Consider the following 144,179-nt stretch of genomic DNA (forward strand, 5'->3'; position numbering starts at 1 on the left):
GGCATTTGAGGAGTGGAGACACTGGTTGGAGGGAGCCAAACATCAAGTTGTGGTCCTCACTGACCACAAAAATTTGATTTACCTAGAGTCGGCTAAACGCTTGAACCCTAGACAGGCTAGGTGGGCCCTGTTTTTTACACGTTTTGATTTTGTGGTCTCTTTCCTTCCTGGAACTAAGAATGTCAAGGCTGACGCCCTCTCTAGGAGTTTCTTTGCTGATTCTCCTGTGGTGACCAAGCCTGCCACCATCTTAGGCGAAGGGGTAGTTCTTTCTGCCATCTCGCCCGATTTGAGACTTGCTCTGCAAGAGTTCCAGGAGGGCAAACCTGAGCGTTGCCCCAATGGAAAGTTGTATGTTCCTGACCAGTGGAAGAAGAGAGTGATGTCTGAAGTTCATTGCTCTGCATTGGCTGGTCATCCAGGTATTTTTGGTACTAGAGATCTGGTGAGTCGCTCTTTTTGGTGGCCCACCTTGTCTCATGATGTCAGGAATTTTGTGCAGTCCTGTGGGACTTGCTCCCAGTCTAAATCTTGTTCTCGCTCTAGTGGGTTGTTGATGCCTTTGCCGGTCCCCAGGAGGCCATGGACCCATATTTCAATGGATTTCATTTCTGATATGCCGGTCTCTCAAAGAATGACTGTTATTTGGGTGATTTGTGATAGGTTCTCTAAGATGGTTCATCTTGTACCACTCCCTAAGTTGCCATCTTCCCCTGAGTTGGTGCCTCTGTTTTTGCAACAGGTGGTTCGCTTGCACGGGATTCCTGAGAACATTGTATCTGACAGAGGAGTTCAATTTGTGTCTAAATTTTGGAGGACGTTCTGTTCCAAGTTGGGAATTCAGTTGTCCTTCTCCTCTGCTTTTCACCCTCAGACCAATGGGCAGACAGAGAGAACAAACCAGACCTTGGAGTCGTATTTGAGATGTTTTATTTCTGCTGATCAGGATGATTGGGTTTCATTTTTGCCCTTGGCCGAATTTGCTTTAAATAATAGAGCTAGTTCTGCCACTTTGATGTCACCTTTTTTTTGTAACTTTGGTTTTCACCCTCGATTTTCTTCAGGGCAGGTGGAGCCTTCTGCCTGCCCAGGTGTTGACACTGTGGTGGAGAGAATGCACCAGATCTGGGACCAAGTGGTGGATAAGTTATCTCTCTCCCAGGAAAAGGCCCAGCAGTTTTCCAATCGACATAGGACCATTGGTCCCCAGTTTAAGATTGGTGATATGGTGTGGTTATCATCAAAAAATATTTCTATGAAGGTGGCTTCTCCTAAGTTTAAGCCTAGATTTATTGGACCTTACAAGATTTTGGAGATTATTAATCCGGTCTCTTTTCGTTTGGCTCTTCCTGTCACATTTAAGATCCATAATGTGTTCCATAAGTCCTTGTTGAAGAGGTTTGTTGAGCCAGTTGTGCCTGAGGTGGCACCTCCGGACCCTGTATTGGTTGAAGGTAACTTGGAATATGAGGTAGAGAAAATTCTGGATTCCCGTCTGGCTAGACGGAGACTCCAGTATTTGGTTAAGTGGAAGGGTTATGGTCAGGAGGATAATTCCTGGGTCTCTGCCTCTGATATTCATGCCAAAAGATTGGTGCGTGCCTTTCATCGGGCTCACCCTGATCGCCCTGGTAGCGTTGTTGAGGGTTCGGTGACCCCTCCTCAAGGGGGGGGTACTGTTGTGAGTTCATTTTCCCCTCCGTCACTGAGGCCTGGTGAACTCCCTATTCTAGTGAAGGAAGGTAGTGAGCCTGATTATCAGGCACCTGGGACTAATGAAGACGATTGGCTGAGTGGAGTCACTGACTGGATTTAAGGCAGCCTACGCCCTTTCTGCCCTGCGGGTGATTTCTCTGTGGACTCTTGGACACCAGTCTGATTCCTGCTCTCCTAAAGCTAAGTTTTCTGTTTTGCCTTTTTGCATCTAAGATTTGTTTTTGTTTTTCTTGCTTTTTGGATTCTGCCTCTCCCTGCTGGAGTGTGCAGTGTTCCTTGAGCTCTGTCTTCTGAAAGTACCTGAGTGCTGATTTAGTTTTTGAAGCTTAGTTGCTTCAGGGCCATTTTTATATCAGCTTGTTGGCTTTTGTCTCTGATAGGGTTTTTGCAGATTGCAGACAGCAGCCTTCCTATCCGTTCCTATCTAGGTAGTTTTTGGGCCCCGTCTATGCTCAGCCTGTCTTTCTGTCTGTGTAAGTGTTTTCACCTTGCTTCACCGTCATTATATGTGGGGGGCTGCCTATTGCTTTGGGGTCTGCTCTGGGGCAGTTAGATTTTCCCTTTCCTTCTTTAGGCCTATGTATCTCTCCAGCTGTGATCGAGGGGTCTAGGTCATCGTAGGAACCCCCCACGGCTACTGCTAGTTGTGTTGATAGGTTCAGGGGTCTGCAATCTGATAGTTGCCAACTTCTCTGGTTTTCAGGACTAGCTAGCATTTCTGTTTTTGCCTCCTACGGTGACTCAATCATAACACCTCCCCCCCGCAGCCACTCACAGCGTCGCTTGCCTGCTCTCTTCTCTGTTCACAGGACCTGTGATGAGGTCACAGAGGGGAGGAGTCAGTGGTCACATGATCAGGAGCCTTTGTCCAGACCCCTGATCATGTGACCCCTGACTCCGTCCCTCCTGTGACCTCATCACAGGTCCTGTGTGCTCAGCCTTGCCTCTTGGTGTCTGCAAGACTGCTGTGCTGTTGTCATAGTGCTGGATGAGGTAAGTATGTGTGGGGTCAGGAGGGGTTTACAGGGTAGATGTAGCAGAGCTGTGTGTGTATGAGGTGTACGGAGCGGAGCCGTGTACGAGGTGTAATGAGCGGAGCCGTGTGTACGAGGTGTACGGAGCGGAGCCGCGTGTGTATGGGGTATATGAATCGGAGCCGTGTGTACGGAGTGGAGCCATATGTGTACAGGATGTACAGAGCGGAACCAAGTGTGTATGAAGCATATAAAGCGGGCTTTTCCCACGGACACATGAGTACACGGCGGAGCCCCGAGGAGCATTTTAAAACACACACGATGTTCCACCTGAAGTGATGTGCTGGAAGCTGACCGGAAATGAGATAATTTCTTGAGGAGATTGTGACGGAACCAGGAATGCTTCAGATCCATCACCGTGTCCTCCTCCGACAGCACAGACAGCAGGATCGCCTTGGAATCGGGGATGCCGGCCATGTGAGCGGATCATGATATGTCCTGCATCGGAAGGCTCAGGTGGGCACTACAATGGGAGCCAGGCTGCTATAGTATCTTTATATAATCTTTCTTTATTTCTCTCTTTTTCTTTCTCTGTTCTTTCTTTCTCATTCTCTGTTCTGTCTTTCCCTCATTTTCTCTCCTTGTTCTTTCTTTCTCTCTCTAATCTTTCTTTTCTCTTTCTCTCTCTGTTCTTTCTTTCCCCTTTCTTTCCTCTTTCTCTCTGTTCTTTCTTTTCTTTACATCTTTCTTTCTCTCTCTCTGTTTTCTCTCTTCCTTAGTGCCAGTGTGCCCATAATGCCAGCCACTGTGCCCTCAGTACCAGTCAGTGTGATCAGCAGTGCTAAATGGGTGCGATTAGGCGTGGACATGGGTGTGACTAGTTGCGAAATGGGTGTGGCCAGGCGTGGCCTAAAATTTGCAGTGGCGCGCTGCGCGCATCGCAGTCTTTGTCCCTCTTTCCCTTCTTCAAAAGTTGGAATGTGTGATAGGGGCAGCTATGATCAGGGGGTCTGGTTGCCCAATGGATAGCAGTTATGCCAGGAATTCTGTCACAGTGCGTACAAAAGGGGACAGAGCTTTGGGAGGAGTACTGTACCTAAAAGCAATAAATAGGACTGAGCTGAAATACTGGGCACAGCCAGTGGTGGATTATAATGAGGTCAATTTGGGCAGTTGCCCCGGGCCCAGTGGGGTTAAGGGGCCCACAGCCCAGGCCAGTAAATTGCCCCATTATAATCCGCCACCGCGCAGGGCCGGATTATAGGCAGGGCAGGCGGGGCTTCAGCCCCGGGGCCCCCACCACAAGAGCTTCTAAGGGGGCCCCCACCACATTCCTGCTGGCTGCTGCAATGGCACTCCATCTTCTCCCCACCTAAAAGTGAGTGACCGTGGGGGCGGCATTATGTGCTCTGCTACCAGCAGCATCTACAAGTAGCGTGAACGCTGATGCTGCTGGTAGCGTGCAAAGGCTTGTGATGAGATCACAGGAGGTAAGGTGTCAGGGCCTGCGATCATGTGACCCCTGTCTCCTCCCCTCCTGTGACCTCATCACAGGTCCTGTGCGCACAGCACAGAGCACTGAGAGCAGCCATGTATGTGGAGTGCGGCTCTGCGGGTGGAGGTCGGTGCTGGAGGCTCCATTATTCTCTATGTGGAGTGCGGCTCTGCGGGTGGAGGTCGGTGCTGGAGGCTCCATTATTCTCTGTGGAGTGCGGCTCTGCGGGTGGAGGTCGGTGCTGGAGGCCCCATTATTCTCTATGCGGAGTGCGGCTCTGCGGGTGGAGGTCGGTGCCGGAGGCTCCATTATTCTCTATGTGGAGTGTGGCTCTGCGGGTGGAGGTCGGTGCTGGAGGCTCCATTATTCTCTATGTGGAGTGCGGCTCTGCGGGTGGAGGTCGGTGCCGGAGGCTCCATTATTCTCTATGTGGAGTGCGGCTCTGCGGGTGGAGGTCGGTGCCGGAGGCTCCATTATTCTCTATGTGGAGTGCGGCTCTGCGGGTGGAGGTCGGTGCCGGAGGCTCCATTATTCTCTATGTGGAGTGCGGCTCTGCGGGTGGAGGTAGGTGCTGGAGGCTCCATTATTCTCTATGTGGAGTGCGGCTCTGCGGGTGGAGGTCGGTGCTGGAGGCTCCATTATTCTCTATGTGGAGTGCGGCTCTGCGGGTGGAGGTCGGTGCTGGAGGCTCCATTATTCTCTGTGGAGTGCGGCTCTGCGGGTGGAGGTCGGTGCTGGAGGCCCCATTATTCTCTATGTGGAGTGCGGCTCTGTGGGTGGAGGTCGGTGCCGGAGGCTCCATTATTCTCTATGTGGAGTGTGGCTCTGCGGGTGGAGGTAGGTGCCGGAGGCCCCATTATTCTCTATGTGGAGTACAGCTCTGCGGGTGGAGGTCGGTGCCGGAGGCTCCATTATTCTCTATGTGGAGTACGGCTCTGCGGGTGGAGATCGGTGCTGGAGGCCCCATTATTCTCTATGTGGAGTGCGGCTCTGCGGGTGGAGGTCGGTGCTGGAGGCTCCATTATTCTCTATGTGGAGTGCGGCTCTGCGGGTGGAGGTCGGTGCTGGAGGCCCCATTATTCTCTATGTGGAGTGCGGCTCTGCGGGTGGAGGTCGGTGCTGGAGGCCCCATTATTCTCTATGTGGAGTGCGGCTCTGTGGGTGGAGGTCGGTGCTGGAGGCCCCATTATTCTCTATGTGGAGTGCGGCTCTGCGGGTGGAGGTCGGTGCTGGAGGCCCCATTCTCTGTGTGGAGTGCGGCTCTGCGGGTGGAGGTCGGTGCTGGAGGCCCCATTATTCTCTCTGTGGGTGGAGGTCGGTGCTGGAGGCTCCATTATTCTCTATGTGGAGTGCGGCTCTGCGGGTGGAGGTCGGTGCTGGAGGCCCCATTATTCTCTATGTGGAGTGCGGCTCTGTGGGTGGAGGTCGGTGCTGGAGGCTCCATTATTCTCTATGTGGAGTGCGGCTCTGCGGGTGGAGGTCGGTGCTGGAGGCACCATTATTCTCTATGTGGAGTGCGGCTCTGTGGGTGGAGGTCGGTGCTGGAGGCTCCATTATTCTCTATGTGGAGTGCGGCTCTGCGGGTGGAGGTAGGTGCTGGAGGCCCTATTATTCTCTGTGTGGAGTGCGGCTCTGCGGGTGGAGGTCGGTGCTGGAGGCCCCATTATTCTCTATGTGGAGTGCGGCTCTGTGGGTGGAGGTCGGTGCTGGAGGCTCCATTATTCTCTATGTGGAGTGCGGCTCTGCGGGTGGAGGTCGGTGCTGGAGGCCCCATTATTCTCTATGTGGAGTGCGGCTCTGTGGGTGGAGGTCGGTGCTGGAGGCTCCATTATTCTCTATGTGGAGTGCGGCTCTGCGGGTGGAGGTCGGTGCTGGAGGCACCATTATTCTCTATGTGGAGTGCGGCTCTGCGGGTGGAGGTCGGTGCTGGAGGCCCCATTATTCTCTATGTGGAGTGCGGCTCTGTGGGTGGAGGTCGGTGCTGGAGGCTCCATTATTCTCTATGTGGAGTGCGGCTCTGCGGGTGGAGGTCGGTGCTGGAGGCACCATTATTCTCTATGTGGAGTGCGGCTCTGCGGGTGGAGGTCGGTGATGGAGGCTCCATTATTCTCTATGTGGAGTGTGGCTCTGCGGGTGGAGGTCGGTGCTGGAGGCCCCATTATCCTCTATGTTGAGTGTGGCTCTGCGGGTGGAGGTCGGTGCCGGAGGCTCCATTATTCTCTATGTGGAGTGCGGCTCTGTGGGTGGAGGTCGGTGCCGGAGGCTCCATTATTCTCTATGTGGAGTGCGGCTCTGCGGGTGGAGGTCAGTGCTGGAGGCTCCATTATTCTCTATGTGGAGTGCGGGTGGAGGTCGGTGCCGGAGGCTCCATTATTCTCTATGTGGAGTGCGGCTCTGCGGGTGGAGGTCGGTGCTGGAGGCTCCATTATTCTCTATGTAGAGTGTGGCTCTGCGGGTGGAGGTCGGTGCTGGAGGCCCCATTATTCTCTATGTAGAGTGTGGCTCTACGATTCGTGACCCCCGTCACGTGACGAGGGGGGCCCACAGAGTCTGAACTGCCCCGGGCCCTGGCTACCCTTAATCCACCCCTGGGCACAGCTCTGACTACATGTTATATAGTCGTGTTAATCTCCTCTCACTTCTTGTGATCTACAACTGTACAAAAATATTATATAGTCACCATGTGACTAGTGGCCATGTGTAACTTCAAATGCCAGGGCTGAATTTTAGTTCCAGTCCGGCCCTGGCCGGCAGTGTGTATTGTCGCTCATGTACCCGATGGGTCTGTGCGATCCAATACACTTCAGCAGGATGTGCGTCCGAGGATGCACATCCAGCTGAAGTTTCTGCTGTCATAGACGGGCCCCTGAACCGCTGGACCCTGCTGCAGAAGCAACCTCTGTGGCTGCAGTCGTTATGCACCTGAATGCTACTCTTCAAGCAGTGGATATGGGATCCTTATTCTGACCGTGAATCATAAGGATTAGCTAAGATTGTGAGCCCTACTAAGGCCAGGGACCATAGAATATGTTGGTACAATATAAACAACAGAAATAAACCAGAATATCTGCTAGTGAGTGGTACAATTACTTGCAGATATATCTCTGATAAGATATATTATAAATTTCCTTATTTTCGTGTGTACTAATGATTTATGAAATACAAATTAAACCAGTTACTGTTTAATTATGTGATAATGGTAATGGGGCAGTAAGGCGGCTGAGTGGTTACCACTATTGTCTTGAAGCATTGGGCTACTTGGTTTCAATCATGAAGGCAACTTATAGTATGACATTGCATATTTCCCCTATGTTTTGGGGGGTTTCTTTCTAAATTCCACAGCTCTAATAATAAGTTACTGTAACTGATTTTATGAAGATGGCCCTTATGTTTATATACAGTATGTGGGATGTAGAGAAAATAGAAAGGGGTTAAGTACCAGTGTGTATGGTGTCAATCTTTGCAGATCACGGTTGATTGTATGGATAAATGCTGCCTTATGGTACAATAGAAGATGACTCCCAGCGATTGTCACTCACAGGAAGACCAACAACAGTGCATCAGTCGACATCTCACAGTGATTTTGTTCTCATTAACATTTAATCTGGAAATTTGGCAGTTCCCCAGAAATCTGACCTCTTTCTACTTTTGTGTCTCAGTTCTTATGTGTAGATCAAAGTACATATTAGAGAGGACTTGTGTGGTCCCAATGTTTGACTAATGTATTCCCCATTGCTTCCCATACTGTTATGATCATTTAGTAGAGACGGACATAATATCACTAATCTATACTGAGGTACAATCTCTAGAGGGAATCGTCCAGGGATAGACTGAGGACATCAGAAGTCTCAAAATCTGCAGTAGGCAAAGACAGACAGGTGGACCTGTCAACTCATGGTAGAGATTTATAGGAAATGGTCCAAGACACATCACATTCAGTGGCTTACAAAAATTATTTACCCCCTTGTCTTTTTATCTATTTTGTTATATTACAATTAGGGATGGGCGAACCCGAACAGTAAAGTTTGGGGTCCGTACCTAGTGTCCCTGCATGGACCTCAAAAACTAACTTCCCTCAGAAGTCTGCGTTACTGTTCGAGTTCCACAGCGCAGCCAATCAGCAAGCTTTGCCGGTGTGGGCACTTGCGGCTCAATCACAGCCATGCAGACTGGACCAAGTCACAGCCTTGCAGACCTGTTCTGCCGTCGCCTGGTGTTGAATGGCCCAAGAGGCGCCCACTGATCGGGTAGAGTGCGCCTTAATCCCTGCTGGGACAGGTGTGTCCCTGACACGGTAGGATTCCTGAATAGCTAAGCGAATCCACCTGGCTAGCGTGGCTTTTGAAGAGGCTAGACCCTTCCTATGTCCCTCTGGAAGTACGAACAGGGCATCTGACTTGCGGAAGGGAGCCGTCTGTGAGATGTACCGTCTGAGAGCCCTAACCACATCCAGGGTGTGGAGGGCCTTCTCAATACGATGGACTGGTGCCGGACAGAAGGAAGGCAAAACAATTTCCTCATTGAGATGAAAGGAAGACGCGACTTTGGGCAGGAAAGACGGAGACGTCCTGGGAACTGCCTTGTCCTGATGAAAATTCAGGAAGGGAGGACGGCAGGACAGGGTCGCCAATTCCGAGACTCGTCTGATTGACGTAATTGCCACTCACTAGAAAGACCACCATCCAAGAGAGAACAGTTAGTGGTACGTCCTGCAGTGGTTTGAAAGGAGACTCCTGTAAGGCTCTGAGAACCAAGTTAAGGTCCCATGATCCCAATGGCCTTTTATAGGGAGACATCACATGGGAGACTCCCTGAATGACCATCTTCACCTGAAGTTTGGTGGCAATTTTTCGTTGGAATGGAACTGACAAGGCTGAAATTTGGCCCTTGAGCGAGCTAAGCGCGAGGCATGACTTTAATCCGGATTGTAGGAATTCCAATATGGAAGAAATGGAAAACACCAGAGGGGATCGACCATGGTCCTTGCACCACGAGGCTTTCCAGGTGCGGTGATAAATGCACATGGACACAGGCTTCCTAGCACTAATCATGGTGGACAATACGTCGTGAGAAAAACCAGCCTGTGCTAAAATCCAGGATTCAACGGCCACGCCGTCAAATACAGGGCCTCGGAGTTCTGGTGGTAAATCGGGCCCTGTGAGAGTAGATCCATGCGATCTGGAAGTCGCCAGGGAACGTCGGCGACCAGTTGATGGTACGGGAGACGGAACTGGTGCCACGGCAGAATAGGGCGTCCGCTCTGATGGCGCATGGATCGTGCCATCGGGCAGCAATGAATTGAGGAACCTTGTTGTTTAGTCTTGAGGCCATGAGAACCACATCCAGAGTCCCCCAACGATGGCAAATCTGCTGAAAGACATCCGGTTGAAGAGTTCACTCTTCTGAGGCAAGGCCCTGGCGACTGAGAAAATCTGCCACCCAATTCTCTATGCCCAGGTAAGTGGATCGCTGAGATGGGTGAATGGTTGATCTTGGCCCAATGGAGGATGTCACTCACTTCGTGCATGACCATCCTGCGCCGAGTACCCCCCTGACTGTTGATATACGCCACAGCCGTGGCATTGTCGGATTGGATCCTGATGGGTTGACCTGCGAGGAGATGGGGGAAACTCACTAGGGCTAATCTGATCGCTCGTATCTCCAAGATGTTGATGGGGAGACATGACTCTCGAATTGACCAACGACTCTGTGCTGTGTGGTGACGAAAAACCGCACCCCAACACAGAAGACTTGCGTCAGTGGTCACCACCGACCATCGTACTGGGAGAAAAGACTTCCCTTGACTCAGGGAGGATTTCAGTGTCCACCACTTGAAGGCATGTCTGACCCGCAGGGGAGAACGGGTTCTTGTCCCAAGTCAACAGCAACGCATGTTGTAAAGGGCGGAGATGGAACTGTGCGAAGGGGACCGCTTCCATCGCTGCCACCTTCTTTCCGAGAACTCTCATGCTGAAACGTATTGAGTGAGAAAACGGTCGGGAAAGAGTCCGCGCTCCCTGTTGTAAAGCTCGGGCCTTTTCTGGAGGGAGAATGACCAACCCGCAGGAAGTGTTCAAGATCATTCCCAAAAAGGGAATCTGCTGGGCTGGTGTTGGGGAAGACATTTTTCAAAGTTTATCTTCCAACCCAGGCGAGAAAGTGTATTTACTGATATCCACGGATTGTTCGCAGGCTGGAAGGGACAGACCCTTGATAAGCAGGTTGTCCAGATACGGCAGTACCACCACTCCCAGAGAGTGAAGAATGGCCATGACAGCCGTCATGACCTTGGTAAAGACCCTGGGGGCGGTGGCGAGTTCGAAGGGCAAGGCAACGAACTGGAAGTGTTCCTCTCGAATTGCAAAACGAAGGAACTGCTGGTGGGATGAGCAAATCGGGATGTGAAGGTAAGCATCTTTGATATCAATGGATGCTAGGAACTCTCCTTTTTCCATGGAGGTGACAACTGATTGGAGAGATTCCATTCGGAATTGCCATACCTTGACAAACGGATTTAACAGCTTGAGGTCCAGTATGTGCTGCATCGTTCTGCCCTTCTTTGGAACCACAAAAAGGTTTGAATAAAAACCCCTGAACCTTTCGTCTTGAGGGACCGGAATGATGACTCCGTCCCTTTGCAGGGCATGAACGGCCAGAAGGAAGGCTGTTGTCTTTGTGTTGAGAGGTGAGGACCGGAAAAAAACGTGTCGGAGGGAGGGGAGAAAATTATATTTTGTATCCGGAGGATACCAGTTCAGTGACCCACTCGTCGTGGACGACCACGAGCCAGGTGTGGCTGAATGAAAGTAGACGACCGCCTACTTTGTCGGTGTCCGCCGGATACCAAAAGTCATTGTGTAGAGGATCTATGGGATCTGGCTCCCCTAGATCCTGGGCTTCCAAGAACGGTTTGGGCTGTATGAGACCAGGGAACCTCTGTCTCCATGCAGGGATCGACCTGATCCGGAAGAGAAGGTTGTGGAGGACCAACTGGAATTGTTGCGAAAAAAGTCGAAAGCGAGTCGGCTGTTGATTCCGAAACAGCCGGTCAGCCCTTTGTTGGGGAAGGAATTTACTATTCCCCCCGGTAGAGTCAGAAAATAGCTGGTCCAGATTCTCTCCAAATAGGCGACCAGCTTGATAAGGAAGAGAAGTCAATGATCTTTTGGAGGTGGAATCCGCCCGCCAGTCGCGGAGCCATAGGGCTCTTCTAATGGAGACTGCATTAGCGGCAGCCTGAGCAGCGCAATTGGCGGCATCTAAAGAAGCGTCCACAACAAAGTCCCCTACGTGAATTATTTGCCTGGCAACACAGGTTGCCTCCAGAGGAAGATTGCTACCTTGGGAGGCAGTAATTAAGACTTCTGCCCAAGCGGCCATTGCCTTAGCCACCCAAGTCGCCGCGAAAGATGGAAAAAGTGCCGCTCCTGAAGCTCAAAGACTGAGCGAGCGAGGTAGTCAATTTGACGATCGGAGGGGTTTCTGACTGAAGAGCCCTCAGAAACGGATAGAAGCGTCTTAAAAGCAAGGCGCGGTACAGGAGGGTCCACCGAAGGGGACTGTAACCAATCTTCCATTAGATCTGGAGCAAAGGGGTATTTAGGCTCGATAGGCTTTTGTCCTGTGAACCATTTATGTGGCCAGTCCCTATGTTTCTGGACAATGTCCTTAAACTCCGGATGGCTGGCAAATACCCTGCGTACACGCTTAGTCTTCTTAAAGGAGATCACATGTTCCGGAGAGGGAATATTTTCCTCGTCCAACGTCAGAATCTTGTTGACTGATTCTATAAGAGAATCAAGCAACTCGTGGTCATTTGGGTGAGTCTGAGGGACTGACGTGTCATACTCGAATTCAGAGTCATGTTCGCTGCGAACCTTAAAAGAGAGCGAGAGACAGAACTCGCCGATGCTGAAGCGCGAGCGTGACTAGGAGAGGCGTCATGGGTCCGCTTTCTAGAGACCTGACCATCCCTTGAACGAGTACGGCCCCTGCTGGTGGACGGTTCCCGGCCATCGTCAGAGCCCTGTTCAGGCGGTAAAGATGCGCTCTGACTTAAAGAGGATTCCCGGAGGGAGTCTATAGCCTTGGTCAGTGATTCCACAGACCGTGACAGAGACGCAGCCCACTCAGGGAGACTAAACTCAGGGAGCACCGTAGCAGCGGCGGTGGATGGCGTCTGAGCACAAGCCGGGTCAAAATCCGTGCATAATGGATTAGTTTGGGCACTGGGCAAGGCAATTTTGCAAGAGGTACAAGTGGTAAAGAACGCAGTGTGCTTCTTAGTAGCCCCTTCTGGCTTCCTTAGATTGAGACATAGTGCCCCTGAAAGGGTTACCGCAAAGCCTAAGCTGCATCTCAGGGAATGTGCAGAGAAGGGGTTAAGCTTTGCTCTGAGGGCAGATGCAGCTTACCCACGGTCCTGATGCTGTGTTCCCGGGAGGAATAGCGGTGGCCCTGTAGCATCACCAGGTGCTGTCTTTCAATGCACGCACGCCCGCAGCCGTCACAGAGCCTGAGGTGAAAAGGACATGGTCCCCGAGACTAGCAGGTCGCTTCTCGTACAGAGCGAGAAGCGCCAAAGACGTGGGCGGCGGCGCTAATGGTGGGCGGCGCTATGTAAATTGCGGCGTAGTAGGCCGAAAAGCCGGGGACTAAATTTCTGGGCCTACCCGAGGTGAGCGCCGGGTGAAGGGGGGCCGCGATGGGGTGCTGGTGTACCGCCGCTGACACTAAGTCAGCGCTTCTCCCACAGACCAGGACCTGACTCCATACCTCCAATCCGGTGATCATGCAGGCCGCGCTGTCCAGGAGCCTGCAGATCTCATCCTCCCGAGCGATGTAGCAGAGCCGGAGGAGTTCTTAAAGGGGGGTATACCTCAATCGATCCTCCCTATGGGCAGGGGGATGGAGAGGCCATGGGGCTGATTCGGGGCATCCGAAGCGCTCCTCAAGTCTTCTCCATGCACTCCGTGCCCTTGCCCTCGTATCCGTGTGGGGAGACCGGGATCGTAAAGGAACCATCGCCCAGAAGAATCAGGTATGCCCCAGTCGTCGCAGGAGAGGGTACGGGGAGGTATACTCCATGTTCTTGCCTGTTGTTGGTTTGGGGGGGAGCAGGCCGTTAAAAGGAACCGTCGCCCCCTTCACTCCCTTAATTAAAAAATAAAAATTTACAGAAAATCTCAAAAATAAAATAAAAATGGTGGGGTCTGAAACCAGACCCAAGTGCCTCCTACAGACACTAAGCAAGAACTGGGAAATTCCCAGCCAGCGAGAGGGTGTATACTGCAGGGGAGGAGATAACTTTTTTCTGTTCACTTAGTGTCCTCCTAGTGGCAAGCAGCATAACACGCACTGTCTGTGTCCCCCAATGAGGTGTAGGAGAAAACACCATATCCACAGTGAAACATGGTGGTGGAGGCATCATGCTGTGGGTATATATTTGGCAGCAGGGACAGGGAAAATTATCTTAAGTCGAGGGGAGATGGAAGGTGTGAAATACGGGTATATTCTTAAGAAAAACCTGTTTCAGTCTGTCAGTGATTTGAGACTGGGATGGATGTTCACCTTCCAACAAAATAATGACATAAGCATACTGCTGAAGCAATACTAGAGTTTAACCCCTTCACGACATATGATTACGTCATATGTTGTTTCTTTCTCTTTAATGCGGGCTCTGGCGTTGAGCCCACATTTGTTCTGGCACATGACAGCTGATTTAATCAGCTAACATGTGCCCCTAACAGCAGAGGGTGAAATCGCAATCTTTGACAGCGGCATTTAACATAATCACATCACTAGCACCGCCCATTGGCACCTTTGTCTCTGCAGGAGACCCCCGTGGATGTAATTTCTGATCTGCTGCTCATAGCAGATGATCAATTCTGCTACACACAGCAGGGTGAATTCCTGCGATGTGTACTACAAGCGATCAGATGATCGAAGCTTCAAGTCTCCTAAGGAGACTATTGAAGCAAGTATAAAGTAGAAAAAACATGTTTTTACAAATATTTAAAATTTTTTAAAAAAAAATAATTCAAATCACCCCTCTTTTTGTCCCATTCAAAATAAAACAAAAAAAATAATAAAATACACAAATTTGTATCACCGCGTTCAGAAATGCGCAATCAAAATAATTAATCCAATTGATAAACGGCGTAACGAGAAAAAATTAAAAATGCCAGAATTACTGTTTTTGGTCACCGCAACATTGCAATAGAATGCAAACATTGTATTTACCTCAAAATGGTATTGATAAAAATGTCAGCTCAGCGCACAAAAAATAAGCCCTAATCCAGCCCCAGATCATGAAAAATGGAGATGCTATGGGTATCGGAAAATGGAGCCATTGTTTTTGTTTTTAACAAACTTTGGATTTTTTTTCACCACTTAAATAACAAAGAACCTATACATGTTTGGTATCTACGAACTCATAATGACACAGAGAACAATAAAGGTAAGTCAGTTTTAGCATTTAGTGAACATGGAAAAAAGTTTTTTTTAAAAAAACAATTGTGCAATTGCACTTTTTTGGCGATTTCATCGCACTTGGAATTTTTTTCCGGTTTTCCAGTACATTATATGGTAAAAATCAATGGTGTTGTTCAAAACTCCTTCTGCAAAATAAAAAAAGCCCCCAGATAACACTGTGAGCAACACCCCACGTAGAGTCCAAAGCTCCTATTGAATTAAAGGGAACCCATCACCAGAAAAAATGTTATTACCCTGCAGATTACTACCCTGCAGTATTGTAACTATCGTGCGCCACTGGCAAAAATGTTACCCCAGTCAAAGACTGGAGTAGCATTTCTGTGGTAAGGTATGCCAGAACTTTTCAAGATTTTACCAGGCGGGCTTTGCCACACCCGATCCTGCCCCAGCTTTGGTTCTGCATTGCAGCTGGCTGTCAGTTAGGGCCGGGAGAGCTGTTACAGCAGGAGCTCTGCATACTCAGAGAAGAGACTGAACCCACGTCAGTGCCGTATCCAAAACAAAACACTGCAGGGGGGTATAAAGTTAATTTTCTCCCTGCATCGTTCGGCTAAGTGCGAGTGCCAGGCAGGTTAATAACACCATTAACCTGCAGATTAACCCAACATCTGCAGGTTAATAGCGTTTTTCTGGTGACCGTTCCCTTTAACATCATGAGCTTCATGGCATGAGTTTCCATGGTGGAACAGTTGCATGCAAGCCTTATATCACCAAGCACAATGCTGAGTGTCTAATAAAGTGGAAAAGTGCTCTTTGGAGTGATGAAACACACATCTCTATCTGGCAGTCTGATGGATAAGTCTGAGTATTGCATTGTCAGAAGAAAGTTACCCTGATGATTGCATTGTGCCAAATATAAAGTTTGGTGGAGAAGGGATGATGATATTGGGTTGTTTTTTATGGGTTGACTTTATTTATAAAATTTACTCACTTATAACACTAATTCCACAGCATTTTACAGACATCATCATCAGTGTCTCCATTGCGGCAATAAAAATTCCCTAGTAGTATATCTTTGGAGTGTGGGAGGAAAAAAAAGAGGAGAGAATTTTTTTCCTTTTCTTAGCAGTTCGGGTTCTGGTGGAAGTTCGGGACAGGTACCAGATCCCAAACTTCTATCGGTCCACCCATTCCTACCCAGGACCCCAGCACAGCAAAGCACCAGTGCTAATCCCTAAGTCACGATGCTGTCCCTTTGACTTCTTAGTTCCAGTGAATACATTTTGGACAATTGTAGCTTCCAACTTTGTAGAATGCATTTTCCTGTTCCTCATGACTGTACCCAAGTGCACAAAGCAAAGTCCATGAAGCCATGGTAAGGTTAGTTTATTATGGAAGAACCTGACTGGCTGGTCAGAGCTCGGACCTCAACCCCATTCAGCCTCTTCAGGATAAACCAGAAGACAGAGTAAGAGTCAGGCCTGTCATGATCCAGCGGGATCTGACAGTTTAAATGGACAAAGGTGAACTTTTTTCCTTTGGCTGTGTGCCAAAGAGTGATTGCCCCCGGTGGCCATTAGAATTATTACACATGGTGTCGTTCATTCTAAGTTGCCCCGGTGGTGGTGAGTGGTATCGCACCTTAGTTTTAGGGTTAATGTGCACGCAATTACAAATCAGGTGTTAGGCTCTATAAAAGGGAGCCAGGTGGGTTCAATGACTGTTGGTGATATTGATTGTGTGTTCATTTGGCAAGTAAGCCTGGGGGGAGGAAGGCGCTGAACATGAGTCCTGCGCAGCCCAGCCAGAGGGGACGAGTGGCAGCTAGGTGGTCTGCAAGAAGGGCTGGTGGAGTCACAGTTTATGGTGTTGGCAGGAAGTGCTTGCATGACTTGGTGGAGTGACGACTATGGAGAGAGTTGCACTCAGCATGTGGGACTTGGTTGCTGAGAGCTGGACTCAAGCATGCTGGATGTTTTGGCAGAAGCTGAACTCATCTTTGGGACTCTGTTACTGGACAGCTGCAATAGGTGGTGGACTCTGCTCCAAGGCTGCACTATGGTGAAGGATCCAGTTATGGTGATGGATCCGGGTGGAGGAGAAGATGCACACAGGTGGTGGGCTCTGTTGCTAGGAGCGTACGCAACAGAGCAAAGCTAAGTGGTCTTTCCCTTGTATTGTCAATTTTCCCTCATGTGTTTAGTGCAGTGGTGGGATGTTTCCGCACCGACCAATTCCCTAGTGAGGGTTTAGGTCAGGGCAAGCTAGGGTTTTTAGGTTCCTGTTGCGCGCCCGGTGCGGAACCGGCATAGGGAACGTTAGGAGTGCAGGGACACTGGCTCAGGAGGTCTCCATTTCCCTATTCGCTATCGCAGGGCCCACCATTGTTAATGTTTCCCAGGATTCCCTTATTGTTTAAATTCGCCTTACTGGAGGCGGGGTTTCCAGACTTGTATATACGTGTAATGTCTAAATTCGCCAGATGGAGGCGGTGTATCCAGCTGCACGTGTTTATTATTTAAATTCGCCCCACTGCAGGCGGTGTATCCAGGGTCACGTGCGTCACATGGGTTCACCTTGCGGTAGTCGCTGCATCCAGACACGCGTGACCGTGACAAGGCCCTATCCTCCAATATCAGTGTCTAACTTCACAAAAGCTCTTTTGGTTGAATTTGAATAAATTACTACATACACATATAGTTTTGTCCAGATAATGTAAAAGGATGAGGGCAATATGTCAACTGAAGCAGCTGGAATACAATGACAGAAAAGGTTCTAGACAAAGGAAATGTGGTCAAGGGACCACCATGCCTTTGTAGGGCTCACATTGAAATGACAAGATGCAGAGTATCGATAAAAGTCCCAGGGCCCAATTTTTTAAGTTGTGTTCACCGTTTTTTTTGTGTGTATAAAATACCTTCAAGTGTTGCAAAAGGTTTGTGATTTTTTTTTTTTTTTTGCATTTTCATGCCAGTTTTGGCCAACTCTGCCAAAATGAACAAAGCTGGGGCAGGATTGGACGTGGCAAAACCCGCCTGAAAAATGCTTGAAAAGATGTGGTATACCTTACCAAAGAAATGTTACTCCAGTCTTTGACTGGGGTAACATTTTGGGCAGTGGCAAATATATAATGAATTAGGCGCATCCAACTCTAGCAGCCCATCATTAAGACTGGCATGCAGGTTGTGAACCCAAATAGTCTACTATAGGTGAAACATGACACAACCATCATTTTATTGACTTTTTTGCCAATATGCACACAGAAGAGCAGTGTGGACAGGGTGTGTATGAGGCACACAGAGACATTACAGCTACATAGTACAGCATTGAATTAATTTCCTTCCCTAGATAATACCTCCTTAATATAGTATCTGATGGATGCCGCAATGAAATTGGAGGTAGCTATATATAAGGTTACAGAGCTAAATATACAATAAAATTGTGACTTTCCAGGAGCTATACATAGGTTGTGTGAATATAGGCCCATGCGTCACACATGCCACCATTCTGTTTCATCTCACTATTACTTAAGCACGTGACACTCTTTGCATGATGCCACAATGTACATAAGATGATCCTCGGCATCAGCAGAATTTAGTGCAACGAAATTAAGCACTGATTAATATAGTATGTATATGTAGTGTATATGATTCATATCATGTCTCCGGGCCTCTTATAACACACAAGTGGAGAATAACTATTTTAGCAGCTAGATGTAAGGACAGTATGCTCGGAGTTTTTGCTGTTTGGTCTGTGTCATGACAACTCTAATAAGAAGTAATTGTCACCTCCATTTCTTTCTACACATAGCTCACTGGCATCTTTTGGCTACAAGCCTAAGCGGCTGTTCTGGTGATTATAAAGATTATAACCTATGCCTACTAGAAATAACGATTATATTGGTATAGGATTTCATCTAAGATGATGATCCAGAGACCTGGAGATTCTAAAGTCATAGATGGTCAAATAACCGCACAAATTCTGTACATCTCTGCCAACCACTGCTGCCAAGTTAGTTTCTGAAAAATTTTGTGAAACAGAAATGCCATGTAACATAGTGTAAAGAAAACACACAAAGGAAAAGTGGGAAGGTTATTTTGAGTGAGCAGTGTGAGGGATCAGTATATAGAGGTGGGGCTGAAACATGCCGTCTGGAAAAGGCAACCTTCAAACACGAGACTACTGGAGCAGTTTGCTCTTGAGTAGTGGGCCAAAATACCTGTCGAAAGGTGCAGAAGTCTCACTGAGTTACAGGAATCGTTTGATTGCTGTGATTGCCTCAAAAGGTTCTGCAATATTAAGTTAAGGGTACCATCATTTCTGTTCAGGCCTATTTCATGAGTTTTAACTTTTTTTAAATTCTGTGGAATCATGGTTGAAAAGCAATGTCTGACTTTCATTTGTTCATTTTCATAGATTTTTTATTTATGATTACTTTTGTCAGATTCAAGTTATTTCTGTGACCATTGTGGGTTTTTCTGTCATTAAACGAGGGATACCGACAAATTTGACCACGTGTGTGTGTAATGTAGTTAAAAATCAGAGTACTTCCTGGTGGGGAGGTTCAGGGTTTAGAGAACTAGATCAAAGCTGGTATAGTTCCACGTCATCTTAGAATCTCATTGACACCATGATTAAGATATAAAAACCCCAACTTCCCGACGAAACTGGAGAGGCTACAAATAGTTCCTTGAAATTATTGCAACTACTCTCTCTAATCTCAAAGATACAAAGATACCTTAAAACAGGGATCCCCAACCTGTAGCTTGGTAGCCACATGTGGCTCACGATCTCATGAACTGTGGCTCGCGGCTGTCTTCTAGCTTGGTGCATTAGCTCCAGGTCTAGCAAAGAGCTATGAAGAACGCATCTCAAAATGGTGAATTTTGTGAGTGGTCCGGCACAGAAGAGCAGATCTGAATGCCCATTTACTGGTCTTAGGGGTTTAGAGATAATTTAAGGAAGGTGTGCTGTAGACAGATTGATACTACCGGTTAGAGGAGGTGCTTGAAGCTGGATACAACAGTGTGGTGGGAGCGCTTGATGGGAGAATACTGAAGGGGGGGATTGTAGGAACCCTTGGATCTTAGTATACGGCTTCTGAGGAAAAGCTTTGGCTGTCATTATACCCATAATAGGGGCTTTGGTTGCCACTAAAGTGAGTGAGTGTGGGAGTCGGATGTGGCTCAGGACCATCTCTCAAAGCTGAACATGGCTCACGACCCTGTCTCAGAGCTGGATGTGGCTCTCAAAGTTAGAAAGGTTGGGGACCACTGCCTTAAAAGAACAAATTAGTATAACAAAGAAATTCTCCATGGAGCTGGATTTTGCTTCAAAAGAATTAAATCTGTAAAATACTCTGAATAGATTTCAATTCCTTCTCAAGGATGAAAAGCATAAACAATGTATTCGAGATCTGCAAGATTTCAAAGAAAACTAAGCCAATCTTTAACCTAACAGGAACTCTAAACATCTAGAGACTGATTCTTCATTAAAGGATACGGAGACATCCGATATTGACAGCCATAAAAAAAAAACCTCAAAGAGGCAGACAGAGGGGATGGGGTAGTGGTTGTCAGAGAGCTACCAATTGACGCCCTAATACCTCAGGACATTTTTTTTTAGACCAGTGTTATCCATTGAGGAACAGACTGAATCTAACAAGGTGTGTACCATCAATCAGAACCTCACAGTTCATAAATCTATCTTCTAGACAGTTAACACACATATTTGTGGTGTTAAGTAAAGGATTGCTGTTTGTCACCATGACAGACTTTGATATATTTGAAAGTATGAAAGATCTTCAATTGTTTGCCCATAAAATAAAATGGCATAAGTTTCACATCCAATAGGACAAAAAGACTAGTGAGGAATTAGGGGTCCCAGACTAATTTCTTTGGTAATATTAGAACACTCTATGATCGGTCAGAAAATTATCCCAATTTGGAGGGTGAGGCACTATTCACTGATTTAAAAGAAAAAGTAAAAAGATGCCTAACAAATCTATGACCAATCGATACATTCGTACATCTGGTAACTAATGAGTTAGAAAAATTCACACAAACCAACATTAAGACAAAACACAATCTGTCTTGATATGAGATGTCCTGCCTTTGCAATCTAGAAAATTTCCACCACATTATGATTAAACCATCTGAGAAAGGCGGGAACGTGGTGGTCATAGACACTATGGACTATCATCAGATGTATATGAAGATCCTGGGAGATGGCAGTTGCCATCGTGTTCTTACGTCAAATCCTAGGGATGTTTTTCTAAATGAGCTGGGAATTTTTCTGAAGAAGATACTCATGTCTGCACTTATTGACAAAATGGAGTTTGATTTTATTGTGCCAATGTATCCTGTGATGGACCCTTTTATTTTCTGCCCAAAATCCACAAGGGTCTCACTTCACTAAAGGGAAGACTGATTGTCTCGGGGTTAAATGGTCTCACTAAAAATCTGGGAATTTACCTTGACAGGATACTTAAACCTTTTATTCTAGCACTCAACTCGTATACAGGTGCTTCCCACAAAATTAGAATATCATCAAAAAGTTAATTTCAGTTCTTCAATACAAAAAGCGAAATTCAAATATTATATAAAGTCATTACAAACAGAGTGATCTATTTCAAGTGTTTATTTATGTTAATGTTGATGATTATGGCTTAAGCCCCCGTTACACACTGCGCTATCGCTAGCAATATCGCTGTAAAGTCACCGATTTTGTGACGTTGCAGTGATATTGCTAGCGATATCGCTGCATGTGATACTTACCTCCGACCCGCTCACCCGCTGGTTATCACTGATCGCGCGAGAAGCTGCTGGACCATTCCTCGTCGCCCACTTCCTGCGGCGCTTCCTGTGGCGCCGACGAGCGACGCGTGGAGCCGGGCGGGAGGACGCAGGATCGCCGCGTCTGACAGTTAAGTAGCGATCCCCGTCCACAGCGATGTCGCTGGTGAGATCTGCCTGTGTGGCAGCTCACTAGCGACCACCTAGCGATGCACCAGCGATCCTGACCGTGTCATATCGCTGGTCGGGATCGCTGGTGCATCGCTAGGTGTAACGGTACCCTTACAGCCAATGGAAATCCAAAAGTCATTATCTCAGTAAACTAGTGGCAACTTCACACTAGACCTGAAGCAGCTTGGATTGTCTGTCTCTCGACTCTTCCTCCAGACTTTGGGACCTTGATCAGTGGAATGGGGAGTAATGTCATCTGCTGGTGTAGGTCCACTGTGTTTTATCAAGACCAAAGTCGGCGCAGCCATCTACCAGGAAATTTTAGAGCACTTCATGCTTCCCTCTGCAGACAAGCTTTTTGGAGATGGAAATTTAATTCTCCAGCAGGACTTGGCACCTGTTCACCCTGCCAAAAGTTAAAAAAAACTGTACCACTGTTCTTGATTGGCCAGCAAACTCGCCTGACCTTAACCCCATATAGAATCTATGGGGTATTGTCGAGACACAATACCCCACAATGCAGACGAGCTGAAGGCTGCTATCAAAGCAACCTGGGCTTCCATAACACCTCAGCAGTGCCACAGGCTGATCGCCTCCATGCCACGCCGCATTGATGCAGTAATTGATGCAAAAGGAACCCCAACTAAGTATTGAGTGCATTTACTGAACATACATTTCAGTAGGTCAACATTTCGGATTTTAAAATCATTTTTTCAAGCTGGTGTTATAAAGTATTCTAATTTACTGAGCTAATGATTTTTGGGTTTTCATTGGCTGCAAGCCATAATCATCAACATTAACAGAAATAAACACTTGAAGTAGATCACTCTGTGTGTAATGACTCATATATAATATGAGTTTCACTTTTTGTACTGAAGAACGGAAATGAATTAGCATTTTGATGAAATTCTAATTTTGTGAGATTCACCTGTATTTCACCTTTTAGCAATTTCTTCTCTCGGTTTTGCTATATGGCTTTGTTAAAACTCAAAACTCCAGAGTTTTGAGGAGGATTTGGACAGTTTCTATTGCAAATACTCAGGCTAACTCAGCAACTTTCCAAATCCTCCTCAAAATCACAAAATTTCTTATCCATAGAATTTTAGTCTCCTGTTCATATGACAATCCAGATGAACTTGTGCCCACCTAAAAACAAAACAACGGCCACACAGAGCACAAAGTGACTCCATTTGCCCCATTATAGTGAAGGACTCCATCGAATCCTGATTTTAGGCCTTCAGATGGAAGCCCTGAAGGAGACATAAACGTGCTAAAGATGGCTACCATTAATTCCCCTAAAATAAAGTTTATTGACTAATAGTTAAAATACCTGACCGTGATATGCACAGAGCTTCAGTGGTAGACTATAGTATTCACACAACCTTGCTTCAGGAAATCAATATGTGTGCGAGAGACAAAGCGGCACAAATCTTTAGTTTGCAGGATCAAGTATAGAACTCAATTACAACATACACGTTGAGGTGCCTTATTGCGCTGCCATCTAGTCAGTAAAGCAGCTTTATTACCAGCCGGCTAAAGATAATACCATGCTAAAGTGTGAGGCACTTAGTTGTCAGGGAGACTACAGTGGTCAAGTAACCTTAAGCAGGATCCATTACCATTTTATGATGGCAAAACAACAAATGCAGATTTACTTGTTTCTTAACCATTTCCTGGACACACATCGCCTTTCTGCATAAGTGATCAGGATCAAATCAAGCAAACGACTACATCCCTGAAAAAAGAAATGCAGATATGGAGTAATTCCCGCTTCTGATTCAGAATCATAGATATGAATATAAACTGCTAACCAAATTTATGCAAAATGGACCTGAAGAATGTGACGATAAAATGCCAACAGGAGGTTGTCATATTCACACGGACAGACCAAAAAAGTGAAATAACATGAATGAAATTCAATAGAGATGTCTGACTTTTAATGTGACTCTTCAGATTTTGTATTAGTTCTATGCCTGATGAAGAGACCTGAGTAGTCTCAAAAGCTTGCAATGTGTTACCATCTTTTCAGTTAGCCATTAAAAGGTATCAACCACTGAGGACTCTTAATTCTGAATATTTTTCTATCAACTGGCTAACACGGTACAAAGATATATGACTTTTAATAGTTTGTCCAAATCGCATAGGATCTGAACTGCAGTACCCAGAAACGAGCACTACACAGTACATATAGCTGTGCTGTTCAGCCCCACTTACTGATTACATCCAGGTGCACGCTGATCGGCGGGGGATGTCCGAGGGGCCGACGCCCATCTATGTGGTTTTGAGGTCAAGCCAAAATTAATAATGACCAATAATAATTTCAAAAATGTGTTTTTCAGGCATCCTGTGTGATGCGACCAGCAGGCCGTTAACTAAAACAACAAGACACGGGGGAAGGGGAAACAGTTACAACGGTGGGCCCTGCGATAGGGAACGGGGACTTGGAGACCTCCTGCACTCCCCTCAGTCAGTGTCCCTCACACTCCTAACGTTCCCTAGGCCAGTTCCGCACCGGGTGCCGATCAGGATACCTGTCACCCTAGCACACCCTACACCTATCCCTTGCTAGGGAGCTGGGTGATGCAGGCACTGGCCCCACCGCTGTGCTAATACACACCAGGGAAAAATACAAACAGGGAAACACCACTTAGCTTTGCTCTTGCTCCCAGCAACAGAGTCCACCACCAGAATGCAGCTTTCCTCCTGAATGCTGCCACCAAGCTCTGTCAGAGCTGCAAGGAAATCCCCTCTGACTCCTTCCACACAAGGGCTCTGACTGAGCTGCCAGGACCTCTCTCTAGATCCTTCCTCCACCGAGGATGGTTGAAATGAACACTATCACCAACAGTGATTGCAACACCTGACACTTTTATAGCAGAGCCAGAGCAATCACCTGCACTAAAGAAACCAGAGTGCAATGACCCTAACGGCCACCGGGGGCAAAACTAGAACTGAAAAAGAACCCACTGTGTAATCATCCTAATGGCCACCGGGGGCAAAACCAAACTCAAGCACACAGCTTAAGGAAAAAAAAAAAGGTTACATGTGCTTTTATCTGTCATGATCCAGCATGGATCATGACACAATCAAGCCAGGATAACAGCTTTTATGAATACCAGTTTGTTCTGAGAAATATGATTAACATATCATCTAATAACATGTAACAGCATTTCACATTCCTAAAACTTGACTTTAATTTCATCCGTTTTGCGCATTCATTTCTTCACAGCAGGCAAACAATAAAAAAGGAAGATATCTGAAACATTCTGCATACATGACAGTCCACAAAAATTTCAAGGACTTTTAAGCCAGTCATTTTGCAATGATTTTTCCCCGCTCTTACAGAATTCCAGAGGGAAAATCATGATACGCATAAATCATTTACTATTCATGTTAGGCCCCATAATACATGGTTTGCAATTTTTGGCTACTATGTGTATAGTAAGAGTGCAGCAAATGTTCAATGTGCTAGCAGTGCCCTCGCAGCAGAAATGAATCAATGATACAGTGCCTACTATGCATGGACAACGGGGACACTTCTACATATGGTTAATTTACATCGGTCCTTACTGGAGAATTTCCTAAAAGAGTTTCTAAAAATGAGTAAACTATCTAACCTCCAGAAAAGGAACAGAGAGAAATAAAACTGTTCAACATTTTTTGGACCCAGCCCCTTCTGTATCACACACCTGCAAGTACAGACAACATTGCAACATTGTACAGACCGGCTGCGGCTCTCCAGACCGATGTCAGTAGCCTGATCGGCATTGTAGGCTATACCAAGACTTTAAAACACGGATGTGTGAAACTGGCCTGAAGCGTAGAAAATGGGGGGGCAAAAGCTTACATTTTAAAGGGAGATTCCAGCTGATCATTAGGAAACTAGCTATTCGCTAGAATAAAGGATGCTAATAGCCTTGCACAGGTCTAGCTATAATTACTTGTCCAGCCTTTATCATTTTTATCGCAGCAATCTGAAGAAAATAAACTGACTGATACAACCACCATACAGAGGTGATTGATAAGATCTCCCAGTCCTCTCCACAGTACAGTTTACTTCCTACATATATAAGATTCTAATGTTACACCATTAGGTAGCCATTACACTACATTGGAAAGTCTCTCCTCTATTCTTAGTTTGGTCCTGTGCACACACATTGCTTCCTATGTTACACAGTGATGTTGGTCAGTTTTTCAACTCCTCCTTTTTAGGGTCTTCATTTTCCAGTTTTTGTGCCGCTTGTTCAAGATCCTTAACGATCAAATCCACATCTTCTTTTGTAGTTTGTGTGCCCACGCTCAAGCGAATGGCGCCACGTGCTGCATCAGGGGACACACCGCTACTCAGCAGCACATGGGACGGGCTGTTGGAGAAACACTGGATTTTAGGCAGTATGCTTAAGTTGAAAGAAGGTAGAAAAAATAAAGCAACATTGCAAAACTGTGCCATTAAAAACCTATTTTGTGTATATGTAGAACTGTGTCTCCATTGTAACAGACTACAAACAAACCCTCTTCAGTCTGATGAACTCATCATCCTCTTTTCCATCTGTACCATACATCTTGCTCACTTGTCAAGTAAAAACTCAGGGTTTTTCTTTTTTTTTTTTGTAGTTTGCCGACTGGTATAAGATCCAACAACTCTTACATTCTGGTGTACACCACAACTCAGACACATCAGTTGCTTGCTACCCTCCCCTATTGAAGATGCATGGGTCAGGATCAGATATCCCTTTTCTTTGCCAATTTATTAGATAACCCCCTGGAAAGAGATTTTGTCTGTCAGGGTAAAATTTGTGCCCTTGCATGCAAAACGTTTTTTTTTTTTTAAAAATCGATCTAAGTGGTAGAGTTTTCGTGCGGGTCCTCCTATTTTCTGCTAGTAATCTGTAGTGAGCTGTATATCACGTACCTGTCACCTCTGTCTGAGTGACATGCTGCTCCAACACTCGCCAAAAGATAATCACAGCGCGAAAGCCACTCACGGCCTGAAAACAAGAACAAGGATTACAATAAAATAACAGCTACCACTGCATATTTATGTAACATTACATGTAAATGACAACTGGACTAATGCGTCATTGCAAAGCTTGACCAACGGGCACAAGGACTTGTGATGGATGGCGATACAGAGCTTGTGCGGTCACTCATACATACCCAGAATTTGTGCAAAGCCTGTACAGCTCGAAGTGCCCCTTTGTATGTATTTTGGGATTGCCCCTTTGCACAGCACCATTCTGTACTTTACGGATTCGTCTCTGGGGTGCACACCATCAGGGCCATTCAGACCTGGTGCTTTATGAACTGTTTTAAGGCCTCTGTTTGGGTCACCGAGCACCGGTTCCTGTTAGGGAGTGAGACCATGTCCATTTGGGTCTGCTGCAGACTGATCCACAGCTTGCTCATAGACTATTTCATCTTGGACTGTCCAGATCTTCTTCCTCCCTCTCCCCTCAATGCGTGTTGCCCTTGGGCCTGCGATTTCCTCTCCATCCCATTAGCTGGACTTTACTTTCCTTCTTTTTTGTAGCATAGGAATACAACGTATGGTGTTGGTTTATGTGTACAGTATGCTATCTTCTTATGCTATGTACGACCAACGTAGAATAATTTATGCATTAGGTAGCTACATAGTACATTGTTTCTCATTTTTTTAAGCATTATTGCAATAAATTAAATGCCAATGACAGTCTGACTGTCCAACCTCGTTAATTGTACTATTTATTTTCTACTACTAGATGCATTTATGCCGCTATATTGTGCCTGTGCACACTCACCTGTTAAGCCATACCACTGGTATGTCCAGTGATTTACAGCAGAAGACCCTGGAGACCTTTTATACTGGCTTTCGTAATAAATCAAGTCTCGACAATCACTGATACCAGGAGAAGGTCCACTATTGAGACGGTGATCATCTTCAATCACAGCCATTGTGGTGGGTGTCTGTCTGGCTGTTAGGCCATGTTCCTGCCAGTTTATGTATGGGCATAGCGTAACTCTCCATGCACAATAACACATCAAGGCGCCATTACTACTTTAGAACCGTTAAGGTATGGTAAGGAAGTAAAAAAATCAAAACATAGGTAGGAAATGACTGACATACATAAAATGCTCACCAAGAACAGCAGGTCTAAGCAATGACACATTGCAGGTGTTAGGAAGACGCTCAGTGCCAGAGAAGTGAGAGTTAAACCGGATCTTATTGCCAAATACGATCTACAATATGAAAATATCTCAAAAGTCATAATCTGGGCTTGTATCACTGACAGATGCAGCAGAGTTAAGACCAGCTGCAAAGCTTTCGGTTAATATTATTAAAGCACCATTCCTGCGTTTTTTTTTGTTTTTTTTTAATTGCAGGGCTGGAGTGGTGCTTCTAATCTAAAGTCACTGACTCCAGTCTTATACTTACCAGGAGCTGTCTTCACCTTCTTTTGATGACGCTCCAGTCAATGTCCAGCAGTTTGTGACCTGACAGACCGCTCCAGTGTTTGCTGGGCAAGGGAGGTCACTTTTCAATGCAAATCTATAAAACCCTCAGTCTGGCTCTCAGACTTGCATTCCGAGCTTCTGACATAACTTATGACTTCTGGCCAGTCAGAAGTTGTGGTCACAAGACAGCGCTGTGGGACTGGCGCAGCGATGAAAAAAAGTTGAAGACAGTGGCAGATAAGAATATTACAACCAGGGATATTAGATTAGAAGCACCACTCCACTGCTGGGAAAAAAATGCTGGAGTGGCGCTTTAAAATGACACAAGGTAGACACATAGAAACTAGAATCTGCTCTCTACAGAAAAGCAACCTTTATAGGCTGATCCTGATGCAAATTTCCAGTCTGATCTCTGTTTTGGGCTTTTAGGTAGTTGGAAGCAGATTCTAAAAACGCAGGCAACATGTTATATCATAATTAGGGTTGATTGAATAGCTTTGGATAAGAGCTTATCCGAATAGCTATAGCGCTTACCAAATAGCTGCATCGGTAACCTGCATACCTGGATCGCTCCCGATAATCAGCTGTTCGGCGCCACAGCTGCATGTGTACCGGCTGTGTGACAGTCACAACCCATGCATGGAGAGCCCAACAAACAGGCACAGTCACAGTTCTTCTGTTAGACAGGTATTCCCTAGGTGTGGAGACTTGATTTAACTAATAGCTTTTGGGAGAGGATTGGCTTATTTGCATTTTTTTCCAAAGGGGCACTTTAAAAGAGACTCCATATACAGCAAGAATTCATAAGGATAGCCAGATCACGCCAGAGGGGGCCACCAAAGAAAATGTGGGTTATTGAAGGAGATTTTTTGTCTGTAGCCTGCCAATCCCTTTAAATACAATAATATTTAGGGAACGTAAAGTTTTTTGTAGATATTAATTGCGAAGTGTAAAAGGAATCACATACATGTGTAAATCTACTGTGAACCATACAATCATTAATAAAAATAAATCACATTTAATAATGGCTTTGTTCTGGGAATTGGAAACCAGCTCACCTGTAATCTCTGCTCCATATAGTCCCGAACACTTCTCATGTGATTCTCGTAAGCCGCACAATGTAAGCTCACCAACTCAGCAGCCTGCAAAGAAGGCAAGTCACAGAAAACTAACAAGTCAGGCTAAGTGCACAGGGGGTAGATTAGCTTAGGCCTGTTTCACACTTCCGTTTGTCAGTATCCGTCAAAATCCGCCGTTTTGCAAAAAAAAAACGGATCCGCCATTTTGCTTGGCGGATCTGTTTTTTCCCCATTGAGTTGCATTACCGGCGGATCCTGACGGATGGCCATCCGTTGGATCCGTTTTTTAGCGGATCCGCCAAATTTTTGGCATCCGCCGACATGCCCGCACGGAGCATGCAACATTTTTTGTGCTTCAGGATCCGCATTTTATAGTGCGCATGCCCGGGGGAAAGAAGTCAGCCGGAAATTTAACCCTGAATTAATTTCTGGCGGCCGCAAAAAAGAAAAATCTCTCTCTCTCTCAAAAAAGAAAAATCTCTCTCTCTCTCCTTTCCCCGGCTATGGTTCCTTTAAAATTCTTCCAACATCGGATCCGTTAAAAAAAACGGTCCGGTAGCATCCGTTGTCATCAGTACAGCAACGGATCCGCTTTCCGCCATTTTGGCAGTTTTAAACTGATGCTAAAAACTGAAGTGTGAAACAGGACTTACCGTTACTGGTCTGCCAGAAATGTCATTATTTGCATTGCAAAATGAAAAATCTTCATAGAACTTCTGCAGAAAATGAACTGAGATTTTAAAAAAATTTTGTATGTACTTTCTGCAAGCACATCTGTGTGGAAAAACTATACTAATTAAAGGGGTAATCCAGGACTATATACCTTTTCTACTGCAGACCTAAGAACTAACAGGCAGGTTGTTGATAACTACTTGCCTGTTCTGCCTAGCGCAGAATACAACGGTGATTCTGTGTCTTCCACTGACGTCAAGTCGACAGATCAATGACTTCTCTTCCGCTCTGTTGACAGGACACGACAGCTGATATCCTGATGATTGACCGCCGGTTCCCCGCTGCGTAACTGCGGGAAGCCAGCTGTCAATCAGCATGACATCGGCAGCCACACTCTGTCGACAGAGCGGCCCGGAAGAGGAAGATCTGCTCTGTTGACATGAAACAGCTGAATTGCTGACAGGAACAGTCAGTGACCGCTCTGAGCTGGAGAGTAAAGACAGGTAGTTGCTTACCAGTTAGCAACTATCTGTTAGTTTTTTTTTTTTAGCTCAAAGTAAAAAAAAGAAAATCTGTCCTGAATAACCCCTTTAAGCATTGTGTGAACTTACTCTATGAGAGGATAGACGAAAGACCCTCATTCTCTTTAGACTAACGTCGGCTGAACTCACCGACATTGACAGGTTCAGCCAACAGTCTTATGTGTATATAGGGCCCCCGACAGACGAAGTTGGGAAAGATATGTTGTATCATATAAAATGGTCTTTAAAAGGTTATTTTCAAGTTATCTCTTGAGCAGCTCAGAGCTTTCCAGTCTCTCACTTCCCAGATTTTTGCCAGGGTCGGCTCTCCTCCTCAAGTGACAGTTCTGGTGAGTAGCAGAGCTATAGTATTAGTAGAACTAGAAAGATCAGTAATTGTTCTACTGTAACACATTTAGTGGTTTGTTCGGGAGTGTATAGTGTTCTCACTGTATTTATACAGAGATAAAAGGACATTTGAACAAACAGCTCCAGCCACAGCCATTATTATCAGCACTGCTTTGGTAAAAGCCAATGCTGCAGGCTGGTGATTTTGCAAGATTTATTACATTCAGGTACTGAGAGATAGGTGGTGAGAGGTGAACAGCTAACTGTTGTATAGAAATTAATGAGCTGGAGAGAGGTGGCTGATATGTTAGGAGTTAACTCCTCTCCTGGAATGTAGCTAGTGCGTACACTCGGCCACAGTTTGTACAGGCTATAGTGGCCGAGCTCCACGGAAACTAGCTGAACAGTATGGAAGGAAAAAGCTGTTCCAGCATGAGAATGACAGCAAATAGAAAAAGCAGGTGAACTGCAAACTTGCATATTTTCATGATGCCTAACTAAAGCAATTTAATAACTTGAGAAACCCCTTCTAGACTGAGCAGAATTTTTAGATTTTTGTGGTCTGCTATCTCCCAGCAGATCCTATTTGGTCTACATCACATTTTGGGCCACTAGGCAGGCATACTGCCTGCGCCCACAAGTCTGATAAGCAACGGACATACTATATTTGAAGGGGCTGCATAGTACCATTGTGGAGGTCGCAGGGGTTGTACCTCATACTACATCAATGCTTTAATTACAGGAAAAATTTTTGATCATCAGCTAAATTTACAGTGAGATTTTAGAGAACAGAGAATATTAACCTCACCTTTCCAAGTCCTGCAATCATAGGTGTATTCTCAGTCCTAGGGAAGTGACAAAATCTTTATAAATCAGTAATAGTCCACCGAGTATTATCCAGCACTACAATGATCTCTAACCACATCTAGGTTACAATGTTAACCTCTTCACGCCGCAGCCCTTTTCATTTTTGCATTTCTGTTTTTTGCTCCCCTTCTTCCCAGAACCATAACTTTTTTTTATTTTTCATAGAATCATAGAATCGTAGAGTTGGAAGGGACCTCCTGGGCCATCTGGTCCAACCCCCTGCTCAAAGCAGGATTCGCTAAATCATCCCAGTCAGATGTCTGTCCAGCCTCTGTTTGAAGACTTCCATTGAAGGAGAACTCACCACTTCTCGTGGCAGCTTGTTCCACTCATTGATCACTCTAACTGTCAAAAAGTTTTTTCTAATATCTAATCTGTGTATCCTCCCCTTCATCTAATATCTAATCTGTGTATCCTCCCCTTCAGTTTCATCCCATTGCTTCTAGTCTTTCCTTGTGCAAATGAGAATAAAGTTGATCCTTCTACAATGTGACAGCCCTTTAGATATTTGTAGACAGCTATTAAGTCTCCTCTCAGTCTTCTCTTTTGCAAACTAAACATTCCCAAATCCTGCAACCTTTCCTCATAAGACAGGGTTTGCAGACCGGTCACCATTCTGGTCGCTCTTTTCTGAACTTGCTCCAGTTTGTTGATGTCTTTTTTAAAATGTGGTGCCCAAAACTGGACACAATATTCCAGATGAGGTCTCACCAAAGGGGAGTAGAGGGAAATAATGACTTCACGTGATCTAGACTGTATGCTTCTTTTAATACATCCTAGAATTGCATTTGCCTTTTTTGCTGCTGCATCACACTGTTGACTCATATTCAGTCTGTGATCTATTAGTATACCCAAGTCTTTTTCATATGTGCTGTCACTTAGCCCTATTCCTCCCATTCTGCATATGCTTTTTTCATTTTTATTACCCAGATGTAGTACTTTGCATTTCTCCCTGTTAAAAACCATTCTGTTAGTTGCTGCCCACTTCTCCAGTTTATTTAAATCTTTTTGAATCCTCTCTCTCTCTCCTCTAGTATTAGCTATCCCTCCTAGCTTTGTGTCATCAGCAAATTTAATCAGTTTACCCTCAATTCCTTCATCTAAATCGTTGATAAAGATGTTGAACAATACAGGGCCCAGGACAGAGCCCTGTGGTACCCCACTTGAGACATTCTTCCAACTGGATGTGCAATATGGCCATGTGAGGACTTGTTTTTTGCGAGCCGAATTGTACTTTTGAATTACACCATTGTTTTACCAGATCGTGTACTCGAAAACGTGAAGTGAAAAAAATTCCAGGGGATTCCGCACACATAGGAATGCATTGAGCTGCTTAATTTCTGTAAGTGGCTATGCCCTCCATGAGCAAAGTAAGCTGATCATTTGCAGATGGTACCCAGGGTCTGGAGGAGAGGAGACTGTCCTTCAGGCCCTGGGTACCATATCCCTGTTAAAAAAAAAAAAAAATTAAAATTGGCGACCCCCGCAGCGTTCTCAGGTCTCAGTGATGCTCCCGGCAAGTCCCGTTCCCAGTAATGCCTTGCGACAATGACCTGTGATGACGTAGCGGTCTCACGTGATGCTACGTCATCTGGGGTCACTGTCGCAAGGCATCGCTGGGAACGGAACTTGCCAGGAGCATCGCAAGGATCAGAAACGCTGCGGGGGACGCCGGAAGGTGTGAATATCACGAATTTTTTTAAAATTATTTTTAATATTATATCTTTTACTACTGATACTGCATAGGCAGCCTCAATAGTAAAAGTTGCTCACACTTGTCAAACACTTTGCTTGACAAGCGTGACCAACCTGTCAATCAGTTTTCCAAGCGATGCTACAGCTAATTACGCTTGCAAAACACTAGTTTTTCACGGGAATTGCTGCGGAAATTTCCGCAACAATTCCGCACGTGTGCACAAAGCCTCAAACTGACCTGCCATTATGATTCTCCAGGACATTACAAGTTCGTAGATACCAAACATGTCTAGGTTGTTTTTTATTTAAATGGTGAAAAAAAAATCCAAAGTTTGTTTAAAAAGAAAAAAACATTGCACCATTTTCTGAGACCTGTAGAATCTCCATTTTTCGATATTTGGGGCTGGGTGAAGACTTATTTTTTGTGTGCCAAGCTGACATTTTTAATGATCCAATTTTGGTGTGGATACCCCATATGTGGGGAAAAGCCACTGTTTGGGTGCATAGTAGGGTTCAGAAGGGAGGGAGCACCGTTTGACTTTTGACATGTCGCTTTTGGAGACCCCCTGATGTACCTAAACAGTGGAAACTACCCAATTCTAACTCCAATCATAACCCCAACACACCACTAACCCTAATCCCAACCCTCACCATAACCCTAATCCCAACCCTAACCATAACCCTAACCACACCCCTAAAACCCCACCCACTTTAATCCAACTCTAACCCTAATGGAAATAAATACTTTTTTTATTTTATTATTTTTAGCTAAGGAAGTGACAAAGAAGAGTTTGATTTACTATTTTTTTATTTTGATTACTGTGATAGACCTTATTCACAGTGATCAAAATGAACCAATAGGAAAAATTTCCTACTGTTGCCGGGTGGTGGCCGGCAGATCTCAGCAGGCGCACTGCGCATGTGCCCGCCATTTTTCCCCGGAAGATGCCGGCGGCCCGGGGGGACTTCACGGGGGGGTTGCAGGGACAGTGGAGGCACCGTGGGGGGAGGGGGGGAATAGGGGACCCCATTTCTCTCTCTTCCAATATGATCGCACATCAGAGGAGAAAGAAATTAAATGGAAAATCAGACTTTTTTTGTGGTCGCCGTTATACCGTTAATAACGGCAATCGCAACACCGGGGTCAGTAAAAAACGATCTGAATCATGTTCTCGAGTGTAGCCGAGATGCAAGAGAAATTCTGACTCTGGGGGGTGCTATACCCTTATTCCTCAGCGCCGTTAAAAAGCGGCGCTGTGGCATAAGTACCCTTAACTGCTGCCATTAAAAGGCGCATCAGCGGTCCTTAAGGGGTTAAGCGCTATTTTCTAACAAAAAGATTGCCAGGTCATTCCTCTCACTGAATAATATCCAACATGTTCATTGGCGATGAAAAGTTTTGAGGCGATTGTTACGTGGAATAATTGACTTAACAGCTGTTAGAAAGTGTCTAAGGATATCTTTCTTTACCTTTTGAGATTGAATCGAGGGTGTGACTCTGCTACCAGTGAAGCTTTTGTACAGTAAAATATTGAATTCTATAACCCACAAACCATTGGGCATTCAAACATTATACAACAGAGCCGGTTGCACAGAAGGCCACAATTTTAATATTTGCATCAAGGCTCCTATTTTTTTAATGCTCTGGGGTCAATGTACTGTATTTTTCGGACTATAAGACACACTTTTTTCCTCCCAAAATGTGGAGGAAAATGAGGGGTGCGTCTTATAGTCCAGATGTACCAGCTCTAGCTGTTGTGGACAAGTGGGAGAGCAGCGGGTCACAGAGGCAGGAGCCGGCGGGTGCAGCTAACTCCTGTGCCCACTGCTAAAAAGAAATGAATATTCACTGCATTCCATGCCCATGGGTGCGTAGGGCAATGAATATTAATTTCTTTTTGGCAGCACCCTGGTATGATTGGTACCATCCTGTTCCTGATATGATTGCTCCCATCCCAGTCCTGGTATGCATGGCCCCATCAGAAAATATTAAAAAAAAAATCATTACACTTACCTTCCTCCGCGCCTTCGCAGTGTCCTGCTCCGGTGCCAGCAGCTGCTTAATACTTGTAAACAGTGCATGGCAGGCTGTGCTCTGCTTGTGAGTAGCGCATGACGTCCCTGCCATGTGCTGCTTACAAGCCATAAAGCAGCTGTTGGCACCAGAGCCAGACGCTGCGAGGGAGAGGAGGAAGGCAAGTGTATTGGTTTGTTTTTTTTAATCTTTTCTGATGGGACCATGCATACCAGGACTGGGATGGGGCCAATCATACCAGGATAAGATGGGGCCATGCATACCAGGACTGGGACGGGGCCAATCATACCAGGATAAGGATGGAGCCATGCATACCTGGACTGGGATGGGGGCCAATCATACCTGGACAGGGATGGGGGCCAATCATACCAGGATAAGGATGGGGCCATGCATACCAGGACTGGGATGGGACCAATCATACCAGGACTGGGATGGGGCCAATCATACCAGGATAAGGATGAGGCCATGCATACGAGGACTGGGATGGGGCCAATCATACCAGGATGAGGATGGGGCCATTCATACCAGGACTGGGATGCTGCCAAGCATACCAGGACTGGGATGGGGCCATGCATACCAGGACTGGGATGGGGCCATGCATACCAGGACTGGGATGATGGCCAATCATACCAGGTTAAAGGGAATCTGTCTCCCCTTTTTTTGAATATGAGCTGCCGTCACAGCCATCAGGGGCTTATATACAGCATTCTGTAATGCTGTAGATAAGCCCCCAATGTAATCTGAAAGAGAAGGGAAAAAAAAAAAAAAAAAAAAAAAAGATTACTCACCCCGGCGTCCGTTCCGGTCCGATGGGTGTCGCAGTCCGGCTCCTCCCATCTACTAACAGTGACGTCCTCTTCTTTGCTTCCTGTCGTGGCTCCTGCGCAGGCGTACTGCTCTGCCCTGTTGAGGGCAGAGCAGAGTCCTGCAGTGCGCAGTATTCTGCTGTGCCCTCAACAGGGCAGAGCAGTGCGCCTGCACAGGAGCCACGACAAGAAGGAAAGAAGAGGACGGCGTCGTATGAAGACGGGAGGAGCCGGACCGGACTGTGACACCCATCGGACCGGAACGGATGCTGAGGGGAGTATACTCTAACTTTTTTTCTTCTCTTTCAGGTTACATCAGGGGGGCTTATCTACAGCATTACAGAATGCTGTAGATAAGTCCCTGATGGCTGTGACGGCAGCTCATATTTGAAAAAAGGGGTGACAGATTCCCTTTAAGGATGGAGCCATGCATACCAGGCTAGGGATGAGGAGGCATGCATACCAGGATGGGGATGAGGGCCATGCATATCAGGATAGGGATAAGGGGACCATGCATACCAGGATGGGGATGAGAGGACCATATTTACCAGGATAGGGAAGATTAATTAATAATAATAATCTTTATTTTTATATAGCGCTAACATAATCCGCAGCGCTTTACAGTTTGCACACATTATTAAGTACAGAATTGACCACATTTTTTGCTTGTGTTTTTTTCTCTTAATTTTCTCCTCTAAAACCTAGGTGTGTCTTATGGTCCGGGGCGTCTTAGTCCGAAAAATACGGTATTTAAAATGGAAGTCAGGATGTTGATTTTTTTTTTTTTTTTTTAGTAGAACAGTAAAGTAAATCATATTTTTCCATCATTAAAAACAATCTATTTCTGCATTGGGCTGACCCAACACATCCATTTTCCAGTTTACGGTGTATTTTTTTGCCTACCCTGGCCGATAATTCCGCTCCTGTCCTCCTCCACGTAACATCGGTATTAGTGGAGATTTGTTTCCTATTCCTTGCACATACAGAGCTCCAATACGAGGCCCATAAAACTGCAAAGAAATAAAAAAATAAAAATAGGCAGCATATAATGTGAGCCAATAAAAAACGCATAAGAGAAACAGCAAGCGTTCGTTCATAGAATGTAGGTGACTATAAGGCCATGATCTGATATACAGTATTTGGTCAGTATTTTAACCCAGTATGTGTAAGCCAAAAGCTGGAGTGGAACAATCAGAAGAAAAGTATACTAGAAACATGTCACCACTTCTGTATTTATCACCCACTCCTGGTTTTGGCTTATAAATACTGAGGCAAAAAATGTCCAAATAATGAATGTGTCCTACTGGACAAATTATTACTATTGGGAAGTAAGTCACAGAAAAAGCGCTAGTGGCATTAAAGGGGTTTTCTATTTTCGGCTAACCCGTTTCCTGGCTGCAGTTTATTTTATTTTGTTTAAACTGTATTTTACTCACCCTCCCCACGACCAGTGCTGTCACTACTCCCTAGTGTCGGTAATTACCTGTAGCGCTGCAAATCAGTATCCTCAGCGACTCCTAGTAGCTTATGCCATCAACTAAGGCAGAGGTTCTGAGCTCATCTATAGGCTGCAGCGCTGGCTACGTGACACTGGAATCAGCGGCGGAGCATGGACCCATGGAAGATGAGCACAGCAGCTTGATTTATTAAAATAAGCTGCAGTTGATTGACCGGGATTTTCCGTAACTGGAAAACCCCGTTAAAATGTTTAGCTGTCATTTTAGAAAACTTCTGTAACAGACATTTTGATCAAAGGGGTCCAGGTGCTGAGGACAAGGACATTCTTAATACCATTTAGAAAAAAAGATTTACAGCTTTGTTGTTCAGTGGTGAAAACATCCAGCAAATGAATAATAATGTTAGTATAGTGTTCTACACAGGGAGCCAAACCTGAAAGAAACATGTTACATGTTATGCACGGCTAAATATAAGGTTGTCAAATCCCTGCATGTGTTGCGGCTGTCGAACAGCCATGAGACACGAAGCAGCGGCAACTCGATCATAGTATTAGAGCACGCTGAAGATATTCTATTAGCACTCAAGCATGCTCAGATAACACCTTATCCAAGTACACTAGCTTCATCACTACTGATGACTACCTATCTTTGGGATAGGTCATCAATGTCTGATTGGATGAGGTCTGACACTCAGCACCCCCACCAATCTGCTGTTATCAATGATAGTGTCGCCAAACGGAAATAGTGACTTGTGGAGCTGGCTGTCTTCTAATAGTGGCCGCCGCAGAGTACTACACATTTAACTCCTATTGATTTGAATAGCAGGTGGGTGTGCAGTACCAAGCCGCGGCCATTACCAGAAGACGGAGCAGCTGTGCAAGTTAGTACTTCCGGCCAGAGGCACTCGCCATCGACATCAAGAACAGCTGATCAGTCGGGGTGCCGTGACGGATCGCGACCGATGAGACACTGATGACCTATCCTAAGGATAGGTCATCAATAAAAACATAGTGGACAACCTCTTTAATACCACAGTACTCGGTTTATCAGCCAGAGGAGCAGAGGTCTGAGAATTATTATACGATATGACAAGTTCTCATTACCTTGTGTCCTACAATGGTCAAATAATGGACTCCCAACTCTTGAACATCAACACTGATCTTGCCCAGAGCTTGTGCAGCATCTGTGTGTAAGAGGATGGGAGGAAGACCCTGGGCCTGTCGCTCTTTAGAAATCGGCACCAAGCGTTGGGATAATTCACCGATGGGCTGCAAGGAGGAGTCAGAGTTACCCAAAATATATACCGCACACATGAATGAAAATGAGCAAAATTACAGTATACGGACTTTGAATTAAAACAGAAAACATTCAATCATATATGCTTCAGACAAAAACCTAACTGTTTAACCCTTTTCTGCTGCAGACTTTTTTTTTTTCACTTTTACTTTTTCATCTGTGCCTTTCAAAATCCATAACTTTTCAAATCTTCCAGAAAAGTAGTCATGTTTTTTTTTTTAGAGCGACGAGTTGTAGTTTTTAATGGCAGTATTTTACTTACTACATAATATATGGGAAAACATAAAAAAATTAGTAGTGTGCGAAAAAAGCCCCCAACAATTATGCAATTGCCTTTTAGGTTTTGATTTTTTGAGCGTTCACCGTGTTGTAAAAATGATATTTGATCTTTAGTCTATGGGTCTGTACAATTCGAGCAACACTACATTTAGGCTATGTGCGCATGTATGCAGAAAATTTCTGCATGAAAACTGGACTCCTTCCCAGAAAACGTGCGTTTTTTATGCGGTTTTTCCACGCGTCCCCAGACACAGAAAATAGCTAAAAATGCGGACTTTTCCGCAAAATTAATGAGCATGCTGCGTTTTTTAACGCAAAGTGTTTTTTCGTGGAAAAAATGCATCAATGTGCACAAAAAGTACAAAATGCATTAAAATTAATGGGAAGCTTCTTTTGAACGATTTTTAAGTGTTTTTGCCGGTAAAAACGCTTAAAAAACACGAAAAAAAACCGCTTACGTGGGCACACAGCCTCAGATTGGGTTTTTACTAATTTGAAAAGTAATTGTGAAAAATAATAGCAGAACAGCACATGATCTCCGATTTGGGACCTTTCTACTTTCAAATTCGGACAATAGGTGTAATTTGTTTAATATTTTCTTTAACAAAATAGTACAGAATTTCCTTGCACTTTTGGCTCATGACTGTAGTCTTTCAATAACTCACTCACCATGATGACCCCAGTCTCATTATTTGCCAGCATTACTGAAACAAGACAAGTGTTTGGCCGAATGGCCGAAACAACATCATCAACCTCCACACGTCCCGACGTGGTAGAGACAGGCACAAAGGTTACCTCTAGATTAAACGGAAAAATAAATGGTAAAATACCGCACAATATTAAGAGTTACATTCTACTAATGCCTCATTATCAGAAGTAATTAATGCTCGTTCATACAAAAATGCTGGCATTTACATACAAACCATTGAAAAGGTAACATACATAGTTATTAAGGTTGAAGGAAGACTTTAAGTCCATCTAGTTCAACCCATATCCTGTCCTAACTTGCCCTAACATGTTGATCCAGAGGAAGGCAAAAAAAAAACCCATGTGTCAAATAGTAAGCTTCACATTGGGGAAAAAAATTCCTTCCCGACTCCACATACGGCAATCAGACTAGCTCCCTGGATCAACGCAATATTACGGTAACTAGTGTATATACCCTGTAATATTATAGTTTTCAAGAAAGGCATCCCGTCCCTTCTTAAATTTTAGTAGGGAATCACTCATTGCAACATCATATGGCAGAGAGTTCCATAGTCTCACTGCTCTTACAGTAAAGAATCCGCGTCTGATTATGCTTAAACCTTCTTTCCTCCAGACGTGGAGGATGCCCCCTTGTCCCCGTCACAGGTCTAAGGCCTCATACTCACTGGCGATTAAAAAAACGGTCCGATTTCTAGACTGGAAAAAAGGGTTGAGTGTTATGCCAGTGTCATGCGATTTCTATGCGATTTTTTATTTTTCCATCTGTTTTTTTTTCCCAGCCACTCTTTTTCTACAGTCATTTACAGGACCATTTACAGTGTTCTATACCACAGAATAATGATGCATCCGTTAAAAACGGATTGAAAACGGATGGTCCATTTTTTTAATCGCACCCATTGACTTCTATTGGTGAAAATCGCTGCAAATCGCATGCTGCGATTTTATTCTCAGACCGATTTTGGCTGAGAAAAAAATTGCAAGTGAGATGTCACCCATTCACTAACATGGGCCAGAGTGCAATCCGATTAAAAATCGGATTGCAATCGTCCGATTTTATCGCCAGTGAGTATGAGGCCTAAGAGTAAAAAGATCATTAGAAAAGTCTTTGTACTGTCCCCGCATATATTTATACATTGTAATAAGATCACCCCTAAGCTTTCATTTTCCAAACTAAATAACCCCAAGTGTAATAACCTGTCTTGGTATTGCAGACCCCCCAGTTCCCTAATAACCTTGGTCACTCTTCTCCGCACCTGCTCCAGTTCAGCTATGTCTTTCTTATACACCGGAGATCAGAACTGTACGCAGTGTTCTATGTGTGGTCGCACTAGTGACTTATATAGAGGTATAATTATGTTCTCCTCATGAGCATCTATGCCTCTTTTAATGCATCCCATTATTTTATTTGCCTTTGCAGCAGCTGCCTGACACTGGCCACTAAATGTGAGTTTGTCTTCCACCCATACACCCAGGTCTTTTTCAGTGACAGTTTTGCCCAGTGTTTTACCCAAGTGCATGACCTTACATTTATCCCCATTAAAGCTCATTTGCCATTTATCAGCCAAAGCTTCTAGTTTACATAAATCCTCCTGTAATATAAAATTGTCCTCCTCTGTATTGATTACCCTGCAGAGTTTAGTGTCATCTGCAAATATTAAAATTCTACTCTCTATGCCCCCTACAAGGTGATTAATAAATATGTTAAAAAGCCGGCCCAAAACTGACCCCTGTGGTACCCCACTGCTAACCGTGACCCAGTCCGAGTGTGCTCTATTAATAACCACCCTTTGTTTCCTATCCCTGAGCCAGCTCTTAGGGTCTGTGCACACGGTGCAGTTTCTACTGCGGATCCGCAGCGGATTTGTAGAATGTGCACATGCTGCGGATTTTTCCGCGCGGTTTTTGTGCGGAAAAAAAAAGCAGCATGTCACTTGTTTTGTGCGGTTTTGCTGCAGTTTTCCACCTGCTCCATTCAACAAATCCGCAGGTGGAAAACCGCAGTAGAAAACCGCACAAAAACGGCAGTAAAACCGCAAAAAAAAGAAGAAATCCGCAGGAAAAATGCAGGTCATTTGACCTGCGGATTTAGTAAAATCCGCGCGGAAAAATCCACGGGAGGTTCCGCACCGTGTGCACATAGCCTTAAAGGGAATCTGTCACCCTTTTTTGACATATCATATAATGATATCATTCAATTGTGTGTCACATAAGGATTCTCTTAGTACTTTTTCTTCCCCCTGACCCCGCACCTTTCATGCATAAATACCTTTTTTATATCGGTTCAGATGTATGTAAACTGCCGTGGTCCGGTCCAATGGGCGGGGCTTATTCACCTGCTCCCCCCTCCCTGTCTTGCTCTACACAAGAAGAAATGCGTAGAACAAGACAGGGAGGGGGGGAGCATGTGAATAAGCCCCGTCCATCGGACCAGACCGCGGCAGTTTACATACATCTGAACCGATATAAAAAAGGTATTTATGCATGAAAGGTGCGGGGGTCGGGGGAAGAAAAAGTACTAAGAGAATCCTTATGTGACAAACAATTGAATGATATCATTTTATGATATCTCAAAAAAGGGTGACAGATTCCCTTTAACCCACTTACACATATTTACCCCATCCCCATTGTTCTCATTTTATGTATCAACCTTTTGTGTGGCACCGTATCAAAAGCTTTTGAAAAGTCCATGTACACCACGTCCACTGCATTCCCTTGGTCCAGTCCAGAACTTACCTCTTCATAAAAGCTTATCAGATTAGTCTGACAGGAACGGTCCTTTGTAAACCCATGTTGATGTTGGGTCATGAGGTTATTCTTCTTCAGATACTCCAGTATAGTATCTCTTAGAAAACCCTCCAGGATTTTACCCACAGTTGAGGTTAAACTAACTGGCCTATAATTTCCAAGTTCAGTTTTTGTCCCCTTTTTGAATATTGGCACCACATTTGCGATACGCCAGTCCTGTGGTACAGACCCTGATATTATGGAATCTTTAAAGATTAAAAATAATGGTCTATCTATGACTATACTTAATTCCTGCAGTACTCGGGGGTGTATCCCATCCGGGCCAGGGGATTTGTCAATTTTAGTGATTTTTAGACGCCGCTGTACTTCCTGCTGGTTAAGCAGGTAACATTTAATGGAGAATTTTTACCCCTGATCATGTTATCCGTCATGGGATTTTCGTAAATACTGTTGAAAAAAGTCATTTAGCATATTGGCTTTTTCCTCATCCACCATTTCACCCAGACTATTTTTAAGGGGGCCAACGCTATCATTTTTTAGCTTCTTACTATTTATGTAGTTAAACAATATTTTGGGATTATTTTTACTTTCTCTGGCAATGAGTCTCTCTGTCTCAATCTTTGCTATTTTGATTTGCTTTTTACAGACTTTATTTAATTTTCTGTATTTATTTAATGCCTCACTACTACCTACTTGCTTTAATTCTCTAAATGCTTTATTTTTTTCACTTATTGTGCCCCTTACAGCTCTATTTATCCATAGTGGTCTCCTCCTATTTCAGGCATGTTTATTCCCATACTGTATATATTGTGCACAGGTCCTACTCAGGATGCTAGTAAACGTCTCCCATTTTCTTTGTGTATTTTTATATCTCAGGATATCGTCCCAGTTAACTGCACCAAGATCATCTCTCATCCATTGGAAATTTGCCTTCCTGAAGTTTAGTATCCTTGTAACCCCTCTACTACACATTGTATTAAAGGATACATGAAAACTTATTATCTTGTGATCACTATTACCCAAGTGACCCCCAACCCTTACATTTGATATGCGGTCTGGCCTGTTGGTTAATATTAGGTCTAGCAGTGCCCCCCTCTTGTTGGGTCCTGAACCAGTTGTGAAAGATAATTGTCTCTCATAGTTGTCAAAAACCTATTACCTTTGCTGGAACTGCAGGTTTCGGTTCCCCAATGTATTTCAGGGTAGTTGAAGTCCCCCATAATAATGACTTCTCCTTGAGTCGCTGCTTCATCTATTTGCTTTATGAGGATATTCTCCGTTGCTTCCATTATTTTTGGAGACTTATAACAAACCCCTATCAGTAATTTATTATTTTTCCCCTCCCCCTTATCTCTACCCACAGGGACTCTACATTTTCATTAGATTCATATATATCATCACGCAGGATGGGTTTTAAGGATGATTTTACATATAGACACACGCCTCCCCCTCGCTTGTTTGTACGGTCATTTCTGAACAGACTATAGCCCTGTAAATGAACCGCCCAGTCATGGCTCTCGCCCAGCCATGTCTCAGATATTCCCCACCAAGTCATAATTATGTTCCAACAACATTAACTCCAATTCCTCCATTTTGTTGGCGAGGCTTCTGGCTTTAATATACATGCACTTTATGTATCTCTCTGTACCTATATTTTTTCTTAAATTATTAACTGTTCTAACCCCACCCCCCATGCCACCCCCACCCCCAATTTCATTATTTGTGCCCAGGTCTCTATCTGCACTGTCTTCCCCTCCTATAAAAGGAATACCCTCTCCCCGGCCCTAGTTTAAACACTCCTTCAACCTTCTAGCCATTTTCTCCCCCAGCACAGCTGCACCCTCCCCATTGAGGTGCAGCCCATCCCTAGCGTAGAACCTGTAGCCAACTGAGAAGTCGGCCCAGTTCTCCAGGAACCCAAACCCCTCCTTCCTACACCAATTCCTGAGCCACTTATTAACCTCCCTAATCTCCCGTTGCCTCTCTGGCGTGGCACGTGGTGCAGGAAGTATTTCCGAAAACACCACCTTGAAGGCCCTTGGTTTAAGCTTGCAGCCTAATTCCCTGAAATCATCTTTAAGGACGTTCCACCTGTCAGGAACACCGCACTACACTCGCTCACTGAGCCAGTGCGCATGTCCTGAGTACAAAAACCGTGCTCAAAGATACCTATGGAGCAGGGCAGCAGCGGTGACAATGCGTGCTTCAAACTATCAGGACCTGAAGAATGTGACTGCTGGGGGCGTGGCCTAAGCTCCACAGAGCTAGGAGCTGCAGGGAAACTCCTAGAAAGGTAATTACGGGACAAGTTACCAAGGGGCATAGACAGGGGCAGAAACCAGATCAAGCCGGGGTCAATGCACGAGATAGCAGGACAGTACCAAAGGGTTAGACAGAGTGGAAAGTCAGGATGTAGCAATAGATCAGAAAACCAGAACGGCAATAGACGGTACAATAGGGGCAAACGGTAGCGGAGTAACAATAGCCAAGCCAGGAGGTCAGAACCAGAGAAGACAATAGTACCTAAAACGTGAGACGGAGTTCAGAGTGAGGGGACAGGCAGGGTCATACACGGGAATCAAACAAGCAATGCAGTACACACACACCAGGGGGGTCGGTCAGACACACAGCCAGAATAACAGTATAGCTGACAGAGAATGCTAGTCTGGAGTGATTATAAAAGAGAGGCCGGCAAAAGTTAACCCTGTGAGAACAGGACATTAACCATGTCCTAACCATGACAGTACCCCCCTCTTAATGGGGGGGCCACTGGACCCCCAGGTTTCTCAGGGTATCTGGCATGAAAAGCCCGCACCAGTCGATCAGCGTGCATCGAACTGGCCGGAACCCACGACCGATCCTCAACGGAATATTCCTTCCAATGGATAAAGTACTGAAGTCTCCGGCGCACCCACCGCGAATCAACGATGCGCCCTACCTCGTACTCCAGTTGACCCTCTACCAACACTAGTGGAGCCACAGATGAGGGATCTTCTCTAACTGTCCCCACAGGTTTTAATAGGGACCTGTGTAAGACGTTAGAGATTTTGAAGGAGGTGGGCAACTGTAATCTGTATGCCACCGGGTTGATCACCTCAACAATCTTGTATGGGCTAATAAATTTGGGGCCCAACTTCATAGAGGGTATTTTAAGTTTGATGTTACGGGTGGACAACCAGACTTTTTCCCCCACTGTCAATGCAGGAACCACCCCCCTCCTCCTGTCTGCAAATGTTTGAACTTCTTCTGGGCTTTCCACTGCACCTCCTTCCAGACAGTTTTTAATTGTTGTACCATCCCCTCGGCACCAGGGCAATCCGAATCCATACGGGAAAATTCCCCAAACTGCAGAACAAACCCATAATTGACCTGAAAGGGAGACTTTCCGGTAGACTGATTAATCCGACAGTTGAATGCAAATTCTGCCTTGGGTAATACCTCACACAAGTTTTCCTGTCTGGAGGAGGCCAGGCATCTCAGATTCTGCTCCAATGACTGGTTGGTGCGTTCAGTTTGCCTGTTGGATTCCGGGTGATAGGCAGAGGAGAATGACAACGTGACCCCCAACTTCATACAAAACGCTCTCCAAAACCTGGCCACAAATTGCACACCCCTGTCCGACATCACGTTCACAGGCACTCCAAGCAGTCGAACAATGTGCTGTATAAACAAGCGGGCCCAAGGTTTCAGCAGATGGTAATGCAGGTAATGGCACAAAGTGGGCTTGCTTATAAAATCTATGAACCACTACCCATACCACTGAGTTGCCCTTGGAAGGTGGAAGATTAGTGATAAAGTCCATGGACAGGTGTGTCCATAGTTTATCCAGAATTGGCAAAGGCACCAATTCCCCACAAGTATTCACAAACCTTTTTATATCAGTACCCATAGAGGGCCACCAAAAACCCCTAGCTACTGCTCCCCGGGTAGCTGCAATACCAGGGTGTGCACTTAACACAGAATCATGAAATTCTTGAAGGAATGTGGGACGGAATTGTTCGGGTATAAACAATTTACTTGGGGGTTTATTCCTGGGAGCTTGTGCTTCCAGAATCTCTCTCTGTAACTCAGAGGTGATTTCGGCTACAACCACTCCCGGTTGAAGAATGGAGGAAGGAGGTTTTGGAGGGGACACAGAATCAAAACTTCGGGATAAGGCATCTGCCTTTACATTTTTAGACCCTGGTCGGAATGTGATGGTAAAATGAAATCGAGACAAAAAAAGTGCCCACTGAGCCTATCTGGGGGTCAATCTCTTAGCAGACTCGATATAGGCCAGGTTTTTATGATCAGTGATGACCATAATGGGATGAGCAGCCCCCTCCAAAAAATGCCTCCATTCTTTGAAGGCCAACAACTGCTAACAATTCCCTGTTACCGACATCATAGTTTCTCTTGGCAGAAGAGGACTTCTTAGAGAAAAAGGCACAGGGTTTGAGGTTAGTCAGGGTAGAGGGGGCCCTTTGACAATACTGCCCCCACCCCCACCTCCGAAACGTCGACCTTGACGATAAAAGGTCTTGAAGAATCGGGTTGTACCAACACAGGGGCTGTAGTAAAACACTTCTTTAATGTCAGGAAGGAATTTTTTGCGGCCACGGACCAATTTTTTTACATCTGCCCCTTTAAGAGTGAGGTCCATCAAGGGTTTCACCACCTGCGAGAACCCTTTAATGAACTTCCTATAATAATTAGTGAAGCCCAGAAATCGCTGCAACCCCTTCAGGTCATGTGGCTGCACCCAATCTGTAATGGCTTGAACCTTCCCTGGATCCATGCGGAATCCCTCCCCGGACACAATTACACCAAGAAAAGATAGTTCTTGCATAAAAAATGAGCACTTTTCCAGCTTAGCATACAAATGGTTTTCCCGGAGTCTCATAAGAACCGTACGCAGATGGTGCAAGTGTGACTGTCTGTCCTCAGAGTAAATCAAGATGTCATCCAGGTAAATGACTACGTAACATCCAATCAAGACAGAAAAAACAACATTAATAAAGTTCTGAAAAACCGCAGGAGCGTTAATGAGGCTGAAGGGCATAACCAGGTTTTCAAACAGCCCCTCAGTTGTCAGGAACGCTGTTTTCCATTCGTCCCCCTCCCGAATCCTTATAAGGTTATAAGCCCAGGGCCGCACCTATCATATGCCAAGTTGAGCTATTTGCCTCAGGCGGCAGTGCTTCCTGAAGACAGGGGGCGGCAGAGCGGCTCCCCTGTCAGATAACGTGGTGCCGACTTTCCCTGTAACCCCTGCTGTGTCACATGTCTGACTCCAGCAAGGAAGTTTTTCTGTGGGCGGAGTTTGTGCTCTGTCCCGTTGTCTCTATGGAGTCTGCTCTGTGACTGTATGGTCTATGGAATCTGCTCTGCGTTCCCGCCTTTCATCTTCCCCTCATCAGCATCTGAGTGAGTCCAGACATGGAGCATCTGTTACTGTATGCACAGTTCCGGCCCCAGTGAAGTGTATATACCCCAGTGTCTGCCCCAGTGATGTGTATATACCCCAGTGTCTGCCCCAGTGATGTGTATATACCCCAGTGTCTGCCCCAGTGATGTGTATATACCCCAGTGTCTGCCCCAGTGATGTGTATATACCCCAGTGTCTGCCCCAGTGATGTGTATATACCCCAGTGTCTGCCCCAGTGATGTGTATATACCCCAGTGTCTGCCCCAGTGATGTGTATAAACCCCAGTGTCTGTATATACCCCAGTGTCTGCCCCAGTGATGTGTATATACCTCAGTGTCTGCCCCAGTGATGAATATACCTCAGTGTCTGCCACAGTGATATATGTGTATACCCCAGTGTCTGCCCCAGTGATCTGTATATACCCCAGTGTCTGCCCCAGTGATGAATATACCTCAGTGTCTGCCCCAGTGATCTGTATATACCCCAGTGTCTGCCCCAGTGATCTGTATATAGCCCAGTGTCTGCCCCAGTGATCTGTATATAGCCCAGTGTCTGCCCCAGTGATCTGTATATACCCCAGTGTCTGCCCCAGTGATCTGTATATACCCCAGTGTCTGCCCCAGTGATCTGTATATACCCCAGTGTCTGCCCCAGTGATCTGTATATACCCCAGTGTCTGCCCCAGTGATCTGTATATACCCCAGTGTCTGCCCCAGTGATGGGTATATACCCCAGTGTCTGCCCCAGTGATCTGTATATACCCCAGTGTCTGCCCCAGTGATCTGTATAAACCCCAGTGTCTGCCCCAGTGATGTGTATATACCCTACTGTCTGCCCCAGTGATGTGTATATACCCTAGTGTCTGCCCCAGTGATGTGTATATACCCTAGTGTCTGCCCCAGTGATGTGTATATACCCTAGTGTCTGCCCCAGTGATGTGTATAAACCCCAGTGTCTGCCCCAGTGATGTGTATAAACCCCAGTGTCTGCCCCAGTGATGTGTATAAACCCCAGTGTCTGCCCCAGTGATGTGTATAAACCCCAGTGTCTGCCCCAGTGATCTGTATATACCCCAGTGTCTGCCCCAGTGATCTGTATATACCCCAGTGTCTGCCCCAGTGATGTGTATATACCCAAGTGTCTGCCCCAGTGATCTGTATAAACCCCAGTGTCTGCCCCAGTGATCTGTATAAACCCCAGTGTCTGCCCCAGTGATCTGTATATACCCCAGTGTCTGCCCCAGTGATCTGTATATACCCCAGTGATCTGTATATACCCCAGTGTCTGCCCCAGTGATCTGTATATACCCCAGTGTCTGCCCCAGTGATCTGTATATACCCCAGTGTCTGCCCCAGTGATGTGTATAAACCCGTGTCTGCCCCAGTGATGTGTATAAACCCCAGTGTCTGCCCCAGTGATCTGTATATACCCCAGTGTCTGCCCCAGTGATCTGTATATACCCCAGTGTCTGCCCCAGTGATCTGTATATACCCCAGTGATCTGTATATACCCCAGTGTCTGCCCCAGTGATCTGTATATACCCAAGTGTCTGCCCCAGGGATCTGTATATACCCCAGTGTCTGCCCCAGTGATATGTGTGTATACCCTAGTGTCTGCCCCAGTGATGTGTATATACCACAGTGTCTGCCCCAGTGATCTGTATATACCCCAGTGTCTGCCCCAATGATGTGTATATACCCCAGTGTCTGCCCCAATGATGTGTATATACCCCAGTGTCTGCCCCAATGATGTGTATATACCCCAGTGTCTGCCCCAGGGATCTGTATATACCCCAGTATCTGCCCCAGTGATGTGTATATACCACAGTGTCTGCCCCAGGGATCTGTATATACCCCAGTGTCTGCCCCAGGGATCTGTATATACCCCAGTGTCTGCCCCAGTGATGTGTATATACCCCAGTGTCTGCCCCAGTGATGTGTATATACCCCAGTGTCTGCCCCAGTGATGAATATACCTCAGTGTCTGCCACAGTGATATATGTGTATACCCCAGTGTCTGCCCCAGTGATCTGTATATACCCCAGTGTCTGCCCCAGTGATGAATATACCTCAGTGTCTGCCCCAGTGATCTGTATATACCCCAGTGTCTGCCCCAGTGATCTGTATATACCCCAGTGATCTGTATATACCCCAGTGTCTGCCCCAGTGATCTGTATATACCCCAGTGTCTGCCCCAATGATGTGTATATACCCCAGTGTCTGCCCCAATGATGTGTATATACCCCAGTGTCTGCCCCAGGGATCTGTATATACCCCAGTATCTGCCCCAGTGATGTGTGTATACCCTAGTGTCTGCCCCAGTGATGTGTATATACCACAGTGTCTGCCCCAGGGATCTGTATATACCCCAGTGTCTGCCCCAGGGATCTGTATATACCCCAGTGTCTGCCCCAGTGATGTGTATATACCCCAGTGTCTGCCCCAGTGATGTGTATATACCCCAGTGTCTGCCCCAGTGATGAATATACCTCAGTGTCTGCCACAGTGATATATGTGTATACCCCAGTGTCTGCCCCAGTGATCTGTATATACCCCAGTGTCTGCCCCAGTGATGAATATACCTCAGTGTCTGCCCCAGTGATCTGTATATACCCCAGTGTCTGCCCCAGTGATCTGTATATACCCCAGTGATCTGTATATACCCCAGTGTCTGCCCCAGTGATCTGTATATACCCCAGTGTCTGCCCCAGTGATCTGTATATACCCCAGTGTCTGCCCCAGTGATGTGTATATACCCCAGTGTCTGCCCCAGTGATGTGTATATACCCCAGTGTCTGCCCCAGTGATGTGTATATACCCCAGTGTCTGCCCCAGTGATGTGTATATACCCCAGTGTCTGCCCCAGTGATCTGTATATACCCCAGTGTCTGCCCCAGTGATCTGTATATACCCCAGTGTCTGCCCCAGTGATCTGTATATACCCCAGTGTCTGCCCCAGTGATCTGTATATACCCCAGTGTCTGCCCCAGTGATCTGTATATACCCCAGTGTCTGCCCCAGTGATCTGTATATACCCCAGTGATCTGTATATACCCCAGTGTCTGCCCCAGTGATCTGTATATACCCCAGTGTCTGCCCCAGTGATCTGTATATACCCCAGTGTCTGCCCCAGTGATGTGTATAAACCCGTGTCTGCCCCAGTGACGTGTATAAACCCCAGTGTCTGCCCCAGTGATCTGTATATACCCCAGTGTCTGCCCCAGTGATCTGTATATACCCCAGTGTCTGCCCCAGTGATCTGTATATACCCCAGTGATCTGTATATACCCCAGTGTCTGCCCCAGTGATCTGTATATACCCCAGTGTCTGCCCCAGTGATGTGTATATACCCAAGTGTCTGCCCCAGGGATCTGTATATACCCCAGTATCTGCCCCAGTGATATGTGTGTATACCCTAGTGTCTGCCCCAGTGATGTGTATATACCACAGTGTCTGCCCCAGTGATCTGTATATACCCCAGTGATCTGTATATACCCCAGTGTCTGCCCCATTGATGTGTATATACCTCAGTGTCTGCCCCAGTGATGAATATACCTCAGTGTCTGCCACAGTGATATATGTGTATACCCCAGTGTCTGCCCCAGTGATCTGTATATACCCCAGTGTCTGCCCCAGTGATGAATATACCTCAGTGTCTGCCCCAGTGATCTGTATATACCCCAGTGTCTGCCCCAGTGATCTGTATATACCCCAGTGATCTGTATATACCCCAGTGATCTGCCCCAGTGATCTGTATATACCCCAGTGTCTGCCCCAGTGATCTGTATATACCCCAGTGTCTGCCCCAGTGATCTGTATATACCCCAGTGTCTGCCCCAGTGAACTGTATATACCCCAGTGTCTGCCCCAGTGATCTGTATATACCCCAGTGTCTGCCCCAGTGATGTGTATATACCCCAGTGTCTGCCCCAGGGATCTGTATATACCCCAGTATCTGCCCCAGTGATATGTGTGTATACCCTAGTGTCTGCCCCAGTGATGTGTATATACCACAGTGTCTGCCCCAGTGATCTGTATATACCCCAGTGATCTGTATATACCCCAGTGTCTGCCCCATTGATGTGTATATACCTCAGTGTCTGCCCCAGTGATGAATATACCTCAGTGTCTGCCACAGTGATATATGTGTATACCCCAGTGTCTGCCCCAGTGATCTGTATATACCCCAGTGTCTGCCCCAGTGATGAATATACCTCAGTGTCTGCCCCAGTGATCTGTATATACCCCAGTGTCTGCCCCAGTGATCTGTATATACCCCAGTGATCTGTATATACCCCAGTGATCTGCCCCAGTGATCTGTATATACCCCAGTGTCTGCCCCAGTGATCTGTATATACCCCAGTGTCTGCCCCAGTGATCTGTATATACCCCAGTGTCTGCCCCAGTGATCTGTATATACCCCAGTGTCTGCCCCAGTGATCTGTATATACCCCAGTGTCTGCCCCAGTGATGTGTATATACCCCAGTGTCTGCCCCAGTGATGTGTATATACCCCAGTGTCTGCCCCAGTGATGTGTATATACCCCAGTGTCTGCCCCAGTGATGTGTATAAACCCCAGTGTCTGCCCCAGTGATGTGTATAAACCCCAGTGTCTGCCCCAGTGATGTGTATAAACCCCAGTGTCTGCCCCAGTGATGTGTATAAACCCCAGTGTCTGCCCCAGTGATCTGTATATACCCCAGTGTCTGCCCCAGTGATCTGTATATACCCCAGTGTCTGCCCCAGTGATCTGTATATACCCCAGTGTCTGCCCCAGTGATGTGTATATACCCAAGTGTCTGCCCCAGTGATCTGTATAAACCCCAGTGTCTGCCCCAGTGATGTGTATAAACCCCAGTGTCTGCCCCAGTGATCTGTATATACCCCAGTGTCTGCCCCAGTGATCTGTATATACCCCAGTGATCTGTATACACCCCAGTGTCTGCCCCAGTGATGTGTATATACCCAAGTGTCTGCCCCAGGGATCTGTATATACCCCAGTATCTGCCCCAGTGATATGTGTGTATACCCTAGTGTCTGCCCCAGTGATGTGTATATACCACAGTGTCTGCCCCAGTGATCTGTATATACCCCAGTGTCTGCCCCAGTGATCTGTATATACCCCAGTGTCTGCCCCAATGATGTGTATATACCCCAGTGTCTGCCCCAGGGATCTGTATATACCCCAGTATCTGCCCCAGTGATATATGTGTATACCCTAGTGTCTGCCCCAGTGATGTGTATATACCACAGTGTCTGCCCCAGGGATCTGTATATACCCCAGTGTCTGCCCCAATGATGTGTATATACCCCAGTGTCTGCCCCAGTGATGTGTATATACCCAAGTGTCTGCCCCATTGATGTGTATATACCCAAGTGTCTGCCCCAGTGATGTGTATATACCCAAGTGTCTGCCCCATTAATGTGTATATACCCCAGTGTCTGCCCCATTAATGTGTATATACCCCAGTGTCTGCCCCAGTGATGTGTATATACCCAAGTGTCTGCCCCAGTGATGTGTATATACCCAAGTGTCTGCCCCATTAATGTGTATATACCCCAGTGTCTGCCCCAGTGATGTGTATATACCCCAGTGTCTGCCCCAGTGATGTGTATATACCCCAGTGTCTGCCCCAGTGATGTGTATATACCCAAGTGTCTGCCCCATTGATGTGTATATACCCAAGTGTCTGCCCCAGTGATGTGTATATACCCAAGTGTCTGCCCCATTGATGTGTATATACCCGTGTCTGCCCCAGTGATGTGTATATACCCAAGTGTCTGCCCCATTAATGTGTATATACCCCAGTGTCTGCCCCATTAATGTGTATATACCCCAGTGTCTGCCCCAGTGATGTGTATATACCCAAGTGTCTGCCCCATTGATGTGTATATACCCCAGTGTCTGCCCCAGTGATGTGTATATACCCAAGTGTCTGCCCCAGTGATGTGTATATACCCAAGTGTCTGCCCCATTAATGTGTATATACCCCAGTGTCTGCCCCAGTGATGTGTATATACCCCACTGTCTGCCCCAGTGATGTGTATATACCCTAGTGTCTGCCCCAGTGATCTGTATATACCCCAGTGTCTGCCCCAGTGATCTGTATATACCCCAGTGTCTGCCCCAGTGATCTGTATATACCCCAGTGTCTGCCCCAGGGATCTGTATATACCCCAGTGTCTGCCCCAGTGATATGTGTGTATACCCTAGTGTCTGCCCCAGTGATGTGTATATACCCTAGTGTCTGCCCCAGTGATCTGTATATACCCCAGTGTCTGCCCCAGTGATCTGTATATACCCCAGTGTCTGCCCCAATGATGTGTATATACCCCAGTGTCTGCCCCAGGGATCTGTATATACCCCAGTATCTGCTCCAGTGATATGTGTGTATACCCTAGTGTCTGCCCCAGTGATGTGTATATACCACAGTGTCTGCCCCAGGGATCTGTATATACCCCAGTGTCTGCCCCAATGATGTGTATATACCCCAGTGTCTGCCCCAGTGATGTGTATATACCCAAGTGTCTGCCCCATTGATGTGTATATACCCCAGTGTCTGCCCCAGTGATGTGTATATACCCAAGTGTCTGCCCCATTGATGTGTATATACCCCAGTGTCTGCCCCAGTGATGTGTATGTACCCAAGTGTCTGCCCCATTAATGTGTATATACCCCAGTGTCTGCCCCAATGATGTGTATATACCCCAGTGTCTGCCCCAGTGATGTGTATATACCCCAGTGTCTGCCCCATTGATGTGTATATACCCCAGTGTCTGCCCCAGTGATGTGTATATACCCAAGTGTCTGCCCCATTGATGTGTATATACCCAAGTGTCTGCCCCATTAATGTGTATATACCCCAGTGTCTGCCCCAGTGATGTGTATATACCCCAGTGTCTGCCCCAGGGATCTGTATATACCCCAGTGTCTTCCCCAGTGATGTGTATATAACCAAGTGTCTGCCCCATTGATGTGTATATACCCCAGTGTCTGCCCCATTGATGTGTATATACCTCAGTGTCTGCCCCAGTGATGTATATACCTCAGTGTCTGCCCCAGTGATGTGTATATACCCAAGTGTCTGCCCCATTGATGTGTATATACCCCAGTGATGTATATACCTCAGTGTCTGCCCCAGTGATGTGTATATACCCCAGTGATCTGTATATACCCCAGTGTCTGCCCCAGTGATGTGTATATACCCCAGTGTCTGCTGTTATGAAAAGGAAAACCGAGGAGGAAAAAAAAGACAACAAGCTAAGTCTCAGAAAACCAGAGATGTTGGTAACTATGCAGATTCCTGATCTTACCTGCACAACTAGCAGCAGTCGTGGAGCGCTCCTACGTTGGTCCTAGACGCCTCGTCACAACTGGAGAACTACATAAGCCTAAAGCAAGAAAAGAGGAAAACTAACTGCCCCAGAGCAGACCCCAAAGGAAAGACAGCCCCCCATATGTATTGACGGTGAAACAAGATGAAAATACAAACAAAGGCAGGAAAATAGGCTGAGCAAACGATGGGGCCCGGCTAACTAAAAAGGACAGAAAAGGAAGACACTGTCTGCAATCTGCCAAAAAAAACCCTACAAAAATATTGTCCAACACTTCTGGTAGCAAAATTAACCCTGAAGTCACTAGACTTCTAAACCTGTATCAGCACTCTGAAATATTCTGAGACAGAGCTAAAAAGAGGCCAATCTAAAAAGGGAAAAAAAGCAGATTGGCAAATACTGATTAATAGGAGTGGAATTTCAGCATAGCCCCAGCAGGGGCAGGCTGATTACACAAAAAACTGAATTGACCAACAAGAGCAAGTGTGAACATTGGCAAAAAAACAAACTTAACTTGAGAAGACTGGAAGAGAGCTGAAGTCCAGGACCTGAGAAGCAGACAATCACCAGCACCCGGATAGGGCGTCGACTGTCTTATATCCAGTCTGATACTCCAGAGATCCAATCGTTATCTTCCTCATCAGGTGGCAGATCCCCTACCACTTAAACCAACTACCTCCTGTCACCACCAAAGGGAGAACAGAAGGGGAACTGTCAACTGGTGGAGCAGAAAATGAGTTAATGGCAGTCTGCCCCAGGGATCTGTATATACCACAGTGTCTGCCCCAGTGATATGCGTGTATACCCCAGTGTCTGCCCCAGTGATATGCGTGTATACCCCAGTGTCTGCCCCAGTGATATGCGTGTATACCCCAGTGTCTGCCCCAGTGATATGCGTGTATACCCCAGAGTCTGCCCCAGTGATATGCGTGTATATCCCAGAGTCTGCCCCAGTGATATGCGTGTATACCCCAGTGTCTGCCCCAGTGATATGCGTGTATACCCCAGTGCCTGCCCCAGTGGTGTGTGTGTATACCCCAGTGTCTGCCTCAGTGGTGTGTGTGTATACCCCAGTGTCTGCCTCAGTGGTGTGTGTGTATACCCCAGTGTCTGCCTCAGTGGTGTGTGTGTATACCCCAGTGTCTGCCTCAGTGGTGTGTGTATACCCCAGTGTCTGCCTCAGTGGTGTGTGTATACCCCAGTATCTGCCTCAGTGGTGTGTGTATACCCCAGTGTCTGCCTCAGTGGTGTGTGTATACCCCAGTGTCTGCCTCAGTGGTGTGTGTATACCCCAGTGTCTGCCTCAGTGGTGTGTGTATACCCCAGTGTCTGCCTCAGTGGTGTGTGTATACCCCAGTGTCTGCCTCAGTGGTGTGTGTATACCCCAGTGTCTGCCTCAGTGGTGTGTGTATACCCCAGTGTCTGCCTCAGTGGTGTGTGTATACCCCAGTGTCTGCCTCAGTGGTGTGTGTATACCCCAGTGTCTGCCTCAGTGGTGTGTGTATACCCCAGTGTCTGCCTCAGTGGTGTGTGTATACCCCAGTGTCTGCCTCAGTGGTGTGTGTATACCCCAGTGTCTGCCTCAGTGGTGTGTGTATACCCCAGTGTCTGCCTCAGTGGTGTGTGTATACCCCAGTGTCTGCCTCAGTGGTGTGTGTATACCCCAGTGTCTGCCTCAGTGGTGTGTGTATACCCCAGTGTCTGCCTCAGTGGTGTGTGTATACCCCAGTGTCTGCCTCAGTGGTGTGTGTATACCCCAGTGTCTGCCTCAGTGGTGTGTGTATACCCCAGTGTCTGCCTCAGTGGTGTGTGTATACCCCAGTGTCTGCCTCAGTGGTGTGTGTATACCCCAGTGTCTGCCTCAGTGGTGTGTGTATACCCCAGTGTCTGCCTCAGTGGTGTGTGTATACCCCAGTGTCTGCCTCAGTGGTGTGTGTATACCCCAGTGTCTGCCTCAGTGGTGTGTGTATACCCCAGTGTCTGCCTCAGTGGTGTGTGTATACCCCAGTGTCTGCCTCAGTGGTGTGTGTATACCCCAGTGTCTGCCTCAGTGGTGTGTGTATACCCCAGTGTCTGCCTCAGTGGTGTGTGTATACCCCAGTGTCTGCCTCAGTGGTGTGTGTATACCCCAGTGTCTGCCTCAGTGGTGTGTGTATACCCCAGTGTCTGCCTCAGTGGTGTGTGTATACCCCAGTGTCTGCCTCAGTGGTGTGTGTATACCCCAGTGTCTGCCTCAGTGGTGTGTGTATACCCCAGTGTCTGCCTCAGTGGTGTGTGTATACCCCAGTGTCTGCCTCAGTGGTGTGTGTATACCCCAGTGTCTGCCTCAGTGGTGTGTGTATACCCCAGTGTCTGCCTCAGTGGTGTGTGTATACCGCAGTGTCTGCCTCAGTGGTGTGTGTATACCGCAGTGTCTGCCTCAGTGGTGTGTGTATACCGCGGTGTCTGCCCCAGTGATGTGTATATACCCCACTGTCTGCCCCAGTGATGTGTATATACCCCACTGTCTGCCCCAGTGATGTGTATATACCCCACTGTCTGCCCCAGTGATGTGTATATACCCCACTGTCTGCCCCAGTGATGTGTATATACCCCACTGTCTGCCCCAGTGATGTGTATATACCCCACTGTCTGCCCCATTAATGTGTATATACCCCAGTGTCTGCCTCAGTGATATGTGTGTATACCGCAGTGTCTGCCCCAGTGATATGTGTGTATACCCCAGTGTTATGATTGAGTCACCGTAGGAGGCAAAAACAGAAATGCTAGCTAAGTCCAGAAAACCAGAGAGGTTGGCAGCAGAGAGGTGTGTGTATACCCAAGTGTCTGCCTCAGTGGTGTGTGTATACCCCAGTGTCTGCCTCAGTGGTGTGTGTATACCCCAGTGTCTGCCTCAGTGGTGTGTGTATACCCCAGTGTCTGCCTCAGTGGTGTGTGTATACCCCAGTGTCTGCCCCATTAATGTGTATATACCCCAGTGTCTGCCTCAGTGATATGTGTGTATACCGCAGTGTCTGCCCCAGTGATGTGTGTATACCCCAGTGTCTGCCTCAGTGATATGTGTGTATACCCCAGTGTCTGCCTCAGTGATGTAAATACCCCAGTGTCTGCCCCAGTGATCTGTATATACCCCAGTGTCTGCCCCATTAATGTGTATATACCCCAGTGTCTGCCCCATTAATGTGTATATACCCCAGTGTCTGCCTCAGTGATATGTGTGTATACCGCAGTGTCTGCCCCAGTGATGTATGTATACCCCAGTGTCTGCCTCAGTGATATGTGTGTATACCCCAGTGTCTGCCTCAGTGATGTAAATACCCCAGTGTCTGCCCCAGTGATCTGTATATACCCCAGTGTCTGCCTCAGTGATATGTGTGTATACCCCAGTGTCTGCCCCAGTGATATGTGTGTATACCCCAGTGTTATGATTGAGTCACCGTAGGAGGCAAAAACAGAAATGCTAGCTAAGTCCAGAAAACCAGAGAGGTTGGCAGCTATCGGATTGCAGACCCCTGAACCTATCAACACAACTAGCAGTAGCCGTGGGGGTGTTCCTACGATGCCCTAGACCCCTCGATCACAGCTGGGGGACTAAATAGCCTAAAGACAGAAAGGGAAATCTAAACTGCCCCAGAGCAGACCCCAAAGCAAAAGGCAGCCCCCCACATATAATGACGGTGAAGCAAGAAGAAAGAACACAGCACAGACAGAAAGACAGACTGAGCAAAGACGGGGCCCAAGCTAACTAGATAGGAAAGGACAGGAAGGCTGCTGTCTGCAATCTGTGAAAAACCCTATGAAAATAAGAGCCAACAGACTGACAGTGAAAAAGGCCCTGAAGACGCTAGGCTTCAAAAAGACTATGTCAGTACTCAGGAATATTCTGAAGACAGAGCAACCGGCAAAAGGAGATTCAGCTCACCCCAGCAGGGAATGGCAGAATCCAGAAAAGCAAGGCAAACAAAAACAAAACACAAATGCTAAAAGGCAAAGCAGAAAACTTAGCTTTAGAGGAGCAGGAATCAGACTGGTCTCCTAGAAGTCCACAGAGAAATCACCCGCAGGGCAGAAGGGCATCGGCAGCCTTATATCCAGTCCGTGACTCCACTCAGCCAGTCATCATCATTAGGCTCAGGTGCCTGATAATCAGGCTCATTACCTTCCTTTACCAGAATAGGGAGTTCACCAGACCTAAGTGACGGAGGGGAAAATGAACTCACAACACCCCAGTGTCTGCCCCAGTGATATGTGTGTATACCCCAGTGATGTGTGTATACCCCAGTGTCTGCCCCAGTGATGTGTATATACCCCAGTGTCTGCCCCAGTGATGTGTATATACCCCAGTGTCTTCCCCAGTGATGTGTATATACCCCAGTGTCTGCCCCAGTGATGTGTATATACCCCAGTGTCTGCCCCAGTGATTTTGGGAGGCTTCGCTGATGTCACTTGTCATGTCCTGGTCGGTGGGGGGGTGAGTGATGTAATGGCACAGGAGAGGGTCGGAGGCTGCACACAGAAGTCTGCGCCGGCTCCTATAGACGGTGATGGACCATTACCGGCTCACAGATGTTCGGTGAGGACGGGAGCCACTCTCGTTATTCTCATACGTTATCATCCCAAATGAAAACCATTGTTTCCTAGAATAGAGATGGATGTCTTACATACATTGTTCACACACTGCAATCTTTGCAATTTGCAGATTGATCGCGCAGGGTCTGTGTGTCACTGTGTGTGAGGCCGGTTTCACACGTCCTGATATTTCTGGTACCGGAAAAAACGGTACCGGAGATATCTGTGACTGAGTGTGTAATACTTGCGGCACACGTGTGGCAACCGTGTGCCGCCCGTGTGCCACATCAGTACAACACAGGAGGCCGCCGGGGAAGAAGCGCTACAGTAAGCACTGTTCCCCGGCAGCGGGTGCTGAAGACGGCTCTCATCATTCTCCCCTGCTCTGCCAGCGATCAGCGCAAGCAGGGGAGAATGATGAGCATTATATTAAGGTGAGAACAATGACAGCAAGTGGAGGCTTTTGGGACTATTACGCCTATCAACCTACACCTGCTGCCGCTAATAACAGTGACATGAGGAGCAGATGATGGGGGTATTCCTCACCCGCCGCCTGTGCTATAATTAAATAAATTAATGAAAAATCCAACGTGAGTTCCCCCTATTTTTGATAACTAGCCAGGCAAAACTCACAGCTGGGGGCTGAAACCCTCAGCTGTCAGCTTCAGCAAGGTTGGTTATCAAGAATAGAGGAGTCCCCACACTGTTATTTTAATTATTTTAATAAATAATAAAAAAAACAGCATGGGGTCCCCCAAATTTTGACAACCAGCCTTGCTAAAGGTCACAGCTGGGGGCTGGCATTCTCAGGCTGGTAAGGGGCCATTGATATAGGCCCCCCAGCTTAAAAATCGCAGCATGCAGCTGCCCAGAAAAGGCACATCTATTAGATGCGCCAATTCTGTCGCTTTGTCCTGCTTTTCCCACTTGCCCTGTAGTGGTGGCAAGTGGAGTGATAGTAGAGGGGGTTGATGTCACCTTTGTATACAATACCAGCCCCCAGCTGTGAGATTTAGCAAGGCTGGTTGTCAAAAATGGGGGTGACCCCATGTCATTTTTTAAAATTATTTATTTAAATAATTAAAAAAATAATTAAAAACAGCCGGTCGCTGGCAGAGCAGGGGAGAATGATGAGAGCTGCATTCAGCACCTGCTGCCGGGGAACAGCGGCGATGCATGTCACACGAAGGACAGCCATGTGTGTTCTCCGTGTGCACGTGTATGGGACATTTTGCAGCCCATGCTGCCAGTAAAAAACATACTTGTCAGCTTGTTTTGCCCACAGACACACAATCTGTAGAAACACACTGACTTGTGCACAGACCCATTTATTTGAATGGGTCTACATGTGTTACCACACGTATCGGAGACACGGAGGTATAAAAGAGGCCTGAAGATAAGAAGAGCGAGCTGTAGTCGGGACTTGGGAGGGAGGAGGCTGCCTGGCTGTACACTTTTTGGCCAGTTTCACATGTCCATTTATTCGGTACCGGAAAAAACGGTACCATATATGTCCATGTCTGTGTGTGTAATACTTGCAGCACATGTGTGGCAACCTTGTGCTGCATCAGTACCACACGGACGGCCACCGGGGAAGAAGTGCTACAGTCAGGCCGGTTTTAGGCAAATTGGGGCCCTAGGCAAAGTTTAAATGGCTCCCAAAATGCTAACATATTGCTCATCACACAGAAGCATTTAGATTGTGTTTACATGCGCCGAGTTCAAGCCCCTAAATGAGTGTGATCGACAATATTGAAGTCGTTCAACACTTTTTTCCCGGCCTCTTTCCACTGTCTCAGAAAGAATAATGGGGACAGAACAATCCTTAATGGATCACTAACATATCACCATACAGTATCATGTTATCAGCAGCACATCTACAGATTACACCCCATAGTCCTCCATATAATATAATGTGCCCCATAGTCCTCTATATAGTATAATATACTCATCAGTCCCCCATATAGTATAATACACTCCACCTCCACTCATTTTATGGACCGGAACAATGGAACAATTTATTAAAATACACTGCTCAGTCCTCCATATAGTATAATACACCACCAGTCATCTACGTAGTACAATTCACTTCCCATAGTATAATGCACCCCATAGTTCTTCATATAGTAAAATGTATTCCCCATAGTCCTCGATACAGTATAATGCAGCCCACGTATAGTATAATGCAGCCACCCCATAGAGCATAATGCAGCCACCCCACAGAGTATATTGCAGCCACCCCAGAGTATAATGCAGCCATGCCTTACAATATAATGTAACCAATATAATGCAGCCCCCCTCTTATAGTATAATGCAGCCACCCCATAGACTATAATGTAACCCCCAATAGAATATAATGCACCCCCCTCATATAGTATAATGCAGCCCCTCCATAGAATATATGGCAGCCCCTTCATAGAGTATAATGCAGCCCCCCATAGAATATAATGCAGCCCCTCATATAGTATAATGTAGCCCCTCCATAGAATACAATGTAGCCCTCCTCATATAGTATAATACCGCCCCAATAGAATATAATGTAGCCCCCTCATAAAGTATAATGAAGTCCCCATACAATATAATCTAGCCCCCATAGAATACAATGTAGCCCCCTCAGAGTATAATGCAATCACCCCCCATAGAATATAATAAATATAATATAGCCCCCCATAGAATATAATGTAGCCCCAAATAGAATATAATACAGCCCACCTCCCCATAGAATACACTGTAGCCCCCCATATTATATAACACAGCCTCCCCCATAAAATATAATGTATAATGTACCCCCACGGTATATAAAACATCCACATAGTATATAGCACATTCGCATGGTATATAGCACAGCCCCACATGGTATATAGCACAGCCACTCATGGTATATAGCACAGCCACTCATGGTATATAGCACAGCCCCACATGGTATATAGCACAGCCCCACATGGTATACAGCACAGCACCACATAGCATATAACCCCTCCAGAGAATGGCCCCATAGTCCAGTACTTACTGTTAAAGTAAAAAAAAACACAATCCTCACGTCTCCTCGTGCCCACACTGCTCCCAGATCCTGTCTCAGCGGCTGCTCTGCCTGGCACACAGTGAGTGCGCAATGACGTCATCACGCACCCGCAGTGTCAGAGGCAGAGCGGGGAATGATGGGAGAGGGAGCATCAGCTGACACTCTCTCCATCATTGCTTTTCATATAGTTCAATGCGGTGGCGGGGGGAGTCGGCGCTGGGGGCAGGCAGGCCCCCCTTCCTCACGGGCCCCATAGCGGCTGTGTGATGTGCCGCTAGCTGGGGGCCCCTGGGGGAGCGGGGGGCCCTAGGTAGTTGCCTGGTCTGCCTGCCCCTAACGCCGGCCCTGGCTACAGGAAGGGCTGTTCACCGGCGGTAGGTGCTGAACGTGGCTCTCATCATTCTCCCCTGCTCTGCCGGCAATCAGCGCGGGCAGAAGGGAATGACGATAGTGTTATATTAAAGTCAGAACAATGACAGCATTTTCTACTGTTTATACAGAACTTTAACAAATGTAAAGATCGACGTTTCAAATATTTTCCTATTTAAAAGTGTATGTATTTTATATTTGCGTCAGGTTAGGCTAGTAAAGTGTAAACCAGATTTATTTGTACTGATTTTACTACGGGGGGGGCGCCATTTTGAAGTTCGCCTCAGGCAGCAGAGAGGCTAGGTTCACCCCTGCATAAGCCCCTCGTAGATCAAGCTTAGAAAACCATTTGGCCCCCGTGAGTTGATTGCATAGATCAGGAATCAACGGGAGAGGGTACGTGTTCTTAGCAGTAATTTTGTTCAGGTCTCGAAAGTCGAGGCAAGGTCGCAACCCACCATCTTTTTTCTTTACAAAGAAAAACCCCGCTGCCACGGGTGAGACCGAGGGCCGAATATGCCCCTTGCGAAGGCTTTCTTTAATGTACTCCTTCATAGCTTGGCGCTCAGGCCCGGACAACTTAAACAAACGAGCCTTGGGTAATTTGGCTCCAGGTACTAAATCGATAGCACAATCATATGGTCTATGTGGTGGGAGCGCCTCGGCCTCGCTTTCGGAAAACACATCTTTAAAGTCTCTCAGGTACTCCGGAATACCCTCCAGACCTACAGATGACACAGATACAGATTTTATCGGATTGACAAAAGGAACCGGGTTACAACACAGACCAATATCATTACATCCCCATCGGGTGATCTCCCCCTTCACCCAATCAATAAGAGGATTGTGGCGTTGCAACCAGGGCATTCCCAATACCAGTCCTGCAGGCAGATTATTCATAATGAAACAACTTAAATTTTCCACATGAACGGAACCCACTTTCATAGAAAAAACTTCAGACATAAAACAATTCCATCCCGGGTAAGAGGGGATGAATCCACAGCCACAATTTTAACAGGGTCTTTTAACATGACTGTCCCTATCTTATTAAGAGTCACAACTTGGGCATCAATCAGATTAATGGAGGAACCACAGTCGACAAAGGCGGTGGTCATAACAGAACTGGCAGCAAGTTCCAATTCAACCTGGAGCACCATTTTTATACGTGAGAAAAAATGTACCTGGGAGCCTGGACAACCTCCTCGATTGTTGCCCAGACTCAGTCGTTTCTCTGATGGTTTCTCTGAAGAAGGGCAGGAGGGGCAATTCCTTTTCCAATGTTCAGAGGCTCCACAGTAAAAGCATCGTAGGTTGTCTCTACGGTGCCTTCTCTCTTTCTCCTTAACCGAGACTGACCCAACCTCCATGGGCTTAGATACAGGTGCAGTGTCACACAATTTGGGGTACAAGGGAGACTCTTGTTGCATCATTCCTCTAGCACGGAGTCTCCGGTCCATACGGACCGCCTGCATCATGGCGTCCTCCAGGGTATCAGGAGGCGGATGTAATGCCAGAGCGTCCTGCAGACGGTCGGACAGGCCCCTACGAAACAACCCTCTCAGGGCGGCGTCATTCCAGAATACTTCGGACGTCCAACGACTAGACTCTGAGCAGAACCATTCAGCAGAGTGCCTCCCCTGTGTCACACTCATCACCATATCCTCTGCCAGACACACTAGCAGGCTCATCATAAATGTGCCCCAGAGACTCAAAGAACAAATTCACAGACATACGTTCAGGAGCAGAGGAAGAGAGAGAGAGAAAGCCCATGCCTGTGGAGCCCCCCCCTGAAGTAGGGAAATAATGACCCCCACCCTCTGGAACTCTTCCCCGGAGGAGCGGGGCCTTAGAAGAAAAAAAAGCTTGCATTATTCTCTGAAAGATCTGAACTCCATTTTATCCCATGAGAAAGGGTCTGGCAATTTGACCGGAGATTCGGGGGACGCTAATGACACATCTCTAACCCCAGAACTAGAAGCCCCTGCATCGACAGCCCCCTGCACAGTAACCAACTGTTGCTGGGTATGGGCCATCGTGCGCTGTTCCATATTGAGTTTATGGAACATTTGGGTCAGGTGCTTGATCTGATCAGCCAAAGCTTGTATGGGATCCATGAGGATAACACACTTTTTTTTCTCTGAAGGGAAAAAAAAAAAAAAAAAAAAAAAAAGAAAAGAACTGAAACGGTCAGCTATAATGTCAGGAACACCGCACTACACTCGCTCACTGAGCCAGTGCGCATGTCCTGAGTACAAAAACCGTGCTCAAAGATACCTATGGAGCAGGGCAGCAGCGGTGACAATGCATGCTTCAAACTATCAGGACCTGAAGCATGTGACTGCTGGGGGTGTGGCCTAAGCTCCACAGAGCTAGGAGCTGCAGGGAAACTCCTAGAAAGGTAATTACGGGACAAGTTACCAAGGGGCATAGACAGGTGCGGAAACCAGATCAAGCCGGGGTCAATGCACGAGATAGCAGGACAGTACCAAAGGGTTAGACAGGGCGGATAGTCAGGACGTAGCAATAGGTCAGAAAAGCAGAACGGCAATAGACGGTACAATAGGGGCAAACGGTAGCGGAGTAACAATAGCCAAGCCAGGAGGTCAGAACCAGAGAAGACAATAGTACCTAAAACATGAGACGGAGTTCAGAGTGAGGGGACAGGCCGGGTCATACACAGGAATCAAACAAGCAATGCAGTACACGCACACCAGGGGGGTCGGTCAGACACACAGCCAGAATAACAGTATAGCTGACAGAGAATGCTAGTCTGGAGTGAGTATAGATACCCCTCCAAGATCCAGAGAGAGGCCGGCAAAAGTTAACCCTGTGAGAACAGGACATTAACCATGTCCTAACCATGACACCACCTACCTCTAACTTTGTCATTTGTGCCAATGTGCACCATGACCGCTGGATCCTCACCAGCCTCGCAGCAGCTCATTCACCAGTGGTTTTCAGCCTAGACGGTCGCATCTTGGCACCGTCCAGGTTGAAAACTGTTTCTCCCCCATACATGGATTACGGTATGGGACAGAACGATGGACAGGTATGGTATATTGTTGATTTTCTATTTTAGTTTTATTACAGGAGATCGAGGACTTTAGTGGAATTAGGCAAGGTCGTAAGTATGGTTTAATTGAGATTATTAAAGGAATCTGTGCCTTTTGTTTCAATTAAAGGACTTTATTCTGGCTGTGTCTTTATTTACCATATAACTATAGGATTAGTAATGGCTAGGTGTCTTATTGACGCCTCTCCATTACTAAGCCGTGGGCTTGATGTCACCTGAAAATACAAAGGTGACATATACCCCACAAAGTGCCAGAATTGGCACATCTAATAGATGCGCCTTTTCTGAGCAGCTGTGGGCTGCTATTTTTAGGTTGGGGGGGGGCGATATCCATGGCCCCTTACCAGCCTGAGAATACCAGCCCCCAGCTGTGAGCTTTAGCAAGGCTGATTGTCAAAAATGGGGGGATCCCATGCCTTTTTTTTAGATTATTTCAATAATTAAAAATAAGGTTTGGGGACCCCTCTATTCTTGATAACCAGCCTTGCTTGAAGCTGAGGGTTGCAGCCCCCAGCTGAGAGCTTTGCCTGGCTGGTTACAGAAAATACGGGGGGAACCCCTGCCGGGTTTTTCATTCATTTAGTTATATCACAGGCGGCGGGTGAGGAATACCCCCAACATCCGCTCCTCCTGTCACTGTTATTAGCGGCAGCAGGTGTAGGTTGATGGGAGTAATAGTCCAAAAAGCCCCCACCTGCTGTCGTTGTTCTGACTTGAATTTCTCCTATGTTCATGTTGATCGCCAGCAGAGCAGGGGAGAATGAGGAGAGCATCTTCAGCACCCGGCGCTGGGGAACAGCACTTACTGTAGCACTTCTTCCCTGGCGCCGATGCGAGTCACACGAATGACATGCATGTGTGTTCTCCATGTGCACATGTGAGGGACGTTTTGCCGTCCGCGCTGACGGTAAAAAAACGGACATGTCTATGTGTGGGGCAGACGGACACACAGTCCTTGGAAACACACTGACATGTGCACAGACCCATTCATTTGAATAGGTCTACGTGTGTCAGTGTCTCCGGTACGTGTGAAAACTGTCACCACACTTACCAGAGACAAGGATGTGTGAAAGGGGCCTAAAGCTGAGGAGGGAGAGTAGAGCTATTCTCCTCATTCTCTGCAGGGATGGATAGTGATTGGTGGAGGGAACTATTGCTGAGCTGCCTCCAATCACTTATCTGTCCCTGCACACCATTTAATGTTGCGATTACGGTACTCACAAGTTCGAGATCCTTTTAGGAAAGGTAAGAAAACAACCTCCATCATCCTTCAGAATATACTGTATCAATGGGTATATTCTGAAGGGTGATGGGGGTTCTAGCCATATTTAGTGTAAATACACACTAATGTAGTGTCCAAAGTGTTTATTGCAAATGTGACTATCACCTCCCTCATCTTTCAGAATACATCCATGTATACAGTAAGTGGGTGTATTCCTGAAGATGAGGGGGGTGGTAGTCACAATATACGGTATTGCAGGCACTGTACTGTAATTCACAGATCCCCCAAAACAGAGCATCATCCACAGATATTTTTGTATTTTATCTAAGGTTTTTGCACACTATTTGGCTCAAAATATTTTTTTTTATTATTTTCTTCTCTAAAATCTAGGTGCGTCTTATAATCAGGTGTGTCTTATAAAGCGAAAAATTCGGTAATACAACTTTCAAATACAATTTGTTTCTAATTCCCTTTGCTCTTTTGCACAATGGACTGTCATGAACACAACATGCTCCTATGACGTCACATTCCCGGCTTAAGAGGTTGCTTGAAAATTCAGGTGGTTGAGTTCACCGCCACTGTGGATTTCAACACTTCTAAACTATATAGATAGACAAGAGGGAAATGAAGAGGTGGAGTCTCTATGGGTGGAGATACAAGGAGGGAAAAGTAATAAAATCCTCATAGGGGTTTGTTATAAGCCACCAAATATACCAGAAACCACTGAAAATCTATTATTGAAACAAATAGACAAAGCAGCAAATCACAATGAGGTGATTATTATGGGGAACTTCAACTACCCCGACATAGACTGGGAAACTGAAACCTGCGTATCTCAGAAAGGAAGCCAATTTCTGTCAGTGACCAAGGATAATTATCTGTCACAACTTGTGCAGGGCCCAACTAGAGGGACAGCCCTTCTGGACTTAATGTTAAGCAACAGGCCAGATAGAATAACAGAAGTACGAGTCGATGGGCCCCTAGGGAACAGTGACCACAATATAATACAATTCCACTTGTCCTTCAGTAAGGTGCCCTGGAAGGGGGTTACAAAAACGCTGAATTTCAGGAAAGCAAAGTTTAATCAGCTTAGAGAGGACCTTCGCCGAATTGATTGGGACAATGTCCTCAAAAATAGGAGGACAGAAAATAAATGGGAAATATTTAAATCAGTTTTACACACCCACTGCGAGCTAGCCATACCGTACAGAAATAAAAGGGCTAGGAACAGGAGAATACCAATGTGGCTAAATAAGGATGTAAAAAGGGCAATAAATAACAAGAACAAGGCATTTAAGAAGCTAAAACAAGAAGGCAATGAAGAAGCATTAAAAAGTTATAGAGAAAAAAATAAAATGTGTAAAAAAACAAATACATTTAGCAAAAGTGGAAACTAAGCGACTCATTGCTAAGGAAAGTAAAACAAACCCCAAACTATTCTTTAATTATATAAACAGTAAAATGATTAAAATTGATGGTGTCAGCCCTTTAAAGAACAATGAGGGTGAAATCATAGAGAGCGATGTGGGAAAAGCAAAAGTTTAAATACTTTTTTCTCAACAGTGTTCACACAGGAAAAGGATTTGCCAGGGGAAATGCAGAGTGATAATGTAAACTCCCCATTAAGTATTACCTGCCTAACCCAGGAAGAAGTGCAGAACCGCCTTAGTAAGATTAAAATTGACAAATCACCAGGCCCTGATGGCATTCACCCTCGTGTATTAAGGGAGTTAAGTAATGTGATAGACAGGCCTCTATTCCTTATATTTAAAGACTCTATAGCAACAGGGTCTGTTCCTTTTGATTGGCGGCAAGCAAATGTGGTACCAACATTCAAAAAGGGGTGTAAAAGGGAACCTGAAAACTATAGGCCGGTAAGCTTAACATCTGTTGTGGGTAAAATTTTTGAAGGGTTTCTAAGGGATACCGATATGGAATATCTCAATGTTAATAAATGTTTAACTCTATATTAACATGGATTTATGAAGGATCGCTCCTGTCAAACTAACCTGATCAGCTTCTATGAGGATGTAAGCTCTCAAATGGACCAAGGAGAATCATTGGATGTCATTTATCTCGACTTCTCTAAAGCATTTGACACTGTCCCACATAAAAGATTGGTAAGTACAGTATATACTCGAGTATAAGCCGACCCGAGTATAAGCCGACCCCCCCAATTTTGCCACAAAAAAATGGGAAAACTTATTGACTCGTGTATAAGCCGAGGGTGCACAGTGAGTGGCCCCAGTTATGATGCACAGTGAGTGGCCCCAGTTATGATGCACAGTGAGTGGCCCCAGTTATGATGCACAGTGAGTGGCCCCAGTTATGATGCACAGTGAGTGGCCCCAGTTATGATGCACAGTGAGTGGCCCCAGTTATGATGCACAGTGAGTGGCCCCAGCTATGATGCACAGTGAGTGGCCCCAGCTTTGCTGCACAGTGAGCGGCCCCAGCTTTGCTGCACAGTGAGCGGCCCCAGCTTTGCTGCACAGTGAGCGGCCCCAGCTTTTCTGCACAGTGAGCGGCCCCAGCTTTTCTGCACAGTGAGCGGCCCCAGCTTTTCTGCACAGTGAGCGGCCCCAGCTTTTCTGCACAGTGAGCGGCCCCAGCTTTTCTGCACAGTGAGTGGCCCCAGCTTTGCTGCACAGTGAGTAGCCCCAGCTTTGCTGCACAGTGAGTGGCCCCATCATGTTGCTGCTGCTGCCGCTGCCTCCCTTACAAAAAAAAAACAAAAAACCTGTATGCTCACCTCAGTCGCTGCCCCCTGCTCATCAGCGTTGCGCTCTGCAGTGACTGTGCAGGCAGAGAGCGCGATAGCGCCCTCTGACCTGAGTGTCACTGCAGAGGACGCAAGACAGCAGAGCGCAGGGACAGGTGAATATGCCTCCCAACCCCCCCCTTCATACTCACCGGGTCCTGGCGCTTGTCTCTGCAGCTCCCCTGCTTGTTGTTCCATGTTGTCGGCGCTGCTCTCTTCCTGGTTCAGCGGTCACGTGGTACCCGCTCATTAAATAAGCGCATATTTAATGAGCGGGTACCATTTGACAGCTGAAGCAGGAAGAGAGCCGCGCCGACAACATGGAACAAGCAGGGGAGCTGCAGAGAAGGGTGAGTATTAGAGTTGAGCGACTTTTGGTTTTTTAGGGTCGCGTTTCGTTTCGTGAAACCCGACTTTTCCAAAAGTCGGGTCGAGCAAGATCGTCCGATTATAGGGAAAAGTCGGGGTCGTCCCGAAACACGAAACCCAATGTAAGTCAATGGGGAATAAAAGTCGGCAGTGAGAGGAGGACAGGAAACACACCAACAGTGCCCATTTGAATGCCAAAAGCATCAATTCTTCTTACTTAAGCTTGTCAACCTTAATTAACTTCATAATACTAGTTACGCACTGAAAAATGGGTGTTATTTGGCTAAAGTTGTGGGGGGGGGGGGAGGGCTGGCTGCAGGTTTTCATGTGCCCTGGGCGAAAGAGCGCCCCTTTAACACATACCACAACTCATCATGCTCCGATACGGCAGATAAATAGCGGTATAGTACAATGAAAAATACCTCACTTTTTACATCTCATGACGAGGCCCATCTATTTCTCCATACAGAATCATTGGTCCCATATAATGTTTGAAACAGTATATGATGAGCTCCACATAATGCTACAGTATATGTTGGTCCCCATGGATGAAGCTCCACTGTCTTATGGGCCCAAATAATGCTCCAAACATAATGGGCCCCATTTCTAATGCTCTAGTGTATAATGGGCCCTGTAAATGCTGCTCCAGTGTCTGATGTCCACCTTTGGAATGTTCCAGTGTATGGTGGGCCCCATCTATCATTCTCCAGAGTATAGTGCTCCCCAAAAATTGCTGTCCCAACATTGAAAACAATCAAATAAGTCTCCTCGCTAGGGAATCCCTGTACTTGTCTGGACAGGTGCTGTAGCTTGCTTAACAGCTCGCCAGCCGTTCTCACGCCCAGTATGGATTGCACGTGATTGCACAAAGGTTAGAAAGGGTACCGTATCCCTGGATAACATGTATGGATAGCGTACACATTCAAAATATATGTCTATACAGCATGAGGCAGGCTCAGACGGTGTTAGGCCCAGTATGGATTGCACGTGATTGCACAAAGGTTAGAAAGGGTACCGTATCCCTGGATAACATGTATGGATAGCGTACACATTCAAAATATATGTCTATACAGCATGAGGCAGGCTCAGACGGTGTTAGGCCCAGTATGGATTGCACGTCATTGCACAAAGGTTAGAAAGGGTACCGTATCCCTGGATAACATGTATGGATAGCGTACACATTCAAAATATATGTCTATACAGCATGAGGCAGGCTCAGACGGTGTTAGGCCCAGTATGGATTGCACGTCATTGCACAAAGGTTAGAAAGGGTACCGTATCCCCGGATAACATGTATGGATAGCGTACACATTCAAAATATATGTCTATACAGCATGAGGCAGGCTCAGACGGTGTTAGGCCCAGTATGGATTGCACGTGATTGCACAAAGGTTAGAAAGGGTACCGTATCCCTGGATAACATGTATGGATAGTGTACACATTCAAAATATATGTCTATACAGCATGAGGCAGGCTCAGACGGTGTTAGGCCCAGTATGGATTGCACGTCATTGCACAAAGGTTAGAAAGGGTACCGTATCCCTGGATAACATGTATGGATAGCGTACACATTCAAAATATATGTCTATACAGCATGAGGCAGGCTCAGACGGTGTTAGGCCCAGTATGGATTGCACGTGATTGCACAAAGGTTAGAAAGGGTACCGTATCCCTGGATAACATGTATGGATATCGTACACATTCAAAATATATGTCTATACAGCATGAGGCAGGCTCAGACGGTGTTAGGCCCAGTATGGATTGCACGTCATTGCACAAAGGTTAGAAAGGGTACCGTATCCCCGGATAACATGTATGGATAGCGTACACATTCAAAATATATGTCTATACAGCATGAGGCAGGCTCAGACGGTGTTAGGCCCAGTATGGATTGCACAAAGGTTAGAAAGGGTACCGTATCCCTGGATAACATGTATGGATAGCGTACACATTCAAAATATATGTCTATACAGCATGAGGCAGGCTCAGACGTTGTTAGGCCCAGTATGGATTGCACGTCATTGCACAAAGGTTAGAAAGGGTACCGTATCCCTGGATAACATGTATGGATAGCGTACACATTCAAAATATATGTCTCAGGAGGCAGGCTCAGACGGTGTCAGGCACAGTATGGATTTGACGGCCCAGATTACACAGCGGAGGAGCAGGGAGAGGTAAAGATTGCAAATGCTGGGGCCCTGCCCAAGGAAGGGGGGCCCACTCTTGGGCGTCGGTACTGGCACTGGGCCCCTCATAGTACAGCGGTGTGTCTGACGGCGGGTGTGCACCACCACCGTCAGAGACACTTGATTGCACTATGAGGGACCCTGTGCCAGTGCCCGCGCCCAAGAGTCGGCTTACCCACCTGTCCAGGGCAACGGCACTCGCACGGTGTCGTGCGGTAGGTGGTGACCCCGGCCATGGGGGGGGAGGCAGCACAGTTAGGGAGTTTTAGAAAGTGGCATATGTTGATGTTGGACATTCAGCTGATGCAAAAGGCGAAATAGGTGAAGTCCCAGGAAGAGGTGGACCAAAGCAAGCCATTTTTCTGTCACCCTATGTGTCATCAGGGGAAGGTGGGACATAATCCTTGGAAACCCATGCGTGGTTCATTTTAATGAAGGTTAGATCATCCACATTTTGGGTTGACAGACGGGTCCTTTTTTCTGTCAGGATTGATCCAGCTGCACTGAAGACTCTTTCCGATAGCACACTTGCAGCTGGGCAAGCGAGCTCCTGTAAGGCATATTGGGCCAATTTAGGCCAGGTGTCCAGTTTAGCGGCCCAATAGTCAAAGGGGAATGACCTGTGTGGGAGAACATCGATATGGGAGGAAAAGTAGTTTGTAACCATAGTTGACAACTGCTGTCTCCTGTCACTTTCCATCGATGCAGTATTACCAGTTGTGTGAGCGGTATTTGAAAAATCAGTCCACAACATTGTCATGAAACCCCTGTCTCCAACGCCACTTCTGCTGTGTGCACCACGAACACCTCTGCCAAGCTGCCCCCGGCCCGTACGGCTCGTGTGAGAACCATCACCGCTGCTGTGTGCTGGGAATGCCTCAAGCAACCGATTTACCAGAGTTGCTTGTTTATTAGCCAATATTAGGTCAAGGTTCTCCTGTGGCATGATGTTTTGTAATTTGCCTTTATAGCGTGGATCCAGGATGCTGGCCAACCAGTAGTCGTCATCGTTCATCATTTTGGCAATGCGGGGGTCCCTTTTTAGGATCCGCAAGGCATAATCTGACATGTGGGCCAATGTTCCCGGTGTCAATGATGCACTGCGAGTGCTGGGTGGAGGAGCACTTTCTGGCAAATCCACATCCCTCCAGTCACGCACAAACCCTGTACCAGACCTTGCCACGCCAACATTTTCACTTGCCCCACGAGATGCATCCTCCTCCCCTAAGTAATCATCCTCCTCCTCCTCCTCTTCTTCCTCCACCTCGTCCAGGAGAGGTCCCTGAGCAGACAATGGCTGAATGTCATCAAGGATTCCCTCCTCTTCTTCCTCCTCATCAACATTGGCTGCAGACGCCTGCTCCTTAAGGTGCGTCAAAGTTTGCATGAGCAGACGCATAAGTGGGATGCTCATGCTTAGGATGGCGTCGTCTGCGCTTACCAGCCGTGTGCATTCCTCAAAACACTGAAGGACTTTACAAAGGTCTTTCAGCTTCGACCACTGCACGCCTGTCAACTCCATGTCTGCTCTCAAAGTGCCTGGCCGTGTATCCTCCCACAAATGCATTATGGCCTGCCTCTGCTCGCACAGCTGCTCCACCATGTGCAGGGTGGAGTTCCACCTTGTTGCAATGTCGATAATGAGGCGGTGGTTGGGAAGGTGGAGCAATCGCTGCAGCTTCTGCATACGAACGGAGTGTACAGGCGACCGGCGGATGTGCGCGCACAGTCTTCGCACCTTCTGGAGCAGGGCTGTTAACTCCGGATAATTTTTGAGGAAGCACTGCACCACCAGGTTCAAGGTGTGAGCCAAGCAAGGTATGTGGCTGAGTTTTGAAAGGGCTATGGCTGCCACAAAATTACGGCCGTTATCACTAACTACCTTGCCTGCCTCAAGATGTACACTGCCCAGCCATGACTCAGTTTGTTGCTTCAAGTACTCGGCCAGCACCTCGGCGGTGTGTCTGTCGCCCAAACACATCATCTGCAACACAGCCTGCTGACGCTTTCCACTAGCTGCTCGATAGGGGGACACATCGTGTGCAACAGTGGCAGCTGCAGATGGAGTGCTCGTACGACTGCGCTCTGTGGACGAGCTTTCGCTTCTGGAGGAGGAGGAGGAGGAGGGTCGAACGCCTACAGCCAACTGTTTCCTATACCGTGGGCTAGGCAGCACTGTCCCACCACCGCTGTCCCCTGTGGACCCTGCATCCACCACATTAACCCAGTGCGCAGTGATGGACACGTAACGGCCCTGGCCATGCCGACTGGACCATGCATCAGTTGTGAGGTGCACCTTTCCGCTCACTGACTGCTTGAGTGCATGGACAATGCGGTCTTTCACATGATGGTGGAGGGCTGGGATGGCTTTGCGAGAGAAGAAGTGGCGACTGGGTAGGTCATAGCGTGGTACTGCATAGGCCATGAGTTCGCGGAAAGCTGTGCTTTCCACCAACCGAAAGGGCATCATCTCAAATGAGATTAGTTTGGCAATGTGGGCGTTCAAACCCAGTGTACGCGGATGAGAGACTGAGTACTTTCTTGACCTACTCATAGTGTCTGGGAGGGTGAGCTGGACTTGAGAGCTGCATATGGTGGAAGTAGCGGTGGACAGGGCGGACTGAGAGAGGGTTGATGATGGTGATGGAGTTGGTGTTCTTTCTGATGGCCTAGAATCAGTCTTTCGTTGATATAACAGTGGGATTCCCTGACTGCTGTGGTCTTGCAATGACACCTCAACATTTGCTGCTGTGCTAACCGGTGGGTTTACAGTGGGGGAAACAATGTAGCGTTGCTGACTACCTTCGTTGTGATCAGTTGCACATGTGGCACTTGAGGTTTGGTGTTGTGTCCACGCTTGCAAGTGCATGCTGGTTAAATGTCTAAGCATGCAACTGGTATTCAAATTTTTCAGATTTTTCCCTCGGCTAAAGGTCTTTGCGCACTTCTTACAGATAACCTTGGCCTGATAATGAGGATTTTGTTCAAAAAAGTGCCACACTGCACTCTTCCTACTTTGGCAGACATTTTGCGGCCTAGCACGCTGTGATCTTTTGACCCTCTGGACAAGCTGTCCAGCAACTCTTTTGATGTTTGGAACCTGTCTTTGGAGTGCTCCGGGCCTGCCAGATAACAGCTGTTGCGATGTCGATGTCTGCTGTGGATGCTCCTCATCTGAGCTATTGGAAGCAGCACCCTCTTCCCCCAATGGATGCCAATCTGGGTCAACAACTGGGTCATCCATCACCTCCTCTTCTATGTCATGTGCACCTTTCTCTGTGTCACCGTGTATGGTGGTATAGTGTGCGGGAAGGGGCACCTGAGTCTCATCAGGGTCAAAATCTGGCTCTGTACACTGCGAGGACAATGTAGTGCTCTGAGTGAATGTACCAGCAGAATCATCCATCAGCGGCTGTGCATCAGTGCACTCCATGTCAGATTCATCTTGGCCTGCGTCATCCTTCAATCTTGGTTGGGGTGAAGGACACAAGGAAAGGTGTGGTTCATGAACATGAGCCTCCAATGACGACTCAGTGCTTTTACTTTTTACAACTGAAGAAGAGGAGGCGATAGAGCTGGAGGCTGAGTCAGCAATGTAAGACAAAACTTTTTCCTGATGCTCTGCCTTTTCAAAGCGGTTTGCCAACTCCTAGAAAACTAAGCGTTCGAGGCCTTATGTAGCCAGACGATGACGCAGGGTCAGCACCTCCTGCATTCGGTCCTATTTTGCTCTTGCCACTACCATCAGATCCACCACCAACACCATCATTACCAGCTGCCAACCCCCGCCCAATTCCACGGCCTCTTCCACCAGCCTTCCTCATTTTTGGTAGAAATGTAGACAAAGTCCAACAAACTATATAGTAATGTAAAACAAGGTACAAGGTCTCTATAGGACAGGGGAGATTTAGAATTTCTGCACACACTTGTGGACAGTGGACACTTTTGGATTGTGTGAGGCCCACTGATATCTGAGCGCTATATGACACGCTCGATGGCACAGCTGCCTGTGACCAAAGTGACGAGAGGATAATGGAGATTTTGAATCTCTGCGTACACTTTTGGACACTGGACACTTGTGGATTGTGTGAGGCCCACTGATATCTGAGCGCTATGTGACACGCTCGATGGCACAGCTGCCTGTGACCAAAGTGACGAGAGGATAATGGAGATTTTGAATCTCTGCGTACACTTTTGGACACTGGACACTTGTAGATTGTGTGAGGCCCACTGATATCTGAGCGCTATGTGACACGCTCGATGGCACAGCTGCCTGTGACCAAAGTGACGAGAGGATAATGGAGATTTTGAATCTCTGCGTACACTTTTGGACACTTGTGGATTGTGTGAGGCCCACTGATATCTGAGCGCTATGTGACACGCTCGATGGCACAGCTGCCTGTGACCAAAGTGACGAGAGGATAATGGAGATTTTGAATCTCTGCGTACACTTTTGGACACTGGACACTTGTAGATTGTGTGAGGCCCACTGATATCTGAGCGCTATGTGACACGCTCGATGGCACAGCTGCCTGTGACCAAAGTGACGAGAGGATAATGGAGATTTTGAATCTCTGCGTACACTTTTGGACACTGGACACTTGTAGATTGTGTGAGGCCCACTGATATCTGAGCGCTATGTGACATGCTCGATGGCACAGCTGCCTGTGACCAAAGTGACGAGAGGATAATGGAGATTTTGAATCTCTGCATACACTTTTGGACACTGGACACTTGTGGATTGTGTGAGGCCCACTGATATCTGAGCGCTATGTGACACGCTCGATGGCACAGCTGCCTGTGACCAAAGTGACGAGAGGATAATGGAGATTTTGAATCTCTGCGTACACTTTTGGACACTGGACACTTGTGGATTGTGTGAGGCCCACTGATATCTGAGCGCTATGTGACACGCTCGATGGCACAGCTGTGACAAAAGTGACTAGAGGATAAGGGAGATTGGATTGCTTTTAAAAAAGCAGTTTGCGGAGCAGTGGGTAAACAGCAATGCCAGCGTGTCAGGAAGCCTTAAAAGGCAGCCCAACAACCAACACCACTGATACACCACAATATAGCCTCCCCTTGCACTGCACACACAGTGACTTGTGTGTTGTGCAGGCCAAATCGCTAGCAGCAGAAGCAGTTTTTTTGTCTTCTTCCCTGCCTAACGCTCTCCTTACAGAATCAGCAGCAACCTCTCCCTATACTAAGATCGGCAGAAGTAAGATGGCGGTCGGCGTGCACGCCCTTTTATACCCCCTGTGACGCCCACCAAAGCAAGCCAATCACTTGCATGCCCTTCTGAAAGATGGTGGTGACCCGTGCCTAGGTCATCACGTTGCCCACAGTGTCCGTGGATCCTGATTGGCTGAAAAAGAGCGCAAAACAAACTTTTGAAACGCGACTTTGGCGTGTAAGTCGCCGACCTCGTGGCCGACCTCATCCTAGGGTCGGGTTTCGTTTCATGAAACCCGACTTTGCTAAAAGTCGGTGACTTTTGAATTTTTTCGACCCGTTTCGCTCAACTCTAGTGAGTATGATCTGACACCCCCGCTCCCCCTCCCCTGCCGATCCCCCCCCGGTATATGACTCGTGTATAAGCCGAGAGGGGGACTTTCAGCCCAAAAAAATGGGCTGAAAATCTCGGCTTATACACGAGTATATCCTGTTAGATGAGAAAGCTTGGGCTAGGGGAAAATGTGTGTAGATGGGTAGGTAGCTGGCTTAGTGATCGAAAACAAAGAGTGGTTATTAATGGTGCATACTCAGATTGGGCCAGGGTTACTAGTGGGGTACCACAGGGTTTGGTATTGGGCCCCCTACTATTTAATATTTATTAATGATCTAGTGGATGGCTTACACAGTAAAATATCAGTATTTGCAGATGATACAAAACTATGTAAGGTAGTTAACACAAAGGAGGACAGTTTGCAACTACAGACAGATTTGAGTAAATTGGAGAATTGGGCTGAAAAATGGCAAATGAGGTTTAACACAGATAAGTGTAAGGTTATGCACATGGGAAGGAGAAACAGATGCTACAGTTACTTACTAAATGGTAAACTGCTGGGGAAATCTGACATGGAAAAAGACTTAGGCATCTTAGTCAATAAGAAGCTAAATTGGAGTGCCCAGTGTCAGGCAGCTGCCACCAAAGCAAATAGGGTCATGGGATGCATTAGAAGAGGTCTGGGGACACGAGATGAAAACATAATTCTCCCTCTGTACAAATCACTCGTCAGACCACACTTGGAGTATTGTATGCAATTTTGGACGCCGGTGCTCAAGAAAGACATTACTGAACTTGAAAGGGTTCAAAGGCGGGCTACTAAAATGATAAATGGAGTTGGTTCACTACAACACCCAGAAAGGTTATCAAAATTAGGTTTATTTACTCTAGAAAAGAGACTTAGGGGAGACCTAATATATATGTACAAGTATATCAGAGGGCAATACAGAGATCTCTCGAATGAACTGTTTGTACCAAGGACTGTGACAAGAACAAGGGGGTATTCTCTTCGTTTGGAGGAAAGACAATTTCTGCACCAGCATAGAAGAGGGTTCTTCACGGTAAGAGCAGTGAGGCTCTGGAATTCTCTTCTTGAGGAAGTGGTGTTGGCCAACTCACTGAATGAATTTAAGAAAGGAATGGATGCTTTTCTTGTGAGTAACAGTATAGAAGGTTACGAATAACATATTATAGGTAGATGGCTGACCCAGCTTAGGGGAAGGAATTTTTTTCCCTATGGAGAAAATTGGCTTCTACTCTGAGGGTTTTTTGCCTTCCCCAGGATCAACAATGCAGAACAGCTGAACTAAAAATAGGCTGATCTAGATGGACATAAGGTCTTCCTTCAGCCTTCAAAACTATGTATGTTATGTTACTGTGCCTATTGTCCTCTACCCTGTTGCAAACCCAGCCTCGTTATATGTAGCTGGGTCAACTGCGCTAAAACAACTGTGCCATCTCTGCAATTGTGAACTCTGCTGCAAACCCAGCTGTGCAACATCACTAGGTCACCTGTGCTATACCATTGTGCCTGCTTTGAAAGCCTATGTTTACTATATCGAGAAATCCAGGAAACAGGGCACCAGACGGCTTACTTTGGTAACTTTATTGGTACAGAAAAATCACAACAAGCCGCACAGGGATTTTATCAAGCCATAAAAAATAGAGATCTGCATCTTTTTTATGGCTTGATAAAGGCCCTGTGCGGCTGAAACATTGCACGGGACTCATCTATTGCAAGCATAAGGTTGCTATGTCGTTGGCGCAATTCTGCCATATCACCGAATCAGTTTTTCGTTTGAGACCTCCTGTGCAATTCAGCTTAACTAGCCCAGTTCCTCACTGCCAAGTCTTCCCAACTCCTTTGTGGATTACTAGCTGCAAACATTGCTATTGATTTGGCTCAGGTTCATCAGTTCCTGAGGTTCCAGTTCTGCACCTCCAGCTGCCGTCCTGCCACTACAATCCTCCTATTCCAACTGGGTGGCCCTTCTGTATCGATGCCTTCAGCTCATTCAAGCCTAGGGCTTGGAGGATCCACTTCTCCAGGTGAAGTGAAGAACACGTCGTTCATGTAGGGTCCTGAACGCAATAAATGTAGGGGCCAGAAACTATTAAAGCATCAACTGTGCTCTAATAAGGAGAATGCCGGGACATTTAGTAAGTGCAAATTGTTCACAAATGGAACTATTGGTACAGAATTTACACATTTTAAAGGTGCGTTCAAATAAGTCATACATGCAACCGATTTTCCATCAGTTTCTGGATTACAGTATCAACATAGCAGATAAGGTTTTACAAAGTGGAAAAACGATGAAATCTGAAGGAATAGCCACAGACTTTATGCATAAAAATTCAATTTAGTCTTTAATTTTCTGCAGTGGAATTTTGGCAGTGAAAATATCCTAACCCTTTAAAGTTTTAAAATTTGTCATTTTACGAATTTATCTAATTCCCATTAGTAGGTTGAACAAGAAAAGTAAGTACAAAGACTCACCGGCTCTATGTGCTCCTTGTAGGTGTTTAAGTGGCAGTGCAATAGAGTCATGCTCCACATTTGAGGTGATAATGTGTGGTAATGCCTTGTCTAAGGAGTTGTTTAGCTCTTTCTTGGAGGTCATGTTGAAGTATTCCACAGCTGAAAACAATACCATGTTGTTGGCCTGCAAGACGAATGCATCAAATCAACTAAAGCCAAGTTCACATTCTGCAGCATTTAAGTGGTTATTCCCAAGATGGTAAGTTATCCTATATTCATAGAGAATAACTTACAGATAGCTGGGGGTCTGACCCCTGAGACTCCAGTGATCTCAATAAGAGGCTCTTGAACCCAAGAACTGGGCTCTGCACAGCCCCATCTTGAATGAAGCACTCCGCTATTTCCATCAGTCCCATAGACAATGAATAGAGCACAGGTCAAGCATGCGCACTTCCTATCCATTCAAGATGGTGTTTTGCAGAGTCTCGTTTCTGGGTTCTACAGCCTCTTTCTCAGGATCACTGGGGGTTCCTGTGATAAGTAAGTTATCCTGCAACCTATAGATAGGAGGTAACTTACTACCTCGGAAAAACCCTTAACCCCCAGAGGTATTTTTGTTTTTGCGTTTTCATTTTTTGCTCCCCTTCTTCCCAGAGCCATGACTTTTTTATTTTTCCATCAATATGGCCGTGAGAGGGCTTGATTTTTTGCAGGACGTGTTGCACTTTTGAACGATACCATTGGTTTTACCATATCGTGTACTAGAAAAATGGAAAAAAAAATCCAAGTGCGGTGAAATTGCAAAAAAAAAAAAAAAAAGTGCAATCCTACACTTGTTTTTTGTTTGACTTTTTTTTTTACTATGTTCACTAAATGCTAAAACTGACCTGCCATTATGATTCTCCAGGTCATTACGAGTTCACAGACACCAAACATATCTAGGTTCTTTTTTATCTAAGTGGTGAAAAAAATTCCAAACTATGTTAAAAAAAAAAAATTGCACCATATTCCGATACCCATAGTGTCTCCACTTTTTGTGATCTCAGGTTGGGTGAGGGCTTATTTTTTGCGTGCCGAGCTGACGTTTATAATAATACCACTTTGGTGCAGATAAGATCTTTTGATCGCCTGTTATTGCATTTTAACGCAATGTCGCGGTGACCAAAAAAAACGTAATTCTGGCGTTTTGACATTTTTCTCGCTACGCCATTCAGCAATTAGGTTAATTCTTTTTTTTTATTGATAGATCAGGCGATTCTGAACACGGCGATACCAAATATGTGTATGTTTATTTTTTTTGTTTTATTTTGAATGGGGCAAAAGGGGGGTGATTTGAACTTTTAAAAACATTTTTTTTTTCTTTTTACTTTTGGCATGCTTCAATAGTCTTCATGGGATACTAGAAGCTGCCATAATCCGATCGGCTCAGCTACAAAGAGGCGATGATCAGTTTGCCTATGTGTAGCTGAAGTACTCACTGGCTATGAGCGCCGACCACTGGGCAGCGCTCACAGCAAGCCAGCAGTGACAACCATAGAGGTCTCCAGGAGACTTCTGGTTGTCATACCAACCCACCGGTGTCCCGCGATCATGTGTGTGGGGGGGTCACCGATGGATGGATTTCCGGCGCTATTTCCATAAGCGATTCTTAAATGCCGCTGTCAGCATTTGACAGTGGCATTTCATGGGTTAATAGTCACGGGTGGATTGCAATTCCACCTGCAGCTGTTCAAAACAGCTGACATGTCCCGGGAAAGATGTGGGTTCACCGCCGGAGTCCACATCCAAGGGAAGGAGTCCGACACCTGCGTACTATTACGCTCGATGTCGGAAAGGGGTTAAAGTATTAAATCAAAAGTATGTTGGGAAAAAATAGAAAATATCATTTATAGTGAGATGTATGACGGATTGATTTCATGCAAATGAATCTTGGCAAATGAGTAATATTGGGGGTCTGTGAAGTGAAGGTTCCTGTGTTTGATGGCAAGGACATCATCAAAAATACCAAGAAAGGGACCAAATGCAATTAAAAAACGGGGTTGTGGAGTCGGAGTCGATATAAAATGGACCGACCCCGACTAAAATATATAATAAATTGGGTACAGTAGTACAACTGTGCTGTAAATGTTTTCATAAGAATTTGGGAAAGTTATGAAATATCCTATTATTCTGCCTTCAGGCACGCTGACACGATGCGCAATCCAGCATACAGTATAAACCACAGCTCTGTCTTCCAAAATAAGCAGACTGTTCTCTATAGTCTAACTTGCTTATTTGTGAAGAGTATAGAACATGCGCGGTAAAACTACAAGGAATACAAATAACATGCATAAGTATTTTGCAGATGATCACAGCTAACACAATCACAGGAAGTGTACATTGTGATGCAAACATTACATGGGAATACATTAGTTTATGATTACATTTACTGAGAACTGGCAACTAAAGGGTTAATGACATCTCTTGGCTGCTAGACAGTAAATAACACCTCTCTGAATCACTGCATTGCAAGAAAGATTAAGCTTACCAGATATGCTTTAGCCGGGTAGTGACTCAAGTAGAGAAGTTGCAGGAAAAACAAAGGTTACAGAGGAGGACAAAATAACATGTGCATCCTATGAGATCCACAGAAGCAAAATGGCCCTTCTTCATCCCAGAATACATTGCTTCCTTCCCACAAAACACTGCTTCTGTTAAAGTCACAGGCTTTATAATGCTATAAAAGACACTGCTATAAATTCATCCACCACTAGATGGTGTTATAATAAACCAAGCACATAATAAAACATTCTTTGCCCTATTAAGAGGGCAGAACACCTATAAATGTCTGTCTGTATATAAGGATCTCAGCTGTTAGGTGTGATGAATCTGTGCTGTATGTACATGCTCAGTAGTGACCAGTGCTGTGGAGTCGTAGATGAGATGAATCTGTGCTGCACTTTATGTACATGCTCAGTAGTGACCATTGCTGTGGGGTCATGGATGAGATGAATCTGTGCTGCACTTTATGTACATGCTCAGTGGTGACCAGTGCTGTGGAGTCGTAGATTAGATGAATCTGTGCTGCACTTTATGTACATGCTCTTAGGCGTCGGATTCCTGACACTGCACAGCAGGAATCCAGAGCCAGACATCCAGCAGTCTCCCATTCTCCTCCGACCGCTCCAGGTGCTGCTCAGCAATCACAGCGAGGCAGGCGTGCTGCTCAGACTTGCCCTGACAGCCTGGATGTCGCTGCCACCTCTGGTGCAGCAATGGTAGCGCAACCTGCTCTGCAGGGAACCGCTCCAGAGGTTAAGTCCTCATGCCGTGCTACTGGGCATGTCAGCAAGGTGACCTCTCAGTGGAGAGCAGGGGGTCACATGTTCAGGTCCTGTGTCGGATCTGATTGGTCCTTTCCAGGGTACTGGAAGGTCCCAGAGGAAGCGCATGGCGGCTCGGCCATGCGCTAGTGTAGCATATTATGCTGTGTGTGTATGGTGATGGATGCATGGACTGGTGACTGACTTATTAAGAAACCCCTTCCCTCTGATAATACGAATGGTGACAGAGTGTTGGTTAGTCAGCTCCAAATTGTGGCAAGCTACATGCCACTCTGCCTCCTGCACTGCACACTAGCGTCCGACGGTGTCCGGCCTTCCAGCGCCGTCGTCCAGCGGCTTTAGTTATCGCTGCGCTGCGGTAGCAGCGTCCATGGGCGGTTGTGGCTGCAACGCCACCCGCTGGGCTTCCTATGAAGTTAACAGGGCCAGCGTCCTTATATTATATTTGTTACTGCCAAGCGACTCTGTGTATGAACAGAGCCGCTCTTAGCGTTCGGGTGACGTTAACCCGAGCGCAGTACTTCACCTTTTGGTACATCTGCCATTGTCCAGCAGCGGTCGTACCATCTACCGCACGGTGGACCCCGGGCGGCGAACGCACCTCCTATTATTTATATCTGGTGCGTTCCGAAGACCCTAACACATGCTCAGTAGTGACCACTGCTGTGGAGTCGTAGAGATGAATCTGTGCTGCACTTTATGCACATGCTCAGTAGTGACCAGTGCTGTGGGGTCGTAGATGAGATGAATCTGTGCTGTACTTTATGCACATGCTCAGTAGTGACCAGTGCTGTGGGGTCGTAGATGAGATGAATCTGTGCTGTACATTATGCACATGCTCAGTAGTGACCAGTGCTGTGGAGTCATAGATTAGATGAATCTGTGCTGCACTTTTATGTACATGCTCAGTAGTGACCAGTGCTGTGGAGTCGTAGATGAGATGAGTCTGTGCTGCACTTTATGTACATGCTCAGTAGTGACCAGTGCTGTGGAGTTGTAGATGAGATGAATCTGTGTTGCACTTTATGTACATGCTCAGTAGTGACCAGTGCTGTGGAGTCATAGATGAGATGAATCTGTGCTGCACTTTATGTACATGCTCAGTAGTGACCAGTGCTGTGGGGTCATAGCGGAGATCAATCTGTGCTGCACTTTATGTACATGCTCAGTAGTGACCAGTGCTGTGGAGTCAGGGAAATTGAGGAGTTAGAGGTTTGGCTTACTGACTCCACAGCCCTGGTACGAAGAGTGCATACTATTTGCTGCCGATTATACAGTACTGCCATTAAACTCACTTCTGTCCCTCCAGAGGTAAAGATGATATCTTCTGGTTTTCCTCTCACCATCTTGGCTATATGTGCCCGTGCTGTGTCTATTAGTTGCTTGGCCTTGCATCCTGAAAATGGGAATAAAAAAAAGAACACAGCGGGTGAAATAAGTATTAAACATGTCACCAATTTCCTAAGTAAATATATTTCTAGAGGTGCTATTAACATGAAATTCTCACTAGATGTTGGTAACAACCCACCCAATCCACATAGGCAATGAAATACTTATTTCACCTGCTGCACATACACTTAACTTTGTGCAGGGAGTTAAATCTCCGCTTTGCTACATCTTGTGCATAGTTTCCCCTAATCTCATCAGGACACCAACGTGGGACCAGGGTTCGCATAAGAGACATCATTTTCATGGTTATTCCCATCGCCCATCGTCCTTAAGCCTTGCCGCAATACCTGGAGGAGGTGGTCAGCTACCGCTAAGTATTTACAAGGCTGTACATGTGTAACACAACCACGGACAAGCACTAACTACTTTTACAAGATTACTTTTTAAACTTTAAACACTTCCACTTGGTGGACTACACATGTACAAATGTCACTGTAGATGAGAAGCCATGCTAATGTGATAGGCCTAAGACAAGAGGCCTATGGCCTGCATTAACAATGCATTAGCATTACAGAGAAAAGGGATGAGGGCACTAGTCTGACTCAAGTGAAAGGATGTCAGCTTCATTCTATATTAATGGTTTTCAGCTTCATTTTATTATTTTTCCAAGTTAATTCTGCTTTACCTTCTATAACATAATGAAAGGAATAACATAATGATGACCTATGTGTCTGACACCATGCACCCCCACCCCACCGATCAGCTGGAATCTATGTGTTAAAGGGATATTCCCATCTAAAAGATCGTGTCCCCATACGTAGCAGGTATAATAATAATATTAGCAAATACCTCCAATTAGAAAAGTGGTATAGTTCTTGTGATTAGCTATGCCGCTTACACCACGTGCAGGGTATTGCAGTATCTTTACACATTTTTATTGCCTTACTTTGCATCTGTGTTTTGTGTCGAAGTTTCATCGCAGTCTGGTGCACATGTTGCATCCTAAGCAATTCCGCCTTTCCAGCCAAGACAGGTCCCTTACACAAAGTCACAATTTCCAATAGCCGGAGTATAAAACAGTGATTTAAGCGCATATTTGGCACCATATTAGAGATGTGCCTTTAATACAAAATCTGCCTAGTTATTCTCTTTTCTGCATGTCCCTTTGGATGCGTTTGCAAAATAGCAAGATGGACACTACATACAAAAGAGGGTTGATGAATGTACCACTAAGGCCGGTTTCACACTAGCGCATTTTCAGCGCGCGCACGGCCGGGGGTAGCTCCGCCCCCGATCCGGCTCTCTGCCCGGCGTGCCCGCCCCTTCCTTGTAGCGCCGCCTCCTAGCGGACAGCGGTGCCTGCGATCGGCGCACCCTATCTTTAGCATAGGGTGCGCCGATCGTGCGCAGGCCGTGCGCTAGTTGCGCTTTGACCTGCGCTGCGCACTTTTGACGGTGCGCCGTGCGCGCCAAAATCCGAAAAGTTTGATTTTGGCGCGCACGGCGCACCGTCAAAAGTGCGCAGCGCAGGTCAAAGCGCAACTAGCGCACGGCCTGCGCACGATCGGCGCACCCTATGCTAAAGATAGGGTGCGCCGATCGCAGGCGCCGCTGTCCGCTAGGAGGCGGCGCTACAAGGAAGGGGCGGGCACGCCGGGCAGAGAGCCGGATCGGGGGCGGAGCTACCCCCGGCCGTGCGCGCGCTGAAAATGCGCTAGTGTGAAACCGGCCTAAATCAATTATTATGCAGCAAGGTGAGTATTAATAATAAAATGTAAATTTTAATTATACTGATTAAACCTATGTCACCCATACAAAAATTCTAAAAGCAGCAACATTTCTTAGTCACAGTATTTGACTATAATTACACCACAGCGGTGGAGAATGAAGTCAAATAAAAATCTTATTAAACCATTCGGCTTACGTGACAATAGTCACCAAGTCAGAAAGGCAATTTAAATACATCAGTAAGAATCAGTGCCTCCAAGTCACTGTTGGATAGGCAATATAGTATAGAAAAGTTAAAATGGTCTGACCAGATTCTAGTTGGAGACAATGTCCTCAAGCCAGCAAGTGTAGACTGTGAGCCCTCGCGGGCAGGGTCCCCTCTCCTTATATGTACTTGTGTGTCCCTTGTCTTACACATGTTTATTATACTTGTCTATACAGTTGTGGCCAAAAGTAGTGACACCCCTGCAATTCTGTCAGATAATACTCAGTTTCTTCCTGAAAATGATTGCAATCACAAATTCTTTCGTATTATTATCTTCATTTAATTTGTCTTAAATGAAAAAACACAAAAGAGAATGAAGCAAAAAGCAAAACATTAATCATTTCACACAAAACTCCAAAAATGGTCCAGAAAAAAGTATTGGCACCCTCAGCCCAATACTTGGTTGCACAACCTTTAGCCACAATAACTGTTACCAACCGCTTCCGGTAACCATCAATGAGTTTCTTACAATGCTCTGCTGGAATTTTAGACCATTCTTCTTTGGCAAACTGCTCCAGGTCTCAGATATTTGAAGGGTGCCTTCTCCAAACTGCCATTTTTAGATCTCTCCACAGGTGTTCTATGGGATTCAGGTCTGGACTCATTGCTGGCCACCTTAGAAGTCTCCAGTGCTTTCTTTCAAACCATTTTCTAGTGCTTTTTGAAGTGTGTTTTGGGTCATTGTCCTGCTGGAAGACCCATGACCTCTGAGGGAGACCCAGATTTCTCACACTGGGCCCTACATTATGCTGCAAAATTTGTTGGTAGTCTTCAGACTTCATAATGCCATGCACACGGTCAAGCAGTCCAGTGCCAGAGGCAGCAAAGCAACCCCAAAACATCAGGGAACCTCCGCCATGTTTGACTGTAGGGGCCGTGTTCTTTTCTTTGAATGCCTCTTTTTTTCTCCTGTAAACTCTATGTTGATGTCTTTGCCCAAAAAGCTCTACTTTTGTCTCATCTGACCAGAGAACATTCTTCCAAAACGTTTTAGGCTTTTTCGGTACATTTTGGCAAACTCCATCCTGGCTTTTTTATGTCTCGGGGTAAGAAGTGGGGTCTTCCTGGGTCTCCTACCATACAGTCCCTTTTCATTCAGACGCCGACAGATAGTTAGGGTTGACACTGTTGTACCCTCAGACTGCAGGGCAGCTTGAACTTGTTTGGATGTTAGTCGAGGTTCTTTATCCAACATCTGCACAATCTTGCGTTGAAATCTCTTGTCAATTTTTCTTTTCCGTCCACATCTAGGGAGGTTAGCCACAGTGCCATGGGCTTTAAACTTCTTGATGACACTGTGCACGGTAGACACAGGAACATTCAGGTCTTTGGAGATGGACTTGTAGCCTTGAGATTGCTCATGCTTCCTCACAATTTGGTTTCTCAAGTCCTCAGACAGTTCTTTGGTCTTCTTTCTTTTCTCCATGCTCAATGTGGTACACAGAAGGACACAGGACAGAGGTTGAGTCAACTTTAATCCATGTCAACTGGCTGCAAGTGTGATTTAGTTATTGCCAACACCTGTTAGGTGCTACAGGTAAGTTACAGGTGCTGTTAATTACACAAATTAGAGAAGCATCACATGACTTTTCGAACAGTGCCAATACTTTTGTCCACCCTCTTTTTTATGTTTGGTGTGGAATTATATCCAATTTGGCTTTAGGACAATTCTTTTTGTGTTTTTTCATTTAAGACAAATTAAATGAAGATAATAATACCAAAGAATTTGTGTTTGCAATCATTTTCAGGAAGAAACTGAGTATTATCTGACAAAATTGCAGGGGTGTCAATACTTTTGGCCACAACAGTATTTCGCCTTTTCACATGTAAAGCACCATGGAATAAATGGCGCTATATAACTGAATAATAATAATAATAATAATAATAATAATAATAATAATAATAATAATAATAATAAAAGTGGCCTACTGGAACAAGTGGGAAGCGAGGTCAGGACCTGGACTTATTGTTCCGTATTCAGTCCTAGGTCCCCAAAACTACTGCCCTTACAAGGGCAGTCCACAGCTCACCCTAGTGGAAAAAATGAGGAGCCACATAGGGCTTTGTAGGGCAATATGTCCACTAGGGTGAGCTATGGACTGCCAGAGTAAGGGCAAAATCCATCTCTTCTTTCAAATTCCTCCTTAATAAAGGGTCAGGTCCTGACTTCGCTTCCCACCCATTCCAGAAGGCCACCTGCTGGATTAATATTTGGCTTAAGGACATTGTCTCCAACTAGAATCTGCTGAGACTGTTCCAACTTTTCTATACTATATTGCCTATCCAGCAGTGACTTAAGCTGGAGTCACACATAGCGACTTACCAGCGATCCTGACAATGATATCAACGTGTCAGGATCGCTGGTAAGTCGCTATGTGATCACTGGTGAGCTGTTACACAGAGAGATTCACCAGCGATCAGGACGCCGAGGTGAGGAGCGATCCCGGGAGCAGTGGAAAAGTGCCTGCTGTTCCGGTCCTCCACCAGCAGAGGGCGCGCCTGCATCCCCGGCCTCTCCTGGCGGCATCCTGCTGCCTCCTGGTCCCCAGCATGCAGCGGCGGCAGGTACACACTCCGCGGGCTCCTGGTCCCCTGTAACTCGCTGGTCACTAACGTACACATCAGGTATCAAAGGGACGCGCGTCCCTTGGATACCTGATGTGTACGTTAGTTACCAGCTGATCACTGGTCTCACGCCTGTCACACGCAGCGATGCGTGCTGGCCAGCGGGAGATCAGCGACGAAAAAATGTCCAGATGTTTATTGCAGCGATCAGCGATCCCGGCAGGGGGGCTGGTCGCTGATCGCTGTCACACACAGCGATCTCGCTGGTGAGATCGCTATTGTGTGACGGGGCCCTTAGACGCATTGATTCTTACTGATGTATTTAAATTGCCTTTCTGATTTGCTGACTATTGTCACGTAAGCCGACTGGTTTAACAAGATTCTTATTTGACTCCATTCTCCACCGCTGTGGTGTAATTATAGTCAAATACTGCAACTAAGAAATTTCGAGGTTTTTAGAATTTGTGTGTGTGACATATGTTTAATTGGTATAATTAAAAAGTTATATTTTATTACTTGTACTTACCTTGGATGCATGCAAAAAAACACCTCACCTGCGCTGTAACTGCTGCTGGGATTCCCCCAAGCTTCTTGCAGGGCCTGAGTAACAACACCTATTACTTCTGCTGTAGGTGGAGTAGTTGCATTATAGTCTAAGTAGACCTTGCTGTGCAAACGACAGGACAAAAGTCAATAATGATGACAATGAGAAACAGAAAACTAGTTCATAATAATGAAAATTAGATGGGTTAATTAGGTAAAAATGTTTGAGAACTACAATAGGGAACTAATTCACTTCATGACTATACAGAAGAAATTTGAAAGAAGAGATGGATCTTGTGCAGGTACGTTCCCACAGGTACGGTGGCTCAGTGGTTATCACTGCAGCCTTACAGCGCTGGGGTCCTGAGTTCAAATCCCACCAAGGACAACATCTGCAAGGAGTTTGTATGTTCTCCCTGTGTTTGCATGGGTTTCCTCCGGGTTCTCCGGTTTCCTCCCACACTCCAAAGACATACTGATAGGGAAAATAGATTGTGAGCCCCATTGGGGACAGCGATGATAATTGTGCAAACTGTAAAGCGCTGCGGAATATGTTAGTGCTATATAAAAATAAAGAATATTGTTATTGTAGCTTTGCTTTGGACACTTTCTGAAGCAAATCTGAAAATATCTGCTGATTTGCCTGAAAACTAACAGTGTCTTTGGAAATAAAAAAAAAAAAAAGATGATACTTCCCTCTGCAGGTATTTCAGCCCCCTGTGATCGCGTTCCTCATAGAATTCACAAAGGGATGGGAGAAATCACTGGCGGAGGTGACAATATTCTTTGTTTTTAATGTAACCTTATTTTCAGCATCTACATAGCGGATTTCATTGTCTGCTTCAGCAAACGCTACTATATTGCGTACTTATTTCATATGTTAGCCTCCCACTCTTGTATATGAGGAAAATCCACAATAAATCCCCCCTATTCAGGTGAAACTGACATGCTACAGATTCATTTCCTGCCTGAATATAAAAGCCTAGTGAGGATGAGAATCAACAGTTCTCAACCCCGTTGCTAGAACTGTATTCCACGTGGACTTGCAGTCCAAAAAAAAAAAAACGGACGTAAAATCAGCAAAAAATATCATTTCTGAACATACCCGAAACCTTATTTTTCTATAGTTGATTGAGAAAGTAGAAGTATAGAGAAAGTTGTCACGTTACAAAAAACAAAGAAAAAAAATGTCTATATAAAAATAATCCCCTGTACCTGAGGGGCCAGTGGCAGAAGCAACACTAAACAACTGGGAGAAAGGGGAATTGACGGCAAAACAACTGAAAATACAAAAGCGTTGATTCATTTTTATGAGAAATCCATGAAAAGGGTATAATAAAGAGGAATCAAAGCTCAATGCGTAGAATATTACGATGATGTTGGAGATGACGTTTTGTGACCCACCATTTTGCTTGCTTCTCCCCCTTTTCCACCCATTGCTTCTCTTTTGCCGTTCCGCGATTTGCGTTCATGACCAGATGGCTGAAAACAAAACACAAATATTAGTGTTGCAGAAAAAAAGCATGCTATTCTCTATAAGAGGAGCAAAGAGACCCGCGCTAGGTCACACTTTGTCCCTCCACTGGTATGTATCGCCTGGTTATTGAGGCCATGTTTTGGGACATGAACTGGACCTGCAATAAGACAGCCTTTCTGTTATATATGCATAACTTGGACGATTTTCTTTTTCTCAGTTGTCACCCATATGAAGTTTGTTTTTCCACATCAGCGGTTAATAATTTACAAGACTAAACCCAGTTTCCTATGTTAAAGAATTGCAAAGAGAGGTTGTATGGAGGCTCCGTATGGAATCTGATTTTGTTTCTGCGCACAAATAATCTTGAACAGGCAGGAGAAACTAGAGTATACTGTGGTTACTTCTCCAGCAAATTCGGCCCATGAAAAGAAATCTCATTGAATATCTTAGGTCTGAGCACGGTCTGCTAATTTTTTAGTTTCACAAAACTTTACACATCTACAGAGAAGAGATTCCCGAGACATCTTCTACAGACGTTTCTGATGGACAGAAAAAGACTCAGTCTGAACATAACCTTAGAGATGAGGAACGGAGATGGAAGAGATTCTACAGAGGAGACAGAGTCTTAAAGAGCACAGACAACTGACTATAAACGAGGAGGATGAGAGCACATGGAGAGGAGAATCCAAGCTGTGCTGAAAGCGACTGTGGTGTGAGGTATACTCCAGAGAAGACCGCAGCACACAGAGATCACATCCAGCCTATATTACTGGGAAACACACTCCCGCAAGAGAGGAATATGAAAATGGAAAGAACGAAGATTGCAGAATAAGGCCATGTTCACACTTTACATTTGTTGCTGCTTTTTTTAATGCAGATTTTAATCCCTTCATCACTTGGGGATCTTCCATTTTTGAGTTTTTCATTTTTTGCTTCTCTTCTTCCCAGAGCCATAACTTTTTTTTTTATTTTTCCGGCAATATGACCATGTGAGGGCTTGCTTTTCGAGGGATGAGTGGTACTTTTGAACAAAACCATTGGTTTTGCCATACAGTGTCCTGAAAAATGGGGGATAAAAATCAAACTGTGGTGAAATTGCAAAAAAAAGGTGCAATTCCACAATGTTTTTTGTTACCATGTTCACTAAATGCTAAAACTGGCCTGCCATTATGGTTCTCCAGGTCATTACAAGTTCGTAGACACCAAACACATCTAGGGTCTTTTTTATTTAAGTGGTGAAAAAATAATCCAAAGTTTGTGAAAAACGTCGCCATTTTCTGAGACCCGCAGCGTCTCCATTTTTCGTTAGGGCTAGGTGAGGACTTATTTTTTGCGTGTCAAGCTGATGTTTTTATTGATACCATTTTGATGTAGATGCGATCTTTTGATCGTCTGCATTTAACATGTTAACAGCCGCGGGTAGATTGCAATCCCACCCACGGCTGTTAGGGGCTGACATGTGGCGGAAAAGTTGTGGGCTCCTCCCTGGAGCCCACATCAAGCAGAGGGTGGCCACCTTGGACGTACCTATGCATCCAAGGTCATAAAGGGGTTAAGCTGCATTTTACAGTACTAGTAAAAGCTATGAGATTTCAGAAATCTCATACATATACATTGTTCTTTTCCAGACTGATTTAGAAAACTGCTGCATTTTTTTAAACTGCATACTACTGTCATCATTTTCTCCATCCAGAAAGGAATAAGTGCAAAAATGCAGGTACCAGGTTTTGCAAAAAAAAATAAGGATGTTGCATCATCACTTTTAGGGGGGGGGGGGGCACTAAACTTTATCAGCATATATGAGAGACAACAAAAACAAAGTAAAAAAAAAAAAAAAAAAAAAGCAGCAAAGCCTACTTTTTTTTTCAGTTTCTTTACTGCCAAGAGAGCAGGTTTTGATTGCAGCAAAACGCAACGTGTGAACATAGCCTAAGAGTTCAGGTAGACATGTATCTTGCTTGGTCTGATAACGGACTGCAATGCATGGGCTGGCAGAGTGTCTCTTGACTGAAGCCTGACAGCTGCTCAGGTCGGGAGACCCACGACGAGTGCGTACATTGTGGTCTGTAATCGGACCAAGATCTACTGATGTCTGAACAAACCCTTAGGCGATGTTCCCACCATGATCTTTGATGCTGCAGATTTTCGGCACCTTTTGTACACCCATTAAGTAAAAATAGATTACTTGAATTTTTTTGAAAATATGCAGGGTCAAAAACTCACCAAAAGCTCATTGAGGGAACATAACCTTAGGGTATGCGCACAATCCCTCTTTTACACTCAAGTGAACCCAATAAGTTTGTCAATCCATCTATATCAACATACAGGTTATAGAAAGTTGAATAAAATGATACATTGATATCTATGATCCGATGTCTTATTGTAGAGAAATCCACATTTTTCTTAATACGTAAATGAGCTGTAAAGATCTACGGGCCGGACATAGATCTCCCTGAGAATCTGCCTCCAGAGATTATTTCAAATGAAAAAACGTGTTACCAGTGTGAGACATGGAATAACTGACAGTCTGCTCTCCTGATCTACATGTCTCACCTTGGTAACTCCCCCTATCATCTATCTATCTATATATATATATATATATATATATATATATAATATATATATATATATATATATATATATATATATATCTATCTATCTATATATATATATATAATTACCTTAAATTGTCTGTCATCCACTTCCGTCTGGATGTCCCCGAATCCCACAATCCACTGCGCCGACCGGAAATACGCCGACCGCCATATTGAAATACCCTAGTGATGGGTGTTCCAATATGGCGCCCGCTGGTGGTATCAGGACCACCAGCGGGACACCGACGGGACCCCCGCCGCCGATGGACCCAGAACCGGCGCTGCCTGCCCACCCACCTCTGTCACAGCCGCCAGGAAAGAACGCAAGCCGCGGTCTTTCCTGCCGGCTGGCTGCTGCCAGGACCCCCCCACCGTTGGATCTGCCGCCGCTGAACCCCTCCACCGCCGCCTGTACTCACACACACTCACACGTATTCACATACACGTACTCACATACACACGTACTCACATACACGCATTCACATACACACACACACGTATTCACATACACACGTATTCACATATACACACGTACTCACATACACACACGTACTCACACACACATGTACTCATATACACACACACTTCCCTCCCGATGCGATAGCATCGGGCATACTTCTAGTTTACAATAATCTCTGGAGGCAGATCTATGTCCCACTCATAGATCTTAACAGCTCAAATACATATAAGAAAAATTTGGATTTTTCTGGAATAAGACATAGGATCACATATACCAAGGTATCATTGTATTCAGCTTCCTATGACCTACATGCACATATAGATGGCTTAGGAGGGTTCATCCTACTGACAGATTCCATTTAATCACTTCACAGCTTTGGAAGCCGGAAGTGGCTAATCGAGCCTCAGAAGACTGAACATATGCACAGCAAGTTGTTTTTACAGTACATATGTTCATTTTTATTTAGTGCGCACATATCTTGAGGCTACGTTCACACCTTGTGTTTTTGCTGAGCTTTTTTCTGCAGGCAAAACCTGCTTTCTTGGCAGTAAAGCCGCTGCTTACAAAAAGCTTTTCGCTGCGTTTTATTGTCTCTTGTGCATGCTGATAAAGTCGAGTGGCCCAAAAAGAAACGTGATGCAACTTCCTTAGGTATTTACACCAAAAAAGGAGCAAAACCTGATACCTGCGTTTTTTTGCACTTACTCAGCTATCTATGGGTGAAAAAATGCTGAAAGAAGTGACACGCAAAAAACGCAGCAGCTCCCCAAATCAGTCAGGAAAAAGAAACAAGGATTGTGCAGGAGATTTCTGAAATCTCATAGTGTTTGCCGGCACTGTAAAATGAGGCTTAAAATTTGCACAAAATGATTGTGTAAAGCAGGGTTGTGCTAAGATTTGCGACTTTTGTAATTGTCACACCATTTTCGCTCAGTTCCGACAAAGTGGGCAGAGCTAGGACGAGATGGCCAGTCAAATTCATGAAAATGGCAAGCTCCTGATTCATTAGAGGCGTGCACCTCTCTTTCGGTTGTGATACATCTCCAATGTGTGAACATAGCCTTAAGACAGGGAATACAATGTGATTTCCCGCTATTTGCTGAAAAAAACAAAACAATTCACAGCAAACTACTCGGTGCTCGCCCGCCTTGTGTGCAGACACGCACTCTGTAAGAGTACGGCCATATCTGGGGATATTTGACGTGTGGGCTAAACACGTCGTCAGTTTTACAATTTTTGGATGATTTTTATTTTTCATGCAAAAATTTACATGGACTCCAACATTTAAAACCTGAGCGGATGTCTAGCAAAATGGCGAGCAGGTGCTGACAAGTGGTAAGACAGTGAGCACGTGATGACGTGTGGAAAAATAGCGAGCAGGTGCTGTCCTGTGGTTGGATAGTGAGCAGGTGCTGACGTGTGGTAACATAGTGAGCAGGTGCTGACGTGTGGTAAGGTAGCGAGCAGGTGCTGACGAGTGGTAAGGTAGCGAGCAGGTGCTGACGAGTGGTAAGGTAGCGAGCAGGTGCTGACGAGTGGTAAGGTAGCGAGCAGGTGCTGACGAGTGGTAAGGTAGCGAGCAGGTGCTGACGAGTGGTAAGGTAGCGAGCAGGTGCTGACGTGTGGTAAGGTAGCGAGCTGGTGCCGACATTTAGTAAGGTAGCGAGCAGGTGCCGGCGTGTGGTAAGGTAGCGAGCAGGTGCTGACGTGTCGTAAGGTAGCGAGCAGGTGCCGGTGTGTGGTAAGGTAGCGAGCGGGCGCTGACGTGTCGTAAGGTAGCGAGCGGGCGCTGACGTGTCGTAAGGTAGCGAGCAGGTGCTGACGTGTGGTAAGGTAGCGAGCAGGTGCTGACGAGTGGTAAGGTAGCGAGCAGGTGCTGACGAGTGGTAAGGTAGCGAGCAGGTGCTGACGAGTGGTAAGGTAGCGAGCAGGTGCTGACGTATGGTAAGGTAGCGAGCTGGTGCCGACATTTAGTAAGGTAGCGAGCAGGTGCCGGCGTGTGGTAAGGTAGCGAGCAGGTGCCGACGTGTGGTAAGGTAGCGAGCAGGTGCTGACGTTTAGTAAGATAGCGAGCAGGTGCTGACGTGTGGTAAGGTAGCGAGCAGGTGCTGACGTGTGGTAAGGATAGTGAGCAATTTCTGACGTGTGGTAAGGTAGCGAGCAGTTGTTGACATGTTAGGCTATGTGCACACGATGCGGATTTGTTGCAGATGTTTTTGCCCGTGCGGAATTGCACAAAATCCGCAAAGGATTCCTAAAGCAAGGTTAATCAATGAGAATCCAGAGTTGTGCACATCATGTGGAAAATTCTGTCCTGATTCGCAGCGTTTTATTTTCTGCAGCGAGTCAATTCTTTTTCTGGATCTGCAGCGTTTTTCACCCATTGACGGCCACCAAGTCACTCAAATCTGCAGCAAAGACGCAGGCGTTAAAAGGTTTGCGGATTTGGCGCAAAACACGCAGCAGATTTGTAAAAGGATGTCAGAAGGAGGAAGAGTGTGTGGGCAGCGAATCTAGAATAAAGCCCATCTTGGTTGAAGCACATCAACAATGGCGGATGGACTTTAAAATTACAATTTTTATTTTTACACTAAGGCCTCTTTCACACATCAGTTTTTTGCCTTCAGGCGCGATCCGGCTTTTTTTTGTAATGCAATGCCGGATCCGGTTTTTCCCCATTGACTTGCATTAGCGCCGGATCGTGCCGGATGGCATTGCGTTTCATCCGTTTTTTGCCGGATCCGGCAACTTGTCTCATTCCGGCGTCTGGAAAAAACGGCTACTGTAACGTTTTTTGTCTCCGGCGAAAAAGCCAGAAGCGCCGGATCCGGCGCTTCCAGCTTTTTGCTACAATGACAGTCTATGGGCGCCGGAATGCGCCGGATCCAGAAAAAGACGGATCCAGCCACCGGATCCGGTTTTTTTAAGTCTGCGCATGCTCAGATCCAATTGGCCAGCCCCCAGGAACAGAGACGGATCCAGCAAAAAAACGGATCCGTTTCTACAGTTCTCCAAAATTTATGCCGGATCCGTTTTTTCTAAAAAAAGCCGGATCCTGCCTGACGGCAAAAAACTGATGTGTGAAAGTAGCCTAATACATCTTTATTGAGCCAACAAATCCGCAAACACAGCCACATACAAATCCACATGGAAATACACATAAAAAAACGAGCATAATTTACACTGCATTTTCATGAAAGAGATGCAGAATCCGCACACAAATTTCTGCAAGCAAATCCGCAACGAGTGCACATAGCCTTAAGGTAGCGAGCAGGTGCAGTTTCATAAGTAAGGTTGCGAGCAGGTGCTGACGTATGTTAAGGTAGCAAGCAGGTGCAGATTTGTAAGTACGGTCGCGAGCGGGTGCTGACGTGTAGTAAGGTAGCGAGCAGGCGCTGACGTGTGGTAACGTAGCGAGCGGGAGCTGACGCATGTTAAGGTAGCAAGCAGGTGCAGATTTGTAAGTAACGTTGCGGGCAGGTGCTGACGTGTGGTAAGGTAGCGGGCGGGTGCTGACGTGTGGTAAGGTAGCGAGCGGGTTCTAGCGTGTGGTAAGGTAGCGAGCGGGTGCTAGCGTGTGGTAAGGTAGCGAGCGGGTGCTAGCGTGTGGTAAGGTAGCGAGCGAGAGCTGACGCATGTTAAGGTAGCAAGCAGGTGCAGATTTGTAAGGTTGCGGGCAGGTGCTGACGTGTGGTAAGGTAGAGAGCGGGAGCTTACGTGTGGTAAGGTAGCGAGCGGGCCCTGACGTATCGTAAGGTAGCGAGGGGGCGCTGACGAGTCGTAAGGTAGCGAGCGGGCGCTGACGTGTCGTAAGGTAGCGAGCGGGCGCTGACGTGTCGTAAGGTAGCGAGCGGGCGCTGACGTGTCGTAAGGTAGCGAGCGGGCGCTGACGTGTCGTAAGGTAGCGAGCGGGCGCTGACGTGTCGTAAGGTAGCGAGCGGGCGCTGACGTGTCGTAAGGTAGCGAGCGGGCGCTGACGTGTCGTAAGGTAGCGAGCGGACGCTGACGTGTCGTAAGGTAGCGAGCGGGCGCTGACGTGTCGTAAGGTAGCGAGCGGGCGCTGACGTGTCGTAAGGTAGCGAGCGGGCGCTGACGTGTCGTAAGGTAGCGAGCGGGCGCTGACGTGTCGTAAGGTAGCGAGCGGGCGCTGACGTGTCGTAAGGTAGCGAGCAGGTGAAGTGTTCAGTTTCCTCCATGTTTGGTCTAGTGTTCAAAGGAAATGTATTTTTTTTACTCTCGGACACTATAGTGGGCATAGAAATTTGAAAACAATAAAGTGCCCATAGCAGTGGTGCACCACGTACTGTCACCGGCAGGGGGCACTCCCTCTCACACCCTCTATATACACTATGGAGCACGCACGGTCACACAGTCGCTGCCCTGCAGTTGGGAGCTAACACTGACGGCCATGACTGCGGCGCCCTCATACACAAGCACTACTCCGTACTCACATCGGGACTCACGTACAGGAGGACAGAGGCATAGAGCTTGGGGCAGCGCTGCAGAGCGTCTATGTACCATAGAGACGAGGGGATGGAGCGCCTCGTGTGACCGGAAATGTCGCCTCCAAGCAGGGCCTGGGCTGCTGTCCTGATATCTGTGATGCTGATGCTTCACGTGCACATGATCTATTGTCATTGCTTATTTACTGGGTATTGCTTTTTTAATTTGAGGAATAGCAGTGCGCTCAGCATCACAGCGCCCCCTGGTGGTGGGGAGGGGCTACTGCTTCAGAGATGTCACTCAGATGTGGTTGTCATAGTTACCAGCCATAGCTACTGTCATCACGTAATGTAACAGCATGGGAGACCACGAGTTGCTAACAGGGTTAATGCCATGTGCAGCGGATAGGCCGTAATTGTGTGGTGCATGCAGGGCTACAGAAATGGTGACGGTCAATGGGGCCGGGATCCTATACCAATCGGTGAGCTGCATTGATGAGCACCACGTGATTTTATGATAACTTTTATTTTTGGATGACGTTGATTTTGGGGTGTTTTTTGTGGATGAGTGGCGCTTTCTGTAGGTGCCATGTTCTGATACACTTCCTGTAGAGGGTTGTTATACTGCAGTGACGTTCATACTTTTCTTAGGATGCTTTCACATTGTGTTTGGCTCCCGTAGTAGACTGCGTCTGGGTGATCGCCTCCAGTAGGTGTATACACCCAAAAATGATGCATGTCAGAGTGCACGTTCACTCTGCTGACACCATTATGGTCTACAGCCCATCGTCACACATCCGGATCCCATTTTGTGGGGGGTTCGGATATTAGCCCCAATGAGGCCACTGAATGGGTACATGAACACTATGTGAAAGCATCACAAGAGCAGTCGTCAATATCAGATCGTGGGGTCCAACACGTCTCCAGTGATCAGCGGTGTCCAGCACCAATCCAGTGATAAGCAGGGTTCAACACCAATCCAGTGATCAGTGGGGTCCAGCACCTATCCAGTGATCAGCGGGGTCCAACACATCTCCAGTGATCAGCTGGATCCACCACCAATCTAGTGATCAGCGGGGACCCACACGTCTCCAGTGATCAGCGGGGACCCACACGTCTCCAGTGATCAGCGGGGACCCACACGTCTCCAGTGATCAGCGGGGTCCAGCACCTCTCCAGTGATCAGTGGGGTCCAGCACCTCTCCAGTGATCAGCGAGGGTCCAGCACCAATCCGGTGATCAGCAGGGTCCAACACGTCTCCAGTGATCAGCGGGGTCCAACACATCTCCGGTGATCAGCTGGATCCACCACCAATCTAGTGATCAGCGGGGACCCACACGTCTCCAGTGATCAGCGGGGACCCACACGTCTCCAGTGATCAGCGGGGTCCAGCACCTCTCCAGTGATCAGTGGGGTCCAGCACCTCTCCAGTGATCAGCGAGGGTCCAGCACCAATCCGGTGATCAGCAGGGTCCAACACGTCTCCAGTGATCAGCGGGGTCCAACAGGTCTCCAGTGATCAGTGGGGTCCAGCACCTCTCCAGTGATCAGCGAGGGTCCAGCACCAATCCGGTGATCAGCAGGGTCCAACACGTCTCCAGTGATCAGCGGGGTCCAACACATCTCCAGTGATCAGCTGGATCCACCACCAATCTAGTGATCAGCGGGGACCCACACGTCTCCAGTGATCAGCGGGGACCCACACGTCTCCAGTGATCAGCGGGGTCCAGCACCTCTCCAGTGATCAGTGGGGTCCAGCACCTCTCCAGTGATCAGCGAGGGTCCAGCACCAATCCGGTGATCAGCAGGGTCCAACACGTCTCCAGTGATCAGCGGGGTCCAACAGGTCTCCAGTGATCAGAGGAGTCCAGCACCAATCCAGTGATCAGTGAGGTCCAACACGTCTCCAGTGATCAGCGGTGTCCAACACCAATCCAGTGATCAGCAGGGTTCAACACCAATCCGGTGATCAGCAGGGTCCAACACGTCTCCAGTGATCAGCGGGGTCCAACACATCTCCAGTGATCAGCTGGATCCACCACCAATCTAGTGATCAGCGGGGACCCACACGTCTCCAGAGATCAGCGGGGACCCACACGTCTCCAGTGATCAGCGGGGACCCACACGTCTCCAGTGATCAGCGGGGTCCAGCACCTCTCCAGTGATCAGTGGGGTCCAGCACCTCTCCAGTGATCAGCGAGGGTCCAGCACCAATCCGGTGATCAGCAGGGTCCAACACGTCTCCAGTGATCAGCGGGGTCCAACACGTCTCCAGTGATCAGAGGAGTCCAGCACCAATCCAGTGATCAGTGAGGTCCAACACGTCTCCAGTGATCAGTGAGGTCCAACACCAATCCAGTGATCAGCAGGGTTCAACACCAATCCAGTGATCAGCGGGGTCCAACACATCTCCAGTGATCAGCGGGGTCCAGCACCTCTCCAGTGATCAGCGGGGTCCAGCACCTCTCTAGTGATCAGCGGGGTCCAGCACCTCTCCAGTGATCAGCGGGGTCCAGCACCAATCCAGTGATCAGCGGGGTCCAACACGTCTCCAGTGATCAGAGGAGTCCAGCACCAATCCAGTGATCAGCGGGGTCCAACACATCTCCAGTGATCAGCGGGGTCCAGCACCTCTCCAGTGATCAGCGGGGTCCAGCACCTCTCTAGTGATCAGCGGGGTCCAGCACCTCTCCAGTGATCAGCGGGGTCCAGCACCAATCCAGTGATCAACGGGGTCCAACACGTTTCCAGTGATCAGCGGGGTCCAACACGTCTCCAGTGATCAGAGGAGTCCAGCACCAATCCAGTGATCAGCGGGGTCCAACACATCTCCAGTGATCAGCGGGGTCCAGCACCTCTCCAGTGATCAGCGAGGTCCAGCACCTCTCCAGTGATCAGCGGGGTCCAACACGTCTCCAGTGATCAGTGACGTCCAACACATCTCCAGTGATCAGCGGGGTCCAACACCAATCCAGTCATCAGCAGGGTTCAACACCAATCCAGTGATCAGCGGGGTCCAACACGTCTCCAGTGATCAGCGGGTCCAGCACCAATCCAGTGATCAGCTGCTCTCATCGGCAGGAATATGTAGCCAGCGTGGAGCTTCATCAATGGTGTAGCGCTCACTGCAGAGCACATCAGTGGGAGCTGATCTGCAACCTCAGTAGCAGCCCTATACAGTTGAAGACTGTTTACATCTGGCTCTGCTGACATTGGGAACAGCTGTTTGTTGGGGGGTGTCTGACCCCCACTGATCTGGTACTGATGATCTATCCCAGGGAAAGGTGTCATTCTCATTGTTTAGTAAGAATTTTGCTAAACAGACCACTGAAAGACTACATTTTCCCACATGCTTTCATCAGATTTAAAGGTTTTGGCAAATGATAGCTGGACAAAGATTAGTCTTCCATCTTGCTACCCTCCCCCACAGACCAGACATACGAAAAATACAGGAGATTGTTGTCAAAACCAGTATTTGACATAAATTCCTGCAGCTCCTTTAATGTTGTAGGCTTCTTGGCGCTCTCCCAAACCAATTTTCTTCTCTTTTCATCAATTTTTGAGGGACGTCTAGTTCTAGGCATTGTTACTGTTGTGCCATATTGAAGCCACTTCTTGTTAACTGTATTTACAGTGCTCCATGGTATATCTATTCAAATGCATTGAAAACCTTTTTTTTTTCATCCTCCTGACTGATACCTTTCAACAGTGAGATCCCTTTGCTGTATTGTAAGCTGTTTACAGACCTCGGCTTTTGCTGTAAAATGCAACTAAGAAAATATCAGGTAAACCCTACAAGAACAGAAAGGCTACATTTTATATGGGGTTAATCAGAATCCCTGTAAATGATGGCAGCTGTGTACAGACCACTAGGTAACATGTATAAGGCTGTGGTCACACGCTCAGTATTTGGTCAGTATTTTACATCAGTGTAAGCCAAAACCAGGTGAGAAAAAGTGTAATAGAAACCCGTCACCACTTCTGTATTTATCACCCACGCCTGATTCTTTTTCTTACAAATACTGATGTAACGTACTGACCAAGTACTGAGTGTGTGACCGTAGACTCAATGCTAATTCTGAACACGACCACATCGCCAATCATAAGAGGATGTTCACATTTATGCAACCACATTGTTTTGGTTTTGTTACTTTTATTTTCCCGTCAAAATTATTTCAGCTTGTTTCTCAATGGATCCGTACAGATTATAGGATGAAAAAGTTCTGAAATGATTCTTCTTGGCATGAGTTCTTTACAAAACCACAATCTGGCACTATAACTGGGGTGTGTAGACTTTTTATATCCACTGTATACTTATTCATTAATTTTGCGAAACTTTTTTTGGGGGAAAATGAAACAGAAATTGCAATATTATTGTTTCCCTTCTTTTCCATTTTTCCATGATATAAAAATAACAGGTTAAAATTATTCTCTGGGTCAATTCAAATATTGTGGTAACAAATAGATATAGGGTTTTTTCCCCATTTTCTTGTAATTTTGTATAATACAAGCTCTTTTTTCATCATTTTTGTATTGCTGCATTTTAAGAGCTATACAGTTCTAATCTAATGGAGCTTGTAAGTGCTGCCCGGAAGCAGGCTGGTATCGTTGATGCGCACTGTTATCTCCCTTTCCTGGCCAGCTTCATTACCAGTGCTCTTCCAATAATGAAGAGGCAATGGGCCCCATATCACAGCATCGAGAGCGCACCTTCAGTACAGAAGCGCAATAATGCCGCAGGTACAAACTGTCAATGAAGCGGATCCCACGTGTCCCCTAATTAGGATGTCTGCTGTCTGGAAAGCAGTGCACTCCTGGACAGACAACCCTTTAAGGGGTTAACAACTGACAGTCTGACCTGTAATCCAGATATTGATTACGTCCTGCAGCTTTCCTTTATAGGCTGTTGTAGAACTTGTTTTGGTAATAATAGGTAAAGGAAAAAAAATAGCGATGGGTCAACACCAGGAAACAAATATCCAAATTCCTACTGCGTGTAACATCACAGGAATACGGATAGCAGGTGTGGACAGTCATTTCCAATGCGTTTCAGGACAAATGTTTTCTTTCATCAGGGAAAGCAACTGTTCAAACACTTATAGTTTACCCACAACTCTGAAGAAGTAGCAGCTCCTATAAGACTTGTGGTACGCCAAACAATTATTATCATAGGCTCATCTATTTTTGAAGTGGTATTCTGGTGTTTGGACAGGAATCTTGTAAGACTGCAGGGTCATTGCATACCAGTGCAATACAAATATACTACTAGACTGTCCCCCACCATGGATCCTCTGATGGGTATGTAAGGAGATGGCAGGGGACCCTCACTTGCCTCCTCTCCCCTGGGCACTGTTCACATATTACGTGTGGCACCTCATTGTTTACCAATGTTATTACACTTGTGATATACTGTAATGTCAAGTATTGTGCATAGGCTTAGGGATAGAATAGGAGATAGTATAGGACCATAGGGGAATTAGAATAGAGGGGGCATCATAGAGAATAGAGTGTTAGTTAGCATAGGGATTTAGCAGCTGGGAGGAGTTACAGGGCAGGGCAGCGAAGAGTCATAGGGATATAGGAGAGACACTTCCTGTATACGGAGCAGAAGCTCGGGCAGGCTTGCCCAGGGCAAGGTGTGAGGAGTAAAGCAGATGGCCGGCAATAGGGATAAAGCTGCTAAGGCAGTAAAGGGCCCCAGGCAGAGAGTTGTGCAGTCGGGTAACAGCTCAAAAAGGACCAGCCCATGAAGGATCCGGGGTCTACTGTATGACCGGGGCGGGAGTAGCTGAGATGGCGTTCCTGGCACCTTTGCCTAATTGAACCGGACGAGGGGCTCACAGGGAGCTGGTGACGCTGAATGCACGGATGGGACATGGGCTGTCCAGAGATATGGCAGGGATTACTAGGAGAAGGGAGACAGAGCTGGTAGAGAGGATAGAGGCTGGCCGGACGGCAGGGAAAGGTAAGAATATGTCTCTGTTTAACCTGTGCTGCCAGTGTGATGAATGCCCTATTGATTAGTAAAGTTCAACTGTTGGAAAAGAACTGTGACTCTGAGATGTTTTGTGGAACTCAGGAATGTGGAGCCGAAGTGACAGAACTTGAGAAGATCCTGGCAGTGAATGTACAGTTGTGGCCAAAAGTATTGACACCCCTGCAATTCTGTCAGATAATACTCCGTTTCTTCCTGAAAATGATTGTAAACACAAATTCTTTGGTATTATTATCTTCATTTAATTTGTCTGAAATGAAAAAACACAAAAAGAATTGTCCTAAAGCCAAATTGGATATAATTCCACACCAAACATAAAAAAGAGGGTGGACAAAAGTATTGGCACTGTTCGAAAAATCATGTGATGCTTCTCTAATTTGTGTAATTAACAGCACCTGTAACTTACCTGTGGCACCTAACCGGTGTTGGCAATAACTAAATCACACTTGCAACCAGTTGACATGGATTAAAGTTGACTCAACCTGTGTCCTTGTGTGTACCACATTGAGCATGGAGAAAAGAAAGAAGACCAAAGAACTGTCTGAGGACTTGAGAAACCAAATTGTGAGGAAGCATGAGCAATCTCAAGGCTACAAGTCCATCTCCAAAGACCTGAATGTTCCTGTGTCTACCGTGCGCAGTGTCATCAAGAAGTTTAAAGCCCATGGCACTGTGGCTAACCTCCCTAGATGTGGACGGAAAAGAAAAATTGACAAGAGATTTCAGCGCAAGATTGTGCGGATGTTGGATAAAGAACCTTGACTAACATCCAAACAAGTTCAAGCTGCCCTGCAGTCCGAGGGTACAGCAGTGTCGACCCGTACTATCTGTCGGCATCTGAATGAAAAGGGACTGTATGGTAGGAGACCCAGGAAGACCCCAGTTCTTACTCTGAGACATAAAAAAGCCAGGCTGGAGTTTGCCAAAACTTACCTGAAAAAGCCTAAAACGTTTTGGAAGAATGCTCTCTGGTCAGATGAGACAAAAGTAGAGCTTTTTGGGCAAAGGCATCAACATAGAGTTTACAGGAGAAAAAAAGAGGCATTCAAAGAAAAGAACACGGTCCCTACAGTCAAACATGGCGGACGTTCCCTGATGTTTTGGGGTTGCTTTGCTGCCTCTGGCACTGGACTGCTTGACCGTGTGCATGGCATTATGAAGTCTGAAGACTACCAACAAATTTTGCAGCATAATGTAGGGCCCAGTGTGAGAAAGCTGGGTCTCCCTCAGAGGTCATGGGTCTTCCAGCAGGACAATGACCCAAAACACACTTCAAAAAGCACTAGAAAATGGTTTGAGAGAAAGCACTGGAGACTTCTAAGGTGGCCAGCAATGAGTCCAGACCTGAATCCCATAGAACACCTGTGGAGAGATCTAAAAATGGCAGTTTGGAGTAGGCACCCTTCAAATATCAGGGGCCTGGAGCAGTTTGCCAAAGAAGAATGGTCTAAAATTCCAGCAGAGCATTGTAAGAAACTCATTGATGGTTACCGGAAGCGGTTGGTCGCAGTTATTTTGGCTAAAGGTTGTGCAACCAAGTATTAGGCTGAGGGTGCCAATACTTTTGTCTGGCCCATTTTTGGAGTTTTGTGTGAAATGATCAATGTTTTGCATTTTGCTTCATTCTCTTTTGTGTTTTTTCATTTAAGACAAATGAAGATAATAATACCAAAGAATTTGTGTTTGCAATCATTTTCAGGAAGAAACTAAGTATTATCTGACAGAATTGCAGGGGTGTCAATACTTTTGGCCACAACTGTAAGTGTATTGCTATGCACACTGCACATGCAAAAGAAGGTACACTGTATTCTATCTGTGGGGTGCCAGGGTGTGGGAACAGTACACCCAGTTGCCACGAATACCACTCTGGCTGCCTTACAGGCATTTGACTGCTGCAGCTAATTACTGACCACAACAATGATACGGTCAAAAAAATTAGGGATGAAAAGACCCTTTACTAGTACAGCATATTGTGAACCACCATATGGATTCTCAAAAGCACTAATTATCCTCTTTATTGTAGTTTCCGTACATTCATGGCATCATGTAGGCTTCTGACGCTTTCTTCCCATGGCAGCTTTTTAGGCTGCATTAACACATCCGTGTGAGTATTACCATCCGAGACAATTTCTTTCTCTGGTGCCATCCCATTTCCCCCCCATCCAGAGGCAGGTTCACTGTCTGGTCTTTTTTATACATTAATTATTAGTAATGAGTGGCTTAAAAATGGATGAAGCTTGTAATGGAATTCTGAAGTACAAGCTAGGACTGGCCCACAGGAGAAGAGGAGAATCCTCTGGTAGGCCCCTGTGAAGGAGTACTAATAGGTAGTGCTATTGTGGATGATTCACAATTTGCAGAAAAAGGTATCATCTAATCATTCATTAACCCTTTTACTCCCAAGGGTGGTTTGCATGTTAATGCCCGGGCCAATTTTTACAATTCTGACCACTGTCCCTTTATGAGGTCATAACTCTGGAACGCTTCCATGGATCCCGGTGATTCTGACATTATTTTCTCGTGGCATATTGTACTTCATGTTAGTGGTAAAATTTCATTCATATAACTTGCGTTTATTTTTGAAAAAATGGAAATTTGGCAAAAATTTTGAACATTTTGCAATTTTCCATCTTTGAATTTTTATGCCCTTAAATCACAGAGATATGGCACACAAAAAAACTTAATAAGTAACATTTCCCACATGTTTACATTAGCATAATTTTGGAACCAAAATATTTTTTTTTTACTTTTTCAACGCAAAATTGGCTGGAATGGAGATCGGGCGCCATGTCACGTTTGGAGAGCCCCTGATGTGCCTAAACAGTGGAAACTCCCTACAAGTGACCCCATTTTGGAAGCTAGACCCCCCCAAGGAACTTATCTAGATGTGTCGTGAGAACTTTGAACCCCCAAGGGCTTCACAGAAGTTTATAACGTACAGCCGTACAATTAAAAAATCTTATTTTTTCAACAAAAATGATATTTTCACCCCCAATTTTTATTTTCCCAAGGGAAACAGGACCCCAAAAGTTATTGTGCAATTTGTCCTGAGTATGCTGATATCCCATATGTGGGGGTAAACCACTGTTTGGGCGCATGGCAGAGCTCGGAAGGGAAGCAGCGCCATTTGACTTTTTTGGCTGGAATTGAGATCGGATGCCATGTTGCATTTGGAGAGCCCCTGATGTGCCTAAGCAGTGGAAACCCCCCACAAATGACATCATTTTGGAAACTGGACCCCCCAAGGAACTTATCTAGATGTGTGGTGAGCACTTTGAACCCCCAAGTGCTTCACAGAAGTTTATAACGCCCGGGCGTGAAAATAAAAACATTTTTTCCACAAACATGACCTTTTAGTCCCCATTTTTTTTATTTTCCCAAGGGTAACAGGAGAAATTGGACCCCAAAAGTTGTTGTCCAATTTGTCCTGAGTATGCTGATACCCCATATGTGGGGGTAAACCTCTGTTTGGGCAGACGTCGGGGCTCGGAAGGGAAGTAGTGATGTTTTGGAATGCAGATTTTGATAGAATGGTCTGCGGGTGTCATGTCGCATTTGGAGAGTCCCTGATGTGCCTAAACAGTGGAAACCTCCCACAAGTGACCCCATTTTGGGAACTACACCCCCCAAGGAACTTATCTAGATGTGTGGTGAGCAATTTGAACCCCCAAGTGCTTCACAGAACTTTATAACGTAGAGCCATACAAATAAAAAAAAGTATATTTTTGCCCCTAATTTTTTATTTTCCCAAGGGTAACAGGAGAAATTGGACCCCAAAAGTTGTTGTCAATTTGTCCGGAGTACGCTGGTGCCCCATATGTAGGGGTAAACCACTGTTTGGGCGCATGGCAGAGCGTGGAAGGGAAGGAGCACCGTTTGACTTTTTCAGAGCAGAATTGGCTGGAATTGAGATCAGACTCCATGTTGCGTTTGGAGAGCACCTGATGTGCCCAAACAGTGGAAACCCCCCAATTCTGACTCAAACCCTAACCCCAACACACCCCTAACTCTAATCTCAGCCCTAACCCTAGCCCTAACCCTAATGGGAAAATGGAAATAAATATATTTTTCTAATTGTATTATTTTTCCCTAACTAAGGGGGTGATAAAGAGGGGTTTGCTTTACTATTTATGGCGGGTTTTTATGTTTGGCAGCTGTCACACGCTAAAAGCCTCTTTCTATTGTAAAAATAGTTTTTGCATCACCACATTTTGAGAGCTATAATGTTTCCATATTTTGACCCACAGAGTCATGTGAGGTCTTATTTTTTGCGGGACGAGTTGACGCTTTTATTGGTACCATTTTCGGGCACGTGACATTTTTCGATCGCTTTTTATTCTGATTTTTGGGACGCAGAATGGACAAAAACCAGCAATTCATGAATTTCTTTTGGGGGGGTGCGCTTACACCATTCCGCGTCCTGTAAAATTGATAAAGCAGTTTTATTCTTCTGGTCAGTTCGATTACAGCGATACCTGATTTATGTCTTTTTTTTATGTTTTGGTGTTTTTATACAATAAAACCAATTTTATATAAAAATAATTATTTTTGCATTGCTTTATTCTGCGAGCTATAACTATTATTTTTTTGCTGATGCTGTATCACGGCTCATTTTTTACGGGACAAGATGATGTTTTCAGCGGTACCATGTTTATTCATATCCGTCTTTTTGATCGTGCGTTATTGCACTAGGGGTTAACTAGTGGGACAGTTTTATAGGGCGGGTCGTTACGGGCGCGGCGATACTAAATATGTGTACTTTTATTGTTTTGTTTTTTTATTTAGAAAAAAAATAATTTATTAGGGAATATTTTTTTTTATCTATTTAGGATTTTTTAAAATTATTTTTACAAGTGTTTTTTTTAATTTGTTTACTTTATTATATTGTCCCCGGGGGGGACATCACTGTCTTGTGTCAGATCGCTGATCTGACAGTTTGGACAACACTCTGTCAGATCAGCGATCTGACAGGCGCTGCACAGGCTTCCTCCGTGCCTGCTCTATGCAGGCACGGAGGAAGCCGCCTCCCTGCAGGACCCCGAAGGCACCCACGGCCATATTGAATCCGGGGGCCTGCAGGGAGGAGGACCCTCGGAGCGACGCAGCACATCGCGTCGCTCTGGGGCTCTCAGGGAAGCATGGAGGGAGCCCCCTCCCTGCGCGCTTCTCTCCTATGCCCCCGGTACACAGTGATCATGTTTGCTCGCAGTGTGCCAGGGGTTAATGTGCCGGGGGCGGTCCGTGACCGCCCCTGACATAGTGCTGTGTGTCAGCTGTGATAATCAGCTGACACCCGGCCGCGATCAGCGGCGCTCCCCCCGTTTGTGCTGCTGATCGCGTTGGACATACTATTCCATCCTTGGGACTTAGGTCCCAGGTCACATGGATGGAATAGTACGTCCAATGTAGGAAAGGGGTTAAACAAGCTAGATAAATTAATACTATATAGACGCAAAAATAAATTTGTATACTAGTGTCAGGTTATTTTTGCATGTAGCTGAACAGTGGGCCCCAAGAATCAGTGTTACTGGTGCGCCTTTGCCAGCACAGTCTGACGCAGAGTACAAGGTATGTTTTCTGTGTTTTATCCATTTCACATGGATCCCCATAGAGTCTGATCCAGACAACAGATGAGTACAGAACATGATGGGGTCTCTCGGACGCAGATCCGTTTTTAAAACTCATGTGTTTATGGATCAATGGAGCTCTATGGGCCAGTGTGCTGCAGGAGCAAAAAACGGGCGGCACTAGGACATGTCACACGGATGTGTGAATGTAGCCTTAGTCACAGACAGGCCCCAACAGAGTCTGAATGTGGTGTCACCAAATATGTCGTCTTGATCATTCTGGATGCAGGTTGTAATGGTGGAAAACACCTCCCCACAGATACACAGATATTAGTCCAGTCAGGGACTGGAGTAAGATTTGTGGCAAGCGGGGGTTTGCAACACCATCATCCCATCTAACTGTGTTTTCGTCGGCAAAAATGTCAAGAAAGCGCCAAAAGCCGCTAACTTTTTCTGCATTCTCGTGTTGCAACTTTTCAAAGCTTTTTACTCCAGTTTTCTGGCATAAAAGCTTTGGTGAATCAGTGTCTATAACTTTCACTTCAAATTATGTCTGAGATCATGTAGGCAATGCTGTTTTTTTTCCACTTGAGGATACATTATATAGCAACACAATGCAGCTGAAAGGAAAATTACTTGTGGCTGCTGCTATTTTTATTTCTTAAACACAGAATATAAGTTATTTCTTTAGCTAGACTGGAGGTTGCAGCTTTTTGTGGTGTACTGTACAGGACAAGTATTGGGCAATGACTGACCTCTAGTGGTCATCAGGAGCAGTGCATGCAGAAATAACGCTTGTCAGCTCTGTAGAATGGCACAGGATAACTACTGCAGGGGCAGCTGCGGTCACATCGGGAACAATGAATCTAGCGCTGATTGGTGCAGGGCTCACGTGACATAAAAATCTCACATGAGCCCCGGGAGCGCGAGTGCGGACACCACTGGAATTAAATGAGTGAGTAAAATTGAAGTGTGTGACATTACAATAAGCTACTGGAAATGATCATAAACAGCACTATAAAGCTTGATTCCATATAACTGGGTATAAATTCCAGAACCATAAAACTGTCATACAGGAAAATCACATGAGCTGCTCCAACAGCCACTTGATGATCCAGATCAGCGTGCGGAGCGCAGAATTGGGTGCACAGATTGTGGGTTCAATGATGAAAATGCCCCTACGGATGTGTACATGGATGTCTTCCAGCAAATTTCTGCAGGGTAAATGATCACGAGAGCAAGAAATTATTGTTTGTTTCATCAGCGAGGGACTACTGCACGTATATTGCACATGTCCCCGTGGCACGTTCATGCAGCGTTCACAGAAGAAGGTAGGGTGAGCAGAGGGTGGTGTCCGCCACTGTCACTAGACTTGTCTAGTGTGCGACTTCTAACTGTATGGTCACTTAAAAGGTATGGTTTACAAAATGAATCCACAGGCAGCCCCCAAACTGAAACAGCAAATTTAGAATTTAGTCCCACACTGCATAACTGCTGTCAGAAACCAATACCGGCAACTCCTGAAATGGGTAAGTGCATCATTCTGCGATTATCCATTATAGGGCAGAGTCACACTGGTGTGTTTCTCCTGCGAGAATCGTATCGCACTACACGGACTGGCCGGCACCTCTCCTGACCTGAGCATGACAGCGTGATGGATTATTATGCAGCTGTCATTAGCTCAGGCCAGGAGAACCGACAGCCAGTGCGAGTTTTACAATGCGATTCTCAGACGAAAAATACGCCAGTGTGACTCTGCCCGTACTGTGAAAACCATACAAGGGAAAGTGTTCGATTGCTCATGGCCCACCATGTAATCTATTGTACTTCTGCTCAGTTACAGTTTTTCCTTTGATTTTAGGAGTCTGGTGGAGAAGGGAGATGTGGTGTTTGTAACGAGTGATGCTTTATTTGAAAATGCAGATGGTAAGAGCAAGCATCTGAATCATGGTAACATTATAGATATACAATAATGGGTCTATTATGTCTTTCAGTAATTTTTGCACCTTTCATGCATAAATACCTTTTTTATATCGGTTCAGATGTATGTAAACTGCCACGGTCCGGTCCGATGGGCGGGGCTTATTCACCCGCTCCCCCCCTCCCTGTCTTGCTCTACACAAGAAGAAATGCGTAGAGCAAGACAGGGAGGGGGGAGCAGGTGAATAAGCCCCGCCCAGCGGACCGGACCGTGGCAGTTTACATACATCTGAACCGATATAAAAAAGGTATTTATGCATGAAAGGTGCGGGGTCAGGGGGAAGCAAAAGTACTAAGAGAATCCTTATGTGACACACAATTGAATGATATCATTATATGATATCTCAAAAAAGGGGTGACAGATTCCCTTTAACAGAGTGTGGGGGCTTCCTCTTTATCCCCATTGGCACTCTGAGATCTTGATCGTGTGGTCCTGGTGTTTGCCATGGCAATTCACTCCCAAATAACAGCTTTAGAGTCTGCTGGCTACAGCGACCTGTCCAGAAGTTAGCAACATTTAGATGGTAAAAATGTTTTTTTTCTTTCATGTCATGTCATTTTGCAGTAACTCATGAAATAAACTTGAAGGGTTAATAAGCTACCTGACAGCAGTTTTGAATAAGTCAGGGTGTGCGGTTTTTAAAATGTTATCAGTTTTGTCAGTTTTGGAGGTTTTCCAATATATAGGACCCCAAAGTCACTTCAAAACTGAATAGATTCCTAAAAAAATAAAATTCTGAATGATTATCCCTTTAAGGCCGGAGTCACACTAGTGAGAAATACATTTTTAAACTTAAAATTCTAACAAAAAGAAGAACATTTTGCAGATGTAAAGCAGGCATGAATGACATGTTATTTATTAATGTTTTCTGTGTCATCTGAATATCTGGATTAGGCTGGAGTCACACACAACGTAAAATACGGTCCGTTTTTCATGGACCAGAATCGCACAAATGTTTCATCAACAGTGATCCGTATGTCATCCGATTGTAATGCCAGGATGCGATTTACTCAGCCCGTATAATACGGCCGAGAAGATATCGGCTTATGGGAGCTGCCCCATAGATTAATATTGGACCGAGTGCTATGCGATTTTTTTTCTCGCGTAGCACTTGTCCATATGTCTCGCTAGTGTGACTCCGGCCTTAAAGGGATAATCATTCAAAATTTGATTTTTTTTTTTTTAATTTCTGATATTTTTATAAATAAACTCAAAACTTATTGACCTAAATTTATCATTATCATAAAATATGATGTGCCACGAAAAAACAATCTCAAAATCACTGGGATATGGTGAAGCGTTCCAGATTACCACATAAATATATACTGGTCAGATTTAAAAAATTTGGCCTTATGACTAAGGAGTTAATGAAAGAATTAAATGGCCACTATAGTGTCAAAAAACTTTGCATAAAACAATAGTACAATCAACCATAAGCAACTTTTTAATATGTCTTATCAGATCATTTGACTTTTTTCTCCACTTATGAGCCATTTCTTCCTCTCTGCCCTGCTTCCTGAACTCATCATTCACCTTAAGGGTACGTGCACACGCTGCGGATTCTGCTGCGGATTGATCCGCGCGGATTTTGCAAAATCCGCAGGTCAAAAGACCTGCGGTTTATCTGCGGATTAGCCTGCGGTTTACCTGCGGATTGCCCTGCGGTTTATCATCTCCACAATGGAGCAGATGGTAAACCGCTGTAGAATCCGCAGAAAGAATTGACATGTCAATTCTTTCTGCGGTTTAGAAGCCGCAGCAAATCCGCACCGTCTACACTGCAGTTTTTGATTTCCATAGGTTATAATGGTACTGTACCAAATCCACTGCGGATCCGCAGCAGAATCCGCAGTGTGTGCACACACCCTAAAGGGGTACTCTGGGGGGGCGTGGCCTAGCACGGGGCCAGGGAGAAGCTGGATAGAGAAGATATGGAGGATTTTGCAACACAGGAGGGGCCAGAGGGAGAGGAGAGAAGGCAGAAGCAGGAAAGCATGATGCAAGAGACTTCTGAGCAGCCCGTAGTAGAGGAGCCCACAATGAGAGACATATATGATCTGGATAAGTTTTGCAAAACTGCACAAACTACCCATACAAAGAGAGTGGACGGTATAAAGGAGGAAATGATCAATATGAAGGCAGCCATTCATTAACAAGGCTGATACCAGAGTGGGGGTGGTGGAAGAAAGAGTGAGCACACTGGAGGACCAACTTTCTAAGCTGCAGAAGACTCACACTCAATGCCTGCAGTGGTATGCCATTCTGGCTGATAAAAATGATGATTTAGAAAACCGCTCCAGGCGGAATAATGTGCGGTTGGCGGGCATCTCTGAAAGGCAGAAGGGACTGATCCTACAGCATTTGTTGAGAACTGGCTCTGCAATAAAATTGGTGCTAACAATCTGACCAAGCTGTTTGCAGTGGAGAGAGCACATCAAGTCCCCATGAGGCCTCCCTCCGGGTTCCTCCCCAAGTACCTTCCTGGCCAGGATCCTTAATTACAAAGATAGAGACATTATTCTACGGAAGGCAAGAACAGCTAAGGATATGAGTATTAACGGCCAAACAGTGTTCATATACTCCGACTACTCGGCTGAGGTTCAGAAGCAAAGAATGTGTTATGGTGTGGTGAAGAAAAGGTTGAGAGATATGGAACTGGCGTACTCTACTTTGTATCCTGCTAAGCTCAGGGTTGTGGCTCTGGGATCTGTTCATTTTTTTCCAACTCCGGAGGAGGCAACTAAGTGGATGTACTTGAACAAAAAAAGGATCACAGCTGGTAAAGGAAGGGAGAAGTGAGAAGACGGGCTGAGAGACCTGGCGCGTCGTATACTTGTGAAAGAGGAAAGATGGATGGTGCTGTTATATAGAGACATTTTGTTACTGCGTTCTAGTTAGCATGGTTAATGGAGAGACTGTAGATGATAGCAGATATAAGCGGAGGAGAAATGGAGGGATTGAAAGTAATTTAAAGTTTCATGATAACGTTTGTGAGTTTGTTAGTTACAGAGTTACCCACTCTCTGGTTTAGAGGGGAGAAACACATTGGGGGTCTTTGGTAATGGTTTGTTATGTTCATCAACAGTGGGGGGGAGGGGGTAGGCCCTCCAGGCTATGGGCTGGTTCTAGGGGTTCTTGGGAGAAGTCCTGTCCTCTATGGGATTGGGAATGTATACATATAGGAGAATATGGTGGGTGATAAGATTCAAATTATTAATTGGAATGTGAGGGGATTGTCTGATGGAACGCGATGAGCGGCGATTATGGACTATATTAGGAAGGGGGGGCTGGATGTGATATGCCTTCAAGAGACAAAATGAAAATGGCAAAATGAAAAACTGCCGGAGTTTGACAAAATGGGGGGAATTTAAAAACTGGATGAGGGAAGGAATTCAATACATGGCCCAATTACAGGACTCGCAAGGACTAGTGACTTTTGAGAAACTACAGGAAGAATATGAGTTATCTGCGACCTGTAGATTCCAGTATAGACAGCTCTGTCACGCTTGGAGCAAGATGGTTTCTATGAGGGTCCAAAAAGACATATTGGTAGACTATGTGTATAGTGATGGGGGAACAAAAGGAGTTATGTCAGGTATTTATAAGGATTTAATGCACACCTTTTTAACTAATTACCCGATTAAGGCTAACGAGAAGTGGGAAGATGAATTGGGACCGATAGAAGAGGATAAGTGGGAGGCGATTGTGGAATATATACCCCAATTGTCACTGAGTGAGCCAGGTACACTCTTACAAATATATGTGCTCCATAGAGTATATAGGACCCCTGAAAGACTAGGGCCGGACTGAGACAGACTTCTGGATGCCCTCGTCAGGCTGATGGGGCCGGGATCTTACACGTGTTGTGGCAGTGCTCCAGACTGGACTCATACTGGAGAGCGGTTATTAAAGAGGGAGTGTATGACTGAAGAATTGAGAGGGATCCTGTGGTTTGTATTTGGGGTTATGTGGAGGAGATTAAGATTCAAAATCAGTTCAAATTAGCAATTGCTAGGTTGTTGTACATTGCGCGTAAATTAATAGCCAAGCACTGGATAAATGAAGAACCGCCGACGATACAAGAATTTATTATACAATCAGACTTTATTGTAAATATGGAAAAAGGTATTTATTCCAAAACAAAAAGGGAAAAAATGTTCAATTCATTGTGGACACTTCGGTGGAGAGACGATGATCCCGAAAGGAGGACGTACTTCTGAGTATATGTTACTGTTTTTTCTATAAGGGGGGAGGGAGGGGATGCGCTGTAATAATATGTGACCTTGTTGGACATTGTAATGTCTGGACTTTGTTTGAATTTCGTTAATAAATATTTATCGGATTAAAAAAAAGGGGTACTCTGGGGAGATAAAAAAAAAAAATTCTAATAGCTCAGCCTTCATAAACAATAAAGATAACAGGAATAGTGTTTTTTGTAACTTTCTGAGTACCTGTAATTGTGTGTGCTACTGGAGCTGCTCCTCATTTTTCTCCACCCTTATAGGAAGAATAATTTTTTATCTCCCCGGACTACCCCTTTAAAAAAGCAGCCCAAATTCTTGTTGGTCAAGGCTGACTGTTAACTCAGTGAAGTTGAATCTCCTATTTTCTTCTATGAACTGTGGTGGTTGGAAGAGAGATGAGGACCACAGAGCAAAGAAATCAAGCAGATGAAGACACTGAAAGATTGTGCTAAAATTAGTGATTTACCTTATCCTAGAGATGGATTCATAGCCACACAGCTCAGTACTGCTGTATAATCTACTCCATACTGCTGCTACTAAGTAAAATATACTAAACAGAAAATGAAGAGAAAGAATACCTCTGTGTCTGTGAACTTTTTTTTTAAGGGTGACAACTTAACAGCTCGATCCATAAGCAGCACCAGAGAGAACTGAAAACTAGAGATCATCAGCTGATGAAAAAACTGGTGAAAAATGCAGGGTATATGTCAAATAATGAGCTGGGAAATTTGCATCACCTGGCCTTTCCTAACGATGATAGTTAACAAGTTATAACCCTAACAGGCTAATAATGGTCTGAAACCTTGATCAAAGTCATCTGAGCACACAAATCTCCGAGGGTGCCCAAAGTTTTGCACTGGCCCATTTTTTTGTAATTTTTATTTTAAAATGTAAAAAAATGGCAATTCTTTTTGCCTAACATACAAAGGAAACGTATCATCTTTAACTATAGACCTTTTACAGATCATTTAATCTTAAACTTGCATAACTCTTCACAATAACAGTAATTTTGGCTAGAGATGCCCAGACTTTTGCCACTGCATATACAAAATAGGACATCCATCATACAATAGTTTTCATGAAAATATAAACAGCAAAGGAACCTCAATTTTTTTCATACTGGTCCCCTGAAGTAACACATTAATAGCTAAAGTGCATAGGGTAAATCACATTGGAAAAGAATGTTGGAGAAGGCACACTTACATCAATGCAGTGCTCAACGGATGTGCGGTACATTTGACAAAGACTAACTAATGCATGTGATTCTCACTGATTATTACTCGATAATGTATACAATTTGTGTTATTTGTCCTTCAGGAAAAAATCCAGCACCTTGGGCAAAGGATTTAAAATCTACAGATTTTGAGTTGTTATGTCTTGATGGATCTCGTGCCCCCATCAGCGACTACAAAAAATGTAAACTTTTTGCAGACTACAAGCAAATTATGGTTTCCAGACTGCAGAGTGTCAGTGATGTTGTAAGAATTACACTTAATCAGCAAGTAAGTATCTAAATATGACTTTAAAAGTTTCTGACCCAATAAGGGTGATTTCACATTGCCTTTTTGCCCATGTTCTAAGTATCTGCCTCCGGTAGGCTTATAAACCAGGAAAATGATGCACGTCAGAGCACACGTTGACTCTGTCGGCACCACATAGTCTGTGGCCCCATTGGCGCATATGCCCAAATCCCGTTTTGAGGGGGGTTCGGACACAAGCCCCAATGGGACCACTGAATGTCGGTAGCAAAGCAATGTGAAAGGAGCCTAAGGCAGAAATTAAATTTATCATAGTAAGAAGTTATGTATTTTGTGTTTTGTTCTCCACATGACAGAGTTTTATATAATAATGATAATAACACGCATTGTATTATATTATTATAATTAGGGATGTTAGAATCTTTTGAAATTTAAATTTTCCCAACTTGGCAAATTTTTCCAAAAACCTTTTTTATCAACACAGCCTTAGTAATGTCAAAGTGACCTCACCATAGAAATAGATGGTAACCCAATAAAAACCAAAAGCCTATTTAATAACACAGTGCACTGACAGATATTTCATGTTTTATAAAATTAAAAAAGGTCCAAAATGTATCCTTCTTGTCATTTGTGAAAACGCAGACTGTTCTGTGCAGAACACCATCTCAAACTGTCAGTGTCGCTGTTAGAGGTAACATCATAGTGCTGTGACTGAGATGAGTGGGGCATATACTGTATTTTATAATGCTCTCCGCTACCTTCCCACTAATACTCTTGTCGGAGGCAAAAAAAGGCCGATTGTGGCCTTTGTTTGCTTGTACTACCGGTCTGACATCTGGTGCCAATTGTGGTGTTGCTGCTTCGGTTGCTGCTAGTGGCTACTGCATTCTTAGCCATGGTAAGGATTTTTTTAATAGTACAGCATCTATTGCCATTGTCCCATTTTCTTTTACCATACATTTTGTGCAATACTGTAACTAACTTGACAAAACTTACAACCTCAAATAATCAACCCTTCCAAAAAAGATGAATCAAGAAATGCTAGATAGGTATTTACAGAAAGTAAACTTTTGCAGCAGGTCACAGTATAGGTATGGCATGTATGGTTGTCAAATTGAACTACTAAAATTGGTGTGCAAAAACAGACAATCACAGTTAAATGCCTGCATTTTTTTTCAACTGAACTCAACCCCCTTCCTAATAATGACAAATAAGATATGCTAGGTAAGGTACACTACTACCAACATCACCTGAGCAAGGCTTATTTTTTAAGGAACACGTACTTGTTGGTGGCACCATTTTGGGGGTATATAGCAGACAAACCTTCATTTTTATTAAATCTTTATTGGGTAAAATAAAAAAAACAGCAATTCTATTGTTTTTTAAATTTGACTCTATTGAAAGCTAGACACATAAAGCACTATCTATTATATGGATCAGTACAATTTTAATCTAAGATTTATAATTTTTTTTCTTAGTGGAGCTGTATAATTGCTGATTTGGCATGCTAAATGAACATTTCTGTGGTATAATTTCCTTGTACATACTGACTGTTTGACAAAATCACTTGTCTGGTTCAATACCTGTTGGAATCTGTCCCATGGAGTCATATTAACTCACACTACCAGGACCTCCCTTTTGTTGGGTTTTCTAATTTACTTTTTTTAGTTTGATCATCACAAAATTTTCTTTTTCTTATGTTTATATTTTTTTTTACATTTTTAAGAATGTATACAGTTGAAACTGGAAGTTTACATACACTATATAAAAAGACATATATGCATGTTTTTCTCAAATCAGAACAAACCTTTCTCATTTTAGGTCAATTAGGATTACCATAATTATTAATATTTGCTAAATGCCAGAATAATGAGAGAGAGAGAGAATGTTTTAAGGCATTTTTATTACATTCTGCAAAGTCAATAATTTACATACACTAAGATCACTATGCCTTTAAATAATTCTGGACTGCTCATATAATGATGTCATGTATTTGGAAGCTTCTGATTTTTTTTGGAAACATTTGAGTAAATTAGAGACACACCTGTGGATGTATTTTAATGCATGCCTGAAACACACTGCTTCTTCGTATAGCATCGTGGAAAAGTCTAAATAAATCGTCCAAGATATCAGGACGAGAACCGTGGACTTGCACAAGTCTGGCTCATCCTTGGATACAATTTCAAGATACCTGAAGGTGCCTTGTTCATCTGTACCAACAATTATATGCAAATGCAAACAAGATTAGAATGTCCAGCCATCATACGGCTCAGGAAGGAGACGAGTTCTGTGTCCTAGCGATGAAAGTGCTTTGTTCTGACATGTGCATATCAACCCAAGGACAAAAGCAAAAGACCTTGTGAAGATGATGGCGGAATCTGGTGAGATTGTGTCAATATCCACAGTGAAATTAGTACTGTATCAACATGGGCTAAAAGACTACTCTGCCAGGAAGAAGCCACTCCTCCAAAAGAAACATAAAAAAGCCAGATTAAGGCTGGTTTCACACTAGCACATTTTACAGGCAGCGCACGGCGCCGCTAAGCCCCGCCCCCTGCCCTCCCCGTCTGGTCATTTCCTCCTACTATCGCACACGGCTGCATGCGATCTGCGCACCCTATCTTTAGCATACAGTTCGCAGACCGTGCGCTGGCCGTGCACTAGTAGGATTTTTGCGTGCACTTTCATAAGTGCGCAGCGCACGCAAAAATCCTACTAGCGCACGGTCAGCGCACGGTCTGCGCACCCTATGCTAAAGATAGGGTGTGCAGATCGCATGCAGCCATGTGCGATAGGAGGAGGAAATGACCGGATGGGGCGGGGCTTAGCTGCGCCGTGCGCTGCCTGTAAAATGCGCTAGTGTGAAACTAGCCTAATGCACACAGGAACAAAGACCTTAAGTTTTGGAGACATGTCCTGTGGTCTGATTAAACTTAAATTGAACCTTTTTGGCATAATAGTAACATAGTAACGTAGTTATTAAGGTTGAAGGAAGACTTTAAGTCCATGCAGTTCAACCCATATCCTATCCTAACTTGCCCTAACATGTTGATCCAGAGGTTTACGTTTGGAGGAAAAAGGGAGGAGCTTTCACACCTAAGAACATGATCCTAACTGTGAAACATGGGGGTGGCAGGCTGGCGGCATCATGTTGTTGTTTTGCTACAGAAGGGACTGGTGCACTTCACAAAATAGATGGCATCACCAGATTAGAAGATTATGTGACAATACTGAAGCAACATCTCAAAACATCAGCCAGGAAGTTAAAGCTTGGGCAAAAATGGGTCTTCCAAATGGACAATGACCCGAAGCATACTGCCAAAATGGTAACAAAGTGGCTTAAGGATAACAAAGTCAATGTTTTGGAGTGGCCATCACAAAGCCCTGATCTCAATCCTATTGAAAATGGGCAAAGCCGAAAAGGCCGGTGCGAGCAAGGCGACCTACAAACCTGGATCAGTTACGCCATTTCTGTCAGGAGGATTGGGTCCAAATTCCGACCAACTATTGTGAGAAGCTTGTGGAAGGAAATCCCAAATGTTTGACCCAAGTCGTTCAGTTTAAGGGCAATGGTACCAAATACTAATGACATGTATGTAAACTTTTGACTTTGCAGTAAGTAATAAAAATGCCTTAAACCATTCTCTCTCATTATTCTGGCATTTGGCAAATATTAATAATTATGGTAATCCTAATTGACCTAAGACGGGAAAGGTTTATTCTGATTTCATGTCAGATATTGAGAAAAACATGCATATGTATCTTTTTATATAGTGCATCTAAACTTCTGGTTTCAACTGTATGTAGGGTAGCAAATTCTGGCTCGCAAATAAACCTCAGTTTGTGACAATAATTTAGAAAAGCCATCAAATGATGACGAGAGGAAACCGGGGTAGACGACAATCAGTGAGTATATTATTACACCTACACTACATATGATGTACATTCACACAGGTTTAGCCCATAAAAATATTAATGGGAGATCATCTTTATTATTTTTCATTTATAGGCCTGGTGTTTTTGTTTTATTTATTCACAGTGATTTTTCCTATTATGTAGGTGTCAGATTCCAGGATCTTAGTGTGAATCATCTTATTTGGGCAGCGCCCACATTGACTATTTTATCTTTCAGTGCTGGAATGTAACCCAATATTTGCTTCCATTTAGTCTCTCTAAGGACGGACAGGATCCCAGAAGGACATTTTTAATTTTTTTTTGTCAAGTCACAGCAAAAACCTCCTCTTCAGGGATGGCACACAGTGCTTAGTTGAGTTTGACCGGATGCTGGATAGAGACAATGTGGGTGATTTTTTCGGCAAACCCTTTCGCAAAATTGTATTCCAAGATAACAAATGCTTACCCAAATCAGGTATGTTTTCTGATTTTTTTGGTTTATTTTCCATTATATACAAACATTATAAGGTCTAAACTATCGTGTATGAGACATGATGAATTTACACTTCCCAGTAAAGACGTCACCACTTTCCAGCATAGTGAGTAAAAATTGGAAACAGAGGAGGACCTCACTGGACTGGTTCCATATATTTTTGTCATTGTTGGACTCACACTAAGCAGATATCTATGGCATATCCAATAGATTCTGAAAGGACAATGGGGAGGACAATTAGTAAGATCTATTAAAATACTTAAATCAGCCGCCTGGAAAGTTACATAAGGGACTACGTCTTTTATACTTCTGCTACATTTGACTGGTTTTATATCATATATCATAATATTATATATTGCCTAATAAAGGCGGAATTTCCAATAAATACATAAATCATACAAAAGAAGAAGGAAAACCATGTGCCATAAAAACAATAGAATTTTATTATAAATAAATTTATAAAAGCATTGAAGTACAATGCAATCATGTAAGGAGACAATGCAACAGAACAACGGTCTATACAACAGGTACAATAAATTATGTGCAATTCAATTGTCCATATGGAGCTACAACAGCTTCCAGAAAAAATGTAATTCCCAAAATATGAGAATAATGAGGGACTATATCAAATATCATTAGCATCTAAAGCCCACAAAAGCCATACTCATGGAGTGGCATTAATATATATACACATTGTTCAGAGTATTTATTATACAAAAAATAGAAATGTATCAAAACCAATGTTAAAGATGCCTACATAAATGACGGCATGCAGCCATAAAATCAAATCCTCAATCGCCAATATAAGTGAGTATTAGATCTTAAATTAAATGCAGCAAGTGAAACAGGCTAAGAAAAGAGGCATAGTGCAGTCATTAAAGCCTAAAAAAGCTGATCACAAACATAGTGTGAAAACCATTTGGCAGAGAGGGGGAGAGAAAAGGGTTAATGGCTGCTGCTACTGGGCAGCTACTGTACCTGAGTGACCAAGGCACCCCTGACGCGCCGCAGCGTTTCGCGGTGAGACTTTATCTCAAGGGATTGTGCGTGGTTTTATATCATACTAGCTGAAGAGCCCGGCACTGCCCGGGCATAGCAACTAACTACGGTTAGTTATAACTGATTATATATATATATATTGTGAGAATCATGTGGGAATAGTGGATGAGGGCAGGTATATCTCGCCCAGATTCCTTTCCTATGTGGCCTAGTCTGGTCAGTATCGCACCTGCTTACTAATGGATCATGGGAGGTGGATATAAAAGGATGCCAGGTGGTTGTGTGAGGGTCTCAGCCTGGGAACACAGAGAGCCTGTCTGTGTGAGAGACACACGTGAGTGGAAGCAGTGCCCACTGCAACTGTGGTTTGGCTGGACGGGAGAAGCCCGCCAGTTGGTAGTTAGGTTGTCCATTGTTTAGTTAGTGCCGGACAGGCAAGGATTTGTTTTATGTTTTATTTCCTTTTGCATTGCTTTCACCGTTAATAAACCTGACCCAGGGTCAGTTATACACGAATCCCAGCTCTGCGCCTGAGTTTCATGCTGAACGCACGTGACCTTTGACCCCAACAAAGGCGATCCCGGAGTGTTTTATCACATTGTGGTGGAGAACGCGGGCATCACGTTGCAAGCATGAGCATGGAGGACGTGGTGAAAGCGCTGGTACAGTCCACCGCCGTCCAGCAAGAAGCTAATCGGGTGATGATGGCCCAGCTGAAGGAGTTGGTGGACATGACAGTTACCGATCGTTCGCTTCTCCAGCAGGTGGAGCAGCGCTTGGCAAGCTTACCTGAGCTTAACCTGGAAGCCGAGTCGAGAGTGATTCACGTGAGTCGGTACTGGCAGAAAATGACGACCGAAGATGACGTCGAGGCATACCTGACTACGTTTGAACGGACGGCGGTGCGAGAAAAATGGCCGAAGGCACGATGGGCCAGCCTGATTGCCCCGTTTCTTTCCGGTGAGGCCCAAAAGGCATATTATGACTTAGAGCCTGAAGCTGCGCAGGACTTTGACAAATTGAAAGCCGAGATCTTGGCCCGGCTGGGAGTGACGACCGCTGTCCGTGCACAGAGAGTGCATCAATGGACTTATCAGCCGGATAAACCACCGCGGTCACAGATGTTCGACCTGATCCACGTGACGAAGAAGTGGCTACAACCCGAGGTGTTGACAGCGCCAGAGATAATCCAGAGAGTCGTCATGGACAAGTACCTGAGAGCTCTATCTCCAGCCCTGAGGAAGTGGGTAAGCCATGGAAATCTTACGACGGCAGATCAACTGGTTGAACGTTACTCCGTGGCGGAAGGACTCCGAGACGACGCTACCCCACCTCGTTCTTCATCGTCTCCACGTGGAACCGGTAAGACTGTTCCAGGGAGTAGGGGAGATGGAAAAATCCCTAAGACAGTGGGGGAGGAAAACGGGACTGCCCGCACTGCGAGGCCGAGAGTAACGAACTATGGTCTAAGCAAGGGGCCCGTTAGGTGTTTCCGCTGCCAAGAGATGGGACATATTGCTGCGAACTGTCCGGTCACTACTGAACCCATGCAGTGCGACGTCACAGACTCTAAAAACCGCATGTCTATGGTTGCACGGGTAGTGAGTGTGAATGCCCGTCAAAAGGATGTGGAAAAACACTTGTGTGATTTAACTGTTGATGGCAAAAATGTGGTGGCATTGTTAGACTCGGGAAGTGTGGTGACTCTGGTGAAGGCCAGTCTGATGTCAGCCCTGACTGGACCATCAGACAAATTTTCTGTAACGTGTGTGCATGGAGACACCTGTTCGTACCTCACCACGGTCATATGCATTACTACTTCCTATGGGTCTGTGCAACATAAAGTGGGACTCGTCCCGGCGTTATTGCATGATGTTATCCTGGGCCGGGATTTTCCCCACTTCTGGCAATTGTGGGAGAATCAGTTGATGCCCTCGGGTAATAGTGTACATGATTCTTCTCCCAGGGAGCGTGTGGGTCCCGAACCCCTGGAAGAGGTCTCCCCGGAAGACTCGGGGGAAGAGTCTGCGGGCAATGACCTGCAGTTCCCGTTTTCAGTCATGGCGGGTGATAATGAGGAGACCGGGGAAGAGGAGGAGGCAGACAGCCGTCCACCTCCCCGTTTGCCGGATTTAGAAGTTCAGAAAGATGACTTCCAAAGCGAGCAAATAAAGGATCCTACCCTTTCTCAGGCTAGGACAAATGTAAAAGTGATAAATGGGGTACCCGTAGAACCTGGCTCTAGGCTGGCATATCCTTACATGGTTCTGGAGAATGATTTACTCTATCAGAGAAAAAGGGCGAAGATACGGTGCAACTATTAGTCGTGCCAAAACCCTACCGGCGGCAGGTGCTGGACCTGGCCCACGGACATGTGATGGGAGGTCACCTGGGAGTCCAGAAAACCACCGAAAGGATATTACACTGTTTTGTTTGGCCAGGCATGCATCACGATATTCGTGTATATTGCGAGTCTTGTCCTGACTGCCAAGCCTCTGCACCTAAGCCCCGGTTCTGTAGCCCTTTGGTACCCCTACCTATTATTGAAGTCCCGTTTGAGAGGATTGGGATGGATTTAGTTGGGCCCCTTCCACGGTCTGCACGTGGACACCAACATATCCTGGTCATCTTGGATTATGCCACTCGTTACCCGGAGGCCATCCCTTTGCGTAACACAGCCACCAAGACGATTGCCAAGGAACTGGTGCATGTGTTTAGTCGGGTCGGTATACCAAAACAGATACTCACCGACCAGGGGACCCCCTTTATGTCCAGGGTAATGAAGGAGCTCTGCCGATTGTTACAAATCGAACCGTTACGCACATCCGTGTATCACCCTCAAACAGACGGGTTGGTCGAACGGTTCAATAAAACTCTGATGCAGATGCTGAGAAAGGTGATAGACAAGGATGGGAAGAACTGGGACTATTTACTTCCGTATTTGCTTTTTGCCATCAGGGAAGTACCCCAGTCTTCCACGGGATTCTCGCCTTTCGAGTTATTGTACGCCCGATGTCCTCGCGGACTGTTAGACGTTGCAAAAGAAACTTGGGAGGGTCAGGTCACTCCGTTTAAAACGGTGATAGATCACATCACACAGATGCAGGGCCGTATTGCGGCTGTTATGCCTATCGTCAAAGAACACATGATGCAGGCTCAAGGAGCCCAAAAAAGAATCTATGATAGGGGCGCCAAGATCCATACGTTTGCACCCGGAGATAGGGTGTTGATCCTGGTCCCCACGGTGGACAGTAAGTTCCTGGCAAAGTGGCAGGGCCCCTATGAGATTAAGGAAAGAGTTGGTGAAGTAAATTACATAGTATACCAGGCAGGTAAACGGAAACCTGAACAGATTTATCATGTAAATCTGATAAAACCCTGGAAAGATCGGTCTGCCTTGTCAGCGGAACTGGCCCGTCCCGTCTGCTCGCATACCGTACCGGAGGTACGGGTTGCAGAGACTCTCTCGGAGCGGCAAAAGACTGAGGTCAGGCAGTTTCTACTTCACAACCAAAAGTTTTTCTCAGAAAAACCCGGGCAGACTATGCTAATGAAACATGACATCGTAACGGAACCTGGTGTCACAGTTCACGTAAAGCCCTACCGAATCCCGGAAGCACGCCGTGAAGCCGTTTCCCGAGAAGTGAAGGCAATGTTAGAGTTAGGAGTCATTGAGGAATCGCACAGTGCGTGGTCCAGCCCGATTGTGCTAATTCCTAAACCGGACGGCACCATCCGGTTCTGCAATGACTTCAGGAAACTGAATGCGGTCTCAAAATTTGATGCCTACCCTATGCCCCGGGTCGACGAGTTAATTGATCGATTAGGAAAAGCCCGGTATATTACGACCCTAGACCTAACAAAGGGGTATTGGCAGATCCCTCTGGCGGAGGCTACCAGAGAAAAGACGGCATTTGGTACGCCGGAAGGTCTATTTCAGTATGTGTATATGCCGTTTGGACTGCACGGGGCACCGGCGACCTTCCAGAGACTGATGGATCGAGTCCTGAGGCCACATAGGCAGTACGCTTCGGCCTATTTGGACGACATTGTCATTTACAGCTTGGACTGGGAGACTCCTCTCCAAAAAGTACAAGCTGTGATTGACGACCTGTGGGAGGCAGGTCTAACCGCGAACCCCAAGAAATGTCACATCGGGCTAGAAGAAGCCCGGTATTTGGGGTATGTAATTGGGAGGGGTGTTGTTAAACCCCAGGTTGATAAGATTCAGGCGGTTCAGGACTGGCCACAACCTGTCAACAAGAAGCAGGTGCAAGCCTTCCTGGGGATCGCCGGTTATTATCGCCGGTTCATACCCAATTTTGCAGCCATTGCTACCCCCCTGACGGATCTTACAAAAGGGAAAGACTCCGTCATGATTAAATGTAGTTTAGCGGCTGAAGAAGCCTTCCATAGCCTAAAACGGGCACTTTGCTCTCAGCCCGTACTGGTGACTCCGGACTTCCGCAGCGAGTTTGTGGTACAAACGGATGCCTCTGATACCGGTATCGGGGCCGTACTCTCACAAGTGAGGGACGGAGTGGAACACCCAGTCCTCTATCTCAGCAGGAAGCTGAATAAACACGAGCAAAGGTATGCAGTCATAGAAAAAGAGTGCCTCGCCATTAAGTGGGCTCTAGAGGCCCTCAAATATTACCTGGTGGGCCGAAAGTTCAGGCTGATCACTGACCATGCCCCTCTCAAGTGGATGCACTTGAACAAGGAACGGAATAGCTGGGTGACCCGGTGGTTCCTTGCCCTGCAGGCCTACACTTTTACGGTGGAGCACCGCCCAGGAGTACAGATGGGAAACGCAGATGCCCTGTCCCGAGTGCACTGTTTGGCGGGTGTCATTGCTCGACCGGAGTGGTCTGAGCAGAGGGGGGGGATATGTGAGAATCATGTGGGAATAGTGGATGAGGGCAGGTATATCTCACCCAGATTCCTTTCCTATGTGGCCTAGACTGGTCAGTATCGCACCTGCTTACTAATGGATCATGGGAGGTGGATATAAAAGGATGCCAGGTGGTTGTGTGAGGGTCTCAGCCTGGGAACACAGAGAGCCTGTCTGTGTGAGAGACACACGTGAGTGGAAGCAGTGCCCACTGCAACTGTGGTTTGGCTGGACGGGAGAAGCCCGCCAGTTGGTAGTTAGGTTGTCCATTGTTTAGTTAGTGCCGGACAGGCAAGGATTTGTTTTATGTTTTATTTCCTTTTGCATTGCTTTCACCGTTAATAAACCTGACCCAGGGTCAGTTATACACGAATCCCAGCTCTGCGCCTGAGTTTCATGCTGAACGCACGTGACCTTTGACCCCAACAAAGGCGATCCCGGAGTGTTTTATCACAATATATATATATAAAGCTGAGTGTATAGCCCTGCCCACTCCGCATAGCCACATTCACTATAATATCCCACATCATCCCGTCAGCCAGAGCTACCGGACTACTACCCCTAATATCCCACATCGTCCCGTCAGCCAGAGCTACCGGACTACTACCCCTAATATCCCACATCATCCCGTCAGCCAGAGCCACCGGACTACTAATATCCCACATCATCCCGTCACAGCTGCCGGACTACTACCCCTAATATCCCACATCATCCTGTCAGCCAGAGCCACCGGACTACTAATATCCCACATCATCCCGTCACAGCCGCCGGACTACTACCCCTAATATCCCACATCATCCCGTCAGCCAGAGCCACCGGACTACTCCCCCTAATATCCCACCTTATCCCGTCAGCCAGAGCGACCGGAATACTACCCCTAATATCCCACATCATCCCGTCAGCCTGGGGTCAGAACCAGAGCGCTGAATGGAATGGCCCTAACTTCCATACCGGGGATTTCTTTAAGAGAGGCCTGGCGTCAGAACCAGAGCGCTGAGTGGATTTGCCCTGACTTCCATACCAATGATCCCTTTAAGAGGCCCTGGGTTCAGAACCACAGCGCTGAGTGGAACGGTCCTAACTTCCATACCGGAGATCCCTTTAAGAGACCCTGTGTTCAGAACCACAGTGCTAAGTGGAATGGCCCTAACTTCCATACCGGGGATCCCTTTAAGAGAGGCCTGGCGTCAGAACCAGAGTGCTGAGTGGATTTGCCCTGACTTCCATACCAATGAACCCTTTAATAGAAGCCTGGGGTGAGAATCAGAGCGCTGAGGGATTTACCCTAACTCCCATATCGGAGATCCCTTTAAGAGAAGCCTGGGGTCAGTACCAAAGTGCAGAGTGGAATTGCCCTAACTTCCATACCGGGGATCCCTTTAAGAGAGGCCTGGCATCAGAACCAAAGCGCTGGATGGATTTGCCCTGACTTGCATACCAATGATCCCTAGGCATGCGGCAGTCTGACTGAATCAGTGATGCCAGTGCAGAGGGTTGGGTGGTATTATGGGTGGGGGAAGGGGTGAATATTCAGTTTCCATTTTCATATGCTTGACTTTCGGGCATGAGACAATAAAATTATCCAGGGCTTACAGCAACACAATTGGGCCACAGACAGAAATAAAATTACACATCCTGAAAGGGTTTCCCAAGCCCTATTTCAGGATACTATTAGTATACTATACAAAAATGACTTAACCCCTTAGCGACAGTTTGCAGCTTAATGACCAGGCCAATTTTTACAATTCTGACCACTGTCCCTTTATGAGGTTATAACTCTGGAACGCTTTAATGGATCCCGCTGATTCTAAGATTGTTTTTTCGTGACATATTGTACTTAATGTAGTGATAAAATTTCTTCGATAAGTCTTGTGTTTATTTATGAAAAAAATGGAAATATGGGGAAAATTTTGCAATTTTAAAACTTTAAATTTTTATGCCCTTAAATCAGAGAGATGTGTCACACAAATTTCTTAATAAATAACATTTCCCACATGTCTACTTTACATCACCACAATTTTGGAAGCAAATTTTTTTTTTGTTAGGAAGTTATAAGGGTTAAAAGTTGACCAGCGATTTCTCATTTTTACAACAAAACATACAAAACCATTTTTTTTTTTAGGGACCACATCACATTTAAAGTCATTTTGAGGGGTGTACTTGACAGAAAATACCCAAAAGTGGCACCATTCTTAAAACTAGAGCCCTCAAGGTGCTCAAAACCACATTCAAGAGGTTTATTAACCCTTTAAGTGCTTCACAGGAACCCAAGCAATGTGGAATGAAAAAATTAATATTTAACTTTTTTTTACAAAAATTTACTTCAGAACCAATTTTTTTTATTTTCACAAATGTTAAAAGAGAAAATCAACCACAAAATTTGTTGTACAATTTCTCCTGAATACGCCGATACCCCATATGTGGGGGAAACTACTTTTTCAGCACACGGCAGAGCTCGCAAGGGATGGAGCGCCGTTTGACTTTTTCAACGCAGAATTGGCTGGAATTGAGATCGGATGCCATGTTACGTTCGGAGAGCCCTTAATGTGCCTAAACAGTGGAAACCTCCAACAAGTGACCCCATTTTGGAAACTAGACCCATTAAGGAACTTATCTAGATGTGTGGTGAGCACTTTGAACCTTCAAGTGCTTCACAGAAGTTTATAACGTAGAGCTGTGAAAATAAGAAATCCATTTTTTTTCCACAAAAATGATCTTTTTGCCCCCAAAGTTTTATTTTTACAAGGGTAACAGGAGAAATCATACCCCCACAGTTGTTGTGCGATTTGTCCTGAGTACGCCGATACCCCATATGTGGGGGAGAACCACTGTTTGGGCGCATGGGAGAGCTCGGAAGGGAAGGAGTGCCATTTTGGAATGCAGACTTTGATGGAATGGTCTGCGGGCGTCATGTTGCGTTCGCAGAGCCCTTGATGGGCCTAAACAGTGGAAATCCCCCACAAGTGACCCCATTTTGGAAATTAGACCCCCGTAAGGAACTTATCTAGATGTGTGGTGAGCACTTTGAACCCACAAGCGCTTCACAGAAGTTTATAAACGCAGAGCCGTGAAAATAAAAAGCCTTTTTTATTTTCACAAAAGTGATTTTTTTAGACCCAATTTTTAGACCCCCAAAGTTGGTATATAGTGGAAACCCCTCAATTCTTGCTCCAACCCTAATCCCTAATCCTAATTCTAACCCTAATCTTCGTTCGCCCTAACCCTAATTCTAACCCGAGCCCTAACCCTAGCCCAACCTTAACCCTAGCCCAACCCTAACCCTAGCCCTAGCCCTAACCCTAATGGAAAACTGAAAAAAAAAATATTTTCTTTGTTTCGTTATGTTGGCCTAACTAAGGGGTTGATAAACGGGGGGATTATGTACTATTTTGATCACGATGATAGTTTATCATCGTGATCAAAATGAATGAATGGAATCTGCCAGCCGGAGCCTGCAGATTCCCGGCGGGCACACTGCACATGCGCCCACCATTTTCTCCGGATCCAAGATGGCGGCACCCACCGGAGGACGCCGGCGGGACGCGGGACCACCGGGAGGGGACTCTGGACCACGGAGAGGTAACGGGGGGGAACGGGGACCCTAGTTCTCTCTCCTCTGATGTGCGATCACATCAGAGGAAAGAGAAATTTAATGCACAGTCGCGGCTTTTTTTTTTTGCGGTCGCCGTTATAGGGTTAATAACGGCGATCACAAAAGCGGGGTCGGTAAAAACCGACCGATTCATGTTCTCTGGGGTCTCGGCTATCCCCGGCAGCCGAGACCCTGGAGAAAATCCGACACTGGGGGGCGCTATTCACTTTCTCCACAGCGCCGTGAATTAGCAGCGCTGTGGTTTTAGTACTGTTAAATATCGCCGTTAAAAGGCGTATCGGCGGTCGCTAAGGGGTTAACCGAATCCCTTTAACAACATTGGCAAGCTCCTGAGGGTCCCCTACATCCACTATGATTAGGGTGTGCCCCTGTAGTTATAATGAAGGTTATCTAGGTTAGAGGCCTGCTCAGATGTGTTTTGCCCCCCTCCAGTGCCAAACTTCTAGCTCTGCCTCTATACCCATTTATTTAATTGCACCTGTGATTGAATGCATAAGTGTCACCGGGGCCGTATTTGGTGTTCATGCTGTCATAGGCAGGCACCCTAAGTGGTCATGCCCCCTACAAGTAACAATTTTTTCCAGCTGTCATCCTAGTACCTTCTGCTATTTCTCTTCCGCTCTTTTCCACTGAGGAGGTGCTTGCTCCTAGCCAACAAAAAACCCTTTGGAAGGTCACGTTTTTATTCAAGTTTATCACTAACAGATCATTGAGACACAAATGCAAAATGGAAGAAAACTGGATTCCCCTAGACTTCAATGGCCGAATCTGATCAGTACAACATCAGATGAGACTAACACCTGCTCTGAGTCACAAGGATCTCACTACATCCATTCTATACTGTGGGACAGAGTGCTGCCAAAGGGAAAAATAACTAGACAGCATTCCGACATGTCACCCAGATGTGTGAACGTAGCCTAAGACTAAGGTCCCACAATGAGTATTTGGTGAATTTTTGATCTTGCAGATTTTTTGCACCAATTAGATAAATTAGGTTATTTTTTTACATGTGTTTTATGACAATTTTTTCTGTCCTCTGTCTCTTCTTGGTTTGTCATGCTTCAAATAAATGTACTTTATTTTGGATAAATCCTGTTATTAGGCTTTGATATAACTTCATTAAAAAGTAATTTGTGGATTACATGCACCTTTGTTATATTTCCACTGCAGAAATGCACTAAAACACACACATACACATATATATATATATATATATATATATATATATATATATATACAGTTGCGTTCAAAGGTTTCCATACTCCGGCAGAGTTTTTGCTTTCTTGGCTTTTTTTTCAGCGAGTATGAATGATAACACCAAAACTTTTTCCCCACTCATGGTTAGTGGTTGGTGAAGCCATTTATTGTCAAACTGCTGTGTTTTCTCTTTTTAAATCATAATAACAACCCAAAACATCCAAATCCTGATCAAAAGTTCACATACCCTGGTGATTCTGGCCTCATAACATGCACAGAAGTTGACACAAATGGGTTTGAATGGCTACTAAAGGTAACATCCTCACCTGTGACCTGTTTGTTTGCAATCAGTGTGTGTGCATAAAAGCTAATTAAGTTTCTGGGATGCAGACAGACTCTTGCATCTTTCATCCAGCCACTGACGTTTCCAGATTGTGAGTCATGGGGAAAACAAAAGAATTGTCAATGTATCTACTGGAAAAAGTAGTTGAACTGTATAAAACAAGACAGGGATACAAAATGATATCCAAGGAACGCAGCTTGCTACACATGTGGACTAATTTAAATAATGTCTTACCTTGTGCCACAACCGGAAGTTTGCATACACTGCAGTTATCGCGATGAGCTGAGCTGACCGCGAGAACTGCTGTGCACGTGATCGCCGGGGTTATCTCCAGTCACTAGGTAAGTTCTCACGGTCAGCTGAACGAGTTATCTCTGGTAGTCATCTACAAGCTTCACTGTGTCTGGATGTCAGGCTGGATGGTGGCATAATGCCACTCTTGAGGCTGACATCCAGATGTAGCAGAGCTGGACTCATTATGGGACAGGATGTATATCTTCTCGGCGGACAGGTATTGTATACTGTTGCTTTTTTATTTTATTTCTCTTACAGGAGAGGAGGACTTTGGTGGAATAGGCCTTTAAAATTAAAGGAATTTGTTCTGGCTGTGTCTTTATTTACCATACCACTATAGGATTAGTAATGGATAAGTGTATTATTGACGCTTCTCCATTACTAAGCCGTGGGCTTGATGTCACCGGACAATACAAAGGTGACATCAACCCCACAAATATTACCCCACTTACCACTGCTACAGGACAAGTGGTAAGAGCTGGGTAAAGTGGATGCACCAATTGTAGGGTGACTGCACGCTGCTATTTTTAGCTTGGTGAGGGCCAAAATCCATGCGCCTTGCCAGCCTGAGAATGCCAGGCCGCTGCTATCTGCTGGTTAACAAAAATAGGAGGAACCCACGCTGTTTTGTTTTGTTTTTTTTGGAGAGGATCCCACTATTTTTGCTAACCATGCAAGGTAAGCAAACTGCTGTGGCCTGGTATTATCAGGCTGGTAAGGTTCATGGATATTGGATCCTTACCAGCTTGAAATACTAGCCCATGTAGTCTGCTTTACTCTGGCTGGTTAGCAAATATAGGGGGGCCACGCGCCATTTTTTTAAAACTATTATTTATTTATTAAAAAGGAGGGGACCTCTCTCTGTGCTTTCCTCCACTTCCTGTGTCATGTACGTCCGGCTGTGTCACAAGTTTCACCATTATGTAAATTAGTACACGTGTAGTAAGTTGTGTTCCCGCACTTAATACGCATGTGACTAGGAAGATAATGCGGTTTTTAGCGCATCTAATGTGTATGGGTAATTTACGCAGCGTCTCTACTACATAAATTGACATGCTGCGGTCTGGAAAGACTCGCCGCATGTTCGTCTCTGCGGGTGAGCCACGGGCATTGGTGCACACATAGTGGACATGGGATTTCTTGAAATCTCATCCTCTATGCTGTAACAGCTGGGCACTGCAGGTTGGACATTGCAGATATACGCAGCGTCCAACCCGCAAGGTTTACTGACCAGGGGAACATACTCCAATATATCTGCAAACAGGAAATCACTTTTTTTCCCCTTCCCAGAAGCCAGCCAAGTTTCAATTAGCTTTATTTCAAGTGACAAAAAAACAAATGCAGAAAAAAAGCATCGAAAACGCAGGTGACCTCAGATGCAGATTTCACCTGCGTCAAATCCTGAACAAATACTGAGGAATTCCTGACCGTGGGAACATACCCTTAGAAGTGTGCAGCTCAAGACACAGGAGCCTATGACTGTTCACAGCATCCGCTCTCTGCTATTTGTGCTCCTGTTGACTGAGATGCGCACTTTGAAGACATCTATTGAGCAATTGGTGGGGGTCTCTGAACCTGGATTTGCACTAATCTGGTCAGAATTAATGAGCCAAAAAACGTGCAAAAAAACCTCCCAAAAGTTTAGCTAAACTAAAAAATGGAAAAAAATAGAAGAGAAAAACTCTGGCACTGTTACCATGCCCAAATCCAGGAAAGACACGATCAAACCAAAGCTTTTCATACCCGATTGTCAGCTATTGCGGGGCTCAGCTTGGATAACTAAAGTAGATTGTACTCACGCAAAACAGCTGTTGGTCAGTCATCTGAGGTCTCCTTTTACAGAAATGCCTGTGGTGACTGCCACTATCTACTACTTACCGATTACTCTGTAAAGCCGGGGTCACACTTGCGAGAAACTCGCACAAGTCTCGTGTCTCAATACCCGGCACTGCCGCTGGCACTCGGACCGGAGCGCTTAGCTGCATAGAAATACATGCAGCCGCACACTCCGGTCCCGAGTGCCGGCGGTAGTGCGGAGTATTGAGATGCAAGACTCGTGCGAGTTTCTCGCAAGTCTGACCCCGGGCTAAAGAGCAATTACATTGTAGCTGATAATCAGAAAACAAATATCGTCATTTCTTAACAGACTGTCAATCACCCAATGTACCAGCAAAATGTTTGTTTGTTGGGTGAAATAACTTTTAAGCTTTCTTAAATATCATTGTTTCTTGACAGCAAATCACTCTGTGTAGACATGTGAGGCTGAGAGCAATGTTATTCTGTGCACACCGAACGAGAACATTAAGGACTGTTCCATGCACAAGAAAGTGCGGTCGGACGGTCTATGCAGGCTATTAAACAACTGTCGATCGGTTTCGTTTATCCAATGGGCAGTTATTGAGGTGTCGTGGTTGACCAGTGTGAATGCACCCTTAGTGCCAGGAACTTTATAGGAGACCTCTTTTGTGATTGAAATTGTTCTCATCCTTTCCTATTTCATCTGGTCCTGATGCCCGCATAAGTTTTCACATCCGCAGTTCCTCTTCGCAGACATCCCTCTTCTCCGTTGTTCTGTAGCACATTCCGACACAGTGCCCTTAAAAATAACAGTGTCCTTATAATGCCGCCTGAATAGCAAATTGCCACAAATGCCGTTCTCTAAAGAAGACCTATGATGTGCCCCTGAAGAAATAAGTGCCATTCACTATGCTCCCTGCCCAAAAAGTGTAACTCCCAAGATACATGGCTTCCTCCCCAATACAATATTCCTTCCACACATTCCACCTTTTATATATTTTAACTACCACCACAGCATCTCTCACCCAAAAATGATGGCCACGTTATTATACGCCTTCCCCCTACCTGCATTATGAGCTAACGCCTCGAAATTTTTCCCCATCTCCAGTGCCGTATTTGCCACTATGCACCAGAGGGCAAGTGCCTAGGGCAGCAGGTTGTCGGGGGGCTGCCCCACCGTGAGGGAGGAAAAAAAGTATCCCTTCATACCCACATTGTATCAAGTGCCAAAACTGGCATCTTTTGGAGGGGGAGTTGAGGTTAGAAGTTCGAGATGCAATTGCAGATGCAGCATGGGCAGAGTAGCGCCTATCAGCCTCCTGCCAGACAGAAAGCTGTAATGTGATGACGTCATGCTCATGTGTAGGAGGAGCCATCATGAAGATTGCAGGAGGTTGTTTTTTCCTTTCAGGAAACATCAGCAACTGGAGAAGATGGGACACTAGTGACAGATAGTCAGGGTACATGGTTGGATTGCAAGCTAGATGGGGGTTCAAGCTGTATGTGGGATACATGGGGTGCAGACTATATTTGAGGTACATGGGGTGCAGATTATATGTGGGGCATACAGGGGTGCAGATTATATGTGAGGCACATAGGGGTGCAAGCTTTATGTGGAGTACATGGGGTGCAGACTATATGTGGAGTACATAGGGGTCCAAGCTGTGGGTGAAGCACATGGGATGCTGATTATATATGGGGCATATAGGGGTGCAAGCTGTTGGTGGGGTATCTAGGGTGTAGACTGCATGTGGGGTACAGAGGGTGAAAGCGGTATGTGGGGTGTAAGGGGGTGCAGACTATATGTTGGTACATGTGGATGGAAGCTGTGCTGTGTGTGTGGTACATGGGGGTAGGCGGTATTAGGTATATCTGCAGTGCAAGCTGTATGTGGGGTACATGGGATGCAAGCTGTATGAGTTATATGGTCAGTGAAAGCTGTGTCGGGTACATAGTGTGCAGACTATGTGGGGTAATTGGGGTGCAAACTGTGTGTAAAATACATGGGAGTGCAGACTATACGTAGGGTACATGGGGGTGCATGCTGTGTGTGCGGTACATGGGGTGCAGGGTCTATGTGGGGTACATGGAGGTGATAGCTGTATGTGGGGTACATGGATGTGCAAGCTGTGTGTGAGGTACATGGGGGTACAAGCTGCATGTGGGGTACATGGTGATGCAAGCTGTATGTGCATGTTGTGCAGACTATATGTGGGATGCATGGGGGTGCAAGCTGTATGCTGTGTATTTGGGGGTACAGACTGTATGTGAGGTACATGAGGATGCAGGCTGTATGTGGGGTGCATGGGGGTACAGGCTGAATGTGGTTTGCTTTGGGGTGTAAGCTATGTGTAAAGTACATGGCAGTGCAACTGTATGTGGGACATGGGGGGGGTGCGGGGTGCAAGCTGTTTGTAAACTACATGGGGGTGCAGGCTAAATGTGAGGTACATTGGGGTGGTGCAAGCTGTGTGATGTAGTGTCCCAAAGGAGGGGGAGACACAGGAGAAGGAACACACTCCTTAGTGGATCTGAAGTTACAAGTAAGACAGACTTTATGTTGTATAAAGCACTCCTCATAGGCCTCCGCACAATATAATATACTCCCCATAGGTAAATGCTATATAGTATAATGCACTCCCCATAAGTAAATGTTATATAGCATAATGCACTCCCCATAGGTAAACGTTGTATAGTATAATGCACTCCCCATGGGCCTTTTTGTAGTAAAATGTACTTCCTATAAGCAGGATCTATGTACAAAAAACTTGAGCAAAGCTCCAGAAACAAGCGACAAAAGGTCCACACTTAATATCATAAAATGTAAGTTTATTAGTGTTGATAATTACATATATCAAAAGACAATGGACAGGTAGGGGTACAGGGACAATGTAGTGTCATAACCAAAACAAAGTGGGCATAGAAGCAAAGGGGGCTGGAACTGGAGAGCCGGTCTGATGTAATAATAATATAATGATATATACACAGATCCACTATGTCCTCAAATAGGGATGTCTTACAAGTATAGCACTCACTCCACACAAATGTGCAATTTAACCATAGGGGGCGCCACAATAATGATATAAGGACCAAATGTAATATACCTGAGGACAACTCCCAGCGGCTTCCAGTATCCAAGCACCCACCCCGACGCGCGTTTCGGAGGGTTAGTCCTTCATCAGGGGGCATAACAAGTGAAATGAAAATGCCAGTTAAATACTGGAGAAACCGGAAGTGGCGGCGCCATCTGACCGGAAGTGACGCATCCTTGATCACAGCAGCCGCGGTCACGAGCGGCGTCGGCGTCAAGCCACAGGGGTGCACCATGGCAACCACTGAGGCTAAGAGACGCCGAAGGCCGCGGGGAAGCCGGACGCGCATGCGCCACATCAGCGGCGCAGCCACAGGAAATACAAGAGAAGTGCTGATAATGACATAATGGGAATATAAATATGTGGCAATATGACATTACTGGGATTAGTTAGGAGTATACATAGGGGTATATAATGTCCAAAATGGAGGAAAATCAAGAGACATAGTATCATATAAGCAATAACACCAAAAGGTGTCACCGCTTCAAATACATGGAATATATACTCGGAACATAGAAAAAGGTCCCAAAATAACAATATAGCAATGTATGGTATAAAACATAATCAAACAATAAATAACTAAATAATAATAATAACTCATTGGTGATACAATAGATTGCATAACAAATATACCATACAGCAACTGATTAGCATAACGTATATGATATACTCCGAGTGTGGCAAAAAGAGCAAAAGCTATATATCCATGTGATAATAGAAAACAAGGAGATTATATGTGAGGCACATAGGGGTGCAAGCTTTATGTGGAGTACATGGGGTGCAGACTATATGTGGAGTACATAGGGGTCCAAGCTGTGGGTGAAGCACATGGGATGCTGATTATATATGGGGCATATAGGGGTGCAAGCTGTTGGTGGGGTACCTAGGGTATAGACTGCATGTGGGGTACAGAGGGTGAAAGCGGTATGTGGGGCGTAAGGGGGTGCAGACTATATGTTGGTACATGTGGATGGAAGCTGTGCTGTGTGTGTGGTACATGGGGGTAGGCGGTATTAGGTATATCTGCAGTGCAAGCTGTATGTGGGGTACATGGGATGCAAGCTGTATGAGTTAAATGGTCGGTGAAAGCTGTGTCGGGTACATAGTGTGCAGACTATGTGGGGTAATTGGGGTGCAAGCTGTGTGTAAAATACATGGGAGTGCAGACAATACGTAGGGTACATGGGGGTGCATGCTGTGTGTGGGGTACATGGGGTGCAGGGTCTATGTGGGGTACATGGAGGTGATAGCTGTATGTGGGGTACATGGATGTGCAAGCTGTGTGTGAGGTACATGGGGGTACAAGCTGCATGTGGGGTACATGGTGATGCAAGCTGTATGTGCATGTTGTGCAGACTATATGTGGGATGCATGGGGGTGCAAGCTGTATGCTGTGTATTTGGGGGTACAGACTGTATGTGAGGTACATGAGGATGCAGGCTGTATGTGGGGTGCATGGGGGTACAGGCTGAATGTGGTTTGCTTGGGGGTGTAAGCTATGTGTAAAGTACATGGCAGTGCAACTGTATGTGGGACATGGGGGGGTGCAAGCTGTTTGTAAACTACATGGGGGTGCAGGCTAAATGTGAGGTACATTGGGGTGGTGCAAGCTGTGTGATGTAGTGTCCCAAAGGAGGGGGAGACACAGGAGAAGGAATGCACTCCTTAGTGGACCTGAAGTTACAAGTAAGACAGACTTTATGTTGTATAAAGCACTCCCCATAGGCCTCCACACAATATAATATACTCCCCATAGGTAAATGCTATATAGTATAATGCACTCCCCATAAGTAAATGTTATATAGTATAATGCACTCCCCATAGGTAAACGTTGTATAGTATAATGCACTCCCCATGGGCCTTTATGTAGTAAAATGTACTTCCTATAAGCAGGATCTATGTAGTATAATGCCCTCCCCATAAAAAATATCTCAGGACAGCGGGCACGGTGACACCATTACTTAGCAGTGTCAGTGTCTGCATCAGTGACATCAGAAGCAGTGGGGGAATGATGGGAGATGGAGTGTGATACTCCCTCTCATCATTGCTTTCAACTGTATCGGCATTCAGTTGGATCAGTTGAACTTGCAATATCATGTGGGCTGGCTCATAGTGGCTGGATGGCTATGCAGGGAGATGAAGTCTCCCTGCTCTAAAAGTTGGCGTTGCTGAATGGTTGTCTTCCTTCCTTTATAAAAAAAAATGGTCTCGCTGGCTGGAAATATTTCCATGAGTTCTTATTAATATTATTTATAGTCTGATTGTTTTTTATTTTTCCTCTCATGAATGCCTCATGATATTGCATTTATGTATGCTTTGTTGTAAAATGTTAATAAAATTGTTTGGAAAAGAAGTCTCCCTGCTCTGCCTCCGAGTTTAACTGTGCTGCGCACGCCCATACAGTTAACAGTAGCGTAGCTCCGGGTGGGCTCCTTAGAGAATGGGGCCCGGGGTGACTGCCACCTATGCCCCCCTCCAGTAGCTAAGCTACTGCCAGGAGGATTTATATCTTCTGTCCGGGTAGGAAGCTGATGAGCGCTGCATGGGCACTTACAAGTACATCTTGAACTCCCAACCTCAACGTCCCTTCCAAATAAACACCAGTCTTGGCACTTCATACAGCATAGGTATGAAGGGAGATATCCCCCCCTCCACAACCTGCTTTCTAGGCACTCGACCTCTGGTGCCTAGTGGCAAATGCGGCCCTGACTGGCACTCTTATATACATAACCTGTACATCCTTCCTGACTTTGCACCCCACCCATCAGCCCAAGTTTTTTGCAATCAGCTCTGGTTCCTACTACCCCACTTAAGTGTGTAGCTTTGTAACCCAGGAGAGGCGTGTTTGCCCATTCACACTGTAGACTTATAGCACAAGAGAGGCATGTTTTAGATGACAGGACCCATCAGAGGAGTGTCACCTTGTTGTGGTTGATGTGCTCACATGAATTGGCCAATTTATGCGCTAACAACCTTCACTTTTGTAAGTAATTAAAAAAATTTACTTTTAATTACAGTTTACTCAGCAATTATGATAGATTTTGTGTTTCCATATATATTGGTCTCTACAGAGTGCTGCTGCACGCCTCCTTTTTGCAAGTTATATACTGTACAATGTATATATGTGAATTTGTATAGAAGGCTATTTCTAGGTCAGATTCATCAGTTGCTGTGAAAGGTGATGTCATAGACTAGAATGTCCTGAGCCTGTGCAGTGTGACCTCAGCGTCGGAGTGTGAGTAGGCTGCGGCTAACTCTCCTGTCTCTGGTTGTTATTAGTTTCTATAATTTCTCAGTCTTTTCCTGTTTACAATGACCGTCTCTTGCTTTTCTCTTTCTTATCTCCCTCCATTCTTCACTCCTGGCTCTGAGATCAGCACTCCGCCATTTACTTGTAATCATTGACCTGTTACACTGAATAAAATCTTTTTCCTGTTTATTTTAAACCATTTCCAGTGCGATTGACGAGAGATTTTATTTCTTGACGATTGACGAGAGATTTTATTATTTACACTGGAGGAGATCATTTCACGTTGGATCATGGATGTAAGTGATGAATTACCACCTAGAATGGAGAAGTCAGGGCTGATAGTCGTATGTCAGCACAATAGACGTATAACCCTCATCACACCAAATATTATGATCATTATTTCTACATTTACAGGTTTCATCTTCCAATGCTGACGATGGATTCCAGTAAGTAAATCTTCATTATAAGTGTGTCATCTCTAGAATCCTATAGATTTTATCATTGCTTTTGTTGGATTTTGTGTTTTGTTGGAGTCCCTTTACATTTTTCTTTTCTTTCTGCTGGACGATCCAATAATTAGCTTCCGTCTGAAGGGGTAGATCTTGAAATCTTACTGCATGGAAAATAAATCATCAAATGGCGCTGGTGGTCCACACAGCTAATAAAGGGCGTCCCAATAAGGGGCGATGTATCAGCTCAGTAGTCCCTACTAAACATAGGAGAATGGGTTGTGTGTAGAGGACTATTATACATTCTGCTATGTAGTGAGATATATGTGTACAGCTCACATGTGGACAGGAGTTTCTAGCAGAGCTTTACTATTGTCAGCAGCCCGCTGCCTTCATTATATAAAGTTCCCACAGTCACTGGGGTAGTTATACAGCTATGGAGCAGAAATCATGGGGGGGCTTTATTACAACCAGTCATCTTTGGCCATTGATGCACCAGGAAATTGCATTTTTGGAGAAAATTATAGTAATTTTTTCTGGAGCAGAGGACACCCCTGTTCTCTAACAGTTCACCCATTATGTATTTTTTATTTGTAAGTGTCATAAGAGAAAAAGGAAGTTACACATTATTGTGCAAATATGGAACAAGTCATCATTTGTGACTTTTTGGCATAAGGAGAATGAGTTATAAATCTTACACTTGTGTTTTTATTCTTACAGGATTGATGATGGTCAAGATATGATGTAAGCAGATCATTGTATTGTACTATGTGATAAGTTCAGACATTGTGTGGCCCTGGGGCCTGTTACAGGGGCCATGCAGCAGATACCAGAGTTGTTGTTTTTTAAAGTGAACCTGTCAGCCAAATTTTGCTCATTAGACTGCAATCACTGTTAGGTCGGCGCCATTATACTGATTACAATGATACCTTGGTTGATGAAATCGGTCTTGTGGTTGTTGCTTAACCCCTTTCTGCCATGTGACG

At 45.7% G+C, this 144,179-nt stretch overlaps 1 protein-coding gene across 5 annotated transcripts; it reads right to left on the minus strand.

Moving 5' to 3' along the window:
- Positions 1-24,753: 24,753 nt before the first annotated feature.
- On the minus strand, positions 24,754-99,808 carry SCLY (selenocysteine lyase). Of its 5 annotated transcripts, none has more exons than XM_073581232.1 (13): positions 99,689-99,808; positions 92,044-92,121; positions 90,651-90,763; positions 85,445-85,545; positions 80,845-81,010; positions 39,741-39,868; positions 38,600-38,764; positions 36,943-37,049; positions 31,445-31,481; positions 29,075-29,158; positions 27,701-27,800; positions 26,497-26,572; positions 24,754-25,948 (listed from the first exon to the last, which is right to left on the minus strand). In XM_073581232.1, exons 2-13 carry the CDS (start codon positions 92,109-92,111, stop codon positions 25,771-25,773), a joined length of 1,323 nt encoding a protein of 440 aa, XP_073437333.1. In that variant the 5' UTR covers positions 92,112-92,121; positions 99,689-99,808; the 3' UTR covers positions 24,754-25,770. The 5 variants fall into 5 exon arrangements, with proteins under 5 accessions (XP_073437333.1, XP_073437331.1, XP_073437332.1 ...); XM_073581230.1 differs by having other exon boundaries at positions 99,622-99,803; XM_073581231.1 differs by having other exon boundaries at positions 99,638-99,802.
- Positions 99,809-144,179: the final 44,371 nt, after the last annotated feature.

This window comes from Dendrobates tinctorius, unplaced genomic scaffold (assembly GCF_039654945.1).
Source record: "Dendrobates tinctorius isolate UK_male_01 unplaced genomic scaffold, ASM3965494v1 ptg000069l, whole genome shotgun sequence".
NCBI classification, from domain to species: Eukaryota; Metazoa; Chordata; class Amphibia; order Anura; family Dendrobatidae; genus Dendrobates; species Dendrobates tinctorius.

What these genes read in the sequence shown, in the direction of transcription:
- SCLY (XM_073581232.1), bottom strand. Translation starts at nt 92,111, where the DNA reads ATGAACGCAAATCGCGGAACGGCAAAAGAGAAGCAATGGGTGGAAAAG. An exon ending in CAGCAGCAGTTACAGCGCAG is followed by an intron (nt 85,546 to 90,650) that starts GTGAGGTGTTTT and finishes TCCCATTTTCAG; the next exon opens with GATGCAAGGCCAAGCAACTA. An exon ending in GAGCGGAATTATCGGCCAGG is followed by an intron (nt 31,482 to 36,942) that starts GTAGGCAAAAAA and finishes TCACTTCCCTAG; the next exon opens with GACTGAGAATACACCTATGA.